A 144,179-nucleotide genomic window follows, 5' to 3' on the forward strand; every position below is an offset into this window, starting at 1 on the left:
TTAGAACGGAGATGAGGAAAAACTTTTTCAGTCAGAGAGTTGTGAATCTGTGGAATTCTCTGCCTCAGAAGGCAGTGGAGGCCAATTCTCTGAATGCATTCAAGAGATAGCTAGATAGAGCTCTTAAGGATAGCAGAGTCAGGGGGTATGGGGAGAAGGCAGGAACGGGGTACAGATTGTGAATGATCAGCCATGATCACATTGAATGGCCTCCTCCTGCACCTATTGTCTATTGTCCACAGCTCGTCAATGGGGGGAAGGTTGCAGCTAAAAACCTTCTCAGCTGATCGAACAATGCGTTGCAGCCTCCGGATGTTGTGCTTGGTGGCTGAGCCAAACCAGACCATGATGGAGGTGGGTGAGGATAGACTACGATGGCAGTATAAAATTGGGCCATCGTTGCCTGTGGCAGATTGTGTTTCCTCAGCTGCCGCAGGAAGGCTGCTGCTCCAGCATTTTGTGTCTATCTCTCTGTGTAATTGTGAAGTTTGAAGATCACATTAAAGTCATTGATGGTGTGGATAGCAGAGAAGGCCTCCTAAGACGGTAGCAGGATGCAGACCGGATGGGAAACTGGGCAGAGTATTGGCAGGTGTAATTTAATCCCCGCTACTGCAACGTGATGAATTTCGGGAAGTGGGACATGTACGATAAATGGCAGAGGCTTAATTAATATTGGTGAATGGAGGGTGGAGACCAAAAGCGATTCAATGTCAAGTAAAGACACAAAGCGCTTGAGTAACTCAACTGGTCAGGCAGCGTCTCAGGAGAACGTGGATAGGTGATGTTTTGGGTCGGGGGTCCCTTCTTCAGACTGATTTTTGGTGTGAGGGGTGAAGCTGGGAGGTGGGAGCAGGACAAAGCCTGCCGAGTGATAGGTGGATACAGGTGAGGTGGAGGGGGGGGAGGAGGGCAGAAGTTTGGACAAAAGCCAGAGATGAAAAGACATAAAATATGAGATAAAGATAGAAGAGGCACGAATTGTGAAGCCAGAGGAAGGATTATAGGTGGAAGGGAGCGACGGGGGGTGGGGGGGGGGGGAGAAATGGTTGGACATCCAGCTGGGGCACAAAGAAAAGAGGGGGAACAAAGGGATGGGGGAAAAGGAGGGAGGGTTGGTGACCTAAAATTGGAGAATTCAATGTTTGATACTGTTGGACTGTAAGCTGCCCAAGCAGAATATGAGGTGCTGTTCCTCCAGTTTACGAGTGGCCTCATTCAGGCAATAGAGGCAATCCCAGGACAGAAAGGTCAGCATTGGAGCGGGAAAGGGAGTCAACATTTTTAGCAACTGGGAGATCCAGTAGGTCTGAACGGAACAAGTGCAAGTGTTCAGCGAAATGGTTGCATAGTCTACGCCTGGTCTCGCTGATATAAAGGAGTTTTTTATCGAGGACGAGAGGGTGTGAGCTATAGGGAGAGGTTGAGTCGGCTGGGTCGCTATTCCATGGAGCGCAGGAGAATGAGGGGGCGATCTTATAGCGGTGTACAAAATCATGAGAGGAATAGGTCGGGTAGATGCACAGAGTCTTTTGCCCAGAGTAGGGGAATCGAGGACCAGAGGACATAGGTTCAAGGTGAAGGGGAAAAGATTTAATAGAAATCCGAGCGGGTAACTTTTTCACGCAGAGGGTGGTGGGTGTATGGAGCAAGCTGCCAGAGGAGGTAGTTGAGGCTGGGAATATCCCAACGTTTAAGAAACAGTTAGACAGGTTCATGGAACTATGGGAACTACACTCGCCCCCCTGCAGGACCTATACATCAGGAGGTGCAGATCCAGAGCAAGCAACATTATGGGGGACCCCTACCACCCCAGCAACGGAGAGGATGAGACGGAGTTTCTTCCCACAGGCCATCAGGACTGTTAACTCTCATATCACCAGGGACTAATTTAATTTACTGTATTAATTTATTTTTTGTGTTAAAATTTTTTTTTCTATTCTGCTTTGTAGTTTAGCACAATCCGCAGGCATTGCCACTTTCATTTCACTGCACATCTTGTGACAAATAAACTTGACTTGACTTGACTTGGATGGGACAGGTTTGGAGGGATATGGACCAAACGCAGGCAAGTGGGACTAGTGTAGCTGGGACATTGTTGGCCGGTGTGGGCAGGTTGGGCCGAAGGGCCTGTTTCCACACTGTATCACTCTGTGACTCTATGAGTTCACATCAGGAACATGAAATGCAGTAGATGTGGTTAGAGGAGGTGCACATGAACCTCTGTCCCACCTGGAAGGATTGTTGTTATCTCTCGGTGGATGTGAGGGGGGAGGTATCTGGACGTGTTACATCTCCTGTGGTTGCAGGGGAAAGTGCCTGGGGAGGGACCTTCCTCTGGAGTAACTCAGTGCCCGCTGGAGTAACTCAACGGGTCAGACAGCATCTCGGGACAAAGGGAATAGGATGACGTTTCGGGTCGAGACCCTTCTTCAGACTGTAACTGATAGTGGGATCACATTGAAGGTTGCGGAAATGTCAGAGAATGACATGTTGGATAAGGAAGCTGGTGGGGTGAAAGCTACAGACATGGGGAACTCTATCCATGTTCTGTCTGGGAGGAGGGGGGATGAGAACAGAGTGAGAGTTACAAAGACCAACAAACCTAATTTGAGGAAGGACGTCCTTGCTATTGAGGCAGTGCAGCGTAGGTTCACGAGGTTAATCCCTGGGATGGTGGGACTGTCGTATGAGGAAAGATTGGAAAGACTGGGCTTGTATTCACTGAAATTTAGGATGAAAAGGGATCTTTTTTATTTTTAGATTTAGATTTAGAGATACAGCGCAGAAACAGTCCCTTCGACCCACCGGGTCCGCGCCGCCCAGCGATCCCCGCACATTAACACTATCCTACACACACTAGGGACAATTTTTACATTTACCCAGTCAATTAACCTACAAACCTGTACGTCTTTGGAGTGTGGGAGGAAACCGAAGATCTCGGAGAAAACCCACGCAGGTGACGGGGAGAACGTACAAACTCCGTACAGACGGCGCCCGTAGTTAGGATCGAACCTGAGTCTCCGGCGCTGCATTCGCTGTAAGGCAGCAACTCTACCGCTGCGCCACCGTGCCGCCAGAATGAAGATCTTGGAGATACCCCATGCAGTCACGGGGAGAACGTACAAACTCCGTACAGACAGCACCCATAGCACCGTGATGCCCTTTGCTTTTGCTGCCCCTCGTGGAAGAAGTAAATGGGAGCAACTCATGTATGAAGCTATGAACTAAATACATAGCACTGAGATATAGTAGGTAATGAAGACATGTTTTACCTGTGAAGCACGGTAGGGGTGTTTTACGTTAAGAATCATTCATGAGTTAAGATTTGGTGTCATCTTGTTTTGATTTCCCTAATTAACGAATTACACAATTGCCTCGAAGGCACTTCAGTTAATGCTCACTTAATTAATTCCTGGGATAAGCGTATTACCTTCAGAGTAAACATAGCGCAGTCTGGCCTTTACAGTCTGGTATGTGGATGAATCTTCGTGAAGCGTGTAAGATTCTGAAGCTACACACAAAATGCTGGAGTAACTCAGCGGGGCGGGCAGTCTCTCTGGAGAGAAGGAATGGGCGATGTTTCGGGCCGAGACCCTTCTTCAGTCTCATTAGCTACTTTTGATTTGATTTATTTGATTTAGAGATACAGCGCAGAAACAGGCCTTTCGGCCCACCGGGTCCGCGCCGCCCAGCGATCCCCGCACATTAACACTATCCTACACACACTAGGGACAATTTTTACATTTACCCAGTCAATTAACCTACATATCTGTACGTCTTTGGAGTGTGGGAGGAAACCGAAGATCTCGGAGAAAACCCACGCAGGTCACGGGGAGAACGTACAAACTCCGTACAGACGGCGCCCGTAGTCAGGATCGAAACTGAGTCTCCGGCGCTGCATTCGCTGTAAGGCAGCAACTCTACCGCTGCGCCACCGTGCCGCCCTCCTGACGTCTCGACCCGAAACGTCACCCATTCCTTCTCTCCAGAACCAGCATCTGCAGTTCCTTTCGTACACATGTAAGATTCTGAGGTGCGGCTCAAAGGGCTACTGGTTGAGAGGATGTCACCCCTAAGAGGGAGTGGGAAACAAGGCCGCATAATCGGCGTATAAAGAGATGACCACCTATTCTGACAGGGGGAAAAATGTCTGCTCTCAGAGAGATGTACATTTATGAATCTCTTCATGAAAAGGAGCTGTGGATGATGATTCATTGACTATATTTACAGTACGATACGATACGATACAATACAACACGATAGAACTTTATTTAATTCAGGAGGGAAATTTAGATTTAGATTTTTTTAGATTTAGAGATAGAGCGCGGAAACAGGCCCTTTGGCCCACCGTGTCCGCGCCGCCCAGCGATTCCCGCACATTAACACTATCCTACACACACCAGGGACAATTTTTTTTTTTTAATGTTGTTTACATCTGCCCAGCCAATTAACCTACATGCTCTTTGGAGTGTTGGAGGAAACCGAAGATCTCGGAGAAAACCCACACAGGTCACGGGGAGAACGTACAAACTCCGTACAGACGGCGCCCGTAGTCAGGATCGAACCTGAGTCTCCGGCGCTGAATTCGCTGTAAGGCAGCAACTCTACCGCTGCGCCACAAAATACATGAAACATGAAATTAAAGTGCCGAGTGGAAAAGATTGGGATTGTGCAAAGATTGTGAAAGGTATAGGGGGGGGGGGGGGAGGGGTGTGGAGGGGAATCAGTCTCAGTCTACCCCATGACAGAATGGGGAGGAGTTGTACAGTGTGATAGCCACAGGGAAGAAGGATGTCCTGTGGCGTTCTGTGCTGCATCTTGGTGGGACCAGTCTGTTGCTGAAGGTGCTCCTCAGGTTGACCAGTGTGTCATGGAGGGGGTGAACTGTATTGTCCAGGATGCTCCATAATGTGAGGAGCATCCTCCCCTCCAAGACCACCTCCCATGAATCCAACTCCGCCCCCAGGACGGAGCCAGCCTTACTGATGAGTTTGTTGATCCTATTGGAGTCCGTGGCCTTCGCCCTGCTGCCCCAGCACACTGCAGTGAAGAAGATGGTACTGGCTACCACCGATTGGTAGAACATCTGCAGCATCTTACTGCAGATGTTGAAGGAGCGGAGCCTTCTCAAAAAGTACAGCCAACTCTGTCCCTTGTTGTACAGGGCCTCAGAGTTCCTAGACCAGTCCAGGTTACAGTCCGGGCACCCTCCAAGGTATTTGTACTCCTTGGAAGCTGAGACCAGGAAATCCAAGGCATGTGGGGATTGAACAGAGAAGTGGAGCTGAGTTTCAATTAGCCGTGACCGTATTGCTTGGTGGAGTAGACTCGTGTTATTTTTCAGACATTTGTCCAACTACTTTAGCATGAGTGAACAATGAGATTTCCACATGGACTGCACAATTTGGCCAGGGAAATTTGTAGAATTCATACCGCGCAATTAGCCCGAATTCTCCACCACGTTCTGGATATCGCACGCATTCCTCGTGTAACTGAAGAGACATGTGAAACATTTCATTTGCAATTTCAGCCGCACATTACCCCAACAATTAAAACAACATACCGAAACACCTCCAGGGTTAGGCGTTAACCATAAAGATCAAAGAACACAAAAAAAGAAGAATTATTAATAGGTTGTAACCACAAGATGAGAGAAACATGCTGAGTAATTGAAGCATTTTTATTTCCTACTCCACAACTTGTAATTGTTTACTGTTGGATTCGTGCATTTGGCATCTCCGATCAAATCCTGCAGTTTAAAAAAATGTTTCACTGGGATTTTTAATAAATGAATGTAAAAGCAAATTTCTGCAGGTGCTAGACCCCCTGCAATGCAAACAAAAAATGGTGGAGGAATGCTACAGGCCAGATGGATAACTTCTCAACTCTTCAGTAACGAAGCCTGTGGCAGAAACAGGAGTGACAATAGACAATAGGTGCAGGAGGAGGCCATTCGGCGCTTCGAGCCAGCACCGCCATTCAATGTGATCATGGCTGATCATTCTCAATCAGTACCCCGTTCCTGCCTTCTCCCCATACCCCCTGACTCCGCTATCCTTAAGAGCCCTATCTAGCTCTCTCTTGAATGCATTCAGAGAACTGTCCTCCACTGCCTTCTGAGGCAGAGAGTTCCACAGATTCACAACTCTCTGACTGAAAAGGTTTTTCCTCATCTCAGTTCTAAATGGCCTACCCTTTATTCTTAAACTGTGGCCCCTGGTTCTGGACTCCCCCAACATTGGGAACATGTTTCCTGCCTCTAACGTGTCCAACCCCTTAATAATCTTATACGTTTCGATAAGATCTCCTCTCATCCTTCTAAATTCCAGTGTATACAAGCCTAGTCGCTCCAGTCTTTCAACATATGACAGTCCCGCCATTCCGGGAATTAACCTAGTAAACCTACGCTGCACGCAGTGGTAGATTTTTCGGCAGCCCAGAGATGATCTGTGAAAAATGCAGAATGATCTGTTGCGTGCGCCGTACATTTTCTGCATTTATTTCACCGCCGTCTGCAACTATTCCCATACTCCCTGGGCTGGGCTCCATTGCCCCATGCTTTGTACATCTAAAGATCCATTGCTAATATCCTATCCTGTACAGGTGGTTGCCTCTGTGGTGTGACATTCATGGCTCCTGGTTCCCTAAGCCTTTGTCTTAAATAAACACAAGTCCTTGTTTAGTGTTTTTTAAATTTAGTTTAGAGATACAGCGCGGAAACAGGCCCCTTCGGTCCACCGTGTTGGCACCGACCAGCGATCCCCCACACATTAACTCTATCCTGCACACACTAGTGACAATTTACAATTATACCAAGCCAATTAACCTGCAAACCTGTACGTCTTTGGAGTGTGGGAGGAAACCGGAGCTCTCGGAGAAAGCGCACGCAGGTCACGGGGAGAACGTACAAACTCCGTACAGACAGCACCCGTAGTCGGGATCGAACCTGGGTCTCCGGCGCAGTAAGACAACAACTCTGCCGCTGCGCTACCGTGCCATGTTCATGGATCTTTTGGTCTTGCTGCTTCCTCTATCTATGGGCGGCACGGTGGCGCAGCGGTAGAGTTGCTGCCTTACAGCGAATGCAGCGCCGGAGACTCAGGTTCGATCCTGACTACGGGCACCGTCTGTACGGAGTTTGTACATTCTCCCCGTGACCTGCGTGGGTTTTCTCCGAGATCTTCGGTTTCCTCCCACACTCCAAAGACGTACAGGTACGTAGGTTAATTGACTGGGTAAAATGTTAAATAAATTGTCCCTAGTGTGTGTAGGATAGATAGTGTTAGTGTGCGGGGATCGCTGGGCGGCACGGACTCGGTGGGCCGAAGGGCCTGTTTCAGCCCTGTATCTCTAAATCAAAATCTTACCTTTATATACTGTGGCACCCTCCATTCCTCTCCCCGAGTCCAACAGTCCCATCGGTGCTTCCCCTTGGCTGGCCATTCTATTTATTTCATCGTTACCTCAACATGTTGGTGTGGAAGTTTCGTTCAAACTCCTCCACTTCTTTACCTTTGCAAAGGATGCCATTTGGCGAGATCCAGTGCTACACAATGGTATCCCATCCCTGGGCTCCCTCCCAGTCACATGGGTTGGGATGATCCCAAATGCACAGAACCAAGTGTGCATTAACATAAGGAATAGGAGTAGAATTAGGCCACTCGGCCCATCAAGTCTGAGCCTCCATTCAAACATGGCCGATCTATCTCTCCCTCCTAACCCCATTCTCCTGCCTTCTCCCCATAACCCCTGACACCCATAATAATCAAGAATCTATCTATCTCTGCCTTAAAAATATCCACTGACTTGGCCTCCACAGCCTTCTGTGGCAATGAATTCCACAGATTCACCACCCTCTGACTAAAGACAGTTCTCCTCATCTCTTTCCTATGAGAAAGTCCTTTAATCCCGCATGTGTCACTTGGATCCACTGGGTGGCGCTTCGATGGCAGCCTTGCCTAAAGTCTGTCTGTCCATTTCGTCTTTTTTTGTTATTTTTAGTATGTATTAAAAGTATGTGTTAATGTTCTCTCACAAAGATCTCCTGGTGGCTGAGCACTTCAACTCCCACTCCCAGTCTGGCCTTTCTGTCATGGGCCTCCTCCAGTGCCATAGTGAGGCCCACCGGAAATTGGAGGAACAGCACCTCATATTTCGCTTGGGCAGCTTGCAGCCCAGTGGTATGAACATCGACTTCTCCAACTTTAGATAGTTCCTCTGTCCCTCTCTTCCCCTCCCCCTTCCCAGTTCTCCCACTGTGTTCCTGTCTCCACCTATATCCTTCCTTTGTCCCGCCCCCCTGACATCAGTCTGAAGAAGGGTCTCGACCCGGAACGTCACCGATTCCTTCTCTCCTGAGATGCTGCCTGACCTGCTGAGTTACTCCAGCATTTTGTGAAAAATACCTTCGATTTGTACCAGCATCGGCAGTTATTTTCTTACACTACCTGTTAATGTTCTTTGGTTTGTTTTATGTTGGGGTTGGGCGGGGGGGGGTCGGGGGAAACTTTTTTCAGAGATGAGATTGTTTTCTGGATCGTATCTCTGCGACATAACATTGTGGAGCTGGTGCCCTTACTCGGGACTGACTTTGAGCGTCACCGCGGGGCATGGACTTGCCATCGGAGCCGATTCCTTGCCTAGATCGACGCTCCAACTGCAGCCTGCGGACATTAACATTAAGGAGCTCACAGTCTCGGGTAGAGACCGACGTTGGGAAGCTCCAAAGTCGCACGACGTTCGACAAGCCCCGACACGGGGTAGATCGCCCGGCGTGGGGAAGCTGAGATTCCCCCCCGATGCAGGAGCTTGATCGCCCCGACGAGGAAGGCCCGACCACCGATAACGGGAGTAAGATCATCCCGTCAACGGAAAGTTAGAGGCCCCCGACAAAGAAGGACATAGAAGGGAGAGATTGAAACTTTTTTCGCCTTCCATCACAGTGAGGAATGTGGAGGAGTCACTGTGGTGGGTGTTCGTGTTAAAATGTATTTTGTGTGTCCTGTTGCTTTTTATTGGTATGGCTGGATGGCAAATGAAATTCCTCGTATGTTGCAAAACATACTTGGCTAATAAAGTATGGGTATGATGATTATGATAATGCTGTGTCAAACGATTTGTTGACAGTCTTGGTACTGACAATAAAGAGTGCGATAAAGAGTATATGAGAAGAATAGGACTGATATTATGAATTAACCTGGCATAAGAGGAAAATTTGTCAATCATATTCGGGGCAGTATGGTAGCACAGCAGTAGAGTTGTTGCCTTACTGCCCTTTCAATGCCTGAAACGTGGGTTCGTTCATTCATTCATTCATCCATTCTGTAGCGGCCAACTTTGTGCTTCCCTATAAAGACCCAAAGGTTACCGTTTGACGAAGGAATGGGAGCGGTGGGTCTTGACTCAAATAACAACAACAAAGAGATCTTCATCCCGTGGCCATTTAGTTAGTCGTTTATTGAAGCATAATACAAAACATATTAGTAAATCTCCCGCCGGTAACTTGTTTGTTTGTAGAAAGAACTTAATTTCTCACCAACAGTCCTTCGTATCCTGTTTATACTTGCTAAAACCCTATTATCTAAGCAGTCTTGACTTGTATGGCCTGCTAGCCTTATGTCCATTTCAGATTTCTAATACCTGCAGTTGTGCATTTTTAGATTAACACGTTAGAAATCTCAGTGAAACTACAAGATTTGAACTAAGATGCCAAATGCCAGAATTCAAGATCAAAGAACTGCATATTCTGGAATCAAAATTAGAATTGGTGGAATGACTCAACATGTTTTTTTTACTCGGCCTGTGGTTGTAATCTATAATTAATGGGTTTTCTCATTTTTAAATCTATTTGTATCCAGTCAACACCTATCCTTGGGGACATTTTGTTAACGTTGGTGTTTTTGTGCAGCGAAAATGAAATGCTGATTTCATGCGTAACCTTGAACACTAAAACCAAATGTTTCACATGGGCTCTCTTCAGTGACATGTGAAATGGAAGGCCAAGCCCAGAACTTGGTTCCAGAATGAAGCAATCAACCCGTCACACTGAGATTATGATGCCTAGTTCTGGATTCCCCCTTCAGGGAAAACATCCTCTCAGTGTTTACCTTGACAACCTCCTCAGAATCTTGCCCACTTCTATGACCTCTCTTCTCATTCATCTGAACACCTCAAGCAAACATGCAAACAGCTCTATGTTTTTGTCAGAGATAATCTTCTTATTGCAGGAATAAATTTAATGACATTTAGTTCCAATGCCTTCATGGAATTTATTCATCTTCCTATTCATCGACTACAGCTCTGCTTTCATAAGGTCATAAGGTCATGTCTAAGGTGTAGAATTAGGCCATTCGGCCTATCAAGTCTACTCCGCCATTCAATCATGGGTGATCTAGCTCTCCCTCCTAAAGAGTACATGTGCATGGTTCCTTGAAGGTCAAGTCGCAGGTAAATAAGGTGGTCAAAAAGGCTTTTGGCACTTTGGCCTTCATCAGCCAGAGTATTGAGTATAGAAGTTGGGATGTCATGTTGCAGTTGTATAAGATGTTGGTGAGACCGCATTTAGAATATTGTGTTCAGTTCTGGGCACCATGTGATAGGTAAGATATTGTCAAGCTTGAAAGGGTTCAGAAAAGATTTACGAGGACGTTGCCAGGACTAGAGGTTGTGAGCTGCAGGGAGAGGTTGAGTAGGCTGGGTCTCTATTCCATGGAGTGCAGAAGGATAAGGGGTGATCTTATAGAGGTGTATAAGGGGTAACGTTTTCACACAAAGGGTGGTGGGTGTATGGAACAAGCTGCCAGAGGAGGTAGTTGAGGCAGGGACTATCCCAACGTTTAAGAAACAGTTATACAGTTACATGGATAGGACAGGATTGGAGGGATATGGACCAAATGCTGGCAGGTGGGACGAGTGTCCCACTAATCAAATACCCATACTAATCACAAAACTATCTATCTATATCTACATTGACTTGGCTTCCACAGCCTTCTGTGGCAAAGAATTCCACAGATTCACCACCCTCGGACTAAAGAAATTTCTCCTCATCTCCTTCCTAAAAGAACGTCCTTTAATTCTAAGGCTGTGACCTCTAGTCCTAGACTCTCCCATTAGTGGAAACATCTTCTCCACATCCAAAACAATTGTCCCAACCAAGCACATCTCCAAACTTGTGGAACTTGGATTCAGCGCTCGGTTCTGGATCCTAAGGATTGGCAGCTGGATCCTTGACTTCCTGACCAACAGACCACAATCAGTGAGGACGGGCGACAAAGCATCCTCAGTGATAATTCTCAACACATGGATGCGTTCTCAGCCTTCTTCTACACTCCATAGTGGGCCTGATAACAAACAATGATGAGACAGGATATAGAAAGGTGATTGAGAACCTTGTAACTTGGTGCCGATCCCACAACCTCTCCCTCCACGTCAGCAAGACAAAGGAGTTAGTCATCACCTTGAACTGAAGTGGAGGACCCACCCCAGCATGTTTCAATGGTGCTGAGGTGGAGACACATGGTATAATTTAACTAGATAGCACACAAAACTCTATCATTTACTGTGTAGGAAGGAAATGCAGATGCTGGTTTACACCGAAGATAGGCACAACGTGCTGGAGTAGCCCAGCGGGACAGGCAACATCTCTGGAGAGAAGGAGTGGGTGACGTTTCGGGTGGAAGAAGGATCTTGACTCGAAAAATTACCCATTCCTCCTCTGCCTGTCCCGCTGGGCTACGCCAGCGTTTTGTGTCTCTCTTTTACTGTCTCTCAGTGAGTGTGGCAATAATAAACAAATACCAATAACAAAGAAAACGAAAAGAAAGGAAAGGTGGTGATGGGGTGAGGACAATGATAGAACAAATATCACGGATCGGTGATAGACACAAAGTGATGGAGTAACTCAATGGGAGAGCGTGGACTCTTATACATCGGCGAGACCAAACATATGTGACCACAGACTGACTCACTGTGATGGATGTTTCTTTCTGTTTCTTTTTGTTTGATTGTGTGTGTTATTGCTTATTTTCATTGCTCTTTTATTGCTTTTATTGCTCTTGTTGTTGGACTGTGGGTAATCTTTCATTTCACTGCACATTTATGTGTGTGTGACAAATAAACGTAACTTGAAATAGACTGGGCGATTGTTTCACTGAACACCTTCGCTCAGTCCGCCTGAACCAACCTGATCTCCCGGTTGCCAAACACTTTAATTCTCCTTCCCATTCCCACAATGACCTTTCTGTCCTGGGTCTCCTCCATTGTCAGAGTGAGGCTAAACGCAAATTGGAGGAACAGCATCTCATATTTCGCTTGGGCAGCTTGCACATCGAGTGCTATGAATATTGAATCGTCCATCTTCAAGTAACCCCGGCATTCCCTCTCTCTCCATCCCTCCCCCACCCATGTTCGCAAAAACCTGCCCCGCTGAGTTACTCCAGCACTTTGCGCCTCTCTTCAGTCTAAACCAGCATCTGCAGTTGCTTCTTGCACATATCACATCGATGTTGACTACGTGAGAGTGAGAAGAAGACTTGCAACGGCAATCGATCCATCCAGAGGAGATGTCAGTGGAGGGAGAACAGAGAGAAGAAATAGCAACAAAAAAAAAAAAAATCTGCAACTGTGAGATGGAGGCCACAGGGATTGCTGCCAATCTGAAGTATGAATGAGCCACCATCTTGGACTGCTGCCTTCCCACCGGGGATATATTCCGCGAGGATATGCTCCACTCGGGGCTCTGGTCCTCAGTGGGTGCAGGCAACATTATCCGTGAATGTTTCATTCTCCCCCATCCCCTTGTTTTGTGCAGGGACTCCGATCCAGTAACGGAACATTTGCCTGAAAGTTTAAATGGGTGGGTGATACCTGCAGCTCCTCCAACCTCATCTATTGCAACCGCTGCTCTAGATGTCAACTTATTTACATCGGCGAGACCAAACGCAGGCTCGGCGATCGTTTCGCTCAACACCTTCGCTCAGTCCACCTTAACCAACCTGGTCTCCCGGTGGCTGAGCACTTCAACGCCCCCCCCCCCACTACCAGTCTGACCTTTCTGTCATGGGCCTCCTCCAGTGCCATAGTGAGGCCCACCGCAAATTGGAGGAACAGCGCCTCATATTTCGTCTGGGCAGCTTGCAGCCCAGCGGTATGAACATTGACTTCTCCAACTTTAGATAGTTCCTCTGCCCCTCCCTTCCCCTCCCCCTTCCCAGTTCTCCCTCAAGAGAGAGCTAGATAGAGCTCTTAAGGATAGCGGAGTCGGGGGGTATGGGGAGAAGGCAGGAACGGGGCACTGATTGAGAATGATCAGCCATGATCACATTGAATGGCGGTGCTGGCTCAAAGGGCCGAATGGCCTCCTCCTGCACCTATTGTCTATTGTCTATTGTCCCTCTATCTTCCTGTCTCCACCTATATCCTTCCTTTGTCCCGCCCCCCTGACATCAGTCTGAAGAAGGGTCTTGACCCGAAACGTCACCCATTCCATCTCTCCTGAGATGCTGCCTGACCTGCTGAGATACTCCAGCATTTTGGGAATCAGTTACATCTGTGCCACTTGATTGATTTCTGTAAAACGATCGCCTCAATTACCTGTAAGATTGATGCACATGAACCGAAAATAGACCTTGATGCAGTCACACAAAAAGAACACATTTTGCTTGGAGCTCAATTTTGTTAAATCCAGTTCAAAACTGCTGACTTTCAGGAAGTCAATCTTATTGCATATCCTCCCATCCCCCCAGCATGACTGAAACAGCCCCATGGGAACAACCTAGTTTACACACCGTCCAAAACTCTCTTCACAAATGCCGGACTTAAATTGTACCTTTCTTTGGCTCATTGATGTGAGAAGGTTTGTTTTGCATACTGTCCAGATCGGATATACTATAAATAAATACAATCAAGTCAAACTCAAGTACAGTAGATGGAGGAATACAGATTGCAATACAGATTGCAGGATATATTCCCCAGCCTTGTAGCACATCAGTTCCATGGATCAACTCCTATGTGGTGGTGCGAACCTTCAAGCATCTGTACGGTCTGCCAAATGGGAACAGGGAGAAGAAGGAATGACCGGGTTGGGACAAGTCTTTGATTATGTTGGCTGCTTTCCTGAGGCAGCGTGATGGGTAGATGAAATCAATGGTGGGCAGTCAGGTCTGTGTGATGGATTGGGCTACAGCTACAACTCTGCAATTTCTTGTGGTCTTGGGCAGAGCTGTTCCCAAACCAAGATGCGGCCTGATAGTATGCTATCTGTGCTGGATATGTAAGAGGCACTGAGGACATACCATATTTCTTGAGTCTCCTCAGTAAGTAGAGATGTTGGTGGGCCTTCTTGGCTGTCGCTTCAATGTGGTTGATCCACGACAGATCTTTGATAATCTTAACACCAAGGAACTTGAAGCTTGCAACCATTTCCACATTTTCACCATTGATACTGATTGGGGTGTGTGCGCCAGGCTTCCTGAAGTCGATAACTAGCTCCTTTGCATTACTAACATCATGCCACCAAATTATCTATCTCATTCTTGTACTCCATGTCATCATTGTTCATGATTTGACCCATCCGCGGTGTCACCTGCAAACCTGTAGATGGAGCTGGGGTCATATATCGGGGATGGAATAGTGAGAGGTTAAAGATGTTTGTGGACACCTCTGCCAGCTCATTTGTGCAGGTCTTGAAGATGTGGCCAGGGACTCACTCCAGATTTAGATTTTAGATTTAGAGATACAGCGCAGGAACAGGCCCTTCGGCCCACCGGGTCTGCGCCGCCCAGCGATCCCCGCACATTAACACTATCCTACACCCACTAGGGACAATTTTTACATTTGCCCAGCCAATTAACCTACAAACCTGTATGTCTTTTTGGAGTGTGGGGGGAAACCGAAGATCTCAGAGAAAACCCACGCAGGTCACGGGGAGAACGTACAAACTCCGTACAGACGGCGCCCGTAGTCAGGATCAAACCTGAGTCTCCGGCGCTGCATTCGCTGTAAGGCAGCAACTCTACCGCTGCGCCACCGTGCCGCCCAGATCCGTTGCTTTCCACAGACTCACTCTCAGGAAGGCCAATCTTACATCTGCCACAGTACCTGTTGGTACAGGGACACCTGAGGTTGGCAGCACAGGCAGCAGTCCTCCACCGACTTCTGTCCAAAGGGGCATAGAATGCGTTGAGTTCATCGGGGAGGGACCCAGGGTTGCCAGCAGTACTACCCGTTGTCTCTTGGCAGCTTTATAGTGTACACGCCCTGCCATAATCTATGCGTGTCCATGTCATTGCCTCAAGCCTCAGGCTGAGTCCAGAACTCCCTCTTTGTTAGTTTAGTTTAGTTTAGTTTAGAGATACAGCACGGAAACAGGACCTTCGGCCCACCGAGTCCACGCTGACCAGCGATCCCCGCACATTAACACTATCCTACACACATTAAGGACAATTATTTTTTACATTTACCAAGCCAATTTACCTACATACCTGTACGTCTTTGGAGTGTGGGAGGAAACCGAAGATCTCGGAGAAAACCCACACAGCCACGGGGAGAACGTACAAACTCCGTACAGACGGCGCCCGTAGTCGGGATGGAACCCGGGTCTCTGGCGCTGCAAGCGCTGTAAGGCAGCAACTCTACCGCTGCACCACCTGCTCTTAACATCCTTAATGGCTTCATGAAGATTGAAAATAGATTTCTTGTCCCACTCGGGAGTGTTTGGCTTGAAGACTTGCTCTTCACCTAGGAATGGACCTTGCAATTCACTCATGGTTTCCAGTTGGGGATTACATGTATGGTCTGCTTTGGTTCACAATCCTCGACACACATGCTGATTTGGTCTCCTAATCTGAGGAAAGACATTCTTGCCATAGAGGGAGTACAGAGAAGGTTCACCAGATTGATTCCTGGGATGGCAGGACTTTCATATGAAGAAAGACTGGATAGACTCGGCTTGTACTCGCTGGAATTTAGAAGATTGAGGGGGGATCTTATAGAAACTTACAAAATTCTTAAGGGGTTGGACAGGCTAGATGCAGGAAGATTGTTCCCGGTGTTGGGGAAGTCCAGAACAAGGGGTCACAGTTTAAGGATAAGGGGGAAGTCTTTTAGGACCGAGATGAGAACGTTTTTTTTCACACAGAGAGTGGTGAATCTGTGGAATTCTCTGCCACAGAAGGTAGTTGAGGCCAGTTCATTGGCTATATTTAAGAGGGAGTTAGATGTGGCCCTTGAGGCTAAAGGGGTCAGGGGGTATGGAGAGAAGGCAGGTACGGGATACTGAGTTGGATGATCAGCCATGATCATATTGAATGGCGGTGCAGGCTCGAAGGGCCGAATGGCCTACTCCTGCACCTATTTTCTATGTTTCTATGTTTCTATGAAGCACGTGACAGCAGTGGCATATTCGTCAAGGTTAACCGCTGTGCCCTTGAATATGGACCAGTCCATGACGCAAAGCAATTGTGGACAACAGTCTCATTGTGCAGATGAATGTTATTGCTCCGGTTTTAGGTGAGTTGGGATATAGTTACCAGCAGCAATAGTATTGCTCTAATTGCTGGAGGTTTTATTCCATTGTGGTCGTGGATGACGATATTACAGTTACCTCTATAGCTAAGCCTAACTCTCAGCCTATGTAAATCCAACTGCATTATCATAAAGTCATAGAGTCACAGAGCGATACAATGTGGAAACAGGCCCTTCGGCCCAACTTGCCCACAGCGGCCAACATGTCCCAGCTACACTAGTCATTGAGAAGTCAGTTGAGGCCAGTTCATTGGCTATATTTAAGAAGGAGTTAGATGTGGCCCTTGTGGCTAAAGGGATCAGGGGGTATGGAGAGAAGGCAGGTACAGGTTACTGAGTTGGATGATCAGCCATGATCATATTGAATGGCGGTGCAGGCTCGAAGGGCCGAATGGCCTACTCCTGCACCTATTTTCTATGTTTCTAAGTGTTGGTAAACTCAAGAACATTTTGCGTCAACACGCATTCGTTCCTGTGAACATTGAGGGAAGCAACATGCTAATTCCATGAGTAAGCACTTCACGCTCTCTCACCCACAGGGGGGTCATCGTGCTCACTGTCCATCCTTCATCCATTATCCAGACTAATAATACACCATTTGCTCTGAAAGGTTGTGCACAGTAATCAGGCTACCAGCTGACACAGGGCTAAAAGCAGCTCAATTGCATTCACTGTCTCGCCCTTAATTAACAGAAGTTTAAATCCCTCAGTGTCAAAATCAAGCTAAAACTGTCTGAAGCCTTGGTTCGGCTACACCTGAAAGCTTCACCTCCATTCAAGCCACCACACCTTGCGAGTGAGTAAACTCACCCATCGGTCAGGGAGAAACTGCAGCCTAGTAAATCCTGGCTTGCAAGGGTCAGATTACGAGGCAAGTACGCACAAACTCAGGATGTATTCCCCGCAATGTCGGAAATTACTGAGGAGTTGATGTCCCAAAGCTGACGAGCAGTGATAGACCTATAACACTACACCTGCTTCTCTTTCCACAGATGCTCCCTGATCTCCACAGATGCTCCCTGATCTCATTAGGAGACATCTCCTAAATGTCTCCAGCATTTATGGGGGGGTTTTCCCCCTAATTAGGGGACATTGGATTGAAGCTTTCATGATTTGGGGAAATCGGAACTGTTTCCAACACATGGGAAAACTGGGATCGTGAGCACAATGGAGAGTTGAACACCATTTCCCCTTGTGAAACGATGATGAAGTTTGAGTCTCGTCCATAGAAACATAGAAACATAGAAACATAGAAAATAGGTGCAGGAGTAGGCCATTCGGCCCTTTGAGCCTGCACCGCCATTCAATATGATCATGGCTGATCATCCAGCTCAGTAACCTGTACCTGCCTTCTCTCCATACCCCCTGATCCCTTTAGCCACAAGGGCCACATCTAACTCCCTCTTAAATATAGCCAATGAACTGGCCTCAACTACCTTCTGTGGCAGAGAATTCCACAGACTCACCACTCTCTGTGTGACAATAAACAATAGACAATAGACAATAGGTGCAGGAGTAGGCCATTCAGCCCTTCGAGCCAGCACCGCCATTCAATGCGATCATGGCTGATCACTCTCAATCAGTACCCCGTTCCTGCCTTCTCCCCATACCCCCTCACTCCGCTATCCTTAAGAGCTCTATCCAGCTCTCTCTTGAAAGCATCCAACGAACTGGCCTCCACTGCCTTCTGAGGCAGAGAATTCCACACCTTCACCACTCTCTGACTGAAAAAGTTCTTCCTCATCTCCGTTCTAAATGGAAGAAATGTTTTCTCATCTCGGTCCTAAAAGACTTCCCCCTTATCCTTAAGCTGTGACCCCTGGTTCTGGACTTCCCCAACATCGGGAACAATCTTCCCGCATCTAGCCTCTCCAACCCCTTAAGAATGTTATATGTTTCTATAAGATCCCCCCTCAGTCTTCTAAATTCCAGCGCGTACAAGCCCAGTCTATCCAGTCTTTCGTCATATGAAAGTCCTGCCATCCCAGGGATCAATCTGGTGAACCTTTGCTGTACTCCCTCTAAGGCTAGAATGCTCCCTCTAAGGCTAGAATGGCTCCCTCTAAGGCTAGAATGGCCTTCATATTAGTCCATCAAAGGCAACTGATGTTTGGTTATTGCTAATGCTTGATCTGTCATTGACAGGTCTTTGTTATCATATCATATCATATATATACAGCCGGAAACAGGCCTTTTCGGCCCACCAAGTCCGTGCCGCCCAGCGATCCCCGTACATTAACATTATCCTACACCCACTAGGGACAATTTTTTACATTTACCCAGCCAATTAACCTACATACCTGTACATCTTTGGAGTGTGGGAGGAAACCGAAGATCTCGGAGAAAACCCACGCAGGTCACGGGGAGAACGTACAAACTCCTTACAGTGCAGCACCCGTAGTCAGGATCGAACCTGAGTCTCCGGCGCTGCATTCGCTGTAAAGCCGCAACTCTACCGCTGCGCTACCGTGCCGCCCTGTGTGTTTGTTCCAAAACAAACTTTATTCATAATGAAAAATGAAACAAAGACCGTGCAAACACTGTTCATATATTCTCAGCATCTCCACATTCAATAGTGTTGTACTCAGAAGTGTCCTAATACAAAACACACTGCCACTCATGTGACCTCTGGAGTGATAAGTTCATAAGCCATAGGAGCAAATTCGTCCATTCGGCCCATTGAGTCTACTCTGCCATTCAATCATGGCTGTCCTATCTTTCCCATTCTCCTGCCTTCTCCCCACAACTCCTGATACCTTTGCTAATCAAGAATCTGTCAATCTCCACCTGAAAAATATCCATTGACTTGGCCTCCACAGCCGTCTGTGGCAATGAATTCATCTGATTCACCATCTTCTGGCTAAAGAAATTCCTCCTTATCTCCTTTCTAATTTTCAGATTTTTTTTTAGATTTAGAGATACAGCGCAGAAACAGGCCCTTCGGCCCACCGGGTCCGCGCCGCCCAGCGATCCCCGCACACTAACACTATCCTACACCCACTAGAGGGACAATTTTTAACATTTGCCCAGCCAATTAACCTACATACCTCTACGTCTTTGGAGGGTGGGAGGAAACCGAATATCTTGGAGAAAACCCACGCAGGTCACGGGGAGAACGTACAAACTCCGTACAGACGGCGCCCGTAGTCAGGATCGAACCTGAGTCTCCGGCACCGCATTCGCTGAAAGGCAGCAACTCTACCGCTGGGCCACCGTGCCGCCCTAATGATATGTCCTTTTATTCTGAGGCTGTGTCCTTTGCTCCTAGACTCTCCCAATAGTAGAAACGTGCTCCCCACATCCACTCTATCCAGGCCTTTCACTATTCGGTTAGCTTTAATGATGTTTTCCCCTCATCCTTCTAGACTCCAGCGAGTACAGGCCCAGTGCCGACAAACGCTCATCATACGTTAACCCACACATTCTTGGGATCATTCTCGTAAACCTCCTCTGGACCCTCTCCAGAGCCAGCACACCCTTCCTCAGATACGTTGCCCGAAACTGCTCACAATACTCCAAACGTGGTCTGACAAGCACCTTATAAAGCCTTAGCATTACGTCCCTGCTTTTATATACTAGTCCTCTCAAAATGTATGCTCATATCACACTTGCCTTCCGTACTACCGATACAACCTGCAAGTGGCCATTTTGGGAATCCGTCAGCAGCACTCCCAAGTCCATTTGCACCTCTGATTTCTTAATCTTCTTGCCATTTAGAAAATAGTCAACGCCTTTATTCCTACTACCAACATGCGCGACTGCACACTTTGCTACGCTACACTTTGTTCGGGAGGGGGAACAAAAGCAACGGAAAATTCCAACAAGGACCAGGTTTGGACAGCTGGAGGCAGCCCGGGATTGGCAGATGCTGGTGGACGTGGACTAACGGCTTACAGTTCCATCAGAGATAGCCATCACCAACTTGAGGCCTGGTCTTGTCCTCTGGTCGAACTCTCAGCGCATGGTGTATTTTGTGGAGTCTCTTAGGAGGATGTTGTGCAGGAAGCCTTCGAAGGAAAGAATCTGTGATATACAGAGCTTGCAGCGGAGGCAGAACAGCGGGGCTGGAGAGCAAAGATCTGCCCGGTAGAAGTTGGATGTCGAGGATTTGTGGCAACATCTACCGTAAGACTGATGAAGGACCTGGGGATCAGCGGACAAGCCCTATGCCAGGCTACCAAAGAAACATCACGGGTGGCAGAGCGGAGTAGCCAGTGGCTCTGGCTGAAGAGGAAAGACCCCATCTGGTCTCCCAAATAAGCCGGCTAGGCAGATGCAGAGGGGGGTGGTTCTGGGACGCCAGAATGCACTGCTGAGCCTACTGGAGACGTCGTGGGTCCAATCAGCGAAACGTCGAAGTAGGTGCCCACTTGATAACCCCAATGACGTGTCTGCCTAGCCTTTCTCAACATCGGAGGAGCATAGGTGAGTGCATAAGCCTCCCATCACCACCGGGAGCAAATTGACCTTTGGCACTTTGGATTTCTAACATCTTGTCCTGTGTATTGTTTAAACATCTGCCACATCTCTGCCCACTCTCCCAACCTGTCCAGGTCCTTCTGCAGACTTCCTGCTTGCTCTACACTACCTGCCCCTCCAACTATCTTCATGTCATCCGCAAACTTGGCCACAGAGCCTTCAATCCCCTCATCCAAATCATGAAAATACACCGTGATGAGCAGCGGCCCCAACATTAACCTCTGCGGAACACCACTAGTCACTGGCAGCCTAGCACAAAATGCCCCCCTTTATTCCCATTCTTTGTCTCAGCCATTCAGCCAATTTTTTAATTTTTTATTTCGAGATACAGTGCGGAAACAGGCCCTTCGGCCCACCGGTCCGTGCCGCCCAGCGATGCCCGCACATTAACACTTTTTTTACATTTGCCCCGCCAATTTACCTACATACCTGTACGTCTTTGGAGTGTGGGAGGAAACCGAAGATCTCGGAGAAAACTCACGCAGGTCACGGGGAGAACGTACAAACTCCGAACAGACGGCGCCTGTAGTCAGGATCGAACCTGAGTCTCCCGCGCTGCATTCGCGGTAAGGCAGCGACTCTACCACTGCGCCACCGTGCCGCAATTTTGCTATCCATGCTGGTATCTTCCCTGTAATACCATGGGCTCTCATCTTCTTTAGCAGCCTCATGTGCCTTATCAAAGGCCTTCTGAAAAGTCCAAGTCGACAGCATCCACTGATTCTCCTTTGTTTATCCAGCTATTTACTTCCTCAAAAAGTAGCCAGAAAAAGTAGCATACCAGAGGACTGGGAGAAATTCAGAGTCCAGCAGAGGAGGACAAAGGGCTTAATTAGGAAAGGGAAAATAGATTATGAGGGAAAACTGGCAAGGAACATAAAAACTGACTGCAAAAGCTTTTATAGATATGTGAAGAGAAAAAGATTAGTTAAGACAAATGTAGGTCCCTTGCAGTCGGAAACAGGTGAATTGATCATAGGGAACAAGGAGATGGCAGACCAATTGAACAAATACTTTGGTTCTGTCTTCACTAAGGAAGACATAAATAATCTGCCGGAAATAGCAGGGGACCGGGGGTCTAATGAGATGGAGGAACTGAGTGTAATCCAGGTTAGTCGGGAAGTGGTGTTAGGTAAATTAAATGGATTAAAGGCAGATAAATCCCCAGGGCCAGATAGGCTGCATCCCAGAGTGCTTAAGGAAGTAGCCCCAGAAATAGTGGATGCATTAGTGATAATTTTTCAAAACTCTTTAGATTCTGGAGTAGTTCCTGAGGATTGGAGGGTAGCTAATGTAACCCCACTTTTTAAAAAGGGAGGGAGAGAGAAAACGGGGAATTATAGACCAGTTAGCCTAACATCGGTAGTGGGGAAAATGCTAGAGTCAGTTATTAAAGATGGGATAGCAGCACATTTGGAAAGTGGTGAAATCATTGGACAAAGTCAGCATGGATTTACAAAAGGCAAATTATTTCTGACGAATCTTATAGAATTTTTCGAGGATGTAACTAGTAGAGTGGATAAGGGAGAACCAGTTGATGTGTTGTATCTGGACTTTCAGAAGGCCTTCGACAAGGTCCCACATAGGAGATTGGTGTACAAACTTAAAGCACATGGTATTGAGGGTTCAGTGTTGAGGTGGATAGAAAATTGGTTGGCGGACAGGAAGCAAAGAGTAGGAATAAACGGGTCCTTTTTGGAATGGCAGGCAGTGACTAGTGGGGTACCGCAAGGCTCAGTGCTGGGACCCCAGTTATTTACAGTGTATATTAATGATTTGGACGAGGGAATTGAATGCAACATCTCAAAGTTTGCGGATGACACGAAGCTGGGTGGCAGTGTTAGCTGCGAGGAGGATGCTAGGAGGCTGCAGAGCGACTTGGATAGATTAGGCGAGTGGGCAAATGCATGGCAGATGCAATATAATGTGGATAAATGTGAGGTTATCCACTTTGGCGGCAAGAACAGGAAAGCAGAGTATTACCTGAATGGTGACCGATTAGGAGAGGGGGAGATGCAACGTGACCTGGGTGTCATGGTGCACCAGTCATTGAAAGCAAGCATGCAGGTGCAGCAGGCAGTGAAGAAAGCGAATGGTATGTTGGCATTCATAGCAAGAGGATTTGAGTTTAGGAGCAGGAAGTTTCTACTGCAGTTGTACAGGGCCTTGGTGAGACCGCACCTGGAGTATTGTGTGCAGTTTTGGTCTCCTAATCTGAGGAAAGACGTTCTTGCCATAGAGGGAGTACAGAGAAGGTTCATCAGATTGATCCCTGGGATGGTGGGACTTTCATATGAAGAAAGACTGGATAGACTGGGCTTGTAGTCGCTGGAATTTAGAAGACTGAGGGGGGATCTTATAGAAACATATAAAATTCTTAAGGGGTTGGAGAGGCTAGATGCGGGAAGATTGTTCCCGATTTTGGGGGAGTCCAGAACCAGGGGTCACAGCTTAAGGATAAGGGGAAGTCTTTTAGGACCGAGATGAGAAAACATTTCTTCACACAGAGAGTGGTGAGTCTGTGGAATTCTCTGCCACAGAAGGTAGTTGAGGCCAGTTCATTGGCTATATTTAAGAGGGAGTTAGATGTGGCCCTTGTGGCTAAAGGGATCAGGGGGTATGGAGAGAAGGCAGGTACAGGTTACTGAGCTGGATGATCAGCCATGATCATATTGAATGGCGGTGCAGGCTCGAAGGGCCGAATGGCCTATTCCTGCACCTATTTTCTATGTTTCTATGTTTTCTAATTCCAACAGATTCGTCAGGCAAGACCTTTCACAAAACCATGCTGACTTTGGCCTATTCTGTCATGTGCTTCGAGGTACAGATGCTCCCCGACTTACGATGCTTCGACTTACGATATTTCGACTTTACGATGGTGCTAACGCTGGGCAACGGCAGCGAACCACAGCTTGCTTCTGGCCTCGTGATCAGGTGTATTAAATGCATTTTTCAACCTACGATATTTTCGGTTTACAACGGGTTTATCGGTACGTGACCCCATCGTAAGTTGAGGAGCGCCTGTACTCAGAAACGTCATCCTTTATACTGGACTTTAACATCTTACCAACCAATGAAGAAAGGCTACCTGGCCTATAGATTCACCTCTTTTGCCTCACTTACTTCTTGAACAATGGAGTAACATTATTCCTCTGGGACCACTCCTGACTCTAGTGAGTCTTCAGAGATCACTACCAATGCCTCCATTATCTCTTACACCCCTTCCCTTGTTTGAGAGATCTTCCCACCAGACTCTGCCCCTCAATATTCAACAGCAGGAGGATCCTAGAATGTGGTCCTCCCCCACAGAGCCTTAGTTTAGAGTTTAGTTTAGAGATACAGCACAGAAATAGGTCTTTTCGACCCACCGGATCCGCGCCGACCAGCGATCCCCGCACATTAACACCATCCTACACCCACTAGGGACAATCATTTTTACATTTACCAAGCCAATTAACCTACAAACCTGTACGTCTTTGGAGAGTGGGAGGAAGCCGAAGATCTCGGAGAAAACTCACGCAGGTCACGGGGAGAACGTACAAACTCCGTACAGACGGCGCCCGTAGTCGGGATCGAACCCGGGTCTCCGGCGCTGCATTTGCTGTAAGGCAGCAACTCTACCGCTGCGCCACCGTGACCGCCCTTAGCCCTTAGCCTTCATGATGCATAATTTAGTTTAGCCTAGTGTAGACATACAGCGTGGAAACACTTCCTACGCCCCCGAGGGATAATTTTACACTTATTCATTTATGCCAAGCCAATTAACCTACAAACCTGTACGTCTTTGGAGTGTGGGAGGAAACCGCAGATTCCGGTCACACAGGGCACAGGGAGAACGTACAAACTCCACGCAGACAGCACCCGTGGTCAGGATCACACCCAGGTTTCTGGCGCTGTAAGGCAGTAGCTCTACTGCTGCCGCCTTTGATGGTAGCACCAAGCCTCAGTGAGTCATGCAGCACATAGTCCTGCAGACTGTAATGGATTAGTCAGCAATATCCCCTGAGGAGCAATTGATGTCCGTCTCTAAGTGTGTCCAGGTGTGAACACCCCGTAGATCAGAGAATCCTCTGTTACACATCTGCTCAGGAAGAATCCCAAGCCTAGCCTGGCCAATGAGGCCTGGATAGAGTGGATGTGGAGAGGATGTTTGCACCAGTGGGAGAGTCTAGGACTGGAGGTCACAGCCTCAGAATTAAAGGACGTTTCTTTAGGAAGGAGATGAGGAGGAGTTTGTTTAGTCAGAGTGTGGTGAATCTGTGAATGCCAAGTCAATGGGTATTTTTAAGATGTTGATTGATAGATTCTTGATTTGTCCGGGGTTACGGGGAGAAGGCAGGAGAATGGGGTTAGGAGGGAGAGAGAGATCAGCCTTGATTGAATGGCGGAGTAGACTTGATGAGCCAAATGGCCTGACCCAGCTCCTAGACTTTATGCACGTTTGAACTTATGAACTATTTCTTTTTTCCACAGATGCAGCCTGACCTGCTGAACTTTTTCAACATTTTACATTAATTCCTTTGGGGTTTTTTTTACAAGTTTTTCTAAGGAGTCACCCTACCCTGGCCTGAACCTTGTGATGAGCACGTTGTTATTTAATGAATGACTGTCAGAGGAAAACTGATACAAATGCAAAGTTCCCACGTCACCTTCTCCCCACCCACATGTTCCTTTTGAATTCACAATTCAAATGGCCTGTGGAAATGGTAGAAGTGGCTTGCCTTTCCACAAACAGGTGTTCCATGATGCGGACTCGCTACAACCTATCCCTCATCCCTCATAAATATCCATGAGTCAGAACCGTGAGGCTAATGTCTACTTTAACCATTGCCTTGCAGGAAGCACCCTGCCACTCCTAAACATGCCGTCAAACACACAGCCTCAAAGCGATTATAGATACTTTGTCGTTAGCTTGTGCACGTAAAGAAAAGCAAACAAATCACAACAAATGTTATTGCAAGATTGGATAATACTAAGTCTAGAGACAGCAATCCGGTCCATTGCAGTGTCCAGGCTCCCAGTCACACCGAAGAAGGTTCTCGACCCGAAACATCATCCATGCCTTCTTTCCGGAGAAGCTGCCTGACCCGCTGAGTCACACCAGCTTTTTCTGTCTATCTTTGGTGTAAACCAGCATCTGCAGTTCTTTCCTACACGGTCATATTCTGGTCCTCATCACAAACGGTCCTTGGAAGTTCAAGCCAGGAATCCACAGGTTTATGACGCAATAGTCATATAAGTGGTTCGTGGTGAGAGACATTGGAAGGGAGGGTGATCGAGATATTGAGGGAGATGGGTAAGGACGTTCAAAATCATGTTGACCAGCAATCCCCGAACATTAGGATTATCCTACCTGCACTAGGGACAATTTACATTTATACCAAGCTAATTAACTTACAAACCCGTACATCTTTGGAGTGTGGGAGGAAACCGAAGATCTCGGAGAAGATCATGATCGCTGGCCAGTGCGTTGGGCCGAAGGGCCAGTTTCTGCACTTTGTCTCTAAACTAAACTAAACTAAACCTCCTCACATTTTGTATGAAATACTACATAACTATCAGTCCAACCGTGTCAGTTCTTGATCCTATAAAGCACATAATCTTCTGAAATCCATGCATGATTTAAGGATTAGCAAGTAAGCCCCACACCACAAAGAAATAAATGAATGTTTGGTTTGGAATTTAGAAGGATGAGATGAGATCTTATCGAAACCCTTAAGATTATTAAGGGGTTGGACACGTTAGAGGCAGGAAACATGTTCCCAATGTTGGGGGAGTCCAGAACAAGGGGCCACAGTTTAAGAATAAGGGGTAGGCCATTTAGAACGGAGATGAGGAAAAACTTTTTCAGTCAGAGAGTTGTGAATCTGTGGAATTCTCTACCTCAGAAGGCAGTGGAGGCCAATTCTCTGAATGCATTCAAGAGCGAGCTAGATAGAGCTCTTAAGGATAGCGGAGTCAGGGGGTGTGGGGAGAAGGCAGGAACGGGGTACTGATTGAGAATGATCAGCCATGATCACATTGAATGGCGGTGCTGGCTCGAAGGGCCGAAAGGCCTCCTCCTGCACCTATTGTCTATTGTTTGACCGAAGGATCTTTAAATGATTGGTTAGATTTCTAGTCAAGTCAAGTCAAGTCAATTTATTTGTATAGCACATTTAAAAACAACCCACGTTGACCAAAGTGCTGCACATCTGACCAGGAAAAAAAAGAAACATACAGTGGCAGGCAGCCAAACACAACGGCGCGGCCATCTTGAACAAAATGTTAATTCAATCACCCACAGTCCAACAATAAAAGCACTAAACAGGCACCCAAAATCACCCAACCCCAAAAACCCCCCAAAACACAGTAGGCGGCAGGACACTCAGGCTGAAAGCAGCACATGTGCTGATTTAATTGCCTACCAAACCCAGTTGGGTGGATGTGTCCACAAACTGCTCCGACCTTTGGGTGTCTTCTCAGTCGGTCAATCAGCTGAGTTACAGCAGAAGGTTGGAATTCCGTGTCCCCATCCAGTGCCAGAATGCACGTGTTCATCTTCTCCCTCTGCAAAACACAGCATGGATCAACAACAATGGCGACTTACTCCCTTTCTCATGCTCTTAAGGGTCTGGCCCACTTTGGCGATTTTTAGGGTGACTGCCGGCCATTGTCAAAGTCGTAGCAGATCGCCGAAAAAACCTTTGATTTTTTTAACCCTACGACAATGCCTACGACAATGACCATGGCGATGCCTACGACAAGCTACGAGAACCTACCACCTAGGGGATGGCAAGCTGCCGACACCCGGCGACCCACGATAACAAAATGGAACCAGTCAGTATATCTATCTCACAAAAAAGGCACGGGGATTGTAGGAGAAAACACAGTTCCCATTTCACACAATATTCATCCATTTGACAATTGTGGGCGGATAGAATTATCACTCGGATGCAGCAGGTCTTTGTTTCATTGAGGGTTCAGTGTTGAGGTGGATAGAGAATTGGTTGGCGGACAGGAAGCAAAGAGTAGGAATAAACGGGTCCTTTTCAGAATGGCAGGCAGTGACTAGTGGGGTACTGCAAGGCTCAGTGCTGGGACCCCAGTTATTTACAATATATATTAATGATTTGGTCGAGGGAATTGAATGCAACATCTCAAAGTTTGCGGATGACACGAAGCTGGGTGGCAGTGTTAGCTGCAAGGAGGATGCTAGGAGGCTGCAGAGTGACTTGGATAGATTAGGCGAGTGGGCAAATGCATGGCAGATGCAATATAATGTGGATAAATGTGAGGTTATCCACTTTGGCGGCAAGAACAGGAAAGCAGAGTATTACCTGAAAGGTGGCCAATTAGGAAAAGGGGAGATGCAACGTGACCTGTGTGTCATGGTGCACCAGTCATTGAAAGCAAGCATGCAGGTGCATCAGGCAGTGAAGAAAGCGAATGGTATGTTAGCATTCATAGCAAGAGGATTTGAGTATAGGAGCAGGGAGGTTCTTCTGCAGTTGTACAGGGCCTTGGTGAGACCGCACCTGGAGTATTGTGTACAGTTTTGGTCTCCTAATCTGAGGAAAGACATCCCAGCCTTAGAGGGAGTACAGAGAAGGTTAACCAGATTGATCCCTGGGATGGCAGGATTTTCATATGAAGAAAGACTGGATAGACTCGGCTTATACTCGCTGGAATTTAGAAGAGGGGGGATCTTATAGAAACATATAAAATTCTTAAGGGGTTGGAGAGGCTAGATGCGGGAAGATTGTTCCCGATGTTGGGGAAGTCCAGAACCAGGGGTCACAGCTTAAGGATAAGGGGGGAGTCTTTTAGGACCGAGATGAGAAAACATTTCTTCACACAGAGAGTGGTGAGTCTGTGGAATTCTCTGCCACAGAAGGTAGTTGAGGCCAGTTCATTGGCTATATTTAAGAGGGAGTTAGATGTGGCCTTTGTGGCTAAAGGGATCAGGGGGTATGGAGAGAAGGCAGGTACAGGTTACTGAGCTGGATGATCAGTCATGATCATATTGAATGGCGGTGCAGGCTCGAAGGGCCGAATGGCCTACTCCTGCACCTATTTTCTATGTTTCTATGTTTCTATCTCTGGAGAGAAGGAATGGGTGATGTTTCGGGTCGAGGCCCTTCTTCAGACAGATGTCAGGGGAGAGGGATAGATAAGGGAGTTTAAGGTGTGAAAACAGGACAAAGGGGATGGAGAACAAGGATCATTGTTAGCTGGGAGAAATCCAGGTCTCTTCTGTTTTTCACATGATTGATGTCTACGCTTAGTGGCCTAAAAGGTTTTAAACATCCAGTGCTGTAGCTACAATCAGGAGTTTATTTTTCTCGACATACTGTGACTAAATGTAAAAACACAATTATAGCAGTGACAGAAGACAGATTGATCCTGTGCTTCACAGAAATCCGCAGATCTGGAAGGTTGCCACATACAAGTAACTGGCAAGATTTACTGAGTGTGTTGGAAGGTACGAATGTTGGGTTTACACCAAAAATGAGTAACTCAACGGGTCAGGCAGCATTTCTGGAGAAAAGACATAGGTGACGTTTCGGGTCGAGACCTTTCTTCCCAATAAACCTTTCCTATTCAAGTATCTGTCCATGTCCTTCTTGAAGAAATACACAAAATGCTGGAATAACTCAGCGGGACAGGCAGTATATCCGGAGAGAAGGAATGGGTGTATACACTGGAATTTAGAAGGATGAGAGGAGATCTTATTGAAACGTATAAGATTATTAAGGGGTTGGACATGTTAGAGGCAGGAAACATGTTCCCAATGTTGGGGGAGTCCAGAACAAGGGGCCACAGTTTAAGAATAAGGGGTAGGCCATTTAGAACTGAGATGAGGAAAAACTTTTTCAGTCAGAGAGTTGTGAATCTGTGGAATTCTCCGCCTCAGAAGGCAGTGGAGGCCAATTCTCTGAATGCATTCAAGAGAGAGCTAGATAGAGCTCTTAAGGATAGCGGAGTCAGGGGGTATGGGGAGAAGGCAGGAACGGGGTACTGATTGAGAATGATCAGCCATGATCACATTGAATGGTGGTGCTGGCTATTGTCTATTGTGACATTTCGGGTCGAGACCCTTTCTCCAGAGAAAACTCCAAAACATATGGTCCTTTGTCCAGTTCGATACTTCCCTACATAATCATTAATAAGTAAATATACCCCGTAAATACATCATGAATACATGAATATAGAAATTCCAACATTACAACAGGAAAATTACAAGTGGTCCATCTACCCTATATGTTATAGTATAAACACTTTGTATCTGATCATGCGAATGCTTAGCTCATACCTGCCAAATAGCCTTGTCAGACACATTGGTGATCATTTTCCAATGTTCTATAGATTCAGGATCAGTTCCTGTGGATTGGAGGGTAGCTAATGTTATCCCACTTTTTTAAGAAAGGAGGGAGAGAGAAAACGGGAAATTATAGACCAGTTAGTCTGACATCAGTGGTGGGGAAGATGCTGGAGTCAATTATAAAAGACGAAATTGCGGAGCATTTGGATAGTAGTAACAGGATCGTTCCGAGTCAGCATGGATTTACGAAGGGGAAATCATGCTTGACAAATCTTCTGGAATTTTTTGAGGATGTAACTAGGAAAATTGACAGGGGAGAGCCAGTGGATGTGGTGTACCTCGATTTTCAGAAAGCCTTCGACAAGGTCCCACATAGGAGATTAGTGGGCAAAATTAGAGCACATGGTATTGGGGGTAGGGTACTGACATAGATAGAAAATTGGTTGACAGACAGAAAGCAAAGAGTGGGGATAAATGGGTCCCTTTCGGAATGGCAGGCAGTGACCAGTGGGGTACCGCAAGGTTCGGTGCTGGGACCCCAGCTATTTACGATATACATTAATGACTTAGACGAAGGGATTAAAAGTACCATTAGCAAATTTGCAGATGATACTAAGTTGGGGGGTAGTGTGAATTGTGAGGAAGATGCAATAAGGCTGCAGGGTGACTTGGACAGGTTGTGTGAGTGGGCGGATACATGGCAGATGCAGTTTAATGTAGATAAGTGTGAGGTTATTCACTTTGGAAGTAAGAATAGAAAGGCAGATTATTATCTGAATGGTGTCAAGTTAGGAGGAGGGGGAGTTCAACGAGATCTGGGTGTCCTAGTGCATCAGTCAATGAAAGGAAGCATGCAGGTACAGCAGGCAGTGAAGAAAGCCAATGGAATGTTGGCCTTCGTAACAAGAGGAGTTGAGTATAGGAGCAAAGAGGTCCTTCTACAGTTGTACCGGGCCCTGGTGAGACCGCACATGGAGTACTGTGTGCAGTTTTGGTCTCCAAATTTGAGGAAGGATATTCTTGCTATGGAGGGCGTGCAGCGTAGGTTCACTAGGTTAATTCCCGGAATGGCGGGACTGTCGTATGTTGAAAGGCTGGAGCGGTTGGGCTTGTATACACTGGAATTTAGAAGGATGAGGGGGGATCTTATTGAAACATATAAGATAATTAGGGGATTGGACACATTAGAGGCAGATAACATGTTCCCAATGTTGGGGGAGTCCAGAACAAGGGGCCACAGTTTAAGAATAAGGGGTAGGCCATTTAGAACGGAGATGAGGAAGAACTTTTTCAGTCAGAGGGTGGAATTCTCTGCCTCAGAAGGCAGTGGAGGCCAGTTCGTTGGATGCTTTCAAGAGAGAGCTGGATAGAGCTCTTAAGGATAGCGGAGTGAGGGGGTATGGGGAGAAGGCAGGAACGGGGTACTGATTGAGAGTGATCAGCCATGATCGCATTGAATGGCGGTGCTGGCTCGAAGGGCTGAATGGCCTACTCCTGCACCTATTGTCTATTGTCTATTGTCTATTGAGACGGGCAATGTTTTTGAGGTGGAAGAAGGCTGTCTTTGTGATGTGTTTGATGTGTTTGTCGAAGGAGAGGGTTTGATCAAAGATGATTCCAAGATTCCGGATGTGAGGGGAGGTGGATACTGGGAGACCATCAATATTGAGGATGAAGTTTTGGGTGGATTTGGTGAGGGTTTTTGGACCAATGATGATGATTTCAGATTTGTTGCAGTTGAGTTTGAGGAAATTTGATTGAAGCCAAGATTCTATTTCAGAGATGCAGTTTGTCAGTGTAGAGTGTGTGGTGGTGGAGATTGACTTGGTGGAGATGAGGAGCTGGATATCATCGGCGAAGCAGTGGAAGTTGAGACCATGACGGCGGATTAATTGACCAAGGGGGAACAGGTAGAGGATGAAGAGGAGGGGGCCAAGGACTGAGCCTTGGGGGACACCTTGGGGGAGGGGAGCGGTGGGGGATTTACAGTTGTTAATGGAGATGAACTGGTGTCTGTCAGAGAGGTAAGATTTGAACAAGGATAGGGCTGTGCCGGTGATGTTAAAGGAGGTTTCAAGTCGGGTGAGGAGAATGGAGTGATTTATGGTGTCAAAGGCAGCGCTTTGGTCAAGTAAGATGAGGATGTTGAGGTTGCCAGCGTCGGAGGAGAGGAAAAGGCCGTTTGTGATTTTGAGGAGCGCAGTTTCAGTACAGTGGTTGGAGCGGAATCCGGATTGGAAAGTTTCATACAGGTTATTGGTAGAGAGGTGGTATTTGAGTTGGGAAGCTACAGCACGTTCCAAAACTTTGGACAGAAAGGGTAGGTTGGAGATTGGTCTGAAGTTGTTTGGGGTGTCAGGGTTGAGACCAGGTTTTTTCAGAATGGGGGTGACAGCAGCGATTTTGAGGGATGGCGGGACGATGCCAGTGGACAGGGAGGAGTTTATTGTTGCAGTGATAAGTGGAGAGAGAGCAGGAAGGCAGGCCTTGACAAAGCTGGAGGGGATGGGGTCCAGAGAGCAGGTGGCAGTTTTTATTCCTGTGAAGAGGTCAGAGAGGTCAGTGGTGGAGACTGGGGAGAACTGAGGCAGGGGCTGACAGGATAAGGGGGGGCAGGTGGTTTGAGGGGGAGCAGGTGCGTTGGTGGTTAAGGTGCTGTAGATGCTGTCTATTTTGCTTTGGAAGAATGAAAGGAAAGTGGTGCATTTGTCAACTGTGAATGATTGGGAGATGGTGTCCAGGGGGCTGAGGAGTTTGTTTATTGTAGAGAAGAGTGCTTTTGGGTTTCCGGAGCCAGAGTGAATTATTTGAGAGTAGTAGGTGGAGTGGGCGCGGGAGAGGGCATCATTTGTAGTGCTGCAGGTGGTCTTTGTAGGCTTGGGAGTGAATTGTGAGACCTGTTTTGTTGCGGAGTCTTTCAAGTTGGCGGGCATGAGTTTTCATCATGCGGAGTTCAGGGGTAAACCAGGGAGCAGAGTGGGTGAAGGAAACTGTTTTGGTTTTTATAGGTGCAAGCTGGTCGAGGCAGGAGGAGAGAGTGCGGTTGTAGTAGTCAGTGAGGTCAGAGGGGCTGTGGAGGTCAACGAAGGGAGAGGCGGACATTATTTCAGAGAGGGAGGATGAGAGCGAGGTAGGTGAAACAGAGTTCAGCTTACGGAAGTTGATTTTGCGTTTTTGCCTTGGAGCTGGGGTGGGAATGTTGACGGACATGGTGAATGCTAAGTGATCAGAGAGGGTGGGGTCGGAGCCAGAGAGGTGATGTAGATTTAGTCCAGTGGAGCAGACAAGGTCCAGAATGTGCCCACGGTTATGGGTGGGAAAATTGACGTGTTGAGTGAGGTTAAAGCAGTTGAGTATTTCAGTGAAGTCAGCACATTTCATTCCTTCTAACAAAATAAGCATTATCAAGCTTAAGGAACAAGTACTTTTCCAGCTACATCTTGATAGTGCTTTAATGTTTTCAAGGTCATGCTGTGTATATTAAGTTTGACACGATGAATTGTATAAAGAATTCATTCTAAAATCTATCTGTTACATTTGTACAATAATAAACAAAACCAAATGGAAGCAATTAAGTTAAAAGAACAGTTTATTTCGTTTCATCCATGAGAATATCATTCACTCCATTGATTAAGTATCTTACAAATATACACATTCAACCAATAAGATAATAACTTAATTTCATGAAGACAGTAATTCGTGCAAATATCATAGGTCATGCAGACTATCGTGTTCATTTTCTTATTGCTAATTTTAAAATGTGGGTCAAAAATGAATGCATAGTTCAAGGGTCGTAATAGAGAGGTAACACCAATTACTTAGAAATATTGTTTGTACCAAAAGTGACTTGAAGATCCTAATATGTTGTATTTTAATGAAGTAAGTTGGAAAATGTGTTCACCACGATTTGATTGCAAATAATCTGAGAGCTTAAAATGACAAAGAAAGCATGTCAAGCTAAACCCACTGAACTGTACTGTTGATATGATGTTAAAATTGAATGGATTGTAATCCATATGTGACATTAAAAATGGTCAATAACAAATATGATGTGTTTTGCTTGGCTGAGAAAATCTATACACTGGAGAAAAATGGAAATATTTTAAATCCAATTTGTCGAATTTTAGAGTACATTTGATATCCATATCGGAAGTTGAGATAATGTGAAAATGAGCATTTCCTACCGATTGTATTTTATATCGTGAAATATGTACATCAAAAATACCCCAAACAATTTCAGTTTAAAATTAAATAGGTAAAAGAACACATGTCATAGAAGATACATTTAATGGGTTATTTATAATAAATTAACATTTTTACTTCCATAATGTATTTTATAGCTATAAGATAATTGTAAACAGAAACAATGTCAACTGACCATTTTGTGCAAAGGTATGAATTATATTAATTCATGATCAGTTGTAAAGTAGTATGTGCACAATAATAGTTTTACATGATGCAACTTCATCATGTGTGTGATTGTGTGCATTCGATCTTTATCTTCTTTCCTTAAGGTACATAGATGTACCAATTGATTTTTATTGCACTATAAAGGCACTAACCAGACCTGATTGTCTCGATCCAACGATATTTCAGAATCACTCTGTTTACGAATGCTGCTCTTTGATTTTTGACTTTGGGAAAAATTATGTTCACCTTTTCCAAAGCTGATTGCCAATACAAGACTGACCCTCGCAATGAACATAAAAGTTCAGAATAGGATCAGTGGGCTAGGCATCAATAAACAAACAGAAACGGCCCAGAGAGAGTGATGATGATTGTGTTCCAAGGTTGAAAATATCCTTGCATTACAAAGTTGTAAAATATTTATAAATAATTAATTTACAGTTTTTGCAATCCATTGTACATGGAAGAGTTTTCTCCTCATTTCTCTAATTTGTTGAGTGGCAGAAATGGAATAAGGCATAAGTCGCAATAGAAATTTACAGTCATGAAACGTATTTATAATCCCTGAGATACTCGGTTGGTGGAAATGGTAGAGATGTTTGTGTGCTTAAAAAAAAACATTGGTTGTCTGGTGAGTTAATAAAAGATGTAAAGGGCACTAACCAGCCCTGACAGTAATAGTTCACCGATATGTCAGTAAGATTCAGACATCGATTGCACAGACAAAGACTAGGCGATTCCCAAATGAGTAAACTTGCAGTGCATTGTATTTACGCTTTCTAAGAAATGATGGCAGAACTATGCAGATTTGGCCCATTAACTCCATCTGCATTGATCAGAGGCCAAACAGTCAATTTTAACCTACAACTGGCAGCTAGAAGGTACAAATCAAGCTCTCAGTGGCATCTTTTGTTCTAAGGTGCTGATTCTGACTCAAGGGACGTGCTGAATTGTAGATGGGGCTTGTGAATTCCACCCCATGCCTGCAGCCACATTGTCACTTGGATATTCCTTTTACACCTCTAAAACAGGTAGCACTAATGAATTTCTACTTCTGTTTGTATTGACCTGTTACTAAGCAATCATCATATTTGTGCATAGATATCCATTTGATAACAGGAGCAACAGATCCTTGCTGCATTGTCCATGATTAGCAAGCTGATGGATTTCGCTCTATGCTGATCAAGATATAAAGCTGGAAAGTTGTTCCTTTTTTCCCATCACTGTTGATTTGGCTTTTCTATAATGTCAAACCTCATGATCTTCATGCTAAAAGAGAAGAAAAAGTTATGTAATATTCAATTTTCATATTAGATTTTTTGTCTTAAAATAAATTGCTTTAAAAAAAAAAGAAACATTCAAATAACTCTGCACCAAAATTGATTTTCAGGGTAAATTTTGCAGCATCAGCTTGTTTGCATTGTCCTTCCTTACATGTCCTACAGTGGCTGACAGTGCAACCGGGTGAATGGACAACATTTGTTGGCACTGGGCCTGTACTCACTGGAATTTAGAAGAATGAGGGGGGAGCACATTGTAACATACAGAATAGTGAAAGGCTTGGATAGAGTGGATGTGGAGAGGATGTTTCCATTGGCAGGAGAGTCTAGAACTAGAGGTCATAGCCTAAGAATTAAAGGACGTTCTTTTAGGAAGGAGATGAGGAGAAATTTCTTTAGTCAGAGGGTGGTGAATCTGTGGAATTCTTTGCCACAGAAGGCTGTGGAGGCCAAGTCAGTGGATGTTTTTTAAGGCAGAGATAGATAGATTCTTGATTAGTACAGGTGTCAGAGGTTATGGAGAGAAGGCAGGAGGATGGGGTTAGGAGGGAGAAATAGATCAGCCACGATTGAATGGCGGAGTAGACTTGATGGTCCAAATGGCCAAATTCTACTCCTATTCCTTGTGACCTTATGACCTTGACCCACCCAAATCAGTAGATTGTGAAATTAGGAGTGTAATAGAACTGAGAAGAAAAAAACCACTTCGCAAATGCAATGGCTATGCTTTGGTTCTTCAGAGGGTGATGGAATGTCATTAACAATTAACGTATTATTGAAAATATCTCTCCTAGCTAACCGTGGCACGATTATACTACTTTAATTTAAACAGCTCTGAAGTGGAGCCTTATCCACATTAAGCATGGTCTAATTTTCTGAGGTCCTGTCTTTACAATGCAAATATAGGAACTTCATAGCACTCAGTGTACATCAGTGGTGAACTAATCAATGAATAGCTGTTAGTCTATCCATGCATTGGATTTCTATATTTAATAATTTAAAGCTACTGTTGTATTTCACAGAAAATTTCAATGTGCTTGGACCTTCCAAGATTGCAAAAGTGTATGTTAGATTTAAGGTGTCAGAGGTTATGAGGAGAAGGCAGGAGAATGGAGTTTGGGAGGGAGAGATAGATCAGCCATGATTGAATGGCGGAGTATATTTGATGTGCCGAATGGCCTAATTCTATGCCTATTCCTTATGACTGATGACCTTAAGATTGGAGTAAATTTGAAGTCATTCAATTAAATAGAATCATGAAATTTGTCAGCCCTTACTTTTTTATATTTTCCAACATTCTGCAGAGATTTCACTTCAGTTCCTTTGTATGCAATGAAATGGATGAGGGTGTTAATCCTGAAAAATAGTAAATAACAATGTTATTATTTGCTTATTATGAGATTGATTATTGATTGATTAAAGCAGATAATATTTTTAATTAATACCTGTGGTATAACATGGTGATGAATTGAATTATCAACAGCCCAGCAAACGATATCAAGAACATGAAACCGATCGGTTCGATGGTTAGATTCTCATTTATTGAAAAGGAACCATTTGAGAGAATTTTGGGTATCTTGATGTGTATGTCTGGACCAATGAGTTGCAGGAAGAATGTTGAAACGAGCCACAGGATATTTATAATGAAGAACAGGAAAGTGGCCTGGAAATAAAAGGATCTCTTTAAAACCTAGCACCAATAATATACACAATATTGCCTTTAAGTACAGTGAGTGCAAAAATAAATTGAACAAATCAGTGTGGGTGCGTAGAGCAAGCTGTTATCATATCATCATATCATCATATATATACAGCCGGAAACAGGCCTTTTCGGCCCACCAAGTCCATGCCGCCCAGCGATCCCCGTACATTAACACTATCCTACACCCACTAGGGACAATTTTTACATTTACCCAGCCAATTAGCCTACATACCTGTACGTCTTTGGAGTGTGGGAGGAAACCGAAGATCTCGGAGAAAACCCACGCAGGTCACGGGGAGAACGTACAAACTCCTTACAGTGCAGCACCCGTAGTCAGGATCGAACCTGAGTCTCCGGCGCTGCATTCGCTGTAAAGCAGCAACTCTACCGCTGCGCCACCGTGCCGCTTTATTTACTGAACTGTGTAAATTGGCCATACATTTCTCCCATGGCAATTCTCTAATTTATAGCCTGTTTTACTCAAGGAATAAAGCCATACAAAAAGGATCCTTTCATCCATCACCTTAATGACTCATGTATTTTGTTTTTTCTTTAAAGCAGAATGCGTTTTTTTCACAATGGTGAAGCTTTGGCAAGGTTCTGTACAAATTGTGTAGATCCATTATATTTTGTGAGCGTAACAGATGAAGGCTGACCTAATTTTAGTTTTTTTTAACTGCCATGTGCCTCTGTGCCTTTGCAGTCTCCTTTGTACTTCATCTTTCCATATCCAAGCATAAATTAATAAAGAACAAGATTTTACATTTACAGCTGATTATTCAGAACAAACACTGGTAACTAAACCCATACCTTGTTCCTCAGAGCCCGCAGATTTTTCTCAATCTCTTGCTGCCTCTCTTTATTTTCATCAATCGGTTTAAGATACAACTCAATTAACTCAACCCAGAATGGTTTTTCCGTCTGCAGATAAGAAATAGAGAATATTATCAATAAAATGTTTTATTCCATCATTCCATGTGACCGCCTTAATTTCTTCATTATGCAGGCGAGTAGTTACATGCAACATTATATTTTGTAAAATCTTTAACACACTTTGAAGGGCAGCACAGTGATGCAGCAGTTAGTGTTGCTGCTTCACACTACCAGCCACCCAGGTTCAATCAGGCTGTTAATCTGTTATCAGACAACTGAATCATCCCACCACAGTCAGAGAGCAGTGGCTGCACTACTACCTCTAATAGTGAAAGGCTTGGGTAGAGTGGATGTGGAGAGGGTGTTTCCACTCGTGGGAGAGTCTAGGACTAGAGGTCGTAGCCTCCGAATTAAAGGATGTTCCTTCAGGAAGATGAGGAAGTGTTTCTTTAGTCAGAGGGTGGTGAACCTGTGGAATTCTTTGCCACAGAAGGGTGTGGAGACCAAGTCAATGGATGTTTTTAAAGCAGAGATAGATAGATTCCTGATTAGTACGGGTGTCAGGGGTTATGGGGAGAAGGCAGGAGAATGGGGTTAGGAGGGAGAGATAGATCAGCCATGATTGAATGGCCGAGTAGACTTAATGGGCCGAATGGCCTAATTCTGCTCCTATCACTTATGACCTTATGACCTTACTATCTACCTCTTTGGCAACCCTCGGACTACCCTTGATCAGACTTTGCTGGCTTTACCTTGAACTAAACGTTATTCCCTTAACATGTATCTGTACACTGTAAATGGCTCGATTGTAATTATTTTTTAGTCTTTCTGCTGACTGGTTAGCACGCAACAAAAGCTTTTCACTGAACCTCGGTACACGTGACAATAAACTGAACTGAACTCAGCTTAACTCAATCATGACTCTGGGTGCTGAAGAGTTTGCATGGTCTCTCCGGGACTGTGTGAGGTTCTTGTTTCTCCCATCTCTCCTGGTAAACTAATTGGCCGCTGTAAATTAACCTCCTCTACCCACAAGAAAACACACATATTCTTTTGGTAAGTGGCAAAGGAATCAAGGGTAAACGTATAGATATTGTTCAGAAATTAGGTTGCCAGAGTGCAGCAAAATGAGTAGAGGGGGCATTGGACTGAGAACTTTGTTTTGCATGAACCCCTTCATTTGTGTAGCCTTGCTCTGCGGCAGATTAAGTTGGTAAATTAAGTTCAAAGGGGCTGAGAGAAATGTGATTTGAAATAACTCACTTCATCAATCTTTTCTTCAACAAGGTCGATATAGAGAGACTTTTCTTTCAAATCGTCAATCCAGTCTAAATAATTAAAAAAACACAAGAAATAAAGATTATTCCCTGGCCTACTGCGATTGGATCCGTTGAGCATCAAAATTGGATCAGAGAAACTTTTTCAGCCATTCACATTGAGATAAGACCCATGCTTAAAGTGGATCTGCCACATATCTGATATATGCCATCATGTGATAGGTGCCATCATGAAATCCCAGTGAATGTATTTGCTGGGTGTCCCTAACATTATGCTGGAGATTTCAATTCTCTGATCCCACGCAAGATCAGACCTGCTGTGGGGTCACAGAAAACGGTATTTGAATGGGTAAAGTAACAAAAATAGTCATCTTTTTCTATTTTTAAAAATCTATCTTTAGAAATAGTAATCATGAAGAAAATTATTCTTCCCTAAAGAACTACATAGTGCAAACATTAATTTTGAATATGTCACACCCTTCCTTAAAATCATAAAACAATTTCCTTCCCATTCGCAACCTTTCTGAACATGCTTGTCAGCTAGCAATAAACCAGGATTTTCTAAAAAATATATTAATACTCACTGTCTTCAACTCTGGGTTCCAATATTTCCATTTCGTCATTTGTACTAAAGGAAATAAAATAAAGACCCAACAGAATAATTAGAATATAGGGAATTTAAAAAATGATAGAAATAAAAAAAATCCACAAAGAGGAAAGACGATGGGAGTCAAGTCAATCTTACTAATAGAAAAAGCCAACCAATCCAGATCAGCAAGTTTGCAGATGACACAAAGTTAGGGGGGGTGGTGAATAGCGAAGAAGGGATCTGCAAACTGCAGGAAGATATAGATGAGATGGTCAGATGGGCGGAGCAGTGGCAGATGGAATTTAATCCTGAAAAGTGCGAGGTGATGCACTTTGGCAGGAATAACTTGGAGAGGGAGTACACCATGAATGGAAGGACCCTAGGGAAGACAGGGGTACAGAGGGACCTTGGAGTACAGGTACACAAGTCCTTGAAGGCAGCAGGACAGGTGGACAGGGTGGTCAAAAAGGCATATGGGTTACTGGCTTTCATTAGCCGGGGCATCGAATATAAAAGTAGGGGGGTAATGATGGAATTGTACAGAACACTGGTGAGGCCACAGCTGGAGTATTGTGTACAGTTCTGGTCACCACATTATAGAAAGGATGTGATAGCTTTGGAGAGGGTGCAGAGGAGATTCACCAGGATGCTGCCAGGGATGAAGGGCCTCGGCTATGAGGAGAGACTGAGCAGACTGGGGTTGTTTTCCCTGGAGCAGAGAAGGCTGAGAGGGGACATGATCGAGGTGTACAAGATCATGAGGGGCATAGATAAGGTAGATGGCGGGGAACATCTTCCACTGGTGGAAGGTTCAACAACGAGGGGACATAGATACAGGGTAAGGGGAGGGAGGTTTCGGGGGGATGTGAGAAAGAACTTTTTCACCCAGAGGGTGGTAGGAGTCTGGAACTCACTGCCTGGGGTGGTGGTGGAGGCGGGAACACTCACAACATTTTAGAGGCATTTGGATGGGCACTTGAAATGCTACAACATTCAGGGCTACGGTCCAAATGCGGGAAAATGGGATTAAAAATTAGACTGTGTTTGGTAACGGGCGGCGCGGACACGATGGGCCGAAGGGCCTCTTTCTGTGCTGTAGGACTCTATGACTCTATGACTCTATCTCCAATCCAGAACAAAATAAGCCAAAGGTAAGTATGACACTCTCAAGGACACAGCTCAAGATAAAGATGCGAATAATGGGGAGATGAAAGGGAAAGGTCACTAGCAAGAAATGTGCGCCAAATTATCAGCCAACGGCCACACTTATCTTGTAAGAAAATAACTGCAGATGCTGGTACAAATCGAAGGTACTTATTCGCAATATGCTGGAGAAACTCAGCAGGTCAGGCACACTTATCTTTGTAAGTTCAATTCCACCGAAGTTAATAGAGCCAAATGTTAGGAAGCAAATACAACTGGGCAGCCAATAGTTTTTAGTTTTAGTTTAGTTTAGAGATGCAGCGCGGAAACAGGCTCTTCGGCCCACCGGGTCCGCGCCGCCCAGCGATCCCCGCACATTAGCACTATCCTACACCCACTAGGGACAATTTTTACATTTACCAAGCCAATTAACCTACAAACCTTTACGTTCTTGGAGTTTGCTTCAACAAATGTTCTGCTCCCCTTTTTTGGTGAGGTCAGAATATTAATGCTTTAGATCTTTTGACTCTTGAAAACACACTTGGACTGACCTCTGCAAATCTAGCCTAGCTTTGATCGCGTGTTAGGATTTTAGCCCACTATGCCAAAGACAAAGTATATAGCTAATCCTCTTTTTTTTAATTCATAAAATGTTGGAGTAACTCAGCAGGTCAGGCAGCATCTCAGGAGAGAAGGAATGGGTGACGTTTCGGGTCGAGACGAAACGTCACCCATTCCTTCTCTCCTGAGATGCTGCCTGACCTGCTGAGTTACTCCAGCATTTTGTGAAATAAATACCTTTGATTTGTACCAGCATCTGCAGTTATTTTCTTACACTAGCTAATCCTCTTCACACCTGACTATGTAGGAAAAAGGAGTTGCGTTCATCGTTAATAACAGAATAACGGATTTATTGACAATCCCATTTAAAGGATGATTGAAAGTTTATAATGCAGGAAATAATCATTATCTCAACCTCAGTTTATCAGACGAATCAAATTAAAATTTCCAAGGATTCATGCGTGTCAAATTATATGTGTAAGATTGCTACACCCATTGTAGTATCCAAAGTCAGGACAATATTCCTCAAGTTTCAAAGCAATGCAGAGGGCAGTGTCCTCACTGAACTGTGTAGGAAATTGCAGGAACTCAGTGATGAAATGTAAGTCCGCCAGCACAATGAGGTTTTTAAATCTTATATCATCCAGCCGTGAACTTCTAAGATACAGGTATGTAGGTTAATTGGCTGGGTAAAATGTAAAAATTGTCCCTAGTGGGTGTAGGATAGTGTTAATGTACGGGGATCGCTGGGCGGCACGGACTTGGTGGGCCAAAAAGGCCTGTTTCCGGCTGTATATATATGATGATGATGATGATGATGATGATATATTTTAAAGGGGAAATTAAAACCAAAGAAAAGGTAACAAGCAAAAAAGTAGCGAAAAGCATATCTCAAAACAAAGGAATCAAAAATAGAGAACAGAAAGTAGTTAGAACTGAGATGAGGATAAAAAAAAATTCAGTCAGAGAGTTGTGAATCTGTGGAATTCTCTGCCTCAGAAGGCAGTGGAGGCCAATTCTCTGAATGCATTCAAGAGAGAGCTAGATAGAGCTCTTAAGGATAGCGGAGTCAGGGGGTATGGGGAGAAGGCAGGAATGGGGTACTGATTGAAAATGATCAGCCATGATCACACTGAATGGTGGTGCTGGCTCGAAGGGCCGAATGGCCTCCTCCTGCACCTATAGTCTATAGTCTATTGTCTATTGACATGTTATTAGAACCAGCTGAGAGAGCACTAAGTACCCTTTAACTTTACCAGTTAGTATTAAAGAGAGATACCTGTCTCTTCGGTGAGCTGCTTCCTTTTTATCCTCTTTGATTGCAAATTCAACATCCCAGCAGAAGCATTTGCATTTCTTTTCATATCGCTTCGTCTGTTCGGGTTTCTTCTTGGTAAATCTCTTTGGAGTGGCACTTTCACGAGTCCCCCATGAGACATTATTCATGTTCACCATTGAATAAATGGGCAAGAGCAAGTATCCGCTGGGAATGCAAATAATGTACAGCATCCCGTATAGAACGAGGTGGAACTCCTGGGGGTGCAGCAACGCCGTTGAGAGGAATAGGACCACCATGGAAATGAAGAACACGCCCGTCGGAGTAATAAAGGTTTGTTCTCTGATCATTTCACCTGAAAGGGGTAAAACATACATTGGAATTTTTTGACAGCAAAAAAGAGCAAAGAGAAAGCTTGTGGTGATTCACACCAAACAGCACGTGCACTGGCAGAACTGAACTGAGTTCACATGACGTTTCTTGTGTGTTTAAAGATTACAATTAAAAACACAAAGGACTCGTGCTATAACACCAGGATAAGCACTTGGAGGCCAATTCTCCGAATGCATTCAAGAGAGAGAGCTAGATAGAGCTCTTAAGGATAGCGGTGTCAGGGGGTATGGGGAGAAGGCAGGAACGGGGTACTGATTGAGAATGATCAGCCATGATCACATTGAATGGCGGTGCTGGCTCGAAGGGCCGAATGGCCTCCTCCTGCACCTATTGTCTATTGTCTATTGTCAACCAAGAAAACCAAGCCCAAAGCCAGCCAAAGTACCATCTAAACTGCTTATACAAACTCATGCTGAGGACAATAACTAACTCCATACGCAACCATTAGCTACCTACATGTTAACGAGCACATCTTTAAAAAACGATCGTGTTGATGCAAGTATATCATTGGGGTTATCAGGTAGGCACCTCCCTTCGCTAGTGTTTCGTTGAGTTAGGCCCACGACACCTCGGGAAGGCTCAGCAGTCAGTTCTGGCAAGCCAGAACAACCCCCCTTAATACCTGCTCTCACCACCTATGCTATCAGTGTCTACTAAATAAAGGAAATTATAGATATGATGGTCCTTTGTTTTACCCATTCATACCAGAATTTTCTAAATGCAATCTATCGTCAGCATATGGTCAGTGTTTCCGCATTTTATCTACCCAACGATAGTTCAGACGAGGCTTGTTTCATACTCAATTATAGGTCTGCTGGAAACAACATAAGGAGGGATTGTATGGGCTGGGTCTGTTTTCCCTGAAGCAAAGGAGGCTGAGAGGTAACATGATAGAGGTGTATAAAATGATGAAAAGCATAGATCAGTAGCCAGCGTCTTATTCTACGGGAAGGATGTCTAATAAATAGTTTACACCGGCAGGCAGAAGTCTTTAAGGGAACCTGAAGGGTGAAGTTTTCACACAAAGGGTAGGTGGTATCCGGAATCAATTGCCTGAAGAGGAGGTGGGGGCCAGAACAGTAACAATATTTCAGAGGTATCTCAACAGGCATGTGAATGAGCAAGGCATAGGAGGAGATAAAAGGGGTTGGACACATTAGAGGCAGGAAACATGTTCCCAATGTTGGGGGAGTCCAGAACAAGGGGCCACAGTTTAAGAATAAGGGGTAGGCCATTTAGAACTGAGATGAGGAAAAACTTTTTCAGTCAGAGAGTTGTGAATCTGTAGAATTCTCTGCCTCAGAAGGCAGTGGAGGCCAATTCTCTGAATGCATTCAAGAGAGAGCTAGATAGAGCTCTTAAGGATAGCGGAGTCAGGGGGTATGGGGAGAAGACAGGAACGGGGTACTGATTGAGAATGATCAGCCATGATCACATTGAATGGCGGTGCATGCTCGAAGGGCTGAATGGCCTCCTCCTGCACCTATTGTCTATTGAGATGGCGTCAGTGCAAGAAAGTGGGAATGGTATAGAAAGGCATGATGGTCAGCATAGACACGGTTGGCAAAAGGGGCCATTTTTCACTGTGCACTATGACTCTAAGTAGGCCTTGAAAAGACATGTGTAGGAAGGAACTGCAGATGCTGGTTTACACCGAAGATGGACACAACATGCTGGAGTAACTCAGCGGGACAGGTAGCATCTCTGGAGAGAAGGAATGGGTGACGTTTCGGGACCCCAAAAGGTGATCCCATTTTTCAAACAGCCATCAGCAACAGTGACTTCTTTCCCCGCCACATTTCTCTCTATTTGTGCAAGTCAATGGTGCCCGTCCTGAAACTGAGCAAACATTTTGCCTATTTATAATTGAAAGGCCTGCTGAGATTTGGAATAGTAGCTTTCACATATCGTCACACCCATAGGTTTGGTAATTAAAAACCGATATGGTCACACCCACCCAAAAAGGCTCTGGAAACAGAACGTTAGGGATATTAAAGGTGTGGTAGTTGCACAAAAATGCACAATGCAGGTGCTCCCTTTATTGGGCAAACATATGATATTAATAAATTAAGTGATGATTTGGCAGTCTGTCTCAACTGTGCAGTCTGAACCCTCAGTCACAAATTAATTCAGTAGCAAAAGTGTAAGTAATCATTTTAATTCAACCTTCCTTTTGCCTTGCCCTGGATAGTTGGGGAGCAGGGGATGGTATCCAGAAGAAGGGAAGTAATATCAGAAGTGATAGGAGCAGAATGATGCCATTCGGCCCATCAAGTCTACTCCGCCATTCAATCATGGCTGATCTATCTCTCCCTCCTAACCCCATTCCCCTGCCTTCTCCTCATAACCTCTGACACCAAGCAGACCTTCAATAGGAGAAGTTTGGGAAAGTAATTAGTCAAGTAACAATATATAAGGCATGTGGCATCTAAATGAGTGTGAGAAAATAATGGCGGAGAAATTCTCCAGGGTGGACCTCAGTTGTACTGCAAAATAGCAATGGCTGCATGTTGACTTGGATGGAATCGCATTTTTGGTAGCAGAACTGTCCAATCTGGCTAAGATAGAAACATAGAAACATAGAAAATAGGTGCAGGAGTAGGCCATTCGGCCCTTCGAGCCTGCACCGCCATTCAATATGATCATGACTGATCATCCAACTCAGTATCCTGTACCTGCCTTCTCTCCATACCCCCTGATCCCTTTAGCCACACGGGCCACATCTAACTCCCTCTTAAATAAAACCAATGAACTGGCCTCAACTACCTTCTGTGGCAGAGAATTCCACAGATTCACCACTCTCTGTGTGAAAAAATACTTTCTCATCTCGGTCCTAAAAGACTTCCCCCTTATCTTTAAACTGTGACCCCTTGCTCTGGACTTCCCCAACATCGGGAACAATCTTCCTGCATCTGCCTGTCCAACCCCTTAAGAATTTTGTAAGTTTCTATAAGATCCCCCCTCAATCTTCTAAATTCCAGCGAGTACAAGCCGAGTCTATCCAGTCTTTCTTCATATGAAAGTCCTGCCATCCCAGGGATCAATCTGGTGAACCTTCTCTGTACTCCCTCTATGGCAAGAATGTCTTTCCTCAGATTAGGAGACCAAAACTGTACGCAATGGATGCAGAACTGGGTGCAGAAGAATACATTGATTTCCATTGGCATCCATTATTTTCCGGGCCTCTTTTTAATAGCAAACATTTTGCCTTTCTTGCACTGCTGTGGAGATTTCTCCCTGCTGGCCAGCAGTTGATCTATGATGTAGCTGAGTCTTGACTTGAATAGATTATTGACAAATTATTGACTAAAATTATCCATATATTAAAGAATTAATTACAATGATTAAAAAAATAATTGATACTCAAATCTGATATTATAACGCATGGGTACTCACCAATGATGGACATTAATGTTGCAATCATTAGAAAAGCATAAATGATGCTCAGAACTGCAGCAATATTGATCTGGGTGTCCGATTTGACTTTGTAACAAATGAGTATATAGAGGGCAGGTGGAACAACACCAAGCGCCAGGGCAACATTTCCATTCCAGTTAAACACAAAGGTAAACGATCCTGTAAAAGATATTGTATGGAAAATAATCATCTACATTGATAAACAAAAAACAATCCCATGCCCTGTTTATCCCAATCCCATGCCCTGTTCATCCACCTTGCCTGTATAATGTAGAAGAGGGATCTCGGGATACATCGGTCCCTGAAACTGTTACAGGTGAACAGGGTGGTGAAAAAGATGCTTGGCCCATTTACCCTCATTGGTCCAAACATTGTACCTGTTAGGGAGTTACAACTATACTGGCCATTGGTGAGAGCATGCCTGGAATGATGTCATTAAGCTTGAAAGGGGGCAGAACAAATTCACACGAATTTCCGCGCTTGCTTTTTCAGATAGAGCTCTTAAGGATAGCGGAGTCAGGGGGTATGGGGAGAAGGCAGGAACGGGGTACTGATTGAGAATAATCAGCCATGATCACATTGAATGGCGGTGCTGGCTCGAAGGGCCGAATGGCCTCCTCCTGCACCTATTGTCTATTGTCAATTGTCTATTAATCATTAAGATTTGCTAAGGTGTTATTTTCTCTTACTAGCCTAATGAATATAATACCAGGTGAGGTGAAGATAGACACAAAAAGCTGGAGTAACCCAGCGGGTCAGGCAGCATCTCTGGAGCAAAAGGAATAGGTGGCGTTTCGGGTCGGGACCCTTCTTCAAACATTCCTTCCCCACACATCTCGTCTGCTCCGCTGCGAAATCTCCTACTTTGAAATCTCCTTCCTACACACCAGCTGAGGTGCCTTGTTTAATTAATGTTCTTTTTCCGTCACTGATAATCATCTGATGGATTACATATTAGATTACATCTGTAAATGTCCTGAAAATGTTCACCATGGCTTCTCCACAAGAGCCTCACACTAAATCCAGCAAACCTGCAGTAGGAGACTAGTAACAATCCCAAGCAAATTCCTGGCTCATATCCTGCTGTCTCTCACCCATGAAAGCTCTTTCACGTTCACTAGTCCTTTTTCCGCTGAGTTCCTTGTGACTTTTTTTTTTGTAAATTGAAATGTTGTAAAAGTAGAACCTAAGATTGATACTTTCCGGGGGCCACTTATCACTGAGCGCTGAACTTGTAGACTGGAGTTGATCTCCTGCCTTGTATTTATTCACGTTCATAAGTTCATAAGTGAAAGGAGCAGAATTAGGCCATTCGGCCCATCAAGTCTACTCCGCCATTCAATCATGGCTGATCGACCTCTCCCTCCTAACCCCATTCTCCTGCCTTCTCCCCATAATCCTTGACACCCGTGCTAATCTATTTGGTGACAACAGGAGATTCAAATGCCACAAGTATGTATTTCATGTAATGTTTGACACCATGGGGCGGGAGAAATAATCTTATCTCCCAGTAGTGAGCATTACTTGATGGGATTGGGAGCTGGAAGCACCGCAGGTCAGTATCAAAGCCAACTGACACTCCCACCAAACCATGTGGACTTGTTTGATTCTGAATACCTTGTGGTTCACCTCTCACTCTGAGGCTATGTAGCAATATTACAAACCTACTATTCACACGGTGTCATTTCTGTAACCGGAGCCAAAGGACTTTCTTGAATCTAACATCCTTCATAATTAGATTGGCAGATCCTGCCGTGGCAATTAATAAATGCCGTGTCTGACTGCAGAAACATGACCTCTCATAATGGAGCACAAATAAAAAAATCATTGCCGCTTCCATTGTGTACACCTGAATGCAACATCATCTTGATTTGTGGCAATGCTACCATTTTACAATATTGCTGCGTGAATAAAATAACCGGTGTATAAGTAGTGCATTATCAGAAGTTATAGGTAAGAAGATATTGCATTTAGGGCATAATCACCTGCTATCATCAAAATCACAGTAGCGGGACCCAGGATCGAGGCGGCCGTTCCAATAATCTGGTACAGGATGTAAAGTTTGGAAATTGAAGGGTTTTTCTTTGATGTTTCCGCTGCACTGTCCAGAAGGTCGATTGTGTTTGCCAAAGTCGATGGGACCCAGCGACGTCGTTGGTTGTAGAATTCCTTGAATTCTTGCGGTGCATTGGTGTAGGCGTCTGAGGCTGCATTGTATTCCACTCGCCACCCCTGTTGCAGCAGTAATGTGCAGAGCCAACGGTCTTCCCCTGTTGCAATTGATTGTCACACATTCATATTCACAAAGAGCTTAGAATAGGAGATAGACACAAAATGCTGGAGTAAATGCAGGAAACATGTTCCCAATGTTGGGGGAGTCCAGAACAAGGGGCCACAGTTTAAGAATAAGGGGTAGCCCATTTAGAACGGAGATGAGGAAGAACTTTTTCAGTCAGAGAGTGGTGAAGGTGTGGAATTCTCTGCCTCAGAAGGCAGTGGAGGCCAGTTCGTTGCATGCTTTCAAGAGAGAGCTGGATAGAGCTCTTAAGGATAGCGGAGTGAGGGGTTATGGGGAGAAGGCAGGAACGGGGTACTGATTGAGAGTGATCAGCCATGATCGCATTGAATGGCGGTGCTGGCTCGAAGGGCTGAGTGGCCTACTCCTGCACCTATTGTCTATTGTCTATTGTCTATTGTAACCCAGCAGGACAGGCAGCATCTCTGGAGAGAAGGAATGGGTGGCGTTTCGGGTTGAGACCCTTCTTCAGACTGAGACTGATTAAATCCAAGGATATCTGCATCCAAATTGACTCAAGATTGCTGCAGACACAAATCTATACAGAGTGTATTCACAAAATGCTGGAGTAACTCAGCAGGTCAGGCAGCATCTCGGGAGAGAAGGAATGGGTGACGTTTCAGGTCGAGACCCTTCTTTAGACTGATGTCAGGGGGGCGGGACAAAGGAAGGATATAGGTGGAGACAGGAAGATAGAGGGAGATCTGGGAAGGAGGAGGGGAAGGGAGGGACAGAGGAACTATCTAAAGTTGGAGAAGTCAACGTTCATACCACCGGGCTGCAAACAGCCCAGGCGAAATATGAGGTGCTGTTCCTCCAATTTCCGGTGGGCCTCACTATGGCACTGGAGGAGGCCCATGACAGAAAGGTCAGACTGGGAATGGGAGGGGGAGTTAAAGTGCTCGGCCACCGGGAGATCAGTTTTGTTAATGCGGACCGAGCGCAGGTGTTCAGCGAAGCAATCGGCGAGCCTTCGCTTGGTTTCGCCGATGTAAATGAGTTGGCATCTAGAGCAGCGGATGCAATAGATGAGGTTGGAGGAGGTGCAGGTGAACCTTTGTCTCACCTGGAAAGACTGTGTGACTTTTATAGAGTGTGTTTATTTTAATGATTGTTCCAGTCTCTGGCATGTGTTTGCTGCATGACACCCAATTGTAGGTACTGAAATTTGATCTAGTTGCCTGTCAGTTTACAGTAACTATTCGTGTCAAAGCAAGTTCTCCGATTCCTCTTTTAAAATAAATGTTCGTGTTTTAACTGCTCCTGTTTTCTTTATGAATTAACTTGAGAGCATGCCAAATATTTCAATGTGCCACTGCTAGATCAAAATAATCCTTTTCAGACAAACAAATACCATTAACTAGCTGCCAAGATTGTGACAAGAGATCGGGCTAAACTTGTGCAGACATTCCAGCGCAGTGTAAAACTGAAAGTAGACAGATTACATGTGTTAAGTTTACCTTGATCGTACTGGACAAAGTGCTGTGCTTCAGTTGCGGTAGTGGTGTACTTTTTCATAACATTGTCGTCCATTAGCGCTGCCGCCCTGAACAAGCTGAAGCATCCCGGACTGCACAGCACGCAGCCCAACACGTGTTCGGCTGTCTTCTGGAGCCAGTGACCAACTGCGTACTCAAACTTCTGGTACCACACCATCGGACCTTTGAGAAGAAGAGGCAAAACCTGCACTTTATTGCACTGCGTCATCTTTCGAAATCTGACGTTTAGTATAGTTTAGACGCACAGGCCCTTCGGCCCACCTACCAGCGATCTCCGCACATTAACACTGTCCCTCCCGTCCCCTCCTCCTTCCCAGATCTCCCTCTATCTTCCTGTCTCCACCTATATCCTTCCTTTGTCCCGCCCCCCTGACATCAGTCTGAAGAAGGGTCTCGACCCGAAACGTCACCCATTCCTTCTCTCCCGAGATGCTGCCTGACCTGCTGAGTTACTCCAGCATTTTGAGAATAAAACACTATCCTACACACGCTATAGGGACAATTTACATTTTTACCAAGCCAATTAACCTACAAATACATCCAGTAATTGAATACATCCAGCATCTAAAATACATCCAGTGGATTGGCCTCCACTGCCTTCTGTGGCAGAGAATTCCACAGTTTCACAACTCTCTTGGTGAAAAGTTTTTTCCTCATCTCCATTCTAAATGGCCTACCCCTTATTCTTAAACTGTGACCCCTGGTTCTGGACTCCCCCAACATCGGGAACATGTATCCTGCATCTAGCCTGTCCAATCCCTTAAGAATTTTACATGATTCCATAAGATCCCCTCTCATCCTTCTAAATTCAAGTGAAAATAAGCCCAGTCGATCCATTCTTCATCATCTGTCAGTCCCGCCGTCCCGGGAATTAACCTGGTGAGTGGTGAGAGCTCAATAGGATATCATACCAACTCCTGTAGGATGTATTCTCCCACACGCAGCTCCCACATTTGGATATCTTCTCAGCCTGTCAACCAGCAAGATCAACGCGGAGGGCTGGAAATCAGTGTCGCCGTCCAATGCCAAAATGTAGGTGTTTTCCTTCTCATTCTTAAAGAAAAACAAAAAAACAAAACAAATTACGATACAGAATGTCACAAAATGGATTGTAAAAGGGGCCTCGCGTTGAAACACGTTTGATATCCTCTCTCAGTCTAAAGAAGGGTCTCGAACCGAAACCTCGCCCATTCCTTCTCTCCAGTGATGCTGCCTGTCCCGCTGAGTTACTCCAGCATTTTGTGTCCACCTTTGGTCTAAACCAGCATCTGCAGTTCCTTCCTACACATTTCGCCTGATAGATGGGGCTTGGTTTCATGGAACATGGAGCACTCTGGATCAGGTCACTGACCAAAACAGGGAGCCTTCAGCTGCTTCTGGGTGCAGGGGCTCAAGTCCGCACCTCGGCTAAGCCTTTACCAATCTGTTGCAACCCTGTTCCCAGTGGACCAGGTGCTTTGCGTGCGAATCTTCAGATGGAAACAGGAACTCCAGTCCAATGAATGATTGTAGGGCTGGGAGGAAATACCCCTGCTCCCTTGGCAGACTGGTTAAGCTCCAGAGGCACCCACTTTCTCCCTAAAGCTGTCTTCTCCCCAAGCCTGTCTTCACCCCACTTGAATTGACAGTTTTCGAGAAGGCTGACAACCCAGCCGGGCAGGATTGAATCTGCAAAGCCATATAATATGGCTCTACCTTTCCACAAAGCACAAAGCAAGTTAGAAATTCAACATTGTGTGGAAAAATAACTGCAGATGCTGGTACAAATCGAAGGTATCACAAAATGCTGGAGTAACTCAGCAGGTCAGGCAGCATCTAGGAGAGAAGGAATGGGTGACGTTTCGGGTCGAGACCCTTCTTCAGTCTGATGAAGGTGTCTCGACCTGAAATGTCGCCAATTTCCTTCTCCCCTAGATGCTGCCTGACCTGCTGAGTTAATCCAGCATTTTGTGATACCTAGAAATTCAACATTGATCATTGGCACTATCACTACCACCACCGCAACTACACGGCAAAAGATCAAGGTCAAATTTCTAATGTCTCTGAACGTTATGACTGTAGAGTCGTAGAGAGTCACAGAGTGATACAGTGTGGAAACAGGACCTTTGGCCCAACTTGCTCACACCGGCCAACGTGTTCCAGCCACACTAGTCCCACCTGCCCATGTTTGGTCCATGTCCCTCCAAACCTGTCCTATCCGTGTACCTGTCTAACTGTTTCGTAAACGTTGGGATAGTCCCAGCCTCAACTACCTCGTCTGGCAGCTTGTTCCATACACCCACCACCCTGTACATCATCCTTTTTTGGTGCAGGATATCAAGAAGCAATCCTCACCTTTAAGGTATTTTCAGTCGATACCTCATCTTCAAATCTTCCTGACAGTGTAGTGTACTTCCTATTTAACTTCCATCCCAGCAGATAATACATGTACATGATCTGGAAAAAAAATGTGGAGAATGTTGACATGCGTACGGCAAGACAAACAGTAAAATATACTGACAATAAACAGTCTCGTTACATAAATCATGAAGGTTTAATCATAAACCTGTTGAACAGGTTTAGCAGGGTGTCCAAATGATGAATTATAAACCTTCTAAAGAGTTGAATGTGAGTTCAGATTGAAAATGTTATTCAGTATTTTGGATGGTGTGGAAGCGCATTTTCCCTATTCTCAGCCAATTAACTAATAATTTCTATGTGTCACTAATATCCGATCAGACTTTATATTTATTATTTCCTGTTCCTGTGTGTTGCACCAGATCTTTTGAAAAGTTTTCAGAAGAGCCTTTGCATCAATGTGAAAGTCAACTTTGATCCCAATTGTCAAAAGAAACCACTAAAAAGACTTCCCAATTCACCAAGTAACATGATAATAAATTTTAGTAGTACTTTCTAGTTGTTGCAAAATGCACATTGTGCATGGATGGTGCAGCTTTAAGTTGGTGACAGAGTTGACAACCAATGAGACGACTTTATACTTGACATTATTAAACTTACATAGAAACATAGAAAATAGGTGCAGGAGGAGGCCATTTGGCCCTTTGAGCCAGCACCGCCATTCATTGTGATCATGGCTGATCATCCACAATCAGTAACCCGTGCCTGCCTCTCCCCATATTTAGATTTTTTTTAGATTTAGAGATACAGCGCAGAAAAAGGCCCTTCGGCCCATCGGGTCCGCGCCGCCCAGCGATTCCTGCACATTAACACCATCCTACGCCCACTAGGGACAATTTTTACATTTGCCCAGCCAATTAACCTACATACCTGTACGTCTTTGCAGTGTGGGAGGAAACCGAAGATCTCGGAGAAAACCCACGCAGGTCACGGGGAGAACGTACAAACTCCGTACAGACAGCGCCCGTAGTCAGGATCAAACCTGAGTCTCCGGAGCTGCATTCGCTGTAAGGCAGCAACTCTACCGCTGCGCCACCGTGCCGCTTGTCTCCCTTGTTTCTGCTAGCTCCTAGAGCTCTATCTAACTCTCTTTTAAATTCATCCAGTGAATTGGCCTCTACTGTCTTCTGTGGCGGTGAATTCCACAAATTCACAACTCTCTGGGTGAAAAGGATTTTTCGCATCTCAGTTTTAAATGGCCTCCCCTTTGTTCTTAGACTGTGGCCCCTGGTTCTGGACTCCCCCAACATTGGGAACATTTTTCCTGCATCTAGCTTGTCCAGTCCTTTTATAATTTTATACGCTTCTATAAGATCGCCCCTCATCCTTCTAAACTCCAGTGAACACAAGCCCAGTCTTTCCAATCTTTCCTCATATGACAGTCCCGCCATCCTGGGGATTAACCCGGTGAACCTACGTTGAACCTTGTGAACTTCTGTGATGCTGCAGCTGTACATATCTAGGTGGCCGGAAAGTATTCCAACATAATAACTTATGCCTTGTTAACGATGGAAAGACTCTAAAGGGGCAGGGGTAAGTCACACAATATTTAAACACACCTGAGACCACCTCTTCTTGTGCCTTATTTTCTGTTTGTCTTTCAAATGAACATGTATGGTATTTCCGTATGGGAGCGTGTAGCTGATTCTTCCACCGTAAGGTGTCTCCATTATGGTTTGCATCATAATGTCATCGTCTTCCAGTTCGTCCTTAGAAGTGCATTTTTCCCGTGAAAATATCCTGTTCAATAAAAAGTTCCGTTTCAGAAATTTAGCAAGGTGCTCCTCCTTGAAATTGGAATCCATGACATTTTGTTTCTTCCGCGGAAGTAAGTTACACGCATCAGTGATGCCGGAACAATTGCAAATGCAGGCCAACTATTCGCATGGAGTGAGCAGAATCACATCAAAGCTTTCTCAGTAAGTCCAGAACCTGTAACAACAGGTTAAAACTGGGTTCCGGACTCATTTCGCAACACAATGTGCAGCTGAGAGTCGAAGACTTGGGGATATCACAATGCAATGTAATATGCAGGCCATCCTAGTCCACTCTTCCCTTCCTACCCAAACCACCCCATCCCCGGGCACTTTCCTCTGCAACAGCACGAGATGCAACACCTGTCCCTTTACCTCCCCCCTCAACTCCATCCAAACAGTCTTTCCAGGTGAGACAGAGGTTCACCTGCACCTCCTCCAACCTCATCTATTGCATCCGCTGCTCCAGATGTCAGCTTATTTACACCGGCGAAACCAAACGCAGGCTCGACGATCGCTTCGCTGAACACCTGAGCTCGGTCCGCATTAGCCAATCTGATCTCCCGGTGGCCGAGCACTTCAACTCCCCCTCCCATTCCCAGTCTGACCTTTCTGTCATGGGCCTCCTCCAGTGCCATAGTGAGGCCCACCGGAAATTGGAGGAACAGCACCTCATATTTCGCCTGGGCAGCTTGCAGCCCAGCGGTATGAACATCGACTTCTCCAACTTTAGATAGTTCCTCTGTCCCTCTCTTCCCCTCCCCCTTCCCAGATCTCCCACTGTCTTCCTGTCTCCACCTATATCCTTCCTGTGTCCCGCCCCCCCCCTGACATCAGTCTGAAGAAGGGTCTCGACCCGAAACGTCGCCCATTCCTTCTCTCCCGAGATGCTGCCTGGCCTGCTGAGTTACTCCAGCATTTTGTGAATAAATACATTCATAACAAACGTAAGTTCGTTCCAGTACCTGTAAATGTCCTCCATTGTCGAAACAACGTTCTTCACATAGTCATTCACAACTCTCTCCTGCAAATTTTCATCAGGTCCCACAAAGGTAAATGCATCATCAAAGTAAATATGTGATTCAAAGTCAAAATTGTCTTTGTGCGATTTTAAAGAATATGGTTTGTATTTATCCAGCCTGCAAAGAGAAATGGCCAAATGAGATATACAGTGTAAGAAAATAACTGCAGGTGCTGGTACAAATCGAAGGTATTTATTTCGCAAAAATACAACCCTTCTTTCTTCTGTCCTGAGATGCTGCCTGACCTGCTGAGTTACTCCAGCATTTTGTGAAATTAGATACACATGTACCATTGTAACAGATAGGTGCACTTTATGGAAGTAGTTAATATATGATTTCTTATGCCACTAAAAGGTGAGGTCCAAAGATAATTGTCATTAACATATGTTAAGTTACTGGAATTGGAATAACTCTTCCTCTGCAGAGGAAGAGTAAAGACTTTTTTTGCGAGGCAGGCTCTATAACCTTCTCCAGAAGGCCATTAGACAATAAATAAACAACAGACAATAGGTGCAGGAGGAGGCCATTCGGCCCTTCGAGCCAGCACCGCCATTCAATGTGATCATGGCTGATCATTCCCAATCAGTACCCCGTTCCTGCCTTCTCCCCATACCCCCTGACTCCGCTATCCTTAAGAGCTCTATCTCGGCTTTTGTTTAAGTAGAAACTGCTGATGCTGGTTTAAATCTATCTCCAGAGATGCTGTCTGACCCGCTGTGTCATAACAGCTTTTTGTGTCCATCGTTAGTTTTGTTGTTGAATTTTGTCAGCGCTAGGTGGGGTCATCACTGTTGGCATTATTGTTTAAAACTAGGAAAGCTCATCGATGAATGGAAGCTAGAGGCAATTAGTTGGCTACTTTGCAATGTTCCCCTTTATGCTGGCTGGCCACGAGACAAAAGCACAGTAACATGGCTCCCTCCACAGTGGGAAAGGACAACTGGTGGAATTAGATACAAACTTGATGCTAAAATAATAATAATAATAATAGCACTTTAAAACTCCAAGCCATAGTATTAAGAATAAAGGTAGGCTTGTACAATACGGACTCTGAATTATGTTAAATGGGTGGGAGAAAATACCAGCAGTGTGAACAGAACTTTAGTTTCCCAGTTTCAGAAACATTTCAAGTTGATCATTAATCTGATCTGAAGGCAGTAAAGTGATTATGTCCGGGCAGTCTGAAGATGGGAATAACTTCCCAGCAAAAAATGAGTTGGGTCATGTAGATTATATTTAGTTTTATATTGTTTAGAGTCATGGAGTCATAGAGCCGTACAGCAGGGGAACAGGCCCTTCGGCCCAACTTGCCGTTGCCAACCAATTTGCCCTCATCTACGCTGGACCCGCCTGCCTGCATGTGGCCCACATCCCTCCAAGCCTTTCCTATCCATGTATCTGGCCAAATGTCTTATAAATGTTCTCCACCATAAATGAGGGGCTATAACCTGACCATTCTACCTCCTGCAGAAACTCTCCCTTCACCACCATGATTCAAACCCTTGCCAGATGCGCAGTGTTGCTCGTGCCCAGGAGATTAGGTTTTTTTTGGGGGGGGGGGGGGCTTGTTTGCCGAGGTTATTTCTCAGCAATGCAGCCAACTTTGAGGAAGTAGGTCAAGGGCAGTAAGCCCACATTCAATGATAGATCGAAGGTATTTATTCACAAAATGCTGGAGTAACTCAGCAGGTCAGGCAGCATCTCAGGAGAGAAGGAACGGGTGACGTTTCGGGTCGAGACCCTTCTTCAGACTTGTAGATTATAGATCAGTCTGAAGAAGGGTCTCGACCCGAAACGTCGCCCATTCCTTCTCTCCTGAGATGCTGCCTGACCTGCTGAGTTACTCCAGCATTTTGTGAAATAAATGCCTTCGATTTGTACCAGCATCTGCAGTTATTTTCTTACAAGATTCAAGATTCAAGATAGCTTTATTTGTCATCCAATATTGGACGAAATTCAGTCACCCACAGTCCAACAATAAAAGCATTAAACATCCATCAAAGAAACATCCATCACAGTGAGTCTCCTCCTCCAGTCCTCTCTCTCCTCACTGTGATGGAAGGCCACAATGTCGTTCCCTTCTCCTGCCGTCCTCGCCCGCAATCAGGTTGTTGTGGTTGTGGTTACACAATTCAATTATAAATGTCACTACAGTACTAACACATTTCTTGTCACTTGAAGATGCACAATAAAACACATGACTGAGGAATTTACGCTTCCAGGTCGGGCTCTTTGATAAGGTGCAACCTGACAGCATACCGATCGAATTACAAGATCGGCAATGATTGATCATTGTTAACTTTGCTCAGGATGCCAACTATAGTTTATCTCTGCGGTTAAAATCCTTGGAAAAAAACCCACGAGTAGTTTTCAAAAGCAGTATCAGAAGCCAGTTGCTCTAAATTTACCTGAATATTGAAGTGAGAATCTTTTCCATTTCATCCACTGTTTCATGCCACATTGTTGCGCACAGATATATCATCACATGATCTGATTTCCTGTTTCGAAAAAATATTTATTGTGAAAATCAAGTACAAAATGGATTATACTAGAAATCTGTAATAAAGTACGGATCTGATATTTGAATCGGTGGCCGTTTGGGAAAAGTATTTTATGTTCCATTGACTTAGGAGATTACTTGGCATTAATTTACGGGCGGCACGGTGGCGCAGCGGTAGAGTTGCTGCCTTACAGCGGCAGAGACCCGGGTTTGATCTTGACTACGGGCGCCGTCTGTTTGTACGTTCTCCCCGTGACCTGCTTGGGTTTTTTCCAAGATCTTCGGTTTCCCCCCACACTCCAAGGACGTACAGGTTTGTAGGTTAATTGGCTTGGTATAAAAAATGTGAATTGTCCCTAGTGTGTATAGGATAGTGTTAATGTGTGGGAATTGCTGGTCGGCGCAGACTCGGTGGGCCGAAGGTCCTGCTTCCACACTGTATCTCTAAACTAAACTAAACTAAACTAAACTAAACTAAACTAATATCCTATAAGATTGTTGGTCATTCACTGTCGCCTATCACAATTTGGTTAAATATAGTTCATTTTCAGCTGAATTACAGGATGAATTATCAGAATGTTTTATGAAGAGAAAAGGAAAGATATTGGACATATTTTTTCTCTGATTAGCATTGTTCCTCCCATAGGTTTCTCAGGAAAGAAATGTACTATTGCCTTTCCATGTAATGAAGATCACATTCTGCCAGTAGATGTGGTAATCTACAGAAAGGTGTTATTTAAAAAAAATAGAGGAATTAGTAATCTTGCACTCCACTGCACTTTAAACATTACATAGAAACATAGAAAATAGGTGCAGGAGGAGGCCATTCAGCCCTTCGAGCCAGCACTGCCATACATTGTAATCATGGCTGATCGTCCACAATCAATAACCCGTGCCTGCCTTCTCCCCATATCCCTTGATTCCACTAGCCCCTAGAGCACTATCCAACTCTCTCTTAAATCCATCCAGTGATTTGGCCCCCACTGCCCTCTGTGGCAGAGAATTCCACAAATTCATAACTCTCTGGGTGAAAAAGTTCCCTCTCACCTCGGTTTTAAATGGCCTCCCCTTTATTCTAAGACTGTGGCCCCTGGTTCTGGACACGCCCAATATTGGGAACACTTTTCCTGCATCTAGCTAGTCCAGTCCTTTTATAATTTTATACGTCTCTATAAGATCCCCTCTCATCCTTCTAAACTCCAGTGAATACAAGCCTAGATTGCAATGCAAAAATGATCTCTGCAGACTTGGCTGAAGTTGTTCAAAGGAATTCCCCTTAGGGGAAGGATTAACCAAACACGAAATGAATCAATATTTCTTTACTTGGCATTTTACTTCTGTTATTCACTAAGGTGACAGTGTTGAAAAAATTACAACAGAATGGTAACAGGGAAATGAAGTGCATTGCATTCGAACTGCCTTGTACAATGCAAATCCGAATAAGTATTTTTTGCTGTTTTAGCAGTGAGAAATTCTAATGATAGGATGTACCTTTTGATATCCTCAATTTGCTTTTTCTGGACCCGTATGTTGAGCAGCATTGATTGTTCCATGAAGGCAGCTTCATATAGCCATCGAACCAAGAGATGAGATGTCCTTTCAATCCTTTGAATGGGCTGGCCCCACACATAGTAAGTTGAGAAAAATAGCCCAAGCCAAAAGCATATCGCTGAAGTGCCAAGAAGTGCCAACCCCACTCTGCTGGTATTTAAGAATCCCTGTGCCCTGCAAAGACTCTGTGGGATTTCTAAGAGTACGATTTGTACAGGATTGATTTCAAAGACAGTTATTACATCATTGCAAAAGAGGGTGAGGTTGAAGGTGGACCCTTGACTGTACTTGTTGGAACTATCATAAAGCACAATCAAAATGGCAATGAACACTGCAGGGGTGGCTAATATGGACGGCACCATGAAACTTCGTCTGATTGCATGCATTTTGCACACCAGGACCCCAAACCAGTGGCAAAGAACAGAAGAGCATGCCTGCACTCCAAAGAGACCCAAAATAATCCTTAGTTCAAATTGAGAGACTGTTTTCAAGTCTGCCCAGTCATACTTCTTAATTGGAATCCACGCTGCGACTACACCAAACGTGACGAGAATTCTAACTGCACTGCTACAGACGTATGTCAGATTTCTATTACCACGTAAGCTTTCCCTTATATTTTGCAGGAATCCAATTTTACAGTAAGATGTAAAGTTTTCCCACCAATTGAGGGATATTACTGTTAAGGAAACTATTGCAATGGCCACGTACACCTGAGCGTATTGGGGGGTCTCTGATTGCTGCAGGGGATTGTGGACCAGAATGAAAAGCAAGAGGCCAAGAAAAGTCATCCCAAAGCCGATGAGGGGGAAGAGCAAGGAAATGGCGAGACTTTTCAGCTCGTATATTATTTGTAGAAATGAAGGGAACAGGCAGACACCATTCAAAATGCAGAGATTTGTGATGATATCAAACTGAGGCAAGCAGACGAGCACCAGAACTGAAGTGGCAAGTGCAATGATTGCTTCAATCAAGCAGACCTGGCAAAATTAAGAACGGTGGTAGGGTTCGAGGAAGTGGGGGAGCGAGGAAGGAGGAAGGGTAGAAACAAAAATAGAATTTAGAACTTTCAATACAATTGTTGTAATATACTTTAAAAGTTGTGATATACTTTAAAAAATGTCGATATATGAAAATTCTAAAGTTGAAGGCGTCTTGCACTAGAATGACATTTAAAATTGTCACCGACACGAGTCCTTCAAGAATGAGCGCATTATTAACCCTGCAGTATTAATCGATTAAAATATATAAGCACAAAATTAATTCTGAACCCTAGGCTTGGAAAGATTCCAATTGATCCTAATTTTACACTTTGCTTAAATAAACTCTCTTCCATTTGTTAATTTTATCTTTTTTTTACATTACACTTCCGATCCGCTTAAAGTTAGATTATATTAATTTATTCATGTAATGACGTAATTTGCAGATTACCTAAATTATGAAGTTCTTTCCAAATGTTGAAATGTGCAGCTGCCTTTGGTAGATTCACGAGATACAAAAAAGGACTTTGACATTGTTCAGAATGTAAAAACCAGGAGCAGATCTCGGCCTTGTGGCCTCTTAATCTTGTTCCATGATTCAAGAAGGTAATTAGTAATCTCATCGTCAGTCTCAGTATTTTCTTGCTAAATCTCCATGATTGAATCTATGTTTAAAAAGCTATCTGAGCCTTGCAAATATTTGATGGCTCAGCATTCACAACTGTCTCGAATAGAGAATACGATGATTCCTAACTCTTTCAGAGGTGGAATTCCTCCTTATCTCTAAATTGTCCCACTTTAGGCGGTTTTAAGGCGACTGCCGGCGACTGTCAAAGTCGTAGCAGATCGCCGAACTTTTCTTTTACCCTACGACAATGACCACGACAATGCCGAGTCAGGTCGAGATTACACCGTCTTCGGAAACATCGCGAAATTCCAACGCTTATCAACGCTTCTCCGGCGTCCTAATTTTCGCTGAAATCACTGACAAGTCGGTAAGTACTTGAGAGTTTTGAACTATAACACCTTGTATGGGTTACTTAAAAACCAAGCATCACTGTAACAAGGCATAAACTGGATTTGCTTCCAGTTTACTCATAGCTGTATTAAAAAAAAAAAAATTAAATGGTTAAGTGGATTTTTGTGAAAAGTGTGTGGGCATTCTTTGAAAATGTGCGGGAGATGCACTAGTTTAGTTTAGACTAGTTTAGTTTAATTGAGCTTTTGATGTTAAAGAAACAGTGCGGAAACAGGCCCTTCGGCCCACCGAGTCCACACCGACCATCGATCACCTGTTCACACTCGGTTCTATGTTAACCACTTTCCCATCCATTCTCCACAGTCTAAGGGCAATTTACAGAGGCCAATTGACCAACAAACCCACATGTCTTTAGGATGTGGGAAGAAACCAGAGCACCCGGAGGAATCTCATGCTGTCAACTCCACACAGCCAGAACCCGAGGTCAGGATCTAACCTGGTTCTCCGGTACAGTGATACAGCAGCTCAACCAGCTGAGTCACTGTGCTGCCCTGACTCAGTGATATTTAATTATGGTCTAAATATTGATAATTTTCTCTTTTTTACTTTTTGCATCCATTTGAGATGTTACTTTATTAGCTATAAAAACTTCCGAAGTTGATAACTCTTTCAAGATAATAGCTAATTAAATAAAATCAGTGCACTGAAAACTAATACGTCTCTTCCAGATGCACTCACTGGGGTTCAGATAAAGTAAATGTGCTAAGATTTAATTATTTCCTCTAATTTATTTTTGTCAAGTCATTAACAGCATATCAACAAATGTATAAAAAAACTGTACAATTTTTACTTTTGTTTTAAAAGTACAGTATCATTTAGAATGACTTAAACCTTAAATGATTGTAGACTGGTATTAAATGTTTTGTTGAAAAGGTTTTTCCTCACAGAGTTCTTAACCTCCTTAATTAATTAGATATTTGTATTGTCATCAATGGGAACATGATTTCAGTTTCTAAAATCAAAGTATCTAATGATTATAGACAATAGACAATAGACAATAGGTGCAGGAGTAGGCCATTCAGCCCTTCGAGCCAGCACCGCCATTCAATGCGATCATGGCTGATCACTCTCAATCAGTACCCCGTTCCTGCCTTCTCCCCATACCCCCTCACTCCGCTATCCTTAAGAGCTCTATCCAACTCTCTCTTGAAAGCATCCAACGAACTGGCCTCCACTGCCTTCTGAGGCAGAGAATTCCACACCTTCACCACTCTCTGACTGAAAAAGTTCTTCCTCATCTCCGTTCTAAATGGCCTACCCCTTATTCTTAAACTGTGGCCCCTTGTTCTGGACTCCCCCAACATTGGGAACATGTTTCCTGCCTCTAATGTGTCCAATCCCCTAATTATCTTATATGTTTCAATAAGATCCCCCCTCATCCTTCTAAATTCCAGTGTATACAAGCTTTGTATCACTTTGAAGAATAACACTTCATTTTACAAAACAAAATAACACTTTTATCGATGTGTTTTAAAATTCAAATACTAAAATAAAGGCGGCACAACTTACCATGGCTAGAACACATTTTGGTGGACTAGAGGATGACCTAAATGATGTTTTCCACAATGCTTTTGCAAATGCTAAAGCATTAGGCACCACTAATGCACAGGCCAAGATAAGATGAGTAAAAGGTTTGTTTTCAAAGGGTGAACGAGCACTTGAAATGCTGATCAATAAAAGAAGACTAGACTGCAACGCAAAAGTAAATATTTTTCAATGTAAACATCGCTTGCAGAAGGAAACATGCAACATCAAAAACAATATTATTTTAATATTTAAGGTTCATAGTGACAGTGAATTCCAGTTTCTCCTCTGCCTGAGACCATAATGAGCCCCATTTCTCTTTTATTTTTAATTTTTTTTAATTTTTAATTTTTTAAAGCATATGTACAAATAATAATAAACGACAAACTGGTTCTAGAATTCTTACATAGCTTCAATTTTCAAATTTTTAAAGAAAAAAAAAAAGATGAAAAGAGACTGGAAAAAAAAGACTATAAACTAATAGAGAGAGAGCAAAGAAAAAAGAGAATTACAAATATAAAGATTACGGGGATAGATCCGGGAGATGATGAGTATAGTTGTACATCCAACCCTAAACTCAAGTTTTAACTTTAGTTTTAAATTTCAGTTTTGTGACAACCCATTTTTTTTTTTTTTAATTCAATAAATGGAGACCATATTTTAAAAAATAGATCTGGTTTGTCAATTAAGGCAAAGCTTATTTTTCCAAATGCAAGGTCTCGGTCATTTCCGTAATCCACATTTTAATTTGGGGGTTAACCCCTCCCCACCCCCATTTCTCTTTTAGCTGACGGACACACCTAGCTGACGGACACATCACTGCATCACAAACCCATCCTTCAGTTATTGATGTTAAGCAATAAAAAATAATGTTCAGAAACAAGGAAGTGCAGGTGCTGGTTTACAAAACAAGACACAAAACGCATTGGTCAGGCAGCGTCTCTGGAGAACATGGATAGGTGACAACTTTCCAGGTTGGGGCCCTTCTTCAGACAGATTGTGGGGTGGTGTGTGGTTGGGGGGGGGGGAGGGGGGTGAAAGCTGGAGGAGGAAACGCAGGGGCAAAGTCTGGCAAGTAATAGGTAGATGCGGGTGAGGGGGGGTGGGGGGGGAGGGGTTGATGGGGAGACGGTTGGACAAATGCCAGAGATAAAAAGATAGAAGGTGTGAGACAAAAGGATTGAAGAGTTGTGAATTGCGAAGCTAGAGGAAGGAAGGAGGGGTGGAATGGGAGGAGGAGTGGAGAAATAGATACGAGTCCAGTTGGGGCACAGGGAGAGAGTGGGGAAGAAAAGGGGAGAGAGTTGGGGGAAGTAGGAGGGTGGGTGGGTTTGTAATTGTCCAAAATTGGAGGATTCAATGATCATACACTTTAGACTGTAAGCTAGCTAAGCAGAATATGAGGAAATGTTACGGTTTATTGTTAAATTTTATTATTGTAAAACATTGTTTTCTGGTTTCCTTTCCAGCTATTCCCCATTCAAGCAAATCAAAAGTTTAACGTGAAATTCCAGATGAATATAACAAAGTAAGACACAAAGTGCTAGAGTGACTTAGAGGGACAACAAATGATCCAACAAGAACTTATACAATACCCATCATTCCAGGAAATATTTCAAATGGCCATTCTGCCTGGATGAGTTTATCTATTCTGATGTGTGTTTGTGCGTCTACCAGGGCTCAGTTAGTAATAATCACAACCTGAATCAGTAGGTAGTGGCTCTTAGCCCCACTCAAAAGAGTTGAATACAAAGTATTTGCATAAACAGCGCAATACTGATGCTGCACTACACATGAGAAGTTGCATTCCTGTAAGATGAGACATTAGATTGATATCTCAGGGATATAGAATAGACTTTGTCACGATTCAAAGCAGATTTTTCCCAGTGTCTTGGCAAACAGTTAGCAATTGACAAATAAAAAAAGATAATGTGACTGTTTATTTAATTCTTTTTTATATATTTCAAACTAACATGAGATGTAAAGTCTTGAATCTTATCATGTCAATGCAAGCCATTCTTTACACCATAATCTACAGATTTACGTCCAAAATGGACTATTTATTCAAACAGAATTTGTATGCAGATGGACTTTACTGACCTTGCTGAGAAAAGCGAACCCCAGTACACCAATACCAAATAAAATGCAGATTATATACTGAACGAACTGAACAAATATCCTGGTAACTTCGTCCTCATTGTTGATTGTTTTTAACATAAAAGGATCCCATGTTTTTCGGAAGCTAAAAATTAAAAAACACAATTTTGGATTTTGAAGATGATAATTGCACATTTTAAGATTTGTTAATTTTGTTTGTTAAATTATCTAGTTTTGGTAAAACATTTCAAATGTAATACCATTTTTGCAAATATACATTCTGTGACACTAAACATATATCTGTCCCTATTCATCCATTATGCATTCTTCATAGCTAGTATTCAATAGGACACAAAATATGTTATTTCAAATAATAAAACTACACTTAGGTAAATGCACTTTTAATTTACCAAAACTAGCTTTGATGTTCCATATCTAATATTATTTATCTAATATCAAGCTTAGTTAAATGCACTTTTAATTTACCAAAACGAGATTTGATGTTCCATATCAAATATTAATTATCTAATATCAAACTTAGGTAAATGCACTTCTAATTTACCAAAACTAGCTTTGATGTTCCACATTTAATATTTATCATCTAATATCAAGCTTAGGTAAATACACTTTTAATTTACCGAAACTAGCTTTGATGTTCCATATCTAATATTAATTATCTAATATCAAGCTTAGGTTAAATGCACTTTTAATTTACCAAAACTAGCTTTCATGTTCCACATCTAATATTTGTGATCTAATATCAAGCTTAATATATTCACATTTCGTGCATGTTACAAGAATTATTTATGTCTGTTGTGTATTATATCCGAAGAACATAAATTAATATAAAAATCGCAAATTACCTGTTCCGACGTCGTTTGTCCGATGCATTAAAGTCCGAGTCCGTGTTTTCCATTTTGTTGAAGGAGTTACTGGAAAAATTACTTATTTACAAGTCTGTTCAGTTAGACTGATCGGTTAGCTACATTGAATGCAACTTATATATCCTTGTGGGCGTGGTGATTAAACTTGCAGAATCAGTTCCACCCATCACTTACGTCAAGATAATTTTTGGAAAACAGCTCAAATACAAACTTCGGGAAGGGGGACGTACAATGTTGTAATTTGTTTCATGGTAAAACACTTCAACATTTGACTTCAAAGGCAATGCCAAAACAGTGACCAACAATGAAATTACAATTAAAAATTCATTCTCTGTATTTATTTGCCACTGAACTACCTGACCAAAACTGAAACAATTTAATCACTACAATGTTTGTTTATGTCCTTTTCATTGAGTGGTAACCAAAATTAAACTATTCGACCGACATTTCCAATTTGAAATCCAGAGCTTAGGTCAGGAATATTCATTCATAACATTAATCTGCTCCTAAAAACTTTTTGAAGCTGTAGCCAAGTTGCTACACAAAGTTTTTTTTTTACCATTTCCATTGTGTACATAAAATGACTAATGTGTGACAGCATTTTTCAAAGCTGCTGGCCATACACTCTAACATATTCATAATATCGGTCTATTCATTAAGTTCTGGATCCAAACCAAGGACCCATAAAAGGACAAATATAAAATTGATAAAAATCCGATGCCGCACATCAGCTTTTGATGAAAATCAAAATTACATTACCCAAGATCTCTCTCATGACTGCCCCAAATGCAACTTTAAAAAATAAAATGTTTTCCCCACTGCATATTAATTGGACAAGACTTTCAAATTACAAGTAAAAATAATTTTGTAAATCCAATCAACCTTTTAAGATTTAGGTGCTGGAGTAGCTACAAGATTATCTACAGGAATCTAAAAGAGTTCATATTTCCGAAATGTCTTTCATCGGCTTTCATGTTGGTTACCTTGTTAAAAATCCTTGAAGCATAGGTGTAGGTTAAGCAATATGAGATGTTACACCCAGGCACTGAAAGCAAAATCTCATTCTGTAATTAAACAATCTTTGTACAATCTAAACCTTTATTCCAAATCTTGTTTTATTTGTAGTGCACCTCATTTCAGAGCAGAGAACAAATTGCAACAGGAATATGTATGAGCTGAGACAACGTTTAGTGTTCAGGCAATATTTGTGAAATTATTTTATTCTAGCCTTATCCGCCATTTGTTCTGTAAGTTATTACGGGACCAGACATGCAAACTTCGCCAGAGCTGATGCTGAATTTTGATTAGAAAATACAGCAACATAGCCTGGAGATAAGAAAGGAAATAGTCCCTCAAGACTGTTTTACTATTTTACGAGGTGATCACTGATCTGCATTTCCCCCCATTAACCCAATGTTGATCATTATCTCTTGCCCGACAAAACATACCAATCAGATGCTGCCTGTCCCACTGAGTTACTCCAGCATTTTGTGTCCATAATACCAAGTTTGCCAGAGCAATGCACATTAACTTGTCTTGGTCACTGGTCGCCAAAGGGGCAGATATGAGTACAACTGGCAAGTAACATTAACACTTTTAGCACTGGAGACTAAAAGACAAATAAATATCTGTGTTCTTAGAATTGAAAATGCTAATCGGCTCAGGATTGCCGATCTATTCAGGAGGGATTCATGTTTTCACCATTCTTTATGCAAAAAGATGCTCCCTCAACTCGCTCCACAATAACTGAAATGTCTAATTTTGAGGGAGTGAGCCCCTGTTCTGGATTCCCCAGTGGTGAAGAAGATTTATTTGCAGTGAATGCATTGAATTATTTTTGTCAATTTAAATTGGCTGGCTTCCACTCCCAGTGAAAATGCATCGTTATAGCTCCGCCTTTTTCTGTTTCTCTGTAAAATCCCCCCCCCCTCTCTCTATATATATATATATTCTATCTATCTATCTATCTATCTATCTATCTATCTATCTATCTATCTATCTATCTATCTATCTATCTATCTATCTATCTATCTATCTATCTATCTATCTATCTAGCTATCTATCTATCTATCTATCTATCAATCTCTCTCCCTCCCTCTCTCTCTCTCTCTCTCTCTCTCTCCCTATCTCTCTTTCTATCTCTCTCTCTCCTTGCTTCTGTTAGATCTCTTTCTCTCTCTGTCACTCTTTCTACCCCTGTCTCTTTCTCCCTCTCATTGTTTGTTTCCTTGTAAGATCTCCCCTCTTTTTCTCTTTTGCTCTCTCTCACTGTCTCTCTCTACCTTGCATTGTTTCTGTTTCCCCGTAAGATCTCCCCTCCTCTTTCTCTCTCTCTCTCTCTCTCTCTCTCTCCTCTCTCTCTCTCTCTCTCTCTCTCTCTCTCTCTCTCTCTCTCTCTCTCTCTCTCTCTCTCTCTCTCTCTCTCTCTCTCTCTCTCTCTCTCTCTCTCTCTCTCTCTCTCTCTCTCTCTCTCTCTCTCTCTCTCTCTCTCTCTCTCTCTCTCTCTCTCTCTCTCTCTCTCTCTCTCTCTCTCTCTCTCTCTCTCTCTCTCTCTCTCTCTCTCTCTCTCTCTCTCTCTCTCTCTCTCTCTCTCTCTCTCTCTATCTCTCTCTCTCCATTTCAATTTCCTGCAAATCTTCCCCAGGGCAAACAGTGAAAAACAGCAAAGACAAAGAACCAAAATAGTCTGAGTGAAATAGTTACCAGAGACGGAATGAAATAACGAAATCGAGAAATGAAAACATATAAACCACAGAGGAATCATCAGTCTGAAGAAGGGTCTCGACCCGAAACGTCACCCATTTCTTCTCTCCTGAGATGCTGCCTGACCTGCTGAGTTACTCCAGCATTTTGTGAAATAAATGCCTTCGATTTGTACCAGCATCTGCAGTTATTTTCTTACACAATTCAATTATAAATGTCACTACAGTACTAACACATTTCTTGTCACTTGAAGATGCACAATAAAACACATGACTGAGGAATTTACGCTTCCAGGAAACTGTGGTATGCAAACGTCACTAATCACAGTATGGATACAAGGAACTTCTGAATTTGCATTTTGCTGTTTTAATTACAGGTGCTCAAAAATCCCACCTGACCTTAAGGATGCACACTGTCGACAGCATGCCTATAAATGTAGAAGCAAAGAGCTGCAGATGCTGGTCAATACACAAAAAGACAAAGTGCAGGATAACCTTGGCAGGTTAGGCAGCATCCCAGGAGAACATGGAAAGGTGATGTTTCGGGTCGAGACCCTCCATCACTTGGTGTCCTTTTATGGCTCAAAATGTTATTTGATTGCAAATGGATTTTCAAGTAAGAGAGAGGTTTGTAAGAGTAAAGTGATGGCAACTGTGAACTATAAATTCTACCACTGACAGTGGCTTAGAGGGACATCTCTTTGTGCCACCAATCCCACTAAATATCTCAGTCTACACGCACCAACTCAGTCACTCCAACTTCCGACCAGAATAACACCCTCCCTCTGAAGAAATCTCGACTCGAAACGTCACCCATTCCTTCTCTCCAGAGATGCTGCCTGAGCCGCTGAGTTACTCCAGCTTTTTGTCTCTATCTTCGGTTTAAACCAGCATCTGCAGTTCCTTCTTGGATTCGGATCTAACAGAAAGTTAGACCTGAATCCAAATGACAAGGTCAAAGTGGATCCCCTGCATCTTAATCTTCTGGCGTAGGAAGGAACTGCAGATGCTGGTTTACACCGAACGCAGGCACTAAATGTTGGAGTAATTCAACAGGACAGGCGGCATCTCTGGAGATAAGGAATGGGTAACGTACTGGGCTGAGACCCTTCTTCAGGCTGAGGCTGCCAGCCATGCTGACTGCCCCTAATTAGTCCATTTACTGCCGAATGCGTTTAAATCTTATTCCAAAGAATCCAACAGCTTCCTACCACTGACACGAACACTGACATGAACCCTAACCCTAACTCTAACCCTAATTCCTAATATTTTTTTGAGGATTATCTCTATTTTCCTTCTTACCTGTGGACTTCACCTGTGGCTGGAAAAGATGCAACGATCTTCACCAAGGCCCCTTGGGACCCCCGGCCCCCCGCGGAAATAGCGGGGGACCGGGGGTCTATTGAGATGGAGGAACTGAGGGAAATCCAGGTTAGTCGGGAAGTGGTGTTAGGTAAATTAAATGGATTAAAGGCAGATAAATCCCCAGGGCCAGATAGGCTGCATCCCAGTGTGCTTAAGGAAGTAGCCTCAGAAATAGTGGATGCATTAGTGATAATTTTTCAAAACTCTTTAGATTCTGGAGTAGTTCCTGAGGATTGGAGGGTAGCTAATGTAACCCCACTTTTTAAAAAGGGAGGGAGAGAGAAAACGGGGAATTATAGACCAGTTAGCCTAACATCGGTAGTGGGGAAAATGCTAGAGTCAGTTATTAAAGATGTGATAGCATTACATTTGGAAAGTGGTGAAATCATCGGACAAAGTCAGCATGGATTTACCAAAAGCAAATCATGTCTGACGAATCTTATAGAATTTTTCGAGGATGTAACTAGTAGAGTGGATAAGGGAGAACCAGTCGATGTGTTATATCTGGACTTTCAGAAGGCCTTCGACAAGGTCCCACATAGGAGATTGGTGTACAAACCTAAAGCACATGGTATTGAGGGTTCAGTGTTGAGGTGGATAGAAAATTGGTTGGCGGACAGGAAGCAAAGAATAGGAATAAACGGGTCCTTTTCGGAATGGCAGGCAGTGACTAGTGGGGTACCGCAAGGCTCAGTGCTGTTATTTACAGTGTATATTAATGATTTGGACGAGGGAATTGAATGCAACATCTCTAAGTTTGCGGATGACACGAAGCTGGGTGGCAGTGTTAGCTGCGAGGAGGATGCTAGGAGGCTGCAGAGTGACTTGGATAGATTAGGCGAGTGGGCAAATGCATGGCAGATGCAATATAATGTGGATAAATGTGAGGTTATCCACTTTGGCGGCAAGAACAGGAAAGCAGAGTATTACCTGAATGGTGACCGATTGGGAGAAGGGGAGATGCAACGTGACCTGGGTGTCATGGTGCACCATTCATTGAAAGCAAGCATGCAGGTGCAGCAGGCAGTGAAGAAAGCGAATGGTATGTTGGCATTCATAGCAAGAGGATTTGAGTTTAGGAGCAGGGAGGTTCTGCTGCAGTTGTACAGGGCCTTGGTGAGACCGCACCTGGAGTATTGTGTGCAGTTTTGGTCTCCTAATCTGAGGAAAGACGTTCTTGCCTTAGAGGGAGTACAGAGAAGGTTCACCAGATTGATCCCTGGGATGGCGGGACTTACATATGAGGAAAGACTGGATAGACTGGACTTGTACTCGCTGGAATTTAGAAGATTGAGGGGGGATCTTATAGAAACATATAAAATTCTTAAGGGGTTGGAGAGGCTAGATGCGGGAAGATTGTTCCCGATGTTGGGGGAGTCCAGAACCAGGGGTCACAGCTTAAGGATAAGGGGGAAGTCTTTTAGGACCAAGATGAGAAAACATTTCTTCACACAGAGAGTGGTGAGTCTGTGGAATTCTCTGCCACAGAAGGTAGTTGAGGTCAGTTCATTGGCTATATTTAAGAGGGAGTTAGATGTGGCCCTTTTTGCTAAAGGGATCAGGGGGTATGGAGAGAAGGCAGGTACAGGCTACTGAGCTGGATGATCAGCCATGATCATATTGAATGGCGGTGCAGGCTCGAAGGGCCGAATGGCCTACTCCTGCACCTATTTTCTACGTTTCTATGTTTCTATGTTTCTATGTTTCTTCTCTTGCATCCCTCAATAGCCTGGGACAGATCACATCAGGCGCTGAGATTTTATCCACCTTAACTCTCTTCTTTCTTTTTAATTAATAAAAAATATTTATTCAAATAATAAAATAATATATACAAAACAATAAAACCAAAACAGAACCCACCACCGTAATACAAGACAAACAATAAACGATTATACAACTATCTCACAATCCTTGTCGAGGATGTATTCAACCCCTCCCCCGGTGCCCAGCGGTCCCGGAAATCCCCCAGGGTGCCCGTGGACAGCACATTGTCCCCCTCTAACACCACCCGGGTGCGGACGTAACCCCGGAAAAGGGGCAGGCAGCTGGCTCGGGCAGAGCCCTCTTCCGCCTGGCGCCGTGAGTCACGGATGGCGGCCCTACCCTCTCTCCCCTACGCACAGGGTGTCCAAAGGTGAGGGTGGTGGGTGAGAAGTGCAGCCAGAAGGCAAGGAGCAGCCCCTTTAGATATTGGAACAGGGGCTGCAACCTCACACACTCCATGTACACGTGGAACACAGACTGCCAGCCACCTTAATGTTCTTCAGGATGCCGAATGCCACTTCATTCTTGAACTCAAACTGTCCTAGCAGTTTTTTCTCTATGCATTTGGCGTTTAAAATGCATTTGACATACGATGCATTAAATGTCAAATGTCAAATGTCAACTGCATTTGACAATCAAAATTCTTAAGGGATTGGACAGGCTTGATGCAGGAAAAATGTTCCCGATGTTGGGGGAGTCCAGAACCAGGGGTCAAAGTTTAAGAATAAGGGGTAGGCCATTTAGGACTGAGATGAGGAAAAGCTTTTTCACCCAGAGAGTGGTGTATCTGTGGAATTCTCTGCCACAGGAGGCAATGGAGGCCAATTCACTGGATGTTTTCAAGAGAGAGTTAGATATAGCACTTAGGGCTAACAGAATCAAGGGATATGGGAAGAAAGCAGGAACAGGGTACTGATTTAGGATGATCAGCCATGATCATATTAAATGATGGTGCGGGCTCGAAGGGCCGAATGGCCTACTCCTGCACCTATTTTCTATGTAAAACATCAATGTAAATGTCTTACTCCTTTGTGAATACAAATCCAAACTCGCCTGAATTTGCATCCACTGAGTCAGAGCATAAATTCCCTCCTTTATCCTTGAGTAGCCCCTCCTCAAATTCCTTTTTCTAATGGGATGTTTTAAAATCTAGTTCAGGCTGGAGGTCTGTGACCAGTGGAGGGTTCCACAGGGATCAGTGCTGAGACCTCTGCTGTTTGTGAATATATAAACTTTCCAGAATGATGCCTGATTTAGAGGGTATTAGCTACAGGGAGAGATGGACAGACTTGGGTTGGTTTCTCTGGAATGCCCGAGGTTGGGCAGACCTAATAGAAGCATATCATATTATAACAGGCATAGATGGGGTAGACAGTCAGAACCTTTTTTCCAGGATGGAGAAAATCAAATACTAACTTTAAATTGTAAAAGAGATGTGTGGGATAACTTCTTTAAGCAAAGTGTGGTGAATGTGTGGACTCTGCTGCAGGAGGGCTGGAGATCGAGGCATTTAAGAGGCTTTTGGATAGGCATATGGATGTGCAGGCAATGGAGCCTTATGGATTATGTGCAGGTAGATAATCCTGCATTATGTTTGGCACAGCCATTGTGGGCCGAAGGGCCTGTGATTGTGCTGCACTGATCTAAGTTCTATAATAGTAAAAGAGCAAAACAGCATTTGGTACCCTGTTGATTAGTTTTCTTTTGAGGTCAAATTAATTACAATGAATTTTGCCAACCCGTGTGTGCAAGATACATCCTCTGAATGAGCTGGGACGCATCCTCAGTGATGTGACCTGGGGTCATGGGGTGTTTCGGGTCTAAAAACATCAGACACCCCTCGCCCAGGCGACCCAGCCGGGGTTGAACAGGCCCCGACTTGCTTCCCAGCAGCAACCGCCCACGGATCGGCCCTCCTAATAACTACTGTTGCGATGGATGTTTCTTTTTTTGTGTGTTTTGTGGTTGTGTAATTTTAATGCCTTTTTGGTGCTTTTATTGTTGGACTGTGGGTGACTGAATTTCGTCCATTATTAGATGACAAATAAAGCTATCTTGAATCTTGAATCTTGAGGGCGTGCAGCGTAGGTTCACTAGGTTAATTCCTGGAATGGCGGGACTGTCATATGTTGAAAGACTGGAGCGACTAGGCTTGTATACACTGGAATTTAGAAGGATGAGAGGAGATCTTATCGGAACGTATAAGATTATTAGGGGGTTGGACACGTTAGAGGCAGGAAACATGTTCCCAATGTTGGGGGAGTCCAGAACAAGGGGCCACAGTTTAAGAATAAGGGGTAGGCCATTTAGAACTGAGATGAGGAAAAACTTTTTCAGTCAGAGAGTTGTGAATCTGTGGAATTCTCTGCCTCAGAAGGCAATGGAGGCCAATTCTGTTCTGTTCTCTCTCCCCCTCAATCCTCCTCCTCGGTGATTTCAACATCCATATGGACTCCACTGACTCCACAATAACCGCTGACTTCACTGAAATACTCAACTGCTTTAACCTCACTCAACACGTCAATTTTCCCACCCATAACCGTGGGCACATTCTGGACCTTGTCTGCTCCACTGGACTAAATCTACATCACCTCTCTGGCTCCGACCCCACCCTCTCTGATCACTTAGCCATCACCATGTCCGTCAACATTCCCACCCGAGCTCCAAGGCAAAAATGCAAAATCAACTTCCGTAAGCTGAACTCTGTTTCACCTACCTCGCTCTCATCCTCCCTCTCTGAAATAATGTCCGCCTCTCCCTTCGTTGACCTCCACAGCCCCTCTGACCTCACTGACTACTACAACCGCACTCTCTCCTCCTGCCTCGACCAGCTTGCACCTATAAAAACCAAAACAATTTCCTTCACCCACTCTGCTCCCTGGTTTACCCCTGAACTCCACATGATGAAAACTCATGCCCGCCAACTTGAAAGACTCCGCAACAAAACAGGTCTCACAATTCACTCCCAAGCCTACAAAGACCACCTGCAGCACTACAAAGATGCCCTCTCCCGCGCCCACTCCACCTACTACTCTCAAATAATTCACTCTGGCTCCGGAAACCCAAAAACACTCTTCTCTACAATAAACAAACTCCTCAGCCCCCTGGACACCATCTCCCAATCATTCACAGTTGACAAATGCACCACTTTCCTTTCATTCTTCCACAGCAAAATAGACAACATCTACAGCACCTTAACCACCAACGCACCTGCTCCCCCTCCATCCACCTGCCCCCCCTTATCCTGTCAACCCCTGCCTCTGTTCTCCCCAGTCTCTACCACCGACCTCTCTGACCTCTTCACAGGAATAAAAACTGCCACCTGCTCTCTGGACCCTATCCCCTCCAGCTTTGTCAAGGCCTGCCTTCCTGCTCTCTCTCCACTTATCACTGCAACAATAAACTCCTCCCTGTCCACTGGCATCGTCCCGCCATCCCTCAAAATCGCTGCTGTCACCCCCATTCTGAAAAAACCTGGTCTCAACCCTGACACCCCAAACAACTTCAGACCAATCTCCAACCTACCCTTTCTGTCCAAAGTTTTGGAACGTGCTGTAGCTTCCCAACTCAAATACCACCTCTCTACCAATAACCTGTATGAAACTTTCCAATCCGGATTCCGCTCCAACCACTGTACTGAAACTGCGCTCCTCAAAATCACAAACGACATTCTCCTCTCCTCCGACGCTGGCAACCTCAACATCCTCATCTTACTTGACCTCAGCGCCGCCTTTGACACCATAAATCACTCCATTCTCCTCACCCGACTTGAAACCTCCTTTAACATCACCGGCACAGCCCTATCCTTGTTCAAATCTTACCTCTCTGACAGACACCAGTTCATCTCCATTAACAACTGTAAATCCCCCACCGCTCCCCTCCCCCAAGGTGTCCCCCAAGGCTCAGTCCTTGGCCCCCTCCTCTTCATCCTCTACCTGTTCCCCCTTGGTCAATTAATCCGCCGTCATGGTCTCAACTTCCACTGCTTCGCCGATGATATCCAGCTCCTCATCTCCACCAAGTCAATCTCCACCACCACACACACTACACTGACAAACTGCATCTCTGAAATAAAATCTTGGCTTCAATCAAATTTCCTCAAACTCAACTGCAACAAATCTGAAATCATCATCATTGGTCCAAAAACGCTCACCAAATCCACCCAAAACTTCATCCTCAACATTGATGGTCTCCCAGTATCCACCTCCCCTCACATCCGGAATCTTGGAATCATCTTTGATCAAACCCTCTCCTTCGACAAACACATCAAACACATCACAAAGACAGCCTTCTTCCACCTCAAAAACATTGCCCGTCTCCGTCCATGCCTCTCCTCCACAGCTGCAGAAACCCTCATCCATGCCTTCATCACCTCCCGTCTGGACTACTGCAACAGCCTCCTCTATGGCTCACCCTCAAAAATCATCAGTAAACTTCAATACATTCAAAACTCCGCTGCCCGTCTACTCACCCACACCCCGATCCGTGACCATATCACCCCCGTCCTTTACAAACTCCACTGGCTCCCCATCCCCCAGAGAATCCAGTACAAAATCCTCCTCATGACCTACAAAGCCCTCCATAACCTGGCCCCATCCTACCTGACCGACCTCCTCCACAGGCACACTCCCACCTGCACCCTCCGCTCTGCTGCTGCCAATCTCCTATCTCCCCACATCCGGACCAAACTCAGATCCTGGGGGGACAGGGCTTTCTCCATCGCTGCTCCCACCCTATGGAACTCACTACCCCAAACCGTCAGAGACTCCTCCTCACTCACCACATTCAAAACATCACTGAAGTCTCACCTGTTCAGTACTGCCTTCAACCACTGAAGGTCACCTCACCTTCTGTCTCCTTTCTCTGTTCGTTTACTTATTTATCTATTTATTCACTTCCCTATGTTCTCTAAATCCCTGTAAAGCGTCTTTGAGTGTATGAAAAGCGCTATATAAATGTAATGCATTATTATTATTATTATTATAATTCTCTGAATGCATTCAAGAGAGAGCTGGATAGATCTCTTAAGGATAGCAGAGTTAAGGGATATGGGGAGAAGGCAGGAATGGGGTACTGATTGAGAATGATCAGCCATGATCACATTGAATGGCGGTGCTGGCTCGAAGGGCCGAATGGCCTCCTCCTGCACCTATTGTCTATTGTCTATTGTCTATTGTCTATTGTCTATTGTCTATTGTCTACTCTGCAGGGGTTGGGAGACTCTGGTGTGTGGAGGGACAATAGACAATAGACAATAGACAATAGGTGCAGGAGGAGGCCATTCGGCCCTTCGAGTCAGCACCGCCATTCAATGTGATCACGGCTGATCATTCTCAATCAGTACCCCGTTCCTGCCTTCTCCCCATACCCCGACTCCGCTATCCTGAAGAGCTCTATCCAGCTCTGTCTTGAATGCACAGCACTGGACCGGGCTCTGTGGGGTGAGTCCTGGCCGAGCTCCTCCTGCGTCTCACCAGGTTCACGGCCTGTGCGCTGCACCTCTTTCTCCTTCTCCGAGCATTTTCACTCTTGCCTGGTGGCATCAGGCCTTTCCGTAGCTTATTGGGTTTCTTTCTCACGAAAGACACAGACTGGCGTGCCAACCCACCCAGTCCCGGGTGCCGTCTTTCTGTGCCGTCAACTGTCTCTCCTGTAGTCACCAAACTATTCTTGGTTGTCACCCAGTCTATTCCTAGGTGCCACTGGCTGAGCCAGACTTCAATGTATAATATTATATAAATAGTATAAATAATATAAATATTAAAATGCAGGAGAAGACGGACAGACTCTTACAAGCTGCAACAAGACTTGGTCTTACACCCAATACAGCAAAGTCACAGGTGATGAAGATCCACTCCAAAACCAGCAACCCTATCCTCATGCACAGCACTGCCCTGGAGGAGGTAGAGACATTCACATAGCTAGGCAGTGTTGTGGACACCACCGGAGGGGCAGATGCAGACATAAAAATCAGAATCAATAAGGCTAGGGTGGTGTTTAACATGCTCAGGAAGATCTGGAGCTCAAAATACATCTCAATCAACACCAAAATACAAATCTATAATTCAAATGTGAAGCAGGTAATGCTGTATGGATCAGAGACATAGAAAACAACTAAAACGCACAACAAACCGGCTGCAAACATTCATTCACCTGTCTCAGGAGAGTACTAAACATCTGGAGGAGAGACAAAGTAAGCAATGTGGACCTGTGGAAAAGAACAAGACAGGATCCCATTGACTTACAAATCCAAAAGAGAAAATGGAGTTGGATTGGACACACCCTCAGAAAACCTGCCACAAACATCACCCGGCAAGCCCTGAAATGGAACTCCCAAGGAAAAAGGAAACGAGGTCGCCCCAGGAACAACTGGAGAAGAGGTGTCTCGGCAGAAATGTCTTGGAGTGGGCTCAACTGGGGAGATCTCGAAAGAACCGGCAACAACTGAGTGAAGTGGAGGACATTTGTCAATGGCCTATGCTCCCTAGAGGAGCCAAGGGCTTAAGAAGAAGAGGAAATAATATTATAGCTTTAAAGAATATGTCATAGATACAACATTGTAAATAAATTATGACTTGCTTTGTTGAACTTCATACCTGTGTGGAAGCTATAGCGGCACGGTGGCGCAGCGGTAGAGTTGCCGCCTTACAGCGAATGCAGCGCCTGAGACCCGGGTTCGATCCTGACCAAGGGCGCCGTCTGTACGGAGTTTGTACGTTCTCCCCGTGACCTGCGTGGGTTTTCTCCGAGATCTTCGGTTTCCTCCCACACTCCAAAGACGTACAGGTATGTAGGTTAATTGGCTGGGTAAAATGTAAAAATTGTCCCTAGTGTGTGTAGGATAGTGTTAATGTGCGGGGATCGCTGGGCGGCGCGGACTCGGTGGGCCGAAGGGCCTGTTTCCGCGCTGTATCTCTGTATCTCTGTATCTCTATATGAAGCACCTGTGAAACAGCACAATAAAAGCGTGAACTAATTTATTTCGTCATAGCAGGCATCAGCTCTATCTCCCACAATCAGAGTGCTCTAACATGTGAAAACCTCCAGATTCAGGGACAGTTTCTTCCCAGCTGTTATTAGGCAACTGAATTATCCTACCGCAACCAAAGAGGTGACCCTCGGACTATCCTTGATCGGACCTTGCTGGCTTTACCTTGCACTAAACATTATTCCCTTATCATGTATCAATATACTGCAAATGGATCGATTGTAATCATGTATTGTCTTTCTGCTGACTGGATAGCACGCAACAAATTTTCACTGTACTGACTGAATTTTGTGCCTGTTAGCCGAGAGTTCAGTTGTTATACATTCACTTCTCAGTTGCTTCCTGAGCCCCTGAAAAAAATAGCAGGAAGCAGAAGCCATTGCTGAAAACCCCTTAAAATTACACCATCTGCCAATATCAGGAAATGACAAAAAGAAATAAACTCTCCAAATATCCGAAACAAGTTTTAACAAATTAAGCTTCTAATAAGAACCTTACACTTGACACAAATTCCCAAAGTCACGTTGACTTAGCGAAACTCATCGAAATCATTGCTAATCAAAGTAAAGCCTTTTTTTTTCATTTTGTACATGACAATCAATGTAATCCCTCAAAATAATACCACTGGTATCCACAGATTTAATTCATTCTGGCAGCTCTCCTTAGGTGTTCTGACGTTCCACTTGACGTGTACACGCTGCTTCCTCCAAAGTACGTTATTAATAGATGCGTTATCACTTTTCATAACAAAACTAATACCTCATAGATTTTGAAAGATCACAGACTAGTTAGTCATTATAATCTAGTTCCTGGTAGAAATAAAATGATAACAATTTGTCACTAAAGTCTAATATGAAAAATGACTGGCAAATTTCAGTATACGTATTGCGTTATTATTAATTGTTTTTTATGTGTACGTATTTGTGTGTCTATATATATATATATATATGTGTGTGTGTGTGTGTGTGTGTGTGAGTGTGTGAGTGTATGTGTGTGTGTGTGTGTGTGTGTGTGTGTGTGTGTGTGTGTGTGTGTGTGTGTGTGTGTGTGTGTGTGTGTGTGTGTTTGTGCATGTGTACATATACATTGAACTCTTTTTTCTCGTTTATTATATTGTTTTTAGAGTACTATGTTTACATATTCTGTTGTGCTGCTGCAAGTAAGAATTTCATTGTTCTATCTGGGACGTATGACATTTCTTTAGTCTCCTACATTTCAGTGAGAATAAACCCAACTGATGCAATCTATCTTTATAACTACACCCCTCCATTCCAGATGACATCCTGGTGAATCTCTCTGTTGCTCCCACTTCCATTTTGATGTGTGGCGACCAGTGCAGTCTAACAAATGTTTTGTACAACTGCTACATGACACCCCAATTCTTCAACTCAATGCCTTGGCCTGTGAAGCAGATGCATGCCAAATGCCAGAGATGCTGCCTGACCTGTTGTGTTATGCCAGCACTTTGTGTCTTCTATACCAAATGCCTTCTTCATTACCCTGACCACCTGTGTTGCCACTTCCAGGGTTTACATTTAGGTTTGTTATTGTCAGAGCTATAGATTTACTCCCCAACATTTCTTTGTACAATAATGTTAATAAGGTCGCTGCCATTTTATTCATATGCCCTGACAGATTTAACTTCACAAAGTGACTCCACATTATGTTGATTAACTTTCATCTGCCACCAGTCCACCCACGATCCAATTAATCTACGTCCCACTATGTCTTCAAAAATACCTTCTTCATTATCTACAACTCCACCAATTTTTTTTGTCATCTGCAAACTTAATAATCATATCCCCCACATTCTCATCCACGTCAGTCAGATATATTACAAACAAAGTTTACAGCACCGATCCCTGTGATGCATCATTTGTTCCTGGTTTTCAGTTAAAAAATAAACCCATCCACGACACTCTCTGCCTCTGCCCAACCAAGTTTGGATCCAATTCACCCACATGCCTCAGATTCCATATGTCTTAACCTTTTGGACTAGCCTCCTATGTGGGACCTTGTCAAAGTCCTTACTGAAGTTCACACAGACAACGTTTACCACCTTGCCATCATCAATCTCCTTGGTTACTTCCTCAAAATAGACAATAGACAATAGGTTCAGGAGAAGGCAGCACCACCATTCAATGTGATCATGGCTGATCATTCTCAATCAGCACCCCGTTCCTGCCTTCTCCCCATACCCCCTGACTCCGCTATCCTTAAGAGCTCTATCTAGCTCTCTCTTGAATGCATTCAGAGAATTGGCCTCCACTGCCTTCTGAGGCAGAGAATTCCACAGATTTACAGCTCTCTGACTGAAAAAGTTTTTCCTCAACTCCGTTCTAAATGGCCTACACCTTATTCTTAAACTGTGGCCCCTGGTTCTGGACTCCCCCAACATTGGGAACATGTTGGGAAAATTGGGAAAATACTCAGTAAGCTTTGTGAGACATGATCTCCCCTGCACAAAACCATGCTGGCTCTTCCCAATCAGTCCCTGTCTTTCGAGGGGAACATGTCAACAACGTCGCTACTACTGATGCAAGGCTCACTGGCATTCAGTTTCTCGGCTTCTCTCGAATGCCATTCTTGAACAAGGGGACATTAGCTATCTTCCAGTCTTCTGATACTTTACCCAGAGCTAAATGAGATGCACAAATATCTATCACAGCCCAGCAATCTCCATCCTCATTTCCCTTAATATTCTGGGAGTGATCCCACCAAACCCTGGGGATTTATCCATCCTAATGTACTCCAATATTTCCAACGCTTCCTCTTTCTCAATACTTGCTCCAGAACATCATCGTAACCCCCCCTTAACTCTCCAGCCTCCACCTCAATTGCCCTGGTAAACACTGTGAAGAAGTATGAATGCGGAATTAAAACAATGTTCAAACATCATCCAGTTTAAAAACAAATATAAACACATGATTTTTTCTAGGTACAGTGAGGAGGGGGGATTAACAGTCACCAGGGGTCTACATATAATAACGCATCATTATTTAAATAAGTATATCTATATGAACATATAAGGGTGTATGAGTATTTTTGTATTAATATCTGACTTATTATACGGGTGGGTGACTATATTTGTATTTATATTTTGTATGTAAATGGTCGGGTATTTGTATATATATGATTGGCCTAATGTATGTATATATATATCAGATGTAGTTAATATAGACATTATTGTGTAAATAGGTATATTCATATGATTGTAGGGGTGAGTGAGTATATATGTAGTTATATATGTATTTTAGGTATTAGTTATTATAGATAATACTTGATAAATATTGATTAGGGAATGTGGGGGTAGGATTAAATAAGTTCACACTTCTTCCTACTCCTTTTCGCACATGTAAAGACGTTAAGTAATGGATGAAATTCTTTGTATTTCTTCTGTTTTTTTGTTTATTTTGTTTTTTAATTGATGTCTTTTAACATGTACGAAATAAAATAAAATGATGATGATGATGATGATTCATTCAGGATCTTACTCATATCCCCTGGCTCCACACGTAGATCATCCCTTAGGTCCCCGAGGGCTCCTATCATTCCTTTGCTACCATCTTGCTTCTAACATACGGACAAAGGTTTTAGGATCCGCCTTAATTCCACTTGCCCAGATCATTTCATGGTACCTTTCCGTTCTCCTTATAACTTTTTTAAGTGTACTCCAATATCCCAGAAAAGCCGTCGGTGATTCATTTGATAACAATCCTCTAAACCAGCCGTATGCTTCCTTCTTTTTCCCTGATCAAGCCAATACCGTTTGTTAACCAAGGTTCCTTAAACTTACCACCTTTGCATCCTACCCTTACAGGGACACACTGACTGAATTCTTGTACAGGAAAATAAATGCAGATACTGGTTCAAATCGAAGGTAGACACGAAATACCAGAGTGACTCAGTGGGTCAGGCAGCATCTCAGGAGAGAAGAAATGGGTGATGTTTCAGGTCGAGACCCTTCTTCAGACTGAGGAAGGGTCTCGACCCGAAACGTCACCCATTCCTTCTCTCCTGAGATCCTGCCTGACCCGCTGAGTTACTCCAGCATTTTGTGTCTACCTTCTGACTGAATTCTTAAAGACTTCCCACTGATCAAATGTTGTTTACCCCCCAAACAGTTGCTAATCAACCTGTCCCAACATAATCAAAGTCTCCCTCCCCACTATTTTGGGCCTATGTCAACAACCAAGTTTAACATGGTTACCTTGAAGCTTCCCAAACTATGGACACCATGATCCAACAGGGCAATAGAAACTGCAAGTCATAGTCATGACGTCCTGTAGTAAATGTGCAGAGAGAACAGGAGTTATTAGTGTTAGTGTTGAGCTCTGAATTAATGAATACTTGTACACTAGGGAAATAGTGAAGAATACATAATTACAGGGTGCTCAACCCAAAGCATCATCCATTCCTTTGCTCCAGAGATGCTGCCTGACCTGCTGAGTCACTCCAGCTTATTGTGTCTATCGCACGTCATTAATATTAGATTATAGAGGAGGTGGACTGGGTTTCATTGGCCATTGAGGCTTGAAGGGTTACCATTTAGGATCAACAAGGGGCTGGCTAACAGTCCGCAGGAATGATAAGAATAGGGTGCTCAACCCAAGGGTGTGCAAGCAATTTGGTTATAATAGTGTAGGAGTTCATTAAGGACATAATGAATAGGAGTAGAATTAGGCCATTCGGCCCAACAAGTCTACTCCGCCATTCAGTCATGGCTGATCTATCTCTCCCTCCTAACCCCATTCTCCTGCCTTCTCCCCGTAACCCCTGACACCCGTACTAATCGAGAATCTATCTATCTCTGCCGTAAAAATATCCACTGACTTGGCCTCCACAGCCTTCTGTGGCAAAGAATTCCACAGATTCACCACCCTCTGACTAAAGAAATTCCACCTCATATAAGGAAAGTTAAACTCCTACATTATTATAACCAAATTGCTTGCACACCCTTGGGTTGAGCACCCTATTCTTATCATTCCTGCGGACTGTTAGCCAGCCCCTTGTTGATCCTAAATGGTAACCCTTCAAGCCTCAATGGCCAATCCCTCTCTGATGTCTACGCTGTACTGCTGTAATTCTTTCCCTGCTGAGCAGTGCATCACCCTCTCTCCTCTATAAGAAAATAACTGCAGATGCTGGTACAAATCGATTTATTCACAAAATGCTGGAGTAACTCAGCAGGTCAGGCAGCATCTCGGGAGAGAAGGAATGGGTGACGTCCGAAACGTCACCCATTCCTTCTCTCCCGAGATGCTGCCTGACCTGCTGAGTTACTCCAGCATTTTGTGAATAAACCCTCTCTCCTCTTACAGTCATGTTCGAAACACGCCTGCCACACCAACTAGTCCTGCCTGCAACCACATTCCTGTGATTGTAGTAATATCATAATCCCAAGCCTTGATCCACGCTCTCTCCTTATCCATATTACCTGTGAGGCTGCTTGCGTTAAAGTGACTATAATTAAACCAACCTGCCCTGCTCTTCTTCCATTCTTGTCTCCACCCAGTCTTCCCACTGGACTTCCTTGTTCTAATTTCTGCATGTCCGTTAGCATTTCGACCTGTTGCATTTTCATTCTGCATCCCACCACCCTGCCTCATTAGGTTCAATTCCTCTCGAGTAGCACCGGCGAAGATAACACTGTAAGAAAGCATTGAATATTTTGAAACACATAAAAGATCACAGGACCATGAATGTCCCGTAGATTTAATGCAGATTTTTGTGTCTATTTTCGCTTTAAATCAGCATCAGCAGTTCCTTCGTACACTCGAATGAACAGGAGCTATTTTTTTCCATTAAAAGTCAATCCGTTTTGTTTGACAATGGTTTTAAGATTGGAATCAAGTAAAGCAATAAGACTTCAATTACCCGTAGCAGATTTTGAAGTTCTTTCGTCCACAATAAATGTTAAACCCAGCCAGCAGATTTACTTATCACCCTGTTGTAGAAAACATATTTGTAAGAAAGCTAGTGAAGCTCTGGAGGAGTCCAGGAGGGAATTATTGGGATCATTTCAGGAATTAAGTCTTTTGGCGATCTGGATAAACTGCAGAAATAGTGACAATGCTGAGAAGAGTAAGATATTTCACAGAGCTTTTTTAAAATCATGAAGGACTTTGCTGGCTTTACCTTGCACGTTGTTCCCTTATCAAGGATAGTTCGAGGGTCACCAAAGAGGTAGATAGTAGTTCAGCACTGCTCTCTGGTTGTGGTAGGATGGTTCAGTTGCCTGATAACAGCTGGGAAGAAACTGTCCCTGAATCTGGAGGTGTGCGTTTTCACACTTCTATACCTTTTGCCCGATGGGGGAGGGGAGAAGAGGGAGTGGCCAGGGTGTGACTCATCCTTGATTCTGCTGCTGGCCTTGCCGAGGCAGCGTGAGGTACAAATGGAGTCAATGGATGGGAGGTTGGTTTGTGTGATGGTCTGGGCTGCGTCCACAATTCGCTGCCATGTTTTGTGGCCTTGGATGGAGCTGTTCCCAAACCAAGTGCAGGGATCTGGGGAGAGTGATGGTAGTGGGACTAAGTGGCTTGCTCTTTTCTCAAAACTGACAGAGCCTGAATAGGCAAATGGCTTCTGCTGCTCTTTACTATTCTGTAATGTGATGAAATGATCACCATAAATGCAAGATTCTGAAAAAAAATGATCCGACAAGAAAATAGAAACTGCTAGTCATGGTCATGAGGTCCTGCAGTAAATGTGCAGAGAGAACAGGAGTTATTAGTGTTAGTGTTGAGCTCTGCATTAATGAATAGTTGTACTGTAGGGTGATGTGAACAATACATAATTACACGGTGCTCGACCCAGAGCGTCATCCATTCCTTTGCTCCAGGGATGCTGCCTGACATGCTGAGTTACTCCAGCTTTTTGTGTCTATCACACATAATTAATATTAGATTTGAGAGGAGATAGGTTGGGTTTTATACTAAATTGCTTTAATTTAAGGTAAAGGTAGACTGTGGGAGCACTAGCAAGAAGTTGACCAATTTTGGCTATTGCTGGGATCTTACACGTTTTTGCTCATTTGCAGGTCTTGATTCTCCAGGAAATTGCATGTTTTCGACTGAAGGAATTTCTCTTGGCTTCATGGCTTCTGCAAAAGCTGCTAATCCCTGACGCAGGAATATGAACATTAAGTCCTTTAGGAATGCCGAATTACAGGAACTCTGGCAGATGATAAAGATACAGCTTGCTCAAACTATGGAGGAAGGAGGAACAGGTGGACCCCAGCAGCTTATAAACCACAATTAGGGCGGGATGGGGTGTTGCGTAACAGTTCTGTTGCCCAAGACCGCAAGAAATGACAGAGAGTTGTAGATGTGGTCCAGTCCGTCACACAGATCAGACGTCCCACCATTGATTTCATCTACACTTCCCACTCCCTCTGAAAATCAAAAACGTCCCACCTTGGTCATTCCTTCTTCTCCCTACTCCCATCAGGCAAAAGGTACAGAAGCTTGAAAACACCGGACTCTGGAACAGTTTCTTCCATTCAGTTATCAGACTTCTGAATGACCCTTCCATAATATAGGGTACTGTCTGATTCATCTCTTCCCCATTGTGGATCTTGTACTTTTTCTGTGGGACTGATGTGCTTTAGATTTTATTTTACATTTAGAGATACAGCGTGGAAACAGGCCCTTCGGCCCACCGGGTCCGCGCCGCCCAGCGATCCCCGCACATTAACACTATCCTACACACACTAGGGACAATTTTTTTAACTTTTTTTCACATTTTACCCAGCCAATTAACCTACATACCTGTAACGTCTTTGGAGTGTGGGAGGAAACCGAAGATCTCGGAGAAAACCCACGCAGGTCACGAGCAGAACGTACAAACTCCGTACAGACGGCGCCCGTAGTCAGGATCGAACCTGGGTCTCCGGCGCTGCATTCGCTTAAACCGGCATCTGCAGTTCCTTCCCACACAACTGGAAAAGAGCACCACAATTCTGGTAACACAGCCTCCTGTACGAGCGCGGTGATGAAGGAGTGATGTGTGTTTCCCACTTCAGCACTTTGTGGAATTTAGAAGGATGAGAGGAGATCTTATCGAAACGTATAAGATTATTAAGGGGTTGGACACGTTAGAGACCGGAAACATGTTCCCAATGTTGGGGGAGTCCAGGACAAGGGGCCACAGTTTAAGAATAAGGGGTGGGCCATTTAGAACTGAGATGAGGAAAAACTTTTTCAGTCAGAGAGTTGTGAATCTGTGGAATTCTCTGCCTCAGAAGGCAGTGGAGGCCAATTCTCTGAATGCATTCAAGAGAGAGCTGGATAGAGCTCTTAGGGATAGTGGAGTCAGGGGGTATGGGGAGAAGGCAGGAACGGGGTACTGGTTGAGAATGATCAGCCATGATCACATTGATCAAGGGCCGAATGGCCTCCTCCTGCACCTATTGTCTATTGTCTATTGTCTATTGTGTTTTGCTGAAGATTTCAACATCTGTTATAGGGAGTTGGATCCAGCCCGGGTAACAGCCTGGTGAACCTCTTTTGCATATCTCCAAAGCCCCCATATCCCACCTGTAATGCAATGGCCAGAACTCTGTGGAATTCTCTGCCGCAGAAGGCAGCGGAGGCCAATTCACTGGATGAATTTAAAAGAGAGTTAAGGACCTGTCCCAGTTAGGCGTTTTATAAGGCGACTGCCGGCGACTGTTATAGTCGTAGCAGGTCGCTGACAAACCAGTGATTGGACCCCCCCCACGACAATGTCTACGACAAGCTACAACAACCTACCACCTAGTCGACGTCAAGCTAGGGCAAGGTACCGACAACCGGCGACCCAATCGTCGCAAGTAGAACGTCCACCTGCGACCGCACCTACGACAACCCCTACGACAACCTACAACCACACAGCCGACAACCTACGACAACCGAAGTCAACCTACATCCACCCGCGTCAAGCTACGACAAGCTACGACCCTGAAGACTGAAGACAACTGAAGACAATTCACGTTTCACCCAGTTTCCCTATAAAAGGGTGTGTACAGTAGGGTTTCCAATCATTCTGCATCGTGACTGTTTGAAAGTGATGCCGTGAGAAACTACTCTGAAATACAATAACTTCATACATAAATTTTCCGTCAAAATGTCAAGAATTTCCTTTATTGATGTACAAACAAATTTTTTTTAAAGGTTAATAAGAAATAAACTTCAATAAATTTCAATACACTTCAAACTTTAAAATTCAAACTTTAAACAAAATACAAGTGCAAAAACATACAAAACCTGACATCATTTATGGACACATTACACTGATGGATGGTCAGATCAAGTCCACAGTTGGAATTCGCCGCAGTCAGCACCGGCGACAACCTACGTCACCAGGCGACAACCTACGACAGCGCCCTCGTCAGGAGACGTCAAGCGACGCTCATTGGCGTCAAACCAACAGTCGCCGAAATATTTCAAGCCTTCACAAAATCCAGCGACCACCAGAAAAACGCTACGACTCTTTGGAGACGACTCACGACCGTGCCCGCGACACCCTGGCGACCGTGTGGCGACAGCCTAGTCGCCTGTAGTTGCCTAAAAAATCACCGAACTGGGACAGGGCCTTTAGATAGAGCTCTAGGGGCTAGCGGAATCAAGGGATATGGGGAGAAGGCAGGCACAGGAAACTGATTGTGGATGATCAACCATGATCACAATGAATGGCGGTGCTGGCTCAAAGGGCCAAATGGCCTCCTCTTGCACCTATTTTCTATGTTTCTACTCTGTATTTCTAATCTAAACTAAACTAACTTAAACATCACAAACAATAGAGGTTACATTTTACAATGAACTGATCACTGTGGAACACCACTTGTCACAGGCCACAGAGCAATACCCCTCCAACACTACCTTCTACGGCCAAGGCAATTTTGAATTCAACCAACCAACTCACCATGGATTCCATAACCTTCTGGATCAGCCTACCATGCAGGACCTGTGATGCAAATGAAGGTCTTGACTCAATACTTATATGCCTCCTACCCTATGGACAAGCAGAGAAATCATAGATTCTCCAACATGTTGGACAGCTGAATCCCCCAGATGAGTCCCTACAACATTTATGTATTTGTTCCCTCTCACCGTTCTCACAGACCCTGATAGTTCTTTGGGAACAGTCTGCAGTTTCCAGTGAAGACGGTCTCAGCACAGTGCGTTGGAATGCATAATTTCAGGGTAATATATTTTCAAGCATACTGTCATTTGCCATGGTGACTTATGAAAGCTCGAAATTTGCATACCAATTTGGTATTTCAAATGTCATAGATTTTTTTATTGGCACAGTCATGTTGTTACCAACAAGAAAAGAATGGATTATCTATGAGTAGTGTCTTTTTTTTGTCAGAAGAGCATTTCCAGGAATTACGGTGGCCCCCAACCTTGCCAGTCCGTGTCAACATTCATGCTGTGCCCAGGTGTGCCTTCATCTCTCCTCAGCTACATCCCACTATTCCCTTCTCTTTCATTTGCCTGCCAGCCTCCTGTAAATGCAACATTATATTTGCTTCGCCTTCTCCCCGCGGTTTTGAGCGTTACATTCTTATTATCGATTTATTCACAAAATGCTGGAGTAACTCAGCAGGTCAGGCAGCATCTCGGGAGAGAAGGAATGGGTGACGTTTCGGATCGAGACCCTTCTTCAGACCCGAAACGTCACCCATTCCTTCTCTCCCGAGATGCTGCCTGACCTGCAGAGTTATCATATCATATCATATCATATCATATCATATATATACAGCCGGAAACAGGCCTTTTCAGCCCTCCAAGTCCGTGCCGCCCAACGATCCCCGCACATTAACACTATCCTACACCCACTAGGGACAATTTTTACATTTACCCAGCCAATTAACCTACATACCTGTACATCTTTGGAGTGTGGGAGGAAACCGAAGATCTCGGAGAAAACCCACGCAGGTCACGGGGAGAACGTACAAACTCCTTACAGTGCAGCACCCGTAGTCAGGATCGAACCTGAGTCTCCGGCGCTACATTCGCTGTAAAGCAGCAACTCTACCGCTGCGCTACCGTGCCGCCCAAATTACTCCAGCATTTTGTGAATAAATCGATTTTGTACCAGCATCTGCAGTTATTTTCTTATACATTCTTATTATCTATCGATTCAATATTGGGCCTCTTGATGGTTATCTCATATTGGGAACCTTTGGTCGAACTCTTCCCCACAAGTTCAAACATTCTGTCAATGTCCATTAAAGTCCTCCAAAAAAATTTTTTTTTAATGTTTATTTTTTTTAAATTTTAATTTAATTAATTACAGTGCATATAACAACAACAGTAAACCCCATCCCTCCCCTTCCCTACATAATCATGAAAACAAACAAACAAAAACAAACAAATAAATAAATTAAAATAAATTAAAAAAAACATAACTACAATGTGACAAAAAAGACAAAAGTACAAAAACATGAGGCAAGGTAATTTTCACAAGTCAAATATTTCAGTATTTTCACTGCTGGATTCAAAGAAGGTACAAAAGCTTGTGGCATTGAGGGGATAGTTTTACTTGTCCTTAATATGCTGCACCACTGGGTTCCATATGTTGAAGAACTTTTGAGGGTTGCCAGACAATTCGTATCTCAGCCTCTCTACGTGTCAGATGCCCATTAATTCTCTTAACCAAGTCTCAAACTGAGGAGCGGAGTCTGATTTTCATAGTTTCAAAATACATCTGTTGGCAATTACCATACCATAAACCAAAATTTTAAAGAACTCAGCTGGGTTACAATAGATATCAGGGCCAGTAGTTCAAGCCCCCCTGAAAAATATGCCCTTACATTTTCAGTATCATTTTGGCAAATAATTTCTATGTCCGAAATGTAGTTTCTGTATTATTTTAATAACACAGCAACTGAATTTACAGAATCCAAGGTGTAGTTTGGTTTAGTTTAGTTTGGTTTGGAGATACAGCGTGGAATACAGGCCCAGTCCGTGCTGACCATCAACCCCGTACACCAGCACTATCCTACACACAAGGGACAGTTGTGACAATAAACTAACCTAAACCTGTGAAAGGTCCTATAGACAATAGACAATAGGTGCAGGAGTAGGCCATTCTGAGTTACTCCAGCATTTTGTGTCTACCTTCGATTTAAAACAGCGTCTGCAGTTGTCTTTCCTTCACTATAACCCACTCATTCCTGGGGTTATTCTCATAAACCTCCTCTGGACTCTCCCCAGAGCCAGCACATCCTTCCTCAGGTATTGCTCACAATACTATAAATGCGGCCTGACCAGAGCCTTGGAGCGACTCAGCATTCCATCCCTGTTTTTGTATTCCAATCCTCCTGAAATGAATGCTAACATTGCATTTGCCTTCCTTACTACCGATTCGACTTGCAAATAAAAGCCTGGGAACTTTAGACCAGTCAGTCTGAAGTCTGTGGTTGGCAAGTTACTGGAGGGTATTGTGAGGGATAAGATTAGGAATAGTCAGCATGGCTTTGAACGAGTCTCACGAATCTGATTATGTTTTTTGTGAAGGTGACAAAAAAGTTTGCTGAGGGCATAGCTGTAGACGTTTTCTATATGAACTTCAGCAAGGCATTCAATAAGGTTCCACATGGTAGGCTGCTCTTGATGGTCAGATCACATGGGATCCTGGGGCAACAAGTGACTGGATAGAGAATGGCTTCATGGAGGGTAATGGTGGAAGTTGGTTTTCGGTCTGGAGGCTTGTCACTAGTGGTGTCCCTCAGGGCTCGATGCTGGGCCCATTGCTGTTTGTGGTTTATATCAAAGATTTGGAAGGGAATGTCACCAGGTATGGTTAGCAAGCTTGCGGATGGCATGAAAGTGGATGGTATTGTAGATAGTGACGAAGGATCTCAAAAATTTCAGCAGGATCTTGATCAGTTGGGCAGTCTCAGGAGAGAAGGAATGGGTGGCGTTTCGGGTCGAGACCCTTCTTCAGACTGATGTCAGGGGAGTGGGTGGGACAAAGATAGAATGTAGTCGGAGACTGTAAGACTGGTGGGAGAACTGGGAAGAGGGAGGGGATGGAGAGAGAGGGAAAGCAAGAACTATTTGAAGTTAGAGAAGTCAATGTTCATAACGCTACTCAAGCGAAATATGAGGTGTTGTTCCATCAATTTGCGCTGGGCTTCACTCTGACAATGGAGGAGGCCCAGGACACAAAGGTCAGATTGGGAATGGGAGGGGGAGTTAAAATGCTGAGCCACGGGGAGATCAGGTTGGTTGAGACGGACTGAGCGGCGGTGTTCAGCGAAACGATCGCCGAGCCTGCGCTTGGTCTCGCCGATGTACAGGAGTTGACACCTGGAACAGCGGATACAGTGGATGAGGTTGAGGAGGTACACTCTGCCTCACCTGAAAAGACTGTCGGGGTCCTGGATGGAGTCGAGGGTGGAGGTAAAGGGACAGCTGTTGCATCTCCTGCGGTTGCAGGGAAAAGTACCTGGGGAGGGGGTGGTTTGGGTGGGAAGGGAGGTGTTGATCAGGGAGTTTCGGAGGGAACGGTTTCTGCGGAAAGCAGAAAGGGATGGAGATGGGAAGCCGTGGGATCACGTTGGAGGTGGTGAAAATGTTGGAGGATTATGTGCTGTATGCGATGGCTGATTGGGTGGAAGGTGAGGACTAGGAGGACTCTGTCCTTGTTGCGAATAGAGGAAGGGGGAGCAAGAGCAGAGCTGCGGGATATCGAGGAGTCCCGAGTGAGAGCCTCAAATATAATGGAGGGGAAGCCCCTTCCAAAAGAATAAGGACATCTCCGATGCCCTGGGATGGAAAACCTCATCCTGGGCGCAGATGCACCATAGACGGAGGAATTGGGAGTAGGGCATAGAGTCTTTACAGGAAGCAGGGTGGGAAGAAGTGTAGTTTAGATTTACATGAGCAAGAAGTAACAATGGGTCTATTTGTGAATTTTGGGGAGAAGATAAAAAATTTGTTTGATAAGCATTTGATGGCGTTGGGCCTGAACACGCTGGAGTTTGGGAGGATGAGGGGGGACCTCATTAAAACTTACCGAATAGTACAAGGCCTGGATAGAGTAGATGTGTAGAGGATGTTTCCATTAGTGGAAGAGTCTAGGACCAGAGGTCATAGCTTCAGAATTAAAGGACATCCTTTAGGAAGGAGATGAGGAGGAATTTCTTTAGTCAGAGGGTGGTGAATCTGTGGAATTCATTGCCACAGAAGGCTGCGGAAGGCAAATCAATGGATGTTTTTAAGGCAGAGATAGATAGACTCTTGATTGGTACAGGTGTCAGGAGTTATGGGGAGAAGGCTGGAGAATGGGGTTAGGAGGAAGAGATACATCAGGCATGATTGAATTGTGGAGCAGACTTGATGAGCCGAATGGCCTCTGCCTGCTGCTATCACTTATGAACTCATGAACCCTTCTTAAATAGAAGCACAACATTAGCCATCACTCCAGTCTTCCAGTTCCTTACCCACACCTAATGATGATTTGTATATGATAGTGTCACTTCACTGCACAAGACACGCGAGTGACGCTAGGATTGATGAGGTAACAAAATGCGATATATATGGATAAAGACTAATGTAGAACTAGTGTAGATAGAATCATAGAGTAATACAGTGTGGAAACAGGCCCTTCGGCCCAGCTTTCCCACACTGGCCAACATGTCCCAGCTACACTACTCACACCTACCCGTGTTTGGTCCATACCCCTCCAAACCCGTCCTATCCATGTACCTGTCTAACTGTTTCTTAAACGTTGGAATAGTCCCAGCCTCAACTACCTCCTCTGGCAGCTTGTTCCATACACCCACCACCCTTTGTGTGAAAAAGTTACCCCTCAGATTCCTAATAAATCTGTTCCCCTTCACCTTAAAAATATGTCCTCTGGTCCTCAATTCACCTACTCTGGGCAAGAGACCAGTGCATCTGGATCTACCCGATCTATTCTTCTCAATGATTTTGTACACCTCTATAAGATCACCCCTCATCCTCCTGCGCTCCAAGGGATAGAATCCCAGCCTACTCAACCTCACCCTGTAGCTCACACCCTCAAGTCCCGGCAACACCCTTGTAAATCTTTTCTGTAGGCTTTCCAGCTTGACAACTAGTTTCCTACAGCATGCTGCCTAGAACTGAACACAATCTGAACACAATATTCTAAATGCAGCCTCACCAACTTCTGACACAACTGCAACATGACCTCCCAACTTCTATATTCAATACTCTGGCTGATGAAGGCCAATGTGCCAAAAGCTTTTTTGACCACCCGATCTACCTGCGACGCCACCTTCAGGAAACCACGCGCCTACACTCCTAGATCCCTCTGCTCCACAACACTACCCAAAGCCCTACCATTCACTGTGTAAGTCCTGCCCATGTTAGACTTCCCAAAATGCAATGCCTCGCATTTCTCTGTATTAAATGCCATCAACCATTCCTCAGCCCACCTGGCCAATCGTTCAAGATCCCGCCCACCCGCTAGTCACAGGTCTCCAGTCCGAGAAGCAACCTTCCACCATCACCCTCTGCTACCTTTCATGAAGCCAGTTTTCTATCCATTGAGCTATTTCTCCTCGGATCCCATACTTGGGTGTTTGATCATCAGCATGGCCTCTGTGATTCTTACTGCCCATTATGCCTCCTGGCATGTAGGGCAACAACGAAGGTTCTCCACTCCAGTCCTACGCCCTGTAGTGTTGATACCTTCAGTTGTTGTTTCCGTAACATATTCGTTTTACGAGGCTGGGGTTGTTGGACTGTGGAACTCAGTGATGCAAAGCATTTACCCACGTAATCTGGCTCTGTGCTGTGTGCCTCTTTGACTCAAGGACATTTCAATCCACTGGAAAAGTGGGAAAACACAGGGAAGAGCTTAGGAATCCAGACAATGGGATGATGCCAAATTTGTCAAGTTAACAATCACTTTAAAATGGGTAGTTTGTTCAAATCCTGCCGAAACAATCGGAAATGAGAAAGGATCCATTAATATGAGGAGGGAAAACGATACCAGGAGTGAGTGAGATTTGTTATTCTCTGCCTGCTTGGATGCAAGTAAAATTCAATAGAGATTTGCAGTGTGGAACTGCATAAATAATTTAAAAGGTGCAGGGATACCAAAATTGACTGGGGTTGCTTAGATACAGTAAAAGCCATGAATGCATTCAATAGGGTTTTTTTCTTTAACAGTACGTTGTCTTACTCAGAAATAATTGCTATCAAGGAATGTTGATGAGTAGGCAATGGAAATGTTGCCAATGTGCGTGGAAGAACCCGCGGGGAACATGATAATAACGTGATTTCAAGGGAATTATAACTGCGTGAGACAGGGCCTGATGAAAGGAAAATGGGTGCAGCTGCTGGAGGCCAAAAGTGACATCAGATCATGGAGGCATTAATCGGTGAGATTGAATGGAGATTGGTACTTTAAAAAAATGATCGATACAGCGTGGAAACAGGCCCCTCGGCCCAATGAGTCCGCACCGACCAGTGATCCCCGTACACATCGTGCACTCACGATGGACAACTTACACTTATGCCAAGCCAATTAACCTACAAACCTGTACATATTTGGAGGAAACTGGAGATCCCGCAGAAAACCCATGCAGGTCATGGGGAGATTGTACTAACGCTGTACAGAGAGCACCCATACTCAAAATCAAATCTGGTTCTCTGGCACCGTAATGCAGCAAAGTTTAGTTTTTAGATTAGTTTAGCTTAGAGATACAGCTTGGTAACTGGCCCTTCGGCCCACTGAGCCCGTGCCATCCGGCGATTCTTGCACACTAATACTATCCTACACACGCTAGGGACAATTTACAATTTTCCCGAAGCCAATTAACCTCCGAACTTGTACGTCTTTGGGGTGCGGGAGGAAACCGGAGCACCCGGAGAAAACCCACGCAGGTCACGGGGAGAACGTACAAACTCCATACAGACAGCGGCCGTGCTCAGGATCGGACACGGGTCTCTGGCGCTGTGAGGCAGCAACTCTACCACTGAGCCAACATGCCGTCCCCAAAGTGTAAAACATTTGACATTATTGAACTCAATGGTGTGAAAATCACGATCAACAGAAAGGTGAAAGGAGAGAAAAGGGTGACAATTGTTCGGTGTGCAAAGGCCACCAAAGAATGGATTTCATTGCTGGGATTCTGCGCTGGGCAACTGAATTTCTTTTGCTCCTATCACTGAGAGCATTTATCACACAAAGAAAACCTGCACACTCTCACATCTTCCACCCTATAAGACACTGCTATCAAGGGTTTCCCAACAAACAAGAACAGGCGAGTCCTCCAGAAGTGTCTCTAAGTTTACAAGCACACACTCTCAACATGCTCAGTGATTCTGAATAGATCTTTGAGACCAGGCTGCAGGTTTCCAGTGGAGAAAATCCTAGTATAATTGATAGGAAGATACGATCTCAAGAGATTTTCTTCAAGCATTGTGAACAAAGAAACATAGAAATAAGTGCAGGAGTAGGCCACTCGTCTCTTCGAGCCAGCACCGCCATTCAATGTGATCATGGCTGATCATCCAAAATCAGTACCCCGTTTCTGCCTTCTCCCCATATCCCTTGATTCCGTTAGCCCTAAGAGCTACATCCAACTCCCTCTTGAATATATCCAATGGATTGGCCTCCACTGCCTTCTGTGGCAGAGAATTCCACAGATTCACAACTCTCTAAGTGAAAAAGATTTTCTTCACCTCAGTCCTAAATGACAATAGACAATAGACAATAGGTGCAGGAGGAGGCCATTCGGCCCTTCGAGCCAGCACCGCCATTCAATGTGATCATGGCTGATCATTTTCAATCAGTACCCCGTTCCTGCCTTCTCCCCATACCCCCCGACTCCGCTATCCTTAAGAGCTCTATCTAGCTCTCTCTTGAATGCATTCAGAGAATTTCCTCCACTGCCTTCTGAGGCAGAGAATTCCACAGATTCACAACTCTCTGACTGAAAATGTTTTTCCTCATCTCAGTTCTAAATGGCCTACCCCTTATTCTTAAACTGTGGCCCCTTGTTCTGGACTCCCCCAACATTGGGAACATGTTTCCTGCCTCTAACGTGTCCAACCCCTTAATAATCTTATACGTTTCGATAAGATCTCCTCTCATCCTTCTAAATTCCAGTGTATACAAGCCTAGTCGCTCCTTCCAGTGTATACAAGCTTGGTCGCTCAGGGGTAGGCCATTTAGAACTGAGATGAGGAAAAACCTTTTCAGTCAGAGAGTTGTGAATCTGTGGAATTCTCTGCCTCAGAAGGCAGTGGAGGCCAATTCTCTGAATGCATGACCTACCCTTATTCTTAAACTGTGACCCCCTGGTTCTGGACTCCCCCAACATTGGGAGCACTTTTTCCTGCATTTAGCCTGTCCAATCCCTTTAGAATGTTATATGTCCCTTTTCATATGATGTTTATACATTTGGAACTATCAACTATTTGTTGGGGACTTTGTTGGGGAAGGATATGAGCAACAAAGACAGTCACAGTGGTGTGTGTAAAAGACAATTCCTGTTGGCACCTAAAACTCCCAAAAGCCAAGGAGGCAGGATATGCTTATTCAAAGCAAAATGTGATGCTCATTTAATTTAGAGAAAGAATTTGCAAAATGGACAGAAAATTGCTAACATCATTACTAATCCGTGGGTAACTGCATATTTTCTAAAGGTGCCAGGTGATTCATCAAAACTGGAAAGATCTTTCCATGCTGACATTGTATTTTAAGAATCATGGATTTATAGTTGCAGTCATTGTTTAGCGTGAATCACTCCAAAAAGTCAAGCTTGAATGCACTGTGAATTTAATTTTCTTTTCTAAAGTAGGGGACCACATCTCAAGCTACAAGGTTCAAGCCCTGGCTATCGTAAAATTATTCAACTTTATGATCAACTTGCGAGACCAAAGACAAAATATTGATTAGGTTTTGATGACTCCTGACGGGTACCCGTAAAAGGGATCACATCACCCCGATTCTGGCCTCTCTCCACTGGCTCCCTGTACGGTACAGAATCAACTTCAAGCTCCTCCTATTCACGTATAAAGCCCTAAATAGACATTCCCCCCCCCCCCCCACATCAAAAATCTTCTAACCCCCCCTCTCTAACTCCAGGTCCCTCAGGTCGGCCGACTTGGGGCTACTCACTATCCCGCGGTCTAGGCTTAAGCTCAGGGGTGACCGCGCTTTTGCAGTTGCAGCTCCAAGACTGTTGTAAGATTTGAGAAGTTTTCCCTCATTTGAAAAGCAACGCAAACCAAAGAGCTGCAGTTTGGACATTTTAAACGGGAGACTGGGGCTGATAGCGGAGAAAGGCTGCGGTCAGATTAACTAAGGATGTCACAATCTGTGGGTCCTAAAATGGCCGCAGGACCTCGTGACCAGCCACAAAAGGTGAAAACCTTACATCCCAGTCTCTAGGTTTTCTGCAAAGCCATGGCCAGAACAAAGGATGGGTATTGGCCATGCAGAAACCTACGAAACCAGGTCGGAGTCCAGACACTGGGGCGCTGACATCAGCATACTCACAATGCCCCAAGCCGACCTAAACAGTTCATCTCAGTAAGGGGGCACAATAGCCCATAGAAAACTACCTGGTAGGTGATGGGAAACCAGTTAACACCCATCACCTCACAATGAAATCCCAATTTACACCGTCTGGCCATCCCCGGTATCCCGGAACATAAGGCAGATCAGAAGATAAACCTCATACATATCTTTTGAACAAAAGATTCCAAGATCTGGCGGGAGATAGGACGGGTCAGAAACAGTATAACTGGCCACTACTTTGGGTGAAAAAGTTAAGACGGACAGGAGGCAAGAAGCGCAGAGAAAACCGGGTTCGAAGTCAACTGAAGTCAAGAAGAAAGTCGGAAAGAAGAACGGATGCAAGAGAGAGGAACAGGCACGCAACTCGAAAAGAAATACTGCAAAAACCGAACAGCCAGTAACCCCAGTAATAACCCCATGGTGAGCATGCACTTCAAATCCTACATATCCTGGACATAGTTTAGTGTAGAGAGGAGGGTGGTTGTGAATAAACGTTGGGTGTGTATTAAAATATGGGTTGGTCAAGGTTGCGATGCGTCGTGCGTTCCCCATCTGACAGTCGTGTATGTGTCTTGCAGAACTGTGTTTAAGAATTCATAAGTAAAAGGGTATTCGTGTATATGTTTTGTGGAACTGTGTGTGTTTCAAGAATTCAGCGAAGAAGGTATTCGGATATATGTCTCGTGGAACTGTGTGCTTTTAAGTTTTCAGCGAAAAGGGTATTCGGGTATATATATCTTGTGAACTGTGCGTTTTGTGATTAATAAATAAAAGATATTCATGTATTCGGTATGTGTATTATAGATATGTCTTATCGAACTGTATAATAAGTATTCATGGACAATAGTCCCAAGTGCTGAATAAAAGCCTTTTTCATTTAAACCCTGGTTTTAAAATCTGGTCTGGTTGAATTTTTTCTGCACTATAAGAGCTCCTGCATCTAAGCCCAGTGTCTAGAACCGTAAGGGGTGAGTGGGTCGAACCACTCACGGGGAACCAGTGTGCACGGCCTGGTCAAGGGATCAGAGCAAGGCACGGGGACCTTAGGTCGGGCGAAAGCTCGGCGCAGAAACCCCTTACACTGTGGAACAGCATCCCTCTCCCCATCAGAACTGCCCCCTCCATCGACTCCTTTAAGTCCAGGCTCAAAACCTATTTCTACTCCCTAGCGTTTGAGGCTCATTGAGGAGGCGCTGTGAACTGTTTGCGTGCTACTGTATGTTTTATTTTTTTCCTTAGTACCTAATCAGATGTACAGCACTTTGGTCAACGTGGGTTGTTTTTAAATGTGCAATACAAATAAAATTGACTTAACTTGACTTGACTTGACATGTCATCAACCTGAAATGTTGACTTCATCTCCATTTCCAGAGAAGCTTCCTAATATTCATGACTATTTAAATTATTTTGTCCTTCATGACTTACAGTTCACAAGTTCTAGAAGTAGAATTAGGCCATTCGGCCCATCGAGTCCACTCCGCCATTCAATCGTGGCTGATCTCTGCCTCCTAATCCCATTTTCCTGCCTTCTCCCTGTAACCCTTGACACCCGTTCTAATCAAGAATTAGTCTATTTCTGCCTTAAAAATATCCACTGACTTGGCCCCCACAGCCCTCTGTGGCAATGAGTTCCACAGATTAACTACCCTCTGACTAAAGAAGTTCCTCCTCACCTCCTTTCTAAAAGAGAGAGCGCCCTTTAATTCTGAGGCTGTGACCTCTGGTCCTAGACTCTCCCATCATAGTTCATTGAAATCTTTGCACAACTTAAGTTTGTGGATATAATTCTTGGAGAACTCCATAAGCAACATAGATTCACTACTTTGAAAAAGGTATTCAATCTTTCATTGGCATGGTGGCACAGTGGTAGAGTTGCTGCTTTACAATGCTTTCAGCGCCAGAGAACCGGGCTTGATCCTGACTGCAGGTGCTGTCTGTACGGAGTTCATAATATGGTACTCTGGGGCTGTAGAGAGCATCCTGTCCGGCAACATTACAGTCTGGTTTGGGAACAGCTCTGCCCAGGACAGGATGGCCCTGCAGAGAGTAGTGCGTTCGGCAGAACGCACCATGGGAACTACACTCGTCCCCCTGCAGGACCTATACATCAGGAGGTGCAGATCCAGAGCAAGCAAGATCATGAGGGACCCCTGCCACCCCAGTAATGGACTGTTCCAGATGCTACGGTCAGGCAAACGCCTCCGCTGTCACGCTGTGAAAACGGAGAGGATGAGACGGAGCTTCTTCCCACAGGCCATCAGGACTGTCAACTTTGATAACCCCAGAGACTAAATTTTTGTCGACACTTTTTGTGCTATGTTTAGTAACTTATTAACTTTATTTATATGCTGTAACTGTAATTATTTTTGTGCACAACCCGCAGGCATTGCCACTTTCATTTCACTGCACATCGAGTATGTGTATGTGACAAATAAATTTGACTTGACTTGACTTGACTTGATATGGTCCTTTATTCATCCCACACCGGAGAAATTTACGGTTTATCTCCCCGTGACCCATGTGGGTTTTCTCCAAGATCTTCGGTTTCCTCCCACTCTAAAGATCTACAGGTTTGTAGGTTAATTGGCTTGGCATAAATGTAAATTGTCCCAAGTGTGACATATTAACCATTAATATGCAGGGATCGCTGGTTGATCTGGACTCGATGGGCTGAAGAACCTGTTTTCGTGCTGCGTCTCTAAACTAAACTAAACTAAATCAATTGTGTATTTTATCCCAATTTCCCATTTTCTCCTTATGCCTGTCCATGCTTTAAATGCTTACCTACTTCTCTCTTAAAGATTTGTCTCAGGTATTTCCTGGTGAACCTTTCCATGATCAGCTCTCTTCATCAGCTGGTCATGGTTTGAAATTTATAAGCCATTGCCCTTTACTTTCAAACCAATGTTGCAATGTGCCCATGCACATTTCTAATTGCTCGTACTACCTTTTTCCCTGTTGATCGTCCAAAATTTATGGCATTGCACCTATTTGAAACTTTGTTCTCAAGTATTCACTCTGTCTACATCCATTATCAGAAGCACCTTACATTAATTGGACTGAATTGTGTCTTTGAAGTTAATTGGCGTGTATAGATAAAACACCCAATAGTTGCGATTTACACAGGCAACTATTTACACTGGATTTATGTTCGCGTAATTGGAGCCTTGCATTTCCATCTATTACTAAGTTAGTAACGTTGAAATTCATTGGTATAGTTGCAGGAGGCAAAAGGGCAGATATGATTGCTAGTTACACTGGGGTCACCTGTGCCCAGTGGAGCCAAATTCAACAAGACCCAGGAACCAAGGAAGCAGGTGCCACTGAATGATCATTGTACATGTTCCTGCATTGGCCACATTATTGAGAATCACTTGAAAGAAGGTATCAGTTAAGTCTGGAAAATGGGCCACATCAAGTGGTCGCATTGAAGAAAAAGTCTATGGCCAGGATGGCATCCTCTTTGTCTCTCCGTCCCTCCACCACCCAAGTCATCGTACTAGTTTCAACGTCATCTTATTGAGTCTCAATGTCTGTTACCCCTTTTTCACCTGGTCCACAGCTAATAATGGCCTGTTTCCTTTACCTTGTTTACTATTTTGCATATCTTTCGTTCATTGGTTCTACATCACCCCATATCACCGTCTATGTCTCTCGTTACCCTCTCCCCTGACTCTCAGTCTGAAGAAGGGTCTCGACTCGAAACTTCACCTATTCCTTTTCTCCAGAGAAGCTGCCTGACCCGCTGAGTTACTCCAGCGTTTTGTGCCTATCTACGGGTCAGGACTGCTGGCTTAGATGGTGGTATGAACCGGGAATCAGAGCCAGTGATGGCAGCAGGAATTAGCAATGCGGACTAATCATGCAGTTGGAAATGTAAGAAAATAACTGCAGATGCTGGTACAAATCAAAGGTATTTATTCACAAAATGCTGGAGTAACTCAGCAGGTCAGGCAGCATCTCGGGAGAGAAGGAATGGGTGACGTTTCGGGTCGAGACCCTTCCTCAGTCTGAAGAAGGGTCTCGACCCGAAACGTCACCCGTTCAGGGCGAGTCCAGAGGGCAATCGGGATTCATTAATAGAGAACAGAGACGCAAGGCCTTGGGGAGCCACAAGTAAGGCAAAGTCGGGTCGGAGAATGAGCCAGAACAAGGGACAAGAGACAACAGGGTTTAATTGTCATACGGACCAAAATGGAACAATGAAAATCAAGAAGTAAGCAAGGTGTGGGAAGCAGAAATTGAAGAAGGATCGGGGAACTATGGGGGTATCATTCATAGGATGGCCTGTACACCTGGGTGTACCAAAGAGCGGGAGATAACTAGTATGGCAAGCTATATGAGTGGGCTTCAGAATCCCAAATTGTAGCTGGCTCAGGGACCCAGGCTATTAAATGATGCATCTTCAGGGAGTGGCAAAGGACAGGTGTTGCTGTGATTTGCATGGGAAAAGATATCAAGGCTTGCAGGAGTGACTCAGACACATAGAAACATAGAAAATAGGTGCAGGAGTAGGCCATTCGGCCCTTCGAGCCTGCACCGCCATTCAATATGATCATGGCTGATCATCCAGCTCAGTAACCTGTACCTGCCTTCTCTCCATACCCCCTGATCTCTTTAGCCACAAGGGCCACATCTAACTCCCTCTTAAATATAGCCAATGAACTGGCCTCAACTACCTTCTGTGGCAGAGAATTGCACAGACTCACCACTGTCTGTGTGAAGAAATGTTTTCTCATCTCGGTCCTAAAAGACTTCCCCCTTATCCTTAAGCTGTGACCCCTGGTTTTGGACTTCCCCAACATCGGGAACAATCTTCCCGCATCTAGCCTCTCCAACCCCTTAAGAATTTAATATGTTTCTATAAGATCCCCCGTCAGTCTTCTAAATTCCAGTGAGTATAAGCCCAGTACATCTCAGTGCGAGTATAAGCACAATACATCTGCACAGTTACAATTCACATCAGTCAAATTGCAAAGGACAATTGTTTGGAAATTCGTAGTCTGGATCCATGCCTTCAGTCACTGATTCTCACGTGTGCAGCAAGGAAACGTTGTCATTTATGCCCACATTTCTAGGCATGTGTGTGAAACATAATGCTGATTTTTTGCTGACTAATGGCAATTGCTCAATTGTTATCATGTATCATCTTTCCGCTGACTGGATAGCACGCAACAAAAAGCTTTTGATTGTACTTCGGTACACATGACAATAAACTCAACTGAACTAATGTACCATGAATAATGTTCAGTTTAGTTTAGTTTCTTGTCACGTGTACCGAGGTGCAGTGAAAAGCTTTTGTTGCATGCTATCCAATCGGCTTGGTCCAGTGTAAAAACTGTCCCTCGTGTGTGTAGGATGGTATTAATGTGCAGGGATTGCTGGGCGGTGTGGACTCGGTGGGCCGAAGGGCCTGTTTCTCTAAACTAAACTAAACTGAAGTACCATTAATAATGTTTGGTGTAAGAAAATAACTGCAGATGCTGGTACAAATCAAAGGTATTTATTCGCAAAATGCTGGAGTAACTCAACAGGTCAGGCAGCATCTCGGGAGAGAAGGAATATGTGACGTCACCCATTCCTTCTCTCCTGAGATGCTGCCTGACCTGTTTAGTTTAGTTTGGTTTAGAGAAACAGGCCCTTCGGCCCACCAAGTCCGCACTGACCAGCCATCCGCGCACATTAACACTATCCTCCACACACTAGGGATAATTTTTACACTGTACCAAGCCAATTAACCTACGAACCTGTACGTCTTTACAGTGTGGGAGGAAACCGAAGACCTCAGAGGAAACCTACGCGGTCATGGGAGAACGTATAAACTCCCTTCTTCAGACTGATGTCAGGGGGGCGGGACAAAGGAAGGATATAGGTGGAGACAGGAAGATAGAGGGAGAACTGGGATGGGGGAGGGGAAGAGAGGGACAGAGGAACTATCTAAAGTTGGAGAAGTCGATGTTTATACAGCTGGGCTGCAAGCTGCCCGAGCGAAATATGAGGTGCTGTTCCTCCAATTTCCGGTGGGCCTCACTATGGCACTGGAGGAGGCCCATGACAGAAAGGTCAGACTGGGAGTGGGAGGGGGAGTTGAAGTGCTCAGCCACTGGGAGATCAGGTTGGTTAAGGCGGACTGAGCGAAGGTGTTGAGCGAAATGATCGCCGAGCCTGCGTTTGGATTTTCATTCTTCTAATGTCGCCCCACTCTGCTCAACCCTTCCTTAAAATATAACATCTGACCCCAGGAAACAATCCAGTAAATATTCCCTGTACAACTTCCAAAGGAAGTCTACCCTTCTTTCAATAAGGAAATCAAAATCAGCCTTCGACCAAACGTAATGTCATCAAAGAGTATAGAACTGTAGCAAGATTTCCTCATTTGCATACTCCATTCTCCTTCCAATAAACAAGAATCATGTTGTTTTATTTGCTAACTGTTTCCGGGTGCTAACTTTCTGTGCTTTTAGTTTAGTTTAGTTTAATTTAGTTCAGTTTAGCTTATTGTCACGTGTACCGAGGTACAGTGAAAACGTTTGTTGCGCGCTATCCAGTCAGCGGAAAGACAATACACGATTACAGTCGAGCCGTTCAGTATAGAAGCATGATAAGGGAATAACGTTTAGTGCAAGATAAAGCCGGTAAAGTCCGATCAAAGATAGTCGTTGGGTCTCCAGTGTGGTAGATAGTAGTTCAGGACTGCTCTCTAGATGTGGTAGGATGGTTCGGTTGCCTGATGACAGCTGGGAAGAAACTGTCCCTGAATCTGGAGGCGTGCGTTTTCACACTTTTGCACCTTTTGTCCGATGGGAGAAGAATGAGTGGCCAGGGTGCGACTCGTCCTCGATTATGCTGCTGGCCTTGGCGAGGCAGCGTGTGGTATAAATGGAGTCAATGGAAGGGAGGTTGGTCTGTGTGATGGTTTAGAGATACAGCGCGGAAACAGGCCTTTCGGCCCACCGGGTCCGCGCCGACCATCGATCCTCGCACATTAACACTATCCTACACACACTCGAGACTATTTTTACATTTACCCAGCCAATTAACCTACATACTTGTACGTCTTTGGAGTGTGGGAGGAAACCGAAGTCCTCGGAGAAAACCCACGCAGGTCACGGGGAGAACGTACAAACTCCTTACAGTGCAGCACCCGTAGTCAGGATCGAACCTGAGTCTCCGGCGTTGCATTCGCTGTAAAGCAGCAACTCTACCGTTCTTATACATTCTTATTATCTATCGATTCAATATTGCGCCTCTTGATGGTTCTCTCATATTGGGAACCTTTGGTCGAACTCTTCCCAACAAGTTCAAACATTCTGTCAATGTCCATTAAAGTCCTCCAAAAATTTTTTTTTTAATGTTTATTTTAAAAAAATAATAATTTAATAATTACAGTGCATATAACAACAACAGTAAACCCCATCCCTCCCCTTCCCTACATAATCATGAAAACAAACAAACAAAAACAAACAAATAAATAAATAAAAATAAATTTAAAAAAACATAACTACAATGTGACAAAAAAGACAAAAGTACAAAAACATGAGGCAAGGTAATTTTCACAAGTCAAATATTTCAGTATTTTCACTGCTGGATTCAAAGAAGGTACAAAAGCTTGTGGCATTGAGGGGATAGTTTTACTTGTCCTTAATATGCTGCACCACTGGGTTCCATATGTTGAAGAACTTTTGAGGGTTGCCAGACAATTCATATCTCAGCCTCTCTACGTGTAAGATGCCCATTAATTCTCTTAACCAAGTCTCAAACTGAGGAGCGGAGTCTGATTTTCATAGTTTCAAAATACATCTGTTGGCAATTACCATACCATAAACCAAAATTTTAAAGAACTCAGTTGGGTTACAATAGATATCAGGGCCAGTAGTTCAAGCCCCCCTGAAAAGTATGCCCTTACATTTTCAGTATCATTTTGGCAAATAATTTCTATGTCCTAAATGTAGTTTCTGTATTATTTTAATAACACAGCAACTGAATTTACAGAATCCAAGGTGTAGTTTGGTTTAGTTTAGTTTGGTTTGGAGATACAGCGTGGAATACAGGCCCAGTCCGTGCTGACCATCAACCCCGTACACCAGCACTATCCTACACACAAGGGACAGTTGTGACAATAAACTAACCTAAACCTGTGAAAGGTCCTATAGACAATAGACAATAGGTGCAGGAGTAGGCCATTCTGAGTTACTCCAGCATTTTGTGTCTACCTTCGATTTAAAACAGCGTCTGCAGTTGTCTTTCCTTCACTATAACCCACTCATTCCTGGGGTTATTCTCATAGAAGGATGAGGGGGGATCTTATTGAAACATATAAGATAATTAGGGGATTGGACACATTAGAGGCAGATAACATGTTCCCAATGTTGGGGGAGTCCAGAACAAGGGGCCACAGTTTGAGAATAAGGGGTAGGCCATTTAGAACGGAGATGAGGAAGAACTTTTTCAGTCAGAGGGTGGTGAAGGTGTGGAATTCTCTGCCTCAGAAGGCAGTGGAGGCCAGTTCGTTGGATGCTTTCAAGAGAGAGCTGGATAGAGCTCTTAAGGATAGCGGAGTGAGGGGGTATGGGGAGAAGGCAGGAACGGGGTACTGATTGAGAGTGATCAGCCATGATCGCATTGAATGGCGGTGCTGGCTCGAAGGGCTGAATGGCCTCCTCCTGCACCTATTGTCTATTGTCTATTGTCTATTGTCTAAACCTCCTCTGGACTCTCCCCAGAGCCAGCACATCCTTCCTCAGGTATGGGACCCAGAATTGCTCACAATACTATAAATGCGGCCTGACCAGAGCCTTGGAGCGACTCAGCATTCCATCCCTGTTTTTGTATTCCAATCCTCCTGAAATGAATGCTAACATTGCATTTGCCTTCCTTACTACCGATTCGACTTGCAAATAAAAGCCTGGGAACTTTAGACCAGTCAGTCTGAAGTCTGTGGTTGGCAAGTTACTGGAGGGTATTGTGAGGGATAAGATTAGGAATAGTCAGCATGGCTTTGAACGAGTCTCACGAATCTGATTATGTTTTTTGTGAAGGTGACAAAAAAGTTTGCTGAGGGCATAGCTGTAGACGTTTTCTATATGAACTTCAGCAAGGCATTCAATAAGGTTCCACATGGTAGGCTGCTCTTGATGGTCAGATCACATGGGATCCTGGGGCAACAAGTGACTGGATAGAGAATGGCTTCATGGAGGGTAATGGTGGAAGTTGGTTTTCGGTCTGGAGGCTTGTCACTAGTGGTGTCCCTCAGGGCTCGATGCTGGGCCCATTGCTGTTTGTGGTTTATATCAAAGATTTGGAAGGGAATGTCACCAGGTATGGTTAGCAAGCTTGCGGATGGCATGAAAGTGGATGGTATTGTAGATAGTGACGAAGGATCTCAAAAATTTCAGCAGGATCTTGATCAGTTGGGCAGTCTCAGGAGAGAAGGAATGGGTGGCGTTTCGGGTCGAGACCCTTCTTCAGACTGATGTCAGGGGAGTGGGTGGGACAAAGATAGAATGTAGTCGGAGACTGTAAGACTGGTGGGAGAACTGGGAAGAGGGAGGGGATGGAGAGAGAGGGAAAGCAAGAACTATTTGAAGTTAGAGAAGTCAATGTTCATAACGCTACTCAAGCGAAATATGAGGTGTTGTTCCATCAATTTGCGCTGGGCTTCACTCTGACAATGGAGGAGGCCCAGGACACAAAGGTCAGATTGGGAATGGGAGGGGGAGTTAAAATGCTGAGCCACGGGGAGATCAGGTTGGTTGAGACGGACTGAGCGGCGGTGTTCAGCGAAACGATCGCCGAGCCTGCGCTTGGTCTCGCCGATGTACAGGAGTTGACACCTGGAACAGCGGATACAGTGGATGAGGTTGAGGAGGTACACTCTGCCTCACCTGAAAAGACTGTCGGGGTCCTGGATGGAGTCGAGGGTGGAGGTAAAGGGACAGCTGTTGCATCTCCTGCGGTTGCAGGGAAAAGTACCTGGGGAGGGGGTGGTTTGGGTGGGAAGGGAGGTGTTGATCAGGGAGTTTCGGAGGGAACGGTTTCTGCGGAAAGCAGAAAGGGATGGAGATGGGAAGCCGTGGGATCACGTTGGAGGTGGTGAAAATGTTGGAGGATTATGTGCTGTATGCGATGGCTGATTGGGTGGAAGGTGAGGACTAGGAGGACTCTGTCCTTGTTGCGAATAGAGGAAGGGGGAGCAAGAGCAGAGCTGCGGGATATCGAGGAGTCCCGAGTGAGAGCCTCAAATATAATGGAGGGGAAGCCCCTTCCAAAAGAATAAGGACATCTCCGATGCCCTGGGATGGAAAACCTCATCCTGGGCGCAGATGCACCATAGACGGAGGAATTGGGAGTAGGGCATAGAGTCTTTACAGGAAGCAGGGTGGGAAGAAGTGTAGTTTAGATTTACATGAGCAAGAAGTAACAATGGGTCTATTTGTGAATTTTGGGGAGAAGATAAAAAATTTGTTTGATAAGCATTTGATGGCGTTGGGCCTGAACACGCTGGAGTTTGGGAGGATGAGGGGGGACCTCATTAAAACTTACCGAATAGTACAAGGCCTGGATAGAGTAGATGTGTAGAGGATGTTTCCATTAGTGGAAGAGTCTAGGACCAGAGGTCATAGCTTCAGAATTAAAGGACATCCTTTAGGAAGGAGATGAGGAGGAATTTCTTTAGTCAGAGGGTGGTGAATCTGTGGAATTCATTGCCACAGAAGGCTGCGGAAGGCAAATCAATGGATGTTTTTAAGGCAGAGATAGATAGACTCTTGATTGGTACAGGTGTCAGGAGTTATGGGGAGAAGGCTGGAGAATGGGGTTAGGAGGAAGAGATACATCAGGCATGATTGAATTGTGGAGCAGACTTGATGAGCCGAATGGCCTCTGCCTGCTGCTATCACTTATGAACTCATGAACCCTTCTTAAATAGAAGCACAACATTAGCCATCACTCCAGTCTTCCAGTTCCTTACCCACACCTAATGATGATTTGTATATGATAGTGTCACTTCACTGCACAAGACACGCGAGTGACGCTAGGATTGATGAGGTAACAAAATGCGATATATATGGATAAAGACTAATGTAGAACTAGTGTAGATAGAATCATAGAGTAATACAGTGTGGAAACAGGCCCTTCGGCCCAGCTTTCCCACACTGGCCAACATGTCCCAGCTACACTACTCACACCTACCCGTGTTTGGTCCATACCCCTCCAAACCCGTCCTATCCATGTACCTGTCTAACTGTTTCTTAAACGTTGGAATAGTCCCAGCCTCAACTACCTCCTCTGGCAGCTTGTTCCATACACCCACCACCCTTTGTGTGAAAAAGTTACCCCTCAGATTCCTAATAAATCTGTTCCCCTTCACCTTAAAAATATGTCCTCTGGTCCTCAATTCACCTACTCTGGGCAAGAGACCAGTGCATCTGGATCTACCCGATCTATTCTTCTCAATGATTTTGTACACCTCTATAAGATCACCCCTCATCCTCCTGCGCTCCAAGGGATAGAATCCCAGCCTACTCAACCTCACCCTGTAGCTCACACCCTCAAGTCCCGGCAACACCCTTGTAAATCTTTTCTGTCGGCTTTCCAGCTTGACAACTAGTTTCCTACAGCATGCTGCCTAGAACTGAACACAATCTGAACACAATATTCTAAATGCAGCCTCACCAACTTCTGACACAACTGCAACATGACCTCCCAACTTCTATATTCAATACTCTGGCTGATGAAGGCCAATGTGCCAAAAGCTTTTTTGACCACCCGATCTACCTGCGACGCCACCTTCAGGAAACCACGCGCCTACACTCCTAGATCCCTCTGCTCCACAACACTACCCAAAGCCCTACCATTCACTGTGTAAGTCCTGCCCATGTTAGACTTCCCAAAATGCAATGCCTCGCATTTCTCTGTATTAAATGCCATCAACCATTCCTCAGCCCACCTGGCCAATCGTTCAAGATCCCGCCCACCCGCTAGTCACAGGTCTCCAGTCCGAGAAGCAACCTTCCACCATCACCCTCTGCTACCTTTCATGAAGCCAGTTTTCTATCCATTGAGCTATTTCTCCTCGGATCCCATACTTGGGTGTTTGATCATCAGCATGGCCTCTGTGATTCTTACTGCCCATTATGCCTCCTGGCATGTAGGGCAACAACGAAGGTTCTCCACTCCAGTCCTACGCCCTGTAGTGTTGATACCTTCAGTTGTTGTTTCCGTAACATATTCGTTTTACGAGGCTGGGGTTGTTGGACTGTGGAACTCAGTGATGCAAAGCATTTACCCACGTAATCTGGCTCTGTGCTGTGTGCCTCTTTGACTCAAGGACATTTCAATCCACTGGAAAAGTGGGAAAACACAGGGAAGAGCTTAGGAATCCAGACAATGGGATGATGCCAAATTTGTCAAGTTAACAATCACTTTAAAATGGGTAGTTTGTTCAAATCCTGCCGAAACAATCGGAAATGAGAAAGGATCCATTAATATGAGGAGGGAAAACGATACCAGGAGTGAGTGAGATTTGTTATTCTCTGCCTGCTTGGATGCAAGTAAAATTCAATAGAGATTTGCAGTGTGGAACTGCATAAATAATTTAAAAGGTGCAGGGATACCAAAATTGACTGGGGTTGCTTAGATACAGTAAAAGCCATGAATGCATTCAATAGGGTTTTTTTCTTTAACAGTACGTTGTCTTACTCAGAAATAATTGCTATCAAGGAATGTGGATGAGTAGGCAATGGAAATGTTGCCAATGTGCGTGGAAGAACCCGCGGGGAACATGATAATAACGTGATTTCAAGGGAATTATAACTGCGTGAGACAGGGCCTGATGAAAGGAAAATGGGTGCAGCTGCTGGAGGCCAAAAGTGACATCAGATCATGGAGGCATTAATCGGTGAGATTGAATGGAGATTGGTACTTTAAAAAAATGATCGATACAGCGTGGAAACAGGCCCCTCGGCCCAATGAGTCCGCACCGACCAGTGATCCACGCACATTATCCTATCCTGCACTCACGATGGACAACTTACACTTATGCCAAGCCAATTAACCTACAAACCTGTACATATTTGGAGGAAACTGGAGATCCCGCAGAAAACCCATGCAGGTCATGGGGAGATTGTACTAACGCCGTACAGAGAGCACCCATACTCAAAATCAAATCTGGTTCTCTGGCACCGTAATGCAGCAAAGTTTAGTTTTTAGATTAGTTTAGCTTAGAGATACAGCTTGGTAACTGGCCCTTCGGCCCACTGAGCCCGTGCCATCCGGCGATTCTTGCACACTAATACTATCCTACACACGCTAGGGACAATTTACAATTTTCCCGAAGCCAATTAACCTCCGAACTTGTACGTCTTTGGGGTGCGGGAGGAAACCGGAGCACCCGGAGAAAACCCACGCAGGTCACGGGGAGAACGTACAAACGTCGTACAGACAGCGGCCATGCTCAGGATCGGACACGGGTCTCTGGCGCTGTGAGGCAGCAACTCTACCACTGAGCCAACATGCCGTCCCCAAAGTGTAAAACATTTGACATTATTGAACTCAATGGTGTGAAAATCACGATCAACAGAAAGGTGAAAGGAGAGAAAAGGGTGACAATTGTTCGGTGTGCAAAGGCCACCAGAGAATGGATTTCATTGCTGGGATTCTGCGCTGGACAACTGAATTTCTTTTGCTCCTATCACTGAGAGCATTTATCACACAAAGAAAACCTGCACACTCACACATCTTCCACCCTATAAAAGGGTCTCGACCCGAAACGTCACCCATTCCTTCTCTCCCGAGATGCTGCCTGACCTGCTGAATTACTCCAGCATTTTGTGAATATACTGCTATCAAGGGTTTCCCAACAAACAAGAACAGGCGAGTCCTCCAGAAGTGTCTCTAAGTTTACAAGCACACACTCTCAACATGCTCAGTGATTCTGAATAGATCTTTGAGACCAGGCTGCAGGTTTCCAGTGGAGAAAATCCTAGTATAATTGATAGGAAGGTACGATCTCAAGAGATTTTCTTCAAGCATTGTGAACAAAGAAACATAGAAATAAGTGCAGGAGTAGGCCACTCGTCTCTTCGAGCCAGCACCGCCATTCAATGTGATCATGGCTGATCATCCAAAATCAGTACCCCGTTCCTGCCTTCTCCCCATATCCCTTGATTCCGTTAGCCCTAAGAGCTACATCCAACTCCCTCTTGAATATATCCAATGGATTGGCCTCCACTGCCTTCTGTGGCAGAGAATTCCACAGATTCACAACTCTCTAAGTGAAAAAGATTTTCTTCACCTCAGTCCTAAATGACAATAGACAATAGACAATAGGTGCAGGAGGAGGCCATTCGGCCCTTCGAGCCAGCACCGCCATTCAATGTGATCATGGCTGATCATTTTCAATCAGTACCCCGTTCCTGCCTTCTCCCCATACCCCCCGACTCCGCTATCCTTAAGAGCTCTATCTAGCTCTCTCTTGAATGCATTCAGAGTATTTCCTCCACTGCCTTCTGAGGCAGAGAATTCCACAGATTCACAACTCTCTGACTGAAAATGTTTTTCCTCATCTCAGTTCTAAATGGCCTACCCCTTATTCTTAAACTGTGGCCCCTTGTTCTGGACTCCCCCAACATTGGGAACATGTTTCCTGCCTCTAACGTGTACAACCCCTTAATAATCTTATACGTTTCGATAAGATCTCCTCTCATCCTTCTAAATTCCAGTGTATACAAGCTTGGTCGCTCAGGTGTAGGCCATTTAGAACTGAGATGAGGAAAAACTTTTTCAGTGCCGAATTACAGGAACTCTGGCAGATGATAAAGATACAGCTTGCTCAAACTATGGAGGAAGGAGGAACAGGTGGACCCCAGCAGCTTATAAACCACAATTAGGGCGGGATGGGGTGTTGCGTAACAGTTCTGTTGCCCAAGACCGCAAGAAATGACAGAGAGTTGTAGATGTGGTCCAGTCCGTCACACAGATCAGACGTCCCACCATTGATTCCATCTACACTTCCCACTACCTCTGAAAATCAAAAACGTCCCACCTTGGTCATTCCTTCTTCTCCCTACTCCCATCAGGCAAAAGGTACAGAAGCTTGAAAACACCGGACTCTGGAACAGTTTCTTCCATTCAGTTATCAGACTTCTGAATGACCCTTCCATAATATAGGGTACTGTCTGATTCATCTCTTCCCCATTGTGGACCTTGCACTTTTTCTGTGGGACTGATATGCTTTAGATTTTATTTTAGATTTAGAGATACAGCGCTGAAACAGGCCCTTCAGCCCACCGGGTCCGCGCCGCCCAGCGATCCCCGCACATTAACACTATCCTACACACACTAGGGACAATTTTAAAAACTTTTTTTCACATTTTACCCAGCCAATTAACCTACATACCTGTAACGTCTTTGGAGTGTGGGAGGAAACCGAAGATCTCGGAGAAAACCCACGCAGGTCACGAGCAGAACGTACAAACTCCGTACAGACGGCGCCCGTAGTCAGGATCGAACCTGGGTCTCCGGCGCTGCATTCGCTTAAACCGGCATCTGCAGTTCCTTCCCACACAACTGGAAAAGAGCACCACAATTCTGGTAACACAGCCTCCTGTACGAGCGCGGTGATGAAGGAGTGATGTGTGTTTCCCACTTCAGCACTTTGTGGAATTTAGAAGGATGAGAGGAGATCTTATCGAAACGTATAAGATTATTAAGGGGTTGGACACGTTAGATACAGGAAACATGTTCCCAATGTTGGGGGAGTCCAGGTCAAGGGGCCACAGTTTAAGAATAAGGGGTGGGCCATTTAGAACTGAGATGAGGAAAAACTTTTTCAGTCAGAGAGTTGTGAATCTGTGGAATTCTCTGCCTCAGAAGGCAGTGGAGGCCAATTCTCTGAATGCATTCAAGAGAGAGCTGGATAGAGCTCTTAGGGATAGTGGAGTCAGGGGGTATGGGGAGAAGGCAGGAACGAGGTACTGGTTGAGAATGATCAGCCATGATCACATTGAATGGCGGTGCTGGCTCAAAGGGCCGAATGGCCTCCTCCTGCACCTATTGTCTATTGTCTATTGTCTATTGTGTTTTGCTGAAGATTTCAACATCTGTTATAGGGAGTTGGATCCAGCCCGGGTAACAGCCTGGTGAACCTCTTTTGCATATCTCCAAAGCCCCCATATCCTACCTGTAATGCAATGGCCAGAACTCTGTGGAATTCTCTGCCGCAGAAGGCAGCGGAGGCCAATTCACTGGATGAATTTAAAAGAGAGTTAAGGACCTGTCCCAGTTAGGCGTTTTATAAGGCGACTGCCGGCGACTGTTATAGTCGTAGCAGGTCGCTGACAAACCAGTGATTGGACCCCCCCCACGACAATGTCTACGACAAGCTACAACAACCTACCACCTAGTCGACGTCAAGCTAGGGCAAGGTACCGACAACCGGCGACCCAATCGTCGCAAGTAGAACGTCCACCTACGACCGCACCTACGACAACCCCTACGACAACCTACAACCACACAGCCGACAACCTACGACAACCGAAGTCAACCTACATCCACCCGCGTCAAGCTATGACAAGCTACGACCCTGAAGACTGAAGACAACTGAAGACAATTCACGTTTCACCCAGTTTCCCTATAAAAGGGTGTGTACAGTAGGGTTTCCAATCATTCTGCATCGTGACTGTTTGAAAGTGATGCCGTGAGAAACTACTCTGAAATACAATAACTTCATACATCAATTTTCCGTCAAAATGTCAAGAATTTCCTTTATTGATGTACAAACAAATTTTAAAGGTTAATAAGAAATAAACTTCAATAAATTTCAATACACTTCAAACTTTAAAATTCAAACTTTAAACAGAATACAAGTGCAAAAACATACAAAACCTGACATCATTTATGGGCACATTACACTGATGGATGGTCAGATCAAGTCCACAGTTGGAATTCGCCGCAGTCAGCACCGGCGACAACCTACGTCACCAGGCGACAACCTACGACAGCGCCCTCGTCAGGAGACGTCAAGCGACGCTCATTGGCGTCAAACCAACAGTCGCCGAAATATTTCAAGCCTTCACAAAATCCAGCGACCACCAGAAAAACGCTACGACTCTTTGGAGACGACTCACGACCGTGCCCGCGACACCCTGGCGACCATGTGGCGACAGCCTAGTCGCCTGTAGTTGCCTAAAAAATCACCGAACTGGGACAGGGCCTTTAGATAGAGCTCTAGGGGCTAGCGGAATCAAGGGATATGGGGAGAAGGCAGGCACAGGAAACTGATTGTGGATGATCAACCATGTTCACAATGAATGGCGGTGCTGGCTCAAAGGGCCAAATGGCCTCCTCTTGCACCTATTTTCTATGTTTCTACTCTGTATTTCTAATCTAAACTAAACTAACTTAAACATCACAAACAATAGAGGTTACATTTTACAATGAACTGATCACTGTGGAACACCACTTGTCACAGGCCACAGAGCAATACCCCTCCAACACTACCTTCTACGGCCAAGGCAATTTTGAATTCAACCAACCAACTCACCATGGATTCCATAACCTTCTGGATCAGCCTACCATGCAGGACCTGTGATGCAAATGAAGGTCTTGACTCAATACTTATATGCCTCCTACCCTATGGACAAGCAGAGAAATCATAGATTCTCCAACATGTTGGACAGCTGAATCCCCCAGATGAGTCCCTACAACATTTATGTATTTGTTCCCTCTCACCGTTCTCACAGACCCTGATAGTTCTTTGGGAACAGTCTGCAGTTTCCAGTGAAGACGGTCTCAGCACAGTGCGATGGAATGCATAATTTCAGGGTAATATATTTTCAAGCGTACTGTCATTTGCCATGGTGACTCATGAAAGCTCGAAATTTGCATACCAATTTGGTATTTCAAATGTCATAGATTTTTTTATTGGCACAGTCATGTTGTTACCAACAAGAAAAGAATGGATTATCTATGAGTAGTGTCTTTTTTTTGTCAGAAGAGCATTTCCAGGAATTACGGTGGCCCCCAACCTTGCCAGTCCGTGTCAACATTCATGCTGTGCCCAGGTGTGCCTTCATCTCTCCTCAGCTACATCCCACTATTCCCTTCTCTTTCATTTGCCTGCCAGCCTCCTGTAAATGCAACATTATATTTGCTTCGCCTTCTCCCCGCGGTTTTGAGCGTTACATTCTTATTATCGATTTATTCACAAAATGCTGGAGTAACTCAGCAGGTCAGGCAGCATCTCGGGAGAGAAGGAATGGGTGACGTTTCGGATCGAGACCCTTCTTCAGACCCGAAACGTCACCCATTCCTTCTCTCCCGAGATGCTGCCTGACCTGCAGAGTTAACATATCATATCATATCATATCATATCATATATATACAGCCGGAAACAGGCCTTTTCAGCCCTCCAAGTCCGTGCCGCCCAACGATCCCCGCACATTAACACTATCCTACACCCACTAGGGACAATTTTTACATTTACCCAGCCAATTAACCTACATACCTGTACGTCGTTGGAGTGTGGGAGGAAACCGAAGATCTCGGAGAAAACCCACGCAGGTCACGGGGAGAACGTACAAACTCCTTACAGTGCAGCACCCGTAGTCAGGATCGAACCTGAGTCTCCGGCGCTGCATTCGCTGTAAAGCAGCAACTCTACCGCTGCGCTACCGTGCCGCCCAAATTACTCCAGCATTTTGTGAATAAATCGATTTGTACCAGCATCTGCAGTTATTTTCTTATACATTCTTATTATCTATCGATTCAATATTGGGCCTCTTGATGGTTATCTCATATTGGGAACCTTTGGTCGAACTCTTCCCCACAAGTTCAAACATTCTGTCAATGTCCATTAAAGTCCTCCAAAAAAAATTTTTTTTAATGTTTACTTTTTTTTAATTTAAATTTAATTAATTACAGTGCATATAACAACAACAGTAAACCCCATCCCTCCCCTTCCCTACATAATCATGAAAACAAACAAACAAAAACAAACAAATAAATAAATTAAAATAAATTAAAAAAAACATAACTACAATGTGACAAAAAGACAAAAGTACAAAAACATGAGGCAAGGTAATTTTCACAAGTCAAATATTTCAGTATTTTCACTGCTGGATTCAAAGAAGGTACAAAAGCTTGTGGCATTGAGGGGATAGTTTTACTTGTCCTTAATATGCTGCAGCACTGGGTTCCATATGTTGAAGAACTTTTGAGGGTTGCCAGACAATTCGTATCTCAGCCTCTCTACGTGTAAGATGCCCATTAATTCTCTTAACCAAGTCTCAAACTGAGGAGCGGAGTCTGATTTTCATAGTTTCAAAATACATCTGTTGGCAATTACCATACCATAAACCAAAATTTTAAAGAACTCAGCTGGGTTACAATAGATATCAGGGCCAGTAGTTCAAGCCCCCCTGAAAAATATGCCCTTACATTTTCAGTATCATTTTGGCAAATAATTTCTATGTCCAAAATGTAGTTTCTGTATTATTTTAATAACACAGCAACTGAATTTACAGAATCCAAGGTGTAGTTTGGTTTAGTTTAGTTTGGTTTGGAGATACAGCGTGGAATACAGGCCCAGTCCGTGCTGACCATCAACCCCGTACACCAGCACTATCCTACACACAAGGGACAGTTGTGACAATAAACTAACCTAAACCTGTGAAAGGTCCTATAGACAATAGACAATAGGTGCAGGAGTAGGCCATTCTGAGTTACTCCAGCATTTTGTGTCTACCTTCGATTTAAAACAGCGTCTGCAGTTGTCTTTCCTTCACTATAACCCACTCATTCCTGGGGTTATTCTCATAAACCTCCTCTGGACTCTCCCCAGAGCCAGCACATCCTTCCTCAGGTATGGGACCCAGAATTGCTCACAATACTATAAATGCGCCCTGACCAGAGCCTTGGAGCGACTCAGCATTCCATCCCTGTTTTTGTATTCCAATCCTCCTGAAATGAATGCTAACATTGCATTTGCCTTCCTTACTACCGATTCGACTTGCAAATAAAAGCCTGGGAACTTTAGACCAGTCAGTCTGAAGTCTGTGGTTGGCAAGTTACTGGAGGGTATTGTGAGGGATAAGATTAGGAATAGTCAGCATGGCTTTGAACGAGTCTCACGAATCTGATTATGTTTTTTGTGAAGGTGACAAAAAAGTTTGCTGAGGGCAAAGCTGTAGACGTTTTCTATATGAACTTCAGCAAGGCATTCAATAAGGTTCCACATGGTAGGCTGCTCTTGATGGTCAGATCACATGGGATCCTGGGGCAACAAGTGACTGGATAGAGAATGGCTTCATGGAGGGTAATGGTGGAAGTTGGTTTTCGGTCTGGAGGCTTGTCACTAGTGGTGTCCCTCAGGGCTCGATGCTGGGCCCATTGCTGTTTGTGGTTTATATCAAAGATTTGGAAGGGAATGTCACCAGGCATGGTTAGCAAGCTTGCGGATGGCATGAAAGTGGATGGTATTGTAGATAGTGACGAAGGTTCTCAAAAATTTCAGCAGGATCTTGATCAGTTGGGCAGTCTCAGGAGAGAAGGAATGGGTGGCGTTTCGGGTCGAGACCCTTCTTCAGACTGATGTCAGGGGAGTGGGTGGGACAAAGATAGAATGTAGTCGGAGACTGTAAGACTGGTGGGAGAACTGGGAAGAGGGAGGGGATGGAGAGAGAGGGAAAGCAAGAACTATTTGAAGTTAGAGAAATCAATGTTCATAACGCTACTCAAGCGAAATATGAGGTGTTGTTCCATCAATTTGCGCTGGGCTTCACTCTGACAATGGAGGAGGCCCTGGACCCAAAGGTCAGATTGGGAATGGGAGGGGGAGTTAAAATGCTGAGCCACGGGGAGATCAGGTTGGTTGAGACGGACTGAGCGGCGGTGTTCAGCGAAACGATCGCCGAGCCTGCGCTTGGTCTCGCCGATGTACAGGAGTTGACACCTGGAACAGCGGATACAGTGGATGAGGTTGAGGAGGTACACTCTGCCTCACCTGAAAAGACTGTCGGGGTCCTGGATGGAGTCGAGGGTGGAGGTAAAGGGACAGCTGTTGCATCTCCTGCGGTTGCAGGGAAAAGTACCTGGGGAGGGGGTGGTTTGGGTGGGAAGGGAGGTGTTGATCAGGGAGTTTCGGAGGGAACGGTTTCTGCGGAAAGCAGAAAGGGATGGAGATGGGAAGCCGTGGGATCACGTTGGAGGTGGTGAAAATGTTGGAGGATTATGTGCTGTATGCGATGGCTGATTGGGTGGAAGGTGAGGACTAGGAGGACTCTGTCCTTGTTGCGAATAGAGGAAGGGGGAGCAAGAGCAGAGCTGCGGGATATCGAGGAGTCCCGAGTGAGAGCCTCAAATATAATGGAGGGGAAGCCCCTTCCAAAAGAATAAGGACATCTCCGATGCCCTGGGATGGAAAACCTCATCCTGGGCGCAGATGCACCATAGACAGAGGAATTGGGAGTAGGGCATAGAGTCTTTACAGGAAGCAGGGTGGGAAGAAGTGTAGTTTAGATTTACATGAGCAAGAAGTAACAATGGGTCTATTTGTGAATTTTGGGGAGAAGATAAAAAATTTGTTTGATAAGCATTTGATGGCGTTGGGCCTGAACACGCTGGAGTTTGGGAGGATGAGGGGGGACCTCATTAAAACTTACCAAATAGTACAAGGCCTGGATAGAGTAGATGTGTAGAGGATGTTTCCATTAGTGGAAGAGTCTAGGACCAGAGGTCATAGCTTCAGAATTAAAGGACATCCTTTAGGAAGGAGATGAGGAGGAATTTCTTTAGTCAGAGGGTGGTGAATCTGTGGAATTCATTGCCACAGAAGGCTGCGGAAGGCAAATCAATGGATGTTTTTAAGGCAGAGATAGATAGACTCTTGATTGGTACAGGTGTCAGGAGTTATGGGGAGAAGGCTGGAGAATGGGGTTAGGAGGAAGAGATACATCAGGCATGATTGAATTGTGGAGCAGACTTGATGAGCCGAATGGCCTCTGCCTGCTGCTATCACTTATGAACTCATGAACCCTTCTTAAATAGAAGCACAACATTAGCCATCACTCCAGTCTTCCAGTTCCTTACCCACACCTAATGATGATTTGTATATGATAGTGTCACTTCACTGCACAAGACACGCGAGTGACGCTAGGATTGATGAGGTAACAAAATGCGATATATATGGATAAAGACTAATGTAGAACTAGTGTAGATAGAATCATAGAGTAATACAGTGTGGAAACAGGCCCTTCGGCCCAGCTTTCCCACACTGGCCAACATGTCCCAGCTACACTACTCACACCTACCCGTGTTTGGTCCATACCCCTCCAAACCCGTCCTATCCATGTACCTGTCTAACTGTTTCTTAAACGTTGGAATAGTCCCAGCCTCAACTACCTCCTCTGGCAGCTTGTTCCATACACCCACCACCCTTTGTGTGAAAAAGTTACCCCTCAGATTCCTAATAAATCTGTTCCCCTTCACCTTAAAAATATGTCCTCTGGTCCTCAATTCACCTACTCTGGGCAAGAGACCAGTGCATCTGGATCTACCCGATCTATTCTTCTCAATGATTTTGTACACCTCTATAAGATCACCCCTCATCCTCCTGCGCTCCAAGGGATAGAATCCCAGCCTACTCAACCTCACCCTGTAGCTCACACCCTCAAGTCCCGGCAACACCCTTGTAAATCTTTTCTGTAGGCTTTCCAGCTTGACAACTAGTTTCCTACAGCATGCTGCCTAGAACTGAACACAATCTGAACACAATATTCTAAATGCAGCCTCACCAACTTCTGACACAACTGCAACATGACCTCCCAACTTCTATATTCAATACTCTGGCTGATGAAGGCCAATGTGCCAAAAGCTTTTTTGACCACCCGATCTACCTGCGACGCCACCTTCAGGAAACCACGCGCCTACACTCCTAGATCCCTCTGCTCCACAACACTACCCAAAGCCCTACCATTCACTGTGTAAGTCCTGCCCATGTTAGACTTCCCAAAATGCAATGCCTCGCATTTCTCTGTATTAAATGCCATCAACCATTCCTCAGCCCACCTGGCCAATCGTTCAAGATCCCGCCCACCCGCTAGTCACAGGTCTCCAGTCCGAGAAGCAACCTTCCACCATCACCCTCTGCTACCTTTCATGAAGCCAGTTTTCTATCCATTGAGCTATTTCTCCTCGGATCCCATACTTGGGTGTTTGATCATCAGCATGGCCTCTGTGATTCTTACTGCCCATTATGCCTCCTGGCATGTAGGGCAACAACGAAGGTTCTCCACTCCAGTCCTACGCCCTGTAGTGTTGATACCTTCAGTTGTTGTTTCCGTAACATATTCGTTTTACGAGGCTGGGGTTGTTGGACTGTGGAACTCAGTGATGCAAAGCATTTACCCACGTAATCTGGCTCTGTGCTGTGTGCCTCTTCGACTCAAGGACATTTCAATCCACTGGAAAAGTGGGAAAACACAGGGAAGAGCTTAGGAATCCAGACAATGGGATGATGCCAAATTTGTCAAGTTAACAATCACTTTAAAATGGGTAGTTTGTTCAAATCCTGCCGAAACAATCGGAAATGAGAAAGGATCCATTAATATGAGGAGGGAAAACGATACCAGGAGTGAGTGAGATTTGTTATTCTCTGCCTGCTTGGATGCAAGTAAAATTCAATAGAGATTTGCAGTGTGGAACTGCATAAATAATTTAAAAGGTGCAGGGATACCAAAATTGACTGGGGTTGGTTAGATACAGTAAAAGCCATGAATGCATTCAATAGGGTTTTTTTCTTTAACAGTACGTTGTCTTACTCAGAAATAATTGCTATCAAGGAATGTGGATGAGTAGGCAATGGAAATGTTGCCAATGTGCGTGGAAGAACCCGCGGGGAACATGATAATAACGTGATTTCAAGGGAATTATAACTGCGTGAGACAGGGCCTGATGAAAGGAAAATGGGTGCAGCTGCTGGAGGAAAAAAGCGACATCAGATCATGGAGGCATTAATCGGTGAGATTGAATGGAGATTGGTACTTTAAAAAAATGATCGATACAGCGTGGAAACAGGCCCCTCGGCCCAATGAGTCCGCACCGACCAGTGATCCCCGTACACATCGTGCACTCACGATGGACAACTTACACTTATGCCAAGCCAATTAACCTACAAACCTGTACATATTTGGAGGAAACTGGAGATCCCGCAGAAAACCCATGCAGGTCATGGGGAGATTGTACTAACGCCGTACAGAGAGCACCCATACTCAAAATCAAATCTGGTTCTCTGGCACCGTAAGGCAGCAAAGTTTAGTATTTAGATTAGTTTAGCATAGAGATACAGCTTCGGCCCACTGAGCCCGTGCCATCCGGCGATTCTTGCACACTAATACTATCCTACACACGCTAGGGACGATTTACAATTTTCCCGAAGCCAATTAACCTCCGAACTTGTACGTCTTTGGGGTGCGGGAGGAAACCGGAGCACCCGGAGAAAACCCACGCAGGTCACGGGGAGAACGTACAAACGTCGTACAGACAGCGGCCGTGCTCAGGATCGGACACGGGTCTCTGGCGCTGTGAGGCAGCAACTTTACCACTGAGCCAACATGCCGTCCCCAAAGTGTAAAACATTTGACATTATTGAACTCAATGGTGTGAAAATCACGATCAACAGAAAGGTGAAAGGAGAGAAAAGGGTGACAATTGTTCGGTGTGCAAAGGCCACCAGAGAATGGATTTCATTGCTGGGATTCTGCGCTGGGCAACTGAATTTCTTTTGCTCCTATCACTGAGAGCATTTATCACACAAAGAAAACCTGCACACTCTCACATCTTCCACCCTATAAGACACTGCTATCAAGGGTTTCCCAACAAACAAGAACAGGCGAGTCCTCCAGAAGTGTCTCTAAGTTTACAAGCACACACTCTCAACATGCTCAGTGATTCTGAATAGATCTTTGAGACCAGGCTGCAGGTTTCCAGTGGAGAAAATCCTAGTATAATTAATAGGAAGATACGATCTCAAGAGATTTTCTTCAAGCATTGTGAACAAAGAAACATAGAAATAAGTGCAGGAGTAGGCCACTCGTCTCTTCGAGCCAGCACCGCCATTCAATGTGATCATGGCTGATCATCCAAAATCAGTACCCCGTTCCTGCCTTCTCCCCATATCCCTTGATTCCGTTAGCCCTAAGAGCTACATCCAACTCCCTCTTGAATATATCCAATGGATTGGCCTCCACTGCCTTCTGTGGCAGAGAATTCCACAGATTCACAACTCTCTAAGTGAAAAAGATTTTCTTCACCTCAGTCCTAAATGACAATAGACAATAGACAATAGGTGCAGGAGGAGGCCATTCGGCCCTTCGAGCCAGCACCGCCATTCAATGTGATCATGGCTGATCATTTTCAATCAGTACCCCGTTCCTGCCTTCTCCCCATACCCCCCGACTCCGCTATCCTTAAGAGCTCTATCTAGCTCTCTCTTGAATGCATTCAGAGAATTTCCTCCACTGCCTTCTGAGGCAGAGAATTCCACAGATTCACAACTCTCTGACTGAAAATGTTTTTCCTCATCTCAGTTCTAAATGGCCTACCCCTTATTCTTAAACTGTGGTCCCTTGTTCTGGACTCCCCCAACATTGGGAACATGTTTCCTGCCTCTAACGTGTCCAACCCCTTAATAATCTTATACGTTTCGATAAGATCTCCTCTCATCCTTCTAAATTCCAGTGTATACAAGCCTAGTCGCTCCTTCCAGTGTATACAAGCTTGGTCGCTCAGGGGTAGGCCATTTAGAACTGAGATGAGGAAAAACTTTTTCAGTCAGAGAGTTGTGAATCTGTGGAATTCTCTGCCTCAGAAGGCAGTGGAGGCCAATTCTCTGAATGCATGACCTACCCTTATTCTTAAACTGTGACCCCCTGGTTCTGGACTCCCCCAACATTGGGAGCACTTTTTCCTGCATTTAGCCTGTCCAATCCCTTTAGAATGTTATATGTCCCTTTTCATATGATGTTTATACATTTGGAACTATCAACTATTTGTTGGGGACTTTGTTGGGGAAGGATATGAGCAACAAAGACAGTCACAGTGGTGTGTGTAAAAGACAATTCCTGTTGGCACCTAAAACTCCCAAAAGCCAAGGAGGCAGGATATGCTTATTCAAAGCAAAATGTGATGCTCATTTAATTTAGAGAAAGAATTTGCAAAATGGACAGAAAATTGCTAACATCATTACTAATCCGTGGGTAACTGCATATTTTCTAAAGGTGCCAGGTGATTCATCAAAACTGGAAAGATCTTTCCATGCTGACATTGTATTTTAAGAATCATGGATTTATAGTTGCAGTCATTGTTTAGCGTGAATCACTCCAAAAAGTCAAGCTTGAATGCACTGTGAATTTAATTTTATTTTCTAAAGTAGGGGACCACATCTCAAGCTACAAGGTTCAAGCCCTGGCTATCGTAAAATTATTCAACTTTATGATCAACTTGCGAGACCAAAGACAAAATATTGATTAGGTTTTGATGACTCCTGACGGGTACCCGTAAAAGGGACCACATCACCCCGATTCTGGCCTCTCTCCACTGGCTCCCTGTACGGTACAGAATCAACTTCAAGCTCCTCCTATTCACGTATAAAGCCCTAAATGGACATTCCCCCCCCCCCCCCCCACATCAAAAATCTTCTAACCCCCCCTCTCTAACTCCAGGTCCCTCAGGTCGGCCGACTTGGGGCTACTCACTATCCCGCGGTCTAGGCTTAAGCTCAGGGGTGACCGCGCTTTTGCGGTTGCAGCTCCAAGACTGTGGAACAGCATCCCTCTCCCCATCAGAACTGCCCCCTCCATCGACTCCTTTAAGTCCAGGCTCAAAACCTATTTCTACTCCCTAGCGTTTGAGGCTCATTGAGGAGGCGCTGTGAACTGTTTGCGTGCTACTGTATGTTTCATTTTTTTCCTTAGTACCTAATCAGATGTACAGCACTTTGGTCAACGTGGGTTGTTTTTAAATGTGCAATACAAATAAAATTGACTTGACTTGACTTGACTTGACATGTCATCAACCTGAAATGTTGACTTCATCTCCATTTCCAGAGAAGCTTCCTAATATTCATGACTATTTAAATTATTTTGTCCTTCATGACTTACAGTTCACAAGTTCTAGAAGTAGAATTAGGCCATTCGGCCCATCGAGTCCACTCCGCCATACAATCGTGGCTGATCTCTGCCTCCCAATCCCATTTTCCTGCCTTCTCCCTGTAACCCTTGACACCCGTTCTAATCAAGAACTAGTCTATTTCTGCCTTAAAAATATCCACTGACTTGGCCCCCACAGCCCTCTGTGGCAATGAGTTCCACAGATTAACTACCCTCTGACTAAAGAAGTTCCTCCTCACCTCCTTTCTAAAAGAGCGCCCTTTAATTCTGAGGCTGTGACCTCTGGTCCTAGACTCTCCCATCATAGTTCATTGAAATCTTTGCACAACTTAAGTTTGTGGATATAATTCTTGGAGAACTCCATAAGCAACATAGATTCACTACTTTGAAAAAGGTATTCAATCTTTCATTGGCACGGTGGCACAGCGGTAGAGTTGCTGCTTTACAACGCTTTCAGCGCCAGAGACCCGGGTTCGATCCTGACTGCAGGTGCTGTCTGTACGGAGTTCATAATATGGTCCTTTATTCGTCCCACACCGGAGAAATTTACAGTTTATCTCCCCGTGACCCATGTGGGTTTTCTCCAAGATCTTCGGTTTCCTCCCACTCTAAAGATCTACAGGTTTGTAGGTTAATTGGCTTGGCATAAATGTAAATTGTCCCAAGTGTGACATATTAACCATTAATATGCACCGATCGCTGGTTGATCTGGACTCGATGGGCTGAAGAACCTGTTTTCGTGCTGCGTCTCTAAACTAAACTAAACTAAATCAATTGTGTATTTTATCCCAATTTCCCATTTTCTCCTTATGCCTGTCCATGCTTTAAATGCTTACCTACTTCTCTCTTAAAGATTTGTCTCAGGTATTTCCTGGTGAACCTTTCCATGATCAGCTCTCTTCATCAGCTGGTCATGGTTTGAAATTTATAAGCCATTGCCCTTTACTTTCAAACCAATGTTGCAATGTGCCCATGCACATTTCTAATTGCTCGTACTACCTTTTTCCCTGTTGATCGTCCAAAATTTATGGCATTGCACCTATTTGAAACTTTGTTCTCAAGTATTCACTCTGTCTACATCCATTATCAGAAGCACCTTACATTAATTGGACTGAATTGTGTCTTTGAAGTTAATTGGCGTGTATAGATAAAACACCCAATAGTTGCGATTTACACAGGCAACTATTTACACTGGATTTATGTTCGCGTAATTGGAGCCTTGCATTTCCATCTATTACTAAGTTAGTAACGTTGAAATTCATTGGTATAGTTGCAGGAGGCAAAAGGGCAGATATGATTGCTAGTTACACTGGGGTCACCTGTGCCCAGTGGAGCCAAATTCAACAAGACCCAGGAACCAAGGAAGCAGGTGCCACTGAATGATCATTGTACATGTTCCTGCATTGGCCACATTATTGAGAATCACTTGAAAGAAGGTATCAGTTAAGTCTGGAAAATGGGCCACATCAAGTGGTCGCATTGAAGAAAAAGTCTATGGCCAGGATGGCATCCTCTTTGTCTCTCCGTCCCTCCACCACCCAAGTCATCGTACTAGTTTCAACGTCATCTTATTGAGTCTCAATGTCTGTTACCCCTTTTTCACCTGGTCCACAGCTAATAATGGCCTGTTTCCTTTACCTTGTTTACTATTTTGCATATCTTTCGTTCATTGGTTCTACATCACCCCATATCACCGTCTATGTCTCTCGTTACCCTCTCCCCTGACTCTCAGTCTGAAGAAGGGTCTCGACTCGAAACTTCACCTATTCCTTTTCTCCAGAGAAGCTGCCTGACCCGCTGAGTTACTCCAGCGTTTTGTGCCTATCTACGGGTCAGGACTGCTGGCTTAGATGGTGGTATGAACCGGGAATCAGAGCCAGTGATGGCAGCAGGAATTAGCAATGCGGACTAATCATGCAGTTGGAAATGTAAGAAAATAACTGCAGATGCTGGTACAAATCAAAGGTATTTATTCACAAAATGCTGGAGTAACTCAGCAGGTCAGGCAGCATCTCGGGAGAGAAGGAATGGGTGACGTTTCGGGTCGAGACCCTTCCTCAGTCTGAAGAAGGGTCTCGACCCGAAACGTCACCCGTTCAGGGCGAGTCCAGAGGGCAATCGGGATTCATTAATAGAGAACAGAGACGCAAGGCCTTGGGGAGCCACAAGTAAGGCAAAGTCGGGTCGGAGAATGAGCCAGAACAAGGGACAAGAGACAACAGGGTTTAATTGTCATACGGACCAAAATGGAACAATGAAAATCAAGAAGTAAGCAAGGTGTGGGAAGCAGAAATTGAAGAAGGATCGGGGAACTATGGGGGTATCATTCATAGGATGGCCTGTACACCTGGGTGTACCAAAGAGCGGGAGATAACTAGTATGGCAAGCTATATGAGTGGGCTTCAGAATCCCAAATTGTAGCTGGCTCAGGGACCCAGGCTATTAAATGATGCATCTTCAGGGAGTGGCAAAGGACAGGTGTTGCTGTGATTTGCATGGGAAAAGATATCAAGGCTTGCAGGAGTGACTCAGACACATAGAAACATAGAAAATAGGTGCAGGAGTAGGCCATTCGGCCCTTCGAGCCTGCACCGCCATTCAATATGATCATGGCTGATCATCCAGCTCAGTAACCTGTACCTGCCTTCTCTCCATACCCCCTGATCTCTTTAGCCACAAGGGCCACATCTAACTCCCTCTTAAATATAGCCAATGAACTGGCCTCAACTACCTTCTGTGGCAGAGAATTGCACAGACTCACCACTGTCTGTGTGAAGAAATGTTTTCTCATCTCGGTCCTAAAAGACTTCCCCCTTATCCTTAAGCTGTGACCCCTGGTTTTGGACTTCCCCAACATCGGGAACAATCTTCCCGCATCTAGCCTCTCCAACCCCTTAAGAATTTAATATGTTTCTATAAGATCCCCCGTCAGTCTTCTAAATTCCAGTGAGTATAAGCCCAGTACATCTCAGTGCGAGTATAAGCACAATACATCTGCACAGTTACAATTCACATCAGTCAAATTGCAAAGGACAATTGTTTGGAAATTCGTAGTCTGGATCCATGCCTTCAGTCACTGATTCTCACGTGTGCAGCAAGGAAACGTTGTCATTTATGCCCACATTTCTAGGCATGTGTGTGAAACATAATGCTGATTTTTTGCTGACTAATGGCAATTGCTCAATTGTTATCATGTATCATCTTTCCGCTGACTGGATAGCACGCAACAAAAAGCTTTTGATTGTACTTCGGTACACATGACAATAAACTCAACTGAACTAACGTACCATGAATAATGTTCAGTTTAGTTTAGTTTCTTGTCACGTGTACCGAGGTGCAGTGAAAAGCTTTTGTTGCATGCTATCCAATCGGCTTGGTCCAGTGTAAAAACTGTCCCTCGTGTGTGTAGGATGGTATTAATGTGCAGGGATTGCTGGGCGGTGTGGACTCGGTGGGCCGAAGGGCCTGTTTCTCTAAACTAAACTAAACTGAAGTACCATTAATAATGTTTGGTGTAAGAAAATAACTGCAGATGCTGGTACAAATCAAAGGTATTTATTCGCAAAATGCTGGAGTAACTCAACAGGTCAGGCAGCATCTCGGGAGAGAAGGAATATGTGACGTCACCCATTCCTTCTCTCCTGAGATGCTGCCTGACCTGTTTAGTTTAGTTTGGTTTAGAGAAACAGGCCCTTCGGCCCACCAAGTCCGCACTGACCAGCCATCCGCGCACATTAACACTATCCTCCACACACTAGGGATAATTTTTACACTGTACCAAGCCAATTAACCTACGAACCTGTACGTCTTTACAGTGTGGGAGGAAACCGAAGACCTCAGAGGAAACCTACGCGGTCATGGGAGAACGTATAAACTCCCTTCTTCAGACTGATGTCAGGGGGGCGGGACAAAGGAAGGATATAGGTGGAGACAGGAAGATAGAGGGAGAACTGGGATGGGGGAGGGGAAGAGAGGGACAGAGGAACTATCTAAAGTTGGAGAAGTCGATGTTTATACAGCTGGGCTGCAAGCTGCCCGAGCGAAATATGAGGTGCTGTTCCTCCAATTTCCGGTGGGCCTCACTATGGCACTGGAGGAGGCCCATGACAGAAAGGTCAGACTGGGAGTGGGAGGGGGAGTTGAAGTGCTCAGCCACTGGGAGATCAGGTTGGTTAAGGCGGACTGAGCGAAGGTGTTGAGCGAAATGATCGCCGAGCCTGCGTTTGGATTTTCATTCTTCTAATGTCGCCCCACTCTGCTCAACCCTTCCTTAAAATATAACATCTGACCCCAGGAAACAATCCAGTAAATATTCCCTGTACAACTTCCAAAGGAAGTCTACCCTTCTTTCAATAAGGAAATCAAAATCAGCCTTCGACCAAACGTAATGTCATCAAAGAGTATAGAACTGTAGCAAGATTTCCTCATTTGCATACTCCATTCTCCTTCCAATAAACAAGAATCATGTTGTTTTATTTGCTAACTGTTTCCGGGTGCTAACTTTCTGTGCTTTTAGTTTAGTTTAGTTTAATTTAGTTCAGTTTAGCTTATTGTCACGTGTACCGAGGTACAGTGAAAACGTTTGTTGCGCGCTATCCAGTCAGCGGAAAGACAATACACGATTACAGTCGAGCCGTTCAGTATAGAAGCATGATAAGGGAATAACGTTTAGTGCAAGATAAAGCCGGTAAAGTCCGATCAAAGATAGTCGTTGGGTCTCCAGTGTGGTAGATAGTAGTTCAGGACTGCTCTCTAGATGTGGTAGGATGGTTCGGTTGCCTGATGACAGCTGGGAAGAAACTGTCCCTGAATCTGGAGGCGTGCGTTTTCACACTTTTGCACCTTTTGTCCGATGGGAGAAGAATGAGTGGCCAGGGTGCGACTCGTCCTCGATTATGCTGCTGGCCTTGGCGAGGCAGCGTGTGGTATAAATGGAGTCAATGGAAGGGAGGTTGGTCTGTGTGATGGTTTAGAGATACAGCGCGGAAACAGGCCTTTCGGCCCACCGGGTCCGCGCCGACCATCGATCCTCGCACATTAACACTATCCTACACACACTCGAGACTATTTTTACATTTACCCAGCCAATTAACCTACATACTTGTACGTCTTTGGAGTGTGGGAGGAAACCGAAGTCCTCGGAGAAAACCCACGCAGGTCACGGGGAGAACGTACAAACTCCTTACAGTGCAGCACCCGTAGTCAGGATCGAACCTGAGTCTCCGGCGTTGCATTCGCTGTAAAGCAGCAACTCTACCGTTCTTATACATTCTTATTATCTATCGATTCAATATTGCGCCTCTTGATGGTTCTCTCATATTGGGAACCTTTGGTCGAACTCTTCCCAACAAGTTCAAACATTCTGTCAATGTCCATTAAAGTCCTCCAAAAATTTTTTTTTTAATGTTTATTTTAAAAAAATAATAATTTAATAATTACAGTGCATATAACAACAACAGTAAACCCCATCCCTCCCCTTCCCTACATAATCATGAAAACAAACAAACAAAAACAAACAAATAAATAAATAAAAATAAATTTAAAAAAACATAACTACAATGTGACAAAAAAGACAAAAGTACAAAAACATGAGGCAAGGTAATTTTCACAAGTCAAATATTTCAGTATTTTCACTGCTGGATTCAAAGAAGGTACAAAAGCTTGTGGCATTGAGGGGATAGTTTTACTTGTCCTTAATATGCTGCACCACTGGGTTCCATATGTTGAAGAACTTTTGAGGGTTGCCAGACAATTCATATCTCAGCCTCTCTACGTGTAAGATGCCCATTAATTCTCTTAACCAAGTCTCAAACTGAGGAGCGGAGTCTGATTTTCATAGTTTCAAAATACATCTGTTGGCAATTACCATACCATAAACCAAAATTTTAAAGAACTCAGTTGGGTTACAATAGATATCAGGGCCAGTAGTTCAAGCCCCCCTGAAAAGTATGCCCTTACATTTTCAGTATCATTTTGGCAAATAATTTCTATGTCCTAAATGTAGTTTCTGTATTATTTTAATAACACAGCAACTGAATTTACAGAATCCAAGGTGTAGTTTGGTTTAGTTTAGTTTGGTTTGGAGATACAGCGTGGAATACAGGCCCAGTCCGTGCTGACCATCAACCCCGTACACCAGCACTATCCTACACACAAGGGACAGTTGTGACAATAAACTAACCTAAACCTGTGAAAGGTCCTATAGACAATAGACAATAGGTGCAGGAGTAGGCCATTCTGAGTTACTCCAGCATTTTGTGTCTACCTTCGATTTAAAACAGCGTCTGCAGTTGTCTTTCCTTCACTATAACCCACTCATTCCTGGGGTTATTCTCATAGAAGGATGAGGGGGGATCTTATTGAAACATATAAGATAATTAGGGGATTGGACACATTAGAGGCAGATAACATGTTCCCAATGTTGGGGGAGTCCAGAACAAGGGGCCACAGTTTGAGAATAAGGGGTAGGCCATTTAGAACGGAGATGAGGAAGAACTTTTTCAGTCAGAGGGTGGTGAAGGTGTGGAATTCTCTGCCTCAGAAGGCAGTGGAGGCCAGTTCGTTGGATGCTTTCAAGAGAGAGCTGGATAGAGCTCTTAAGGATAGCGGAGTGAGGGGGTATGGGGAGAAGGCAGGAACGGGGTACTGATTGAGAGTGATCAGCCATGATCGCATTGAATGGCGGTGCTGGCTCGAAGGGCTGAATGGCCTCCTCCTGCACCTATTGTCTATTGTCTATTGTCTATTGTCTAAACCTCCTCTGGACTCTCCCCAGAGCCAGCACATCCTTCCTCAGGTATGGGACCCAGAATTGCTCACAATACTATAAATGCGGCCTGACCAGAGCCTTGGAGCGACTCAGCATTCCATCCCTGTTTTTGTATTCCAATCCTCCTGAAATGAATGCTAACATTGCATTTGCCTTCCTTACTACCGATTCGACTTGCAAATAAAAGCCTGGGAACTTTAGACCAGTCAGTCTGAAGTCTGTGGTTGGCAAGTTACTGGAGGGTATTGTGAGGGATAAGATTAGGAATAGTCAGCATGGCTTTGAACGAGTCTCACGAATCTGATTATGTTTTTTGTGAAGGTGACAAAAAAGTTTGCTGAGGGCATAGCTGTAGACGTTTTCTATATGAACTTCAGCAAGGCATTCAATAAGGTTCCACATGGTAGGCTGCTCTTGATGGTCAGATCACATGGGATCCTGGGGCAACAAGTGACTGGATAGAGAATGGCTTCATGGAGGGTAATGGTGGAAGTTGGTTTTCGGTCTGGAGGCTTGTCACTAGTGGTGTCCCTCAGGGCTCGATGCTGGGCCCATTGCTGTTTGTGGTTTATATCAAAGATTTGGAAGGGAATGTCACCAGGTATGGTTAGCAAGCTTGCGGATGGCATGAAAGTGGATGGTATTGTAGATAGTGACGAAGGATCTCAAAAATTTCAGCAGGATCTTGATCAGTTGGGCAGTCTCAGGAGAGAAGGAATGGGTGGCGTTTCGGGTCGAGACCCTTCTTCAGACTGATGTCAGGGGAGTGGGTGGGACAAAGATAGAATGTAGTCGGAGACTGTAAGACTGGTGGGAGAACTGGGAAGAGGGAGGGGATGGAGAGAGAGGGAAAGCAAGAACTATTTGAAGTTAGAGAAGTCAATGTTCATAACGCTACTCAAGCGAAATATGAGGTGTTGTTCCATCAATTTGCGCTGGGCTTCACTCTGACAATGGAGGAGGCCCAGGACACAAAGGTCAGATTGGGAATGGGAGGGGGAGTTAAAATGCTGAGCCACGGGGAGATCAGGTTGGTTGAGACGGACTGAGCGGCGGTGTTCAGCGAAACGATCGCCGAGCCTGCGCTTGGTCTCGCCGATGTACAGGAGTTGACACCTGGAACAGCGGATACAGTGGATGAGGTTGAGGAGGTACACTCTGCCTCACCTGAAAAGACTGTCGGGGTCCTGGATGGAGTCGAGGGTGGAGGTAAAGGGACAGCTGTTGCATCTCCTGCGGTTGCAGGGAAAAGTACCTGGGGAGGGGGTGGTTTGGGTGGGAAGGGAGGTGTTGATCAGGGAGTTTCGGAGGGAACGGTTTCTGCGGAAAGCAGAAAGGGATGGAGATGGGAAGCCGTGGGATCACGTTGGAGGTGGTGAAAATGTTGGAGGATTATGTGCTGTATGCGATGGCTGATTGGGTGGAAGGTGAGGACTAGGAGGACTCTGTCCTTGTTGCGAATAGAGGAAGGGGGAGCAAGAGCAGAGCTGCGGGATATCGAGGAGTCCCGAGTGAGAGCCTCAAATATAATGGAGGGGAAGCCCCTTCCAAAAGAATAAGGACATCTCCGATGCCCTGGGATGGAAAACCTCATCCTGGGCGCAGATGCACCATAGACGGAGGAATTGGGAGTAGGGCATAGAGTCTTTACAGGAAGCAGGGTGGGAAGAAGTGTAGTTTAGATTTACATGAGCAAGAAGTAACAATGGGTCTATTTGTGAATTTTGGGGAGAAGATAAAAAATTTGTTTGATAAGCATTTGATGGCGTTGGGCCTGAACACGCTGGAGTTTGGGAGGATGAGGGGGGACCTCATTAAAACTTACCGAATAGTACAAGGCCTGGATAGAGTAGATGTGTAGAGGATGTTTCCATTAGTGGAAGAGTCTAGGACCAGAGGTCATAGCTTCAGAATTAAAGGACATCCTTTAGGAAGGAGATGAGGAGGAATTTCTTTAGTCAGAGGGTGGTGAATCTGTGGAATTCATTGCCACAGAAGGCTGCGGAAGGCAAATCAATGGATGTTTTTAAGGCAGAGATAGATAGACTCTTGATTGGTACAGGTGTCAGGAGTTATGGGGAGAAGGCTGGAGAATGGGGTTAGGAGGAAGAGATACATCAGGCATGATTGAATTGTGGAGCAGACTTGATGAGCCGAATGGCCTCTGCCTGCTGCTATCACTTATGAACTCATGAACCCTTCTTAAATAGAAGCACAACATTAGCCATCACTCCAGTCTTCCAGTTCCTTACCCACACCTAATGATGATTTGTATATGATAGTGTCACTTCACTGCACAAGACACGCGAGTGACGCTAGGATTGATGAGGTAACAAAATGCGATATATATGGATAAAGACTAATGTAGAACTAGTGTAGATAGAATCATAGAGTAATACAGTGTGGAAACAGGCCCTTCGGCCCAGCTTTCCCACACTGGCCAACATGTCCCAGCTACACTACTCACACCTACCCGTGTTTGGTCCATACCCCTCCAAACCCGTCCTATCCATGTACCTGTCTAACTGTTTCTTAAACGTTGGAATAGTCCCAGCCTCAACTACCTCCTCTGGCAGCTTGTTCCATACACCCACCACCCTTTGTGTGAAAAAGTTACCCCTCAGATTCCTAATAAATCTGTTCCCCTTCACCTTAAAAATATGTCCTCTGGTCCTCAATTCACCTACTCTGGGCAAGAGACCAGTGCATCTGGATCTACCCGATCTATTCTTCTCAATGATTTTGTACACCTCTATAAGATCACCCCTCATCCTCCTGCGCTCCAAGGGATAGAATCCCAGCCTACTCAACCTCACCCTGTAGCTCACACCCTCAAGTCCCGGCAACACCCTTGTAAATCTTTTCTGTCGGCTTTCCAGCTTGACAACTAGTTTCCTACAGCATGCTGCCTAGAACTGAACACAATCTGAACACAATATTCTAAATGCAGCCTCACCAACTTCTGACACAACTGCAACATGACCTCCCAACTTCTATATTCAATACTCTGGCTGATGAAGGCCAATGTGCCAAAAGCTTTTTTGACCACCCGATCTACCTGCGACGCCACCTTCAGGAAACCACGCGCCTACACTCCTAGATCCCTCTGCTCCACAACACTACCCAAAGCCCTACCATTCACTGTGTAAGTCCTGCCCATGTTAGACTTCCCAAAATGCAATGCCTCGCATTTCTCTGTATTAAATGCCATCAACCATTCCTCAGCCCACCTGGCCAATCGTTCAAGATCCCGCCCACCCGCTAGTCACAGGTCTCCAGTCCGAGAAGCAACCTTCCACCATCACCCTCTGCTACCTTTCATGAAGCCAGTTTTCTATCCATTGAGCTATTTCTCCTCGGATCCCATACTTGGGTGTTTGATCATCAGCATGGCCTCTGTGATTCTTACTGCCCATTATGCCTCCTGGCATGTAGGGCAACAACGAAGGTTCTCCACTCCAGTCCTACGCCCTGTAGTGTTGATACCTTCAGTTGTTGTTTCCGTAACATATTCGTTTTACGAGGCTGGGGTTGTTGGACTGTGGAACTCAGTGATGCAAAGCATTTACCCACGTAATCTGGCTCTGTGCTGTGTGCCTCTTTGACTCAAGGACATTTCAATCCACTGGAAAAGTGGGAAAACACAGGGAAGAGCTTAGGAATCCAGACAATGGGATGATGCCAAATTTGTCAAGTTAACAATCACTTTAAAATGGGTAGTTTGTTCAAATCCTGCCGAAACAATCGGAAATGAGAAAGGATCCATTAATATGAGGAGGGAAAACGATACCAGGAGTGAGTGAGATTTGTTATTCTCTGCCTGCTTGGATGCAAGTAAAATTCAATAGAGATTTGCAGTGTGGAACTGCATAAATAATTTAAAAGGTGCAGGGATACCAAAATTGACTGGGGTTGCTTAGATACAGTAAAAGCCATGAATGCATTCAATAGGGTTTTTTTCTTTAACAGTACGTTGTCTTACTCAGAAATAATTGCTATCAAGGAATGTGGATGAGTAGGCAATGGAAATGTTGCCAATGTGCGTGGAAGAACCCGCGGGGAACATGATAATAACGTGATTTCAAGGGAATTATAACTGCGTGAGACAGGGCCTGATGAAAGGAAAATGGGTGCAGCTGCTGGAGGCCAAAAGTGACATCAGATCATGGAGGCATTAATCGGTGAGATTGAATGGAGATTGGTACTTTAAAAAAATGATCGATACAGCGTGGAAACAGGCCCCTCGGCCCAATGAGTCCGCACCGACCAGTGATCCACGCACATTATCCTATCCTGCACTCACGATGGACAACTTACACTTATGCCAAGCCAATTAACCTACAAACCTGTACATATTTGGAGGAAACTGGAGATCCCGCAGAAAACCCATGCAGGTCATGGGGAGATTGTACTAACGCCGTACAGAGAGCACCCATACTCAAAATCAAATCTGGTTCTCTGGCACCGTAATGCAGCAAAGTTTAGTTTTTAGATTAGTTTAGCTTAGAGATACAGCTTGGTAACTGGCCCTTCGGCCCACTGAGCCCGTGCCATCCGGCGATTCTTGCACACTAATACTATCCTACACACGCTAGGGACAATTTACAATTTTCCCGAAGCCAATTAACCTCCGAACTTGTACGTCTTTGGGGTGCGGGAGGAAACCGGAGCACCCGGAGAAAACCCACGCAGGTCACGGGGAGAACGTACAAACGTCGTACAGACAGCGGCCATGCTCAGGATCGGACACGGGTCTCTGGCGCTGTGAGGCAGCAACTCTACCACTGAGCCAACATGCCGTCCCCAAAGTGTAAAACATTTGACATTATTGAACTCAATGGTGTGAAAATCACGATCAACAGAAAGGTGAAAGGAGAGAAAAGGGTGACAATTGTTCGGTGTGCAAAGGCCACCAGAGAATGGATTTCATTGCTGGGATTCTGCGCTGGACAACTGAATTTCTTTTGCTCCTATCACTGAGAGCATTTATCACACAAAGAAAACCTGCACACTCACACATCTTCCACCCTATAAAAGGGTCTCGACCCGAAACGTCACCCATTCCTTCTCTCCCGAGATGCTGCCTGACCTGCTGAATTACTCCAGCATTTTGTGAATATACTGCTATCAAGGGTTTCCCAACAAACAAGAACAGGCGAGTCCTCCAGAAGTGTCTCTAAGTTTACAAGCACACACTCTCAACATGCTCAGTGATTCTGAATAGATCTTTGAGACCAGGCTGCAGGTTTCCAGTGGAGAAAATCCTAGTATAATTGATAGGAAGGTACGATCTCAAGAGATTTTCTTCAAGCATTGTGAACAAAGAAACATAGAAATAAGTGCAGGAGTAGGCCACTCGTCTCTTCGAGCCAGCACCGCCATTCAATGTGATCATGGCTGATCATCCAAAATCAGTACCCCGTTCCTGCCTTCTCCCCATATCCCTTGATTCCGTTAGCCCTAAGAGCTACATCCAACTCCCTCTTGAATATATCCAATGGATTGGCCTCCACTGCCTTCTGTGGCAGAGAATTCCACAGATTCACAACTCTCTAAGTGAAAAAGATTTTCTTCACCTCAGTCCTAAATGACAATAGACAATAGACAATAGGTGCAGGAGGAGGCCATTCGGCCCTTCGAGCCAGCACCGCCATTCAATGTGATCATGGCTGATCATTTTCAATCAGTACCCCGTTCCTGCCTTCTCCCCATACCCCCCGACTCCGCTATCCTTAAGAGCTCTATCTAGCTCTCTCTTGAATGCATTCAGAGTATTTCCTCCACTGCCTTCTGAGGCAGAGAATTCCACAGATTCACAACTCTCTGACTGAAAATGTTTTTCCTCATCTCAGTTCTAAATGGCCTACCCCTTATTCTTAAACTGTGGCCCCTTGTTCTGGACTCCCCCAACATTGGGAACATGTTTCCTGCCTCTAACGTGTACAACCCCTTAATAATCTTATACGTTTCGATAAGATCTCCTCTCATCCTTCTAAATTCCAGTGTATACAAGCTTGGTCGCTCAGGTGTAGGCCATTTAGAACTGAGATGAGGAAAAACTTTTTCAGTGCCGAATTACAGGAACTCTGGCAGATGATAAAGATACAGCTTGCTCAAACTATGGAGGAAGGAGGAACAGGTGGACCCCAGCAGCTTATAAACCACAATTAGGGCGGGATGGGGTGTTGCGTAACAGTTCTGTTGCCCAAGACCGCAAGAAATGACAGAGAGTTGTAGATGTGGTCCAGTCCGTCACACAGATCAGACGTCCCACCATTGATTCCATCTACACTTCCCACTACCTCTGAAAATCAAAAACGTCCCACCTTGGTCATTCCTTCTTCTCCCTACTCCCATCAGGCAAAAGGTACAGAAGCTTGAAAACACCGGACTCTGGAACAGTTTCTTCCATTCAGTTATCAGACTTCTGAATGACCCTTCCATAATATAGGGTACTGTCTGATTCATCTCTTCCCCATTGTGGACCTTGCACTTTTTCTGTGGGACTGATATGCTTTAGATTTTATTTTAGATTTAGAGATACAGCGCTGAAACAGGCCCTTCAGCCCACCGGGTCCGCGCCGCCCAGCGATCCCCGCACATTAACACTATCCTACACACACTAGGGACAATTTTAAAAACTTTTTTTCACATTTTACCCAGCCAATTAACCTACATACCTGTAACGTCTTTGGAGTGTGGGAGGAAACCGAAGATCTCGGAGAAAACCCACGCAGGTCACGAGCAGAACGTACAAACTCCGTACAGACGGCGCCCGTAGTCAGGATCGAACCTGGGTCTCCGGCGCTGCATTCGCTTAAACCGGCATCTGCAGTTCCTTCCCACACAACTGGAAAAGAGCACCACAATTCTGGTAACACAGCCTCCTGTACGAGCGCGGTGATGAAGGAGTGATGTGTGTTTCCCACTTCAGCACTTTGTGGAATTTAGAAGGATGAGAGGAGATCTTATCGAAACGTATAAGATTATTAAGGGGTTGGACACGTTAGATACAGGAAACATGTTCCCAATGTTGGGGGAGTCCAGGACAAGGGGCCACAGTTTAAGAATAAGGGGTGGGCCATTTAGAACTGAGATGAGGAAAAACTTTTTCAGTCAGAGAGTTGTGAATCTGTGGAATTCTCTGCCTCAGAAGGCAGTGGAGGCCAATTCTCTGAATGCATTCAAGAGAGAGCTGGATAGAGCTCTTAGGGATAGTGGAGTCAGGGGGTATGGGGAGAAGGCAGGAACGAGGTACTGGTTGAGAATGATCAGCCATGATCACATTGAATGGCGGTGCTGGCTCAAAGGGCCGAATGGCCTCCTCCTGCACCTATTGTCTATTGTCTATTGTCTATTGTGTTTTGCTGAAGATTTCAACATCTGTTATAGGGAGTTGGATCCAGCCCGGGTAACAGCCTGGTGAACCTCTTTTGCATATCTCCAAAGCCCCCATATCCTACCTGTAATGCAATGGCCAGAACTCTGTGGAATTCTCTGCCGCAGAAGGCAGCGGAGGCCAATTCACTGGATGAATTTAAAAGAGAGTTAAGGACCTGTCCCAGTTAGGCGTTTTATAAGGCGACTGCCGGCGACTGTTATAGTCGTAGCAGGTCGCTGACAAACCAGTGATTGGACCCCCCCCACGACAATGTCTACGACAAGCTACAACAACCTACCACCTAGTCGACGTCAAGCTAGGGCAAGGTACCGACAACCGGCGACCCAATCGTCGCAAGTAGAACGTCCACCTACGACCGCACCTACGACAACCCCTACGACAACCTACAACCACACAGCCGACAACCTACGACAACCGAAGTCAACCTACATCCACCCGCGTCAAGCTATGACAAGCTACGACCCTGAAGACTGAAGACAACTGAAGACAATTCACGTTTCACCCAGTTTCCCTATAAAAGGGTGTGTACAGTAGGGTTTCCAATCATTCTGCATCGTGACTGTTTGAAAGTGATGCCGTGAGAAACTACTCTGAAATACAATAACTTCATACATCAATTTTCCGTCAAAATGTCAAGAATTTCCTTTATTGATGTACAAACAAATTTTAAAGGTTAATAAGAAATAAACTTCAATAAATTTCAATACACTTCAAACTTTAAAATTCAAACTTTAAACAGAATACAAGTGCAAAAACATACAAAACCTGACATCATTTATGGGCACATTACACTGATGGATGGTCAGATCAAGTCCACAGTTGGAATTCGCCGCAGTCAGCACCGGCGACAACCTACGTCACCAGGCGACAACCTACGACAGCGCCCTCGTCAGGAGACGTCAAGCGACGCTCATTGGCGTCAAACCAACAGTCGCCGAAATATTTCAAGCCTTCACAAAATCCAGCGACCACCAGAAAAACGCTACGACTCTTTGGAGACGACTCACGACCGTGCCCGCGACACCCTGGCGACCATGTGGCGACAGCCTAGTCGCCTGTAGTTGCCTAAAAAATCACCGAACTGGGACAGGGCCTTTAGATAGAGCTCTAGGGGCTAGCGGAATCAAGGGATATGGGGAGAAGGCAGGCACAGGAAACTGATTGTGGATGATCAACCATGTTCACAATGAATGGCGGTGCTGGCTCAAAGGGCCAAATGGCCTCCTCTTGCACCTATTTTCTATGTTTCTACTCTGTATTTCTAATCTAAACTAAACTAACTTAAACATCACAAACAATAGAGGTTACATTTTACAATGAACTGATCACTGTGGAACACCACTTGTCACAGGCCACAGAGCAATACCCCTCCAACACTACCTTCTACGGCCAAGGCAATTTTGAATTCAACCAACCAACTCACCATGGATTCCATAACCTTCTGGATCAGCCTACCATGCAGGACCTGTGATGCAAATGAAGGTCTTGACTCAATACTTATATGCCTCCTACCCTATGGACAAGCAGAGAAATCATAGATTCTCCAACATGTTGGACAGCTGAATCCCCCAGATGAGTCCCTACAACATTTATGTATTTGTTCCCTCTCACCGTTCTCACAGACCCTGATAGTTCTTTGGGAACAGTCTGCAGTTTCCAGTGAAGACGGTCTCAGCACAGTGCGATGGAATGCATAATTTCAGGGTAATATATTTTCAAGCGTACTGTCATTTGCCATGGTGACTCATGAAAGCTCGAAATTTGCATACCAATTTGGTATTTCAAATGTCATAGATTTTTTTATTGGCACAGTCATGTTGTTACCAACAAGAAAAGAATGGATTATCTATGAGTAGTGTCTTTTTTTTGTCAGAAGAGCATTTCCAGGAATTACGGTGGCCCCCAACCTTGCCAGTCCGTGTCAACATTCATGCTGTGCCCAGGTGTGCCTTCATCTCTCCTCAGCTACATCCCACTATTCCCTTCTCTTTCATTTGCCTGCCAGCCTCCTGTAAATGCAACATTATATTTGCTTCGCCTTCTCCCCGCGGTTTTGAGCGTTACATTCTTATTATCGATTTATTCACAAAATGCTGGAGTAACTCAGCAGGTCAGGCAGCATCTCGGGAGAGAAGGAATGGGTGACGTTTCGGATCGAGACCCTTCTTCAGACCCGAAACGTCACCCATTCCTTCTCTCCCGAGATGCTGCCTGACCTGCAGAGTTAACATATCATATCATATCATATCATATCATATATATACAGCCGGAAACAGGCCTTTTCAGCCCTCCAAGTCCGTGCCGCCCAACGATCCCCGCACATTAACACTATCCTACACCCACTAGGGACAATTTTTACATTTACCCAGCCAATTAACCTACATACCTGTACGTCGTTGGAGTGTGGGAGGAAACCGAAGATCTCGGAGAAAACCCACGCAGGTCACGGGGAGAACGTACAAACTCCTTACAGTGCAGCACCCGTAGTCAGGATCGAACCTGAGTCTCCGGCGCTGCATTCGCTGTAAAGCAGCAACTCTACCGCTGCGCTACCGTGCCGCCCAAATTACTCCAGCATTTTGTGAATAAATCGATTTGTACCAGCATCTGCAGTTATTTTCTTATACATTCTTATTATCTATCGATTCAATATTGGGCCTCTTGATGGTTATCTCATATTGGGAACCTTTGGTCGAACTCTTCCCCACAAGTTCAAACATTCTGTCAATGTCCATTAAAGTCCTCCAAAAAAAATTTTTTTTAATGTTTACTTTTTTTTAATTTAAATTTAATTAATTACAGTGCATATAACAACAACAGTAAACCCCATCCCTCCCCTTCCCTACATAATCATGAAAACAAACAAACAAAAACAAACAAATAAATAAATTAAAATAAATTAAAAAAAACATAACTACAATGTGACAAAAAGACAAAAGTACAAAAACATGAGGCAAGGTAATTTTCACAAGTCAAATATTTCAGTATTTTCACTGCTGGATTCAAAGAAGGTACAAAAGCTTGTGGCATTGAGGGGATAGTTTTACTTGTCCTTAATATGCTGCAGCACTGGGTTCCATATGTTGAAGAACTTTTGAGGGTTGCCAGACAATTCGTATCTCAGCCTCTCTACGTGTAAGATGCCCATTAATTCTCTTAACCAAGTCTCAAACTGAGGAGCGGAGTCTGATTTTCATAGTTTCAAAATACATCTGTTGGCAATTACCATACCATAAACCAAAATTTTAAAGAACTCAGCTGGGTTACAATAGATATCAGGGCCAGTAGTTCAAGCCCCCCTGAAAAATATGCCCTTACATTTTCAGTATCATTTTGGCAAATAATTTCTATGTCCAAAATGTAGTTTCTGTATTATTTTAATAACACAGCAACTGAATTTACAGAATCCAAGGTGTAGTTTGGTTTAGTTTAGTTTGGTTTGGAGATACAGCGTGGAATACAGGCCCAGTCCGTGCTGACCATCAACCCCGTACACCAGCACTATCCTACACACAAGGGACAGTTGTGACAATAAACTAACCTAAACCTGTGAAAGGTCCTATAGACAATAGACAATAGGTGCAGGAGTAGGCCATTCTGAGTTACTCCAGCATTTTGTGTCTACCTTCGATTTAAAACAGCGTCTGCAGTTGTCTTTCCTTCACTATAACCCACTCATTCCTGGGGTTATTCTCATAAACCTCCTCTGGACTCTCCCCAGAGCCAGCACATCCTTCCTCAG

At 44.7% G+C, this 144,179-nt stretch overlaps 1 protein-coding gene across 1 annotated transcript; it reads right to left on the reverse strand.

The window, feature by feature from the left end:
- Window positions 1-35,928: 35,928 nt before the first annotated feature.
- LOC144596892 (chitin synthase chs-2-like) lies at window positions 35,929-66,797 on the reverse strand. Its single transcript, XM_078405758.1, has 19 exons — window positions 66,745-66,797; window positions 65,885-66,026; window positions 63,770-63,949; window positions 60,185-61,221; window positions 58,602-58,691; window positions 56,137-56,310; window positions 54,977-55,157; window positions 53,355-53,456; window positions 51,932-52,073; window positions 50,982-51,182; window positions 49,211-49,495; window positions 47,205-47,384; window positions 43,419-43,770; window positions 40,431-40,474; window positions 39,833-39,897; window positions 38,507-38,617; window positions 37,440-37,657; window positions 37,272-37,350; window positions 35,929-35,983 (listed from the first exon to the last, which is right to left on the reverse strand). Exons 1-19 carry the CDS (start codon window positions 66,795-66,797, stop codon window positions 35,963-35,965), a joined length of 3,657 nt encoding a protein of 1,218 aa, XP_078261884.1. The 3' UTR covers window positions 35,929-35,962.
- Between the last annotated feature and the right edge of the window lie 77,382 nt (window positions 66,798-144,179).

This window comes from Rhinoraja longicauda, chromosome 9 (genome assembly GCF_053455715.1).
Source record: "Rhinoraja longicauda isolate Sanriku21f chromosome 9, sRhiLon1.1, whole genome shotgun sequence".
In the NCBI taxonomy this organism is placed as follows: domain Eukaryota; kingdom Metazoa; phylum Chordata; class Chondrichthyes; order Rajiformes; family Arhynchobatidae; genus Rhinoraja; species Rhinoraja longicauda.

Excerpts from the sequence above, each read along its gene's own strand:
- LOC144596892 (XM_078405758.1), bottom strand. The coding sequence starts at position 66,797 with ATGGAAAACACGGACTCGGACTTTAATGCATCGGACAAACGACGTCGG. Across the intron at positions 40,475-43,418 it reads GCAGCTCACCGAAGAGACAG|TACAAATGACGAAATGGAAA; the intron begins GTATCTCTCTTT and ends TATTTCCTTTAG. Across the intron at positions 37,658-38,506 it reads TGCGGGCTCTGAGGAACAAG|GCCACTTTCCTGTTCTTCAT; the intron begins GTATGGGTTTAG and ends TTTTATTTCCAG.